The 144,179-nt window shown below is 32.8% G+C and overlaps 3 protein-coding genes across 4 annotated transcripts; all 3 read right to left on the bottom strand.

The window, feature by feature from the left end:
- Positions 1-3,695: 3,695 nt before the first annotated feature.
- LOC129949602 (pre-mRNA-splicing regulator female-lethal(2)D) lies at positions 3,696-20,358 on the bottom strand. The gene is made up of 6 exons (XM_056061164.1): positions 20,082-20,358; positions 19,518-19,943; positions 9,642-9,766; positions 9,357-9,581; positions 9,183-9,291; positions 3,696-5,137 (listed from the first exon to the last, which is right to left on the bottom strand). The coding sequence occupies exons 2-6, from the start codon at positions 19,873-19,875 to the stop codon at positions 4,281-4,283; spliced, it is 1,674 nt and encodes a 557-aa protein (XP_055917139.1). The 5' UTR covers positions 19,876-19,943; positions 20,082-20,358; the 3' UTR covers positions 3,696-4,280.
- Positions 20,359-25,725: 5,367 nt separating this feature from the next.
- LOC129949945 (tRNA pseudouridine(38/39) synthase) lies at positions 25,726-29,888 on the bottom strand. Its single transcript, XM_056061693.1, has 6 exons — positions 29,544-29,888; positions 29,390-29,481; positions 28,700-29,336; positions 26,922-27,140; positions 26,714-26,862; positions 25,726-25,821 (listed from the first exon to the last, which is right to left on the bottom strand). The coding sequence occupies exons 1-6, from the start codon at positions 29,774-29,776 to the stop codon at positions 25,757-25,759; spliced, it is 1,395 nt and encodes a 464-aa protein (XP_055917668.1). The 5' UTR covers positions 29,777-29,888; the 3' UTR covers positions 25,726-25,756.
- Positions 29,889-40,337: 10,449 nt separating this feature from the next.
- On the bottom strand, positions 40,338-131,784 carry LOC129949647 (uncharacterized). 2 transcript variants are annotated; one of them, XM_056061229.1, is made up of 8 exons: positions 130,623-131,784; positions 65,638-66,251; positions 61,500-61,577; positions 44,649-45,897; positions 43,087-44,297; positions 41,370-41,540; positions 41,187-41,304; positions 40,338-41,116 (listed from the first exon to the last, which is right to left on the bottom strand). In XM_056061229.1, exons 2-8 carry the CDS (start codon positions 66,170-66,172, stop codon positions 41,077-41,079), a joined length of 3,402 nt encoding a protein of 1,133 aa, XP_055917204.1. In that variant the 5' UTR covers positions 66,173-66,251; positions 130,623-131,784; the 3' UTR covers positions 40,338-41,076. The 2 variants fall into 2 exon arrangements, with proteins under 2 accessions (XP_055917204.1, XP_055917205.1); XM_056061230.1 differs by having other exon boundaries at positions 43,813-44,297.
- Positions 131,785-144,179: the final 12,395 nt, after the last annotated feature.

Here is a 144,179-nt window from a genome sequence, read left to right as displayed (position 1 = left end):
TGGGGAGACCACTATAAATTTAGTGTTGGTATATGTTGAATAAGTTGGGATTGAGGGACTTAAGTCTATATTTGTATAATTAGGTTTTTATTTTTTTAGTTGTAGGTTCGGCATACGTATCTATTTCTAGAGCGCTGAACCGGTTACCTGAAAGCACATGTGGCCCGTAGGCCATTATTGCACAGTTTTTATCACTAACCGGATTTTTTTTTGTAACTTCTTAACGGAGAAGAAAAAGAAAATTATAAGAGAGACAAGAAAATATTGCTATTGAGATAGCGGGATAAGTACACACGAAAACAATCCAGGTGCACACTTATAAGCAAAGCGATGCTGTCGGCTTGGAGGTTAGTCGGTGACTGAAGATATATCTAATATTTAGGCCTACAACGAATGCTAAACAAATAGAATTGATGGTAACTTTCATGGAAAGTGATCCAAATGTTGCTAAAAATAATTTGCCATACATACATATTTAAACGCTTCCTTGTTCAGGCGAAAACGTTCCTTTAACCTTGAAAATATTTTAGGAATTTACTTAAATACAGCATGAACAAAAGGATTTGCATTTACTTACTTGGAACTTGAAAGGCTCGTTGGGTCGGATGAATCTCTTAAGAGTGAACCGAACCGAATGCAAATCAAATTTTAACTTAAAACTTTTCCAACATTCATATTTTGACTTTTGTAAACAGGTGTGAAGTAAGTTGCGTTTAAAAAAATACCATTTTTCATTTTTGGCTAGCAACATTTTCTTGATTCCATTTTTGTTTCTCATAATCGCTGTACGCCATAAGTTTCGTTTTTCTGGTTTTCGTTTTTTCTTGTCGTTCGTTTCGTATTTCATAATAAGGGCCATGATTTACTCGTAGTTGGAGTTTTTTCACGGACGATATAAAGTCTACTCCTGAATAATGAAATGGTCGACATGGAACAATTCTTTCTTTAGGTAGGTTTCCCATTAACTGATCAATGGAACTGGATTTAGCACGGATACATTGAATACATTTAGAGAGTACCTTGCGTGTTTCTCTTCCTTGACTTAAAATCCAAAATTGTTGGGGAACCATTTCGGGTACCATCTCAACTCAAAAGGTTATTCTATGCTTGATCCAGAATCCAACAGAGTTTGGATATCAAGATCCTTGCGAATTACCGAAAATCAACCTAATAATCCAAAGTTACCCACCAATATCCAAGAACCTAGAACTATAAACATTAATTAAAAGGAACATATTTATCTGATACATGTAATGAGCCGCTTGTCATCGAAAAAGAGCAAGTTTTTTAAGAAGATAAACACCTTGTTAAAGAAGGACAGTCAGTAGCCAAAGGAGGTGAAGACGTTAAAAAACCGACTGAAAATCAAGAACATCGAAAGTCAAACCGTTCAAATAAAGGTATTTCGCCTGTTCGTCTGTTGTACAAAGCCCTGGTTAATAAAAGAACAAGAATCCTGGGAAGAAGCAATGCTTTTATCACTTGTCGCAAAGCGCATATTCACTGAAGCTACACAAGAGGAAATCAAGTCAATGAACTAGCTTCAAGTTTGGACACCAACAGATCTGCCGCCTGGAAGAAGATCATTCAATTAAATGATTGTTCATCGAATGAAACGAGAACTGACATTTTGATAAGGCCACTTTCCAAAGAAGTTTTTCTTTAAATTTTTCAAACTTGTTGGGAATTCGAACAAATGAACAATCAAAACCATTTGGAGCGGGCAGAATGTTGAAAATACGCTTTTAGATTGTTTTATACTTTAAATTACTCATACTTTGCTTTAGAACTTTGTTTCAAGTAAATTTTCTTAAGGGGGTATTCTGGTCATGGAGACATGAATTTTAGGTAATTTTTGAAGTGCTGTAGAAAAAAGCAAGCAACAATTTTACCATCAATTTTTGTATACATTATTTATTCACATTAGAAGCATACAAAAAAAATAAAAAAGTTAAAAAAAAAATAAAAATTGCGTTAGTCATCAGCTGATGGATTGGTGAGTCTCAAAAATTTGGTGCGTGACCATACCCACGATTTTAACTCTCCTAGAAATCTGAAATCAAAAACTAAAAAAGATTATTAATCTACAATAATGTCGCAATGTCTGGAACTACGGAAAAGTAACAAACATTTTTTTTTACACAATGGTGACTGCCTAAAAAAAAAAATTTACCACTCTTTTGAACGTTCTTAGATTTGTTAAAAATAGTAAAAATGAAAATTTGGGGATGGCCGTAGTTCCGGAATCTCAAGTAAGTCGGTTCGGCAGAACCTGAGAAATCGTGGGTATCAGATTCAAAAAGACAGTTCTGAGAAAAACGCGTTTAAAGTACCCCATTATCTCTTTTGTTCTATTAGTTGCTGCTCAGCAAAATACTTATTTCTCCGAAAATAATTTGAATTTAGGAAAATCCTCTCGTAGACATATTCTTAAATAGTTAAACTATGAAAATATAAAAAAAAACGATTTTTTTTTATTTCTAGACCATAATACCCCCTTAAACTGTTTTTGTAAAAATTAAATTAATTATTATTATTAAATCATTATCGTGCCTATGAAGAAGTCCTCTATTATTTCTAATATACTTTTATAAGATACTTTTAAAATTGCAACAAATGTTGGATTAAAAAAAAAATTAATTATTGTTTAGCATTCAAACTGTTGATTGATGTGAATAACGGTAGGTAACCATCATCGTTTTTTAGCAGTTAAGTATTACTTCAAAGTCTGCTGCTTCAATTTTCTTTTTTTTATAATTAGCGAACACTAAAAGGGTTTTGTGTACCTTTAATATGCCAAATACACAGTGTGAGCATTAGGAAAAGAGGAAACGATTCGAAAGGAGGTGTCGGTGTACATTCATTTTGAATTCCTGACCATTGCAATGACAGGGAAAGATAGAGCGTGGCAAGGCATTCAACATTCGCGTAGTACGGCTAAAAAAAGAATCTCTGTACTTCATAGTACGGCCGAAGTTGGACTCAAGGATAAACTGGTGGGCATCCCGTTGGGCGCGGATATTACGGTTAAATCGTTTCAGGGGAGGAAAGAAACTGGCTATTTCACTATTTTTATTCCCCAGTGTACATTGCTGTGTATATCGGAATTTAATGAGCTAATCATATTTTCCGTTGCAGTTCCACATCCGAAGAGGAGGGTTGTGAATCTGGAAACGAAAAAGAAAAGCTAAAAGTGATATCGTCAGCGAAACAATGTATTGGATTAGAAGTGGCAGAAAGGAGATCATTTATAAAAATAAGGAAGAGGGTCGGAGACAAAACAGAGCCCTGGGGCACACCAGCATTTATTTTATGAGTTTCAGACTTGAATCCGTCCAAAACAACTTGAAGTTGATATTTTTTTGTCAACATAACATCTGAAGAAGTTTTACTCAAAATCCTATTAACGATAATTAAATTTTAAAAATATGATATCTTTAATTAATACGGGTATTAATGAAAATTTACTTACACACCGAAAGTGTTTGACTAAAACTTTTTTTAAAAAGTCTTGAAAAATAAGAGAAAAGTGTTGGGGGACTTTAAAATACATAACTCTGGTGCAATTTGAGGTACAAAAAAACTCATATAATTTCAAGGACTTAAAAATTGAAATTTAATTGCTGTGTACAAAGGCTCAACGTAAACAATCCTTACAAACTAAAGGTTTATAAACTTAATAAAGAAAAGACAACTTTCATTACTTATGTAACTTATTTTGTATTTATTAATTGTTTTGTCAATACGTAGTTGTTTTTACACAATTTTCTTATCATTTTTTTGTTTCGTTTAAAACGTTTATGAATGAATAACATTCCTGCAAAATAACACTACTAAATTATCTTATATTTATAATATATAATAATATTTATATATTTTTTTAATTATAATTGTATTTATAAGTTGTGTATTAGTTAAAATAAAGATTTTTTTTTTTCAAGTATATGTTTGTACATATTTCGAAAAATTATGTAATTTTTAAACTAATTTCTTTTTGTCTGTCGTTTTTTTTTGTACAAGTTATTGAATATGTAATATTAAATTATTGCTACCCATTCAAATAGGAATAAAATTAAAAAAAAGATGCACACAAATAAACCAAGTTTAAAAAAATTTACGTTTAGAAATGATTTACTTCTTGAGTTTCTGTACTTGATAGCAGGTTAAACAAATAATTTAAACTATTTATACTTACTAAATAAGCATTGGGCTTGATTAGAGGCAAACATTTAACAAAAGTTAACTTTTTTACTGCATTATTTTTTTACCCGAAGTTTTGTTTACATATTATCGCCGCCATTTTGGTGATTTCGAGCAGACTTTCGGCGCGTCATTACTCGGGTTGGCTGGCTATTGCTATTTTCGTCATCACTTCGATCAACCGAAACTCCTCCAATTTGCGAGTCATCTTCATTCAAATCAATCGACAACACGGAGGAAGAACGACGAGTTTTCTTTTTTGTTTTTTTAACAACCGCATTTCGCGTTGAGGTGCCATTTGTGCTGCCACATTCACTTGAGTCACTGTCAAAATTACGTTTGCGAGAGTTAAGACGCGTTTTGACTGTTGTACCGCCCATGGTACTATTGCTATTGCTACTGGCGTCAATAATAAGATCGTCACTGTTCGCGGACACGGGCTGCGTTAGTTCAGCATCGTTTACGTTAGCATCGTTCGAACTGGCTCCATTAAAAAACTCACTACTACTTGCACTACCCAATGTTTTATTACCACTGTTATTGTTGCAGTTGGGATTTTGCGTCCTAAGACACGAGTTTTCTTCTATTGTCTCAAGATTGCTACTACTGAGTATATTGAAATTAGCACCGGGAACAAATTTAGGATTTGCCGAATTCACAATAGAAGGTGGAGAATAATTATCCACTGATTTAAGAGAAATGGTAGCCTTAATTGCGCCACCGTTCATAGAAAGGTGTTGTTGTTGTTGGGCGGATGGTGATGATACAGTAGCAGGTTCGGTAGGTTCGTCGGTTGTTCCATTTTTAAGTTGGTAATTTTCCTTTTCCAAAAATTGAATGCGATCTCGAGTGGTTTTCAATTCTTGTTGTAGAAACAAAATTGTACTTTGCATTCCTTCGACATCTTCGTCAAGTTCCTGGAGGAAGTCATCGAGTTCTGAAAAGATATGAAGACAAAATTTTGTAGGTTTTTGTTTTTGTAAAAAATACCTATCAATGATTTTTTTTTCTTAAAACTTAACAATATTTTGTATAAGATGAAAAAAGTTTGAAATCTACGTCTTTATTCGTTCATACATAGTATTTTGTAGGTGTGTTTCTTAAATTTCAATTTGACTCATTTTCGTAATATAAATGTTCACGCAAATAGGTTTATTGAACTTGAACTTACGGGTGTTGGTAGATTGTTTATTGAACCGGTCGTCTAAATTTTTTTTTATAATTCGTGAAGTACTAACTTTACTTTTAAAATCTAAAAACTTAAACTAGGCTGCTGAAAAATGTGAATTTGCAATTTATACTTTTTATATTCAGCCCTATTCTGCTATTCTCGTGGATCGTATATTCGATTCACCCATTCGATTCCCTTTCACACTGCATTTGAATTCTGCTATCCATCGGGTGAACTACATTATCCCAAACCAACTTGACATTCAAATAAGCAACTGTTCATGTAAAATTCTTGGGAATGTTGGATAAATTGTTTTGATTTATAAAACAAATTAAGTTTAATCAATCCACCTAAACAGAATAATTTGTGTAATTTTTGGAAATGGGCAGTGTTTTACTTTTTATTCTAGTTGTAAGCTGAGGAATAAGAGAATAATCAAACAGAGAGCTTTGGAGAAATGTTAAAAAGTGTCTTCCTTCCCCTAAAAATGTTAATATTATTTTATTTATAAAACAAATATTCTAAATTTAGCAATTAGTTTTCACTTATATTTTGCTTACAAAAATTAAAAAACCAGACATCAAATGAACAATCCGCTGCATTTCATATGTGGATCTGAATTGTATAGAATGAATGGGCGTATTCACAAAGCTAGTGGCTACGTAGTCAAAATTCAACTAACTTTGTGAATGCTAAATTGCACTACAAAGTTAGTCAATCCGGAACTGTCTATTAGTGAAAAATACAAAATAAGAAACATTTGTGTTTTCAGAACTTTAAATAGTTTTTCTTCTTTTTAAATTCAATAAAACCAAATAGAAGATATAATATGATTGATTTATATTTGTATTTAAATTTCGAAAGAATGATTTCATTTTGAATTCTTGTGGCCTTACCGAGCAGCTTATTGTGAAACGTCAAAACCAGTGTGCACTAAATTTGGGTGGAAATTTCAACTACTTTTGTAGTTAGATTTAGCCAATCAGAATTCCTTGACTACGTAGCCACTAGCTTTGTAAATGCGACCAATGCTTTCACGTGAATAGAAGAATACCGTATTACCGACGTTACAGATATACATAGATTCACTTCGAATGAATAGCAAAGTAATGAATAGTGAAAATTCAAGTAAAATTCCCCAATGATTAGTCATTTGTAAACCGCATTTCGCATTATTTATTTTCATAGCCCTTTTTGGGGATAGTCTCGTCACTATTTAAGTGGCCATATGAAAGCTTGCATTTTTCCTGGTTGATGGGATAATTTGAGAATAAACAGATTACTCAGTGGTGTACTACATTATCAAAATTAATGATTTGTTAAATACAGCTTAAGGATTTTAGGGTACACGAAAAAGCACAATTTAAAAATAATCGGCCGGCGAGAAAAGTAATCCAAGATTTCACAATAAAGCGAAATCCACTGACGGAAGCGGAATCCTAAAGAAGAAGTACTAAAGACATTGAAGGAGAACTAAATGTCACCGATGCGTTGCAAATCGGGGAAAATTACGCTCCGAAGGTTACCTCGATTGGGTTTCGTTAAAAAGATTTTACCGAGAGTTCCGTAAATCATATGTGATTAAAATTCTATTTATTTCTTTTGTCAGACCAATTTTAGAATACGCTTGGCCTGATAGACTTTTATTCCCTCCATACACTCAAAGATATCCCTTGGTAAATCTCACATCTGTTTTTGGTAACACAAATACACAAATATTTGCAGTTCCGTTTTATATCTGGTGTATTGTATGTATTTCAATTTCATTCAGGCTATCTTAATTTCCTTCCTGGTTGATCACCGTGTGTAGATAAAAGTAGTAATGAAACACAAAATTGTACACACAATAACACTTATCTCGGATGAAAAACAGGAAGAATTAAGACAAAGCCCTAGAGAAAAAGGAATATACTATGTTGGCCTCCTGGATATTGAGGGCACTTTCAACAACGTTGACACATCCGCTAACACTCCTGCTATGACGACCCTAAACGTCGAATACTCACTCTGTAAGTTGATTAATTTAATACTAAAAAGCAGGATCATCAACTCTAAAATGGGAGATTTTTGTACGAAAAGGTCTGTCGGTAGAGGCACTCTGCAAGGTGGTGTTCTGTCCCCTCTCCTGTGGAACATAGTGGTTAACGAACTACTAATATCCCTTGAGAGAGAAGGCTACAGAGTGGTTGCGTATGCCGATGATGTTGCTATCGCCGTCACAGGAGAACATCCTAATACATTGAGAGGCAAAACGCACTCAATATGCTCACTAGATGGTCTGATCACTGCTGACTTAATCCTCAAAAAACAAACCTCGTCCTTGTCACACGGAAATACAATATACCAGTAATTGTATCTCCTTCAATAAAAGGTGTACCACTAATTTTTACCAATGAAGCCAAATATCTTGGTCTGATATCGGACACTAAATTAAGTTGGAAACCTAATATTCAGGAAAGAGTTAAAAAAGCTACAGTAGCTCTCTTCCTTTGCAAGAAAGCCCTAGGAAGCAAATGGGGGTTTCAACCTCGCATAACCTTTTACACATCGGTCATCCGACCAATACTTATGAACGGGGTTGCAGTATATTGGACTGCACTGGAGAAAGTCACATACTACGAAAAACTCAGCAGAGTCCAACGTTCTTCATGTCTCTGCATAAGCGGGGCATTGAGAGCCACACCCTCAGCAGCGTTAGACACTCTCCTCCATCTGACACCCCTAGACGAAACAAGTGGCAGCGAGTACCTATAAGACTCAACGCCTTATGGGCAGACACGCATACGACTTTGTGTAGCCTCAAACAATCTCTTACCTTCTCTTGCCCTGCTCTTTCACTAAGACGCAAACTTCATCTTGGAGACTACTCTTTTGATAATCCCAGTGAACTAGCTAAAAAGGATATCAAATATCTTCTTCGCTTTATAAAAAGCTCAAAATGGTTCGACTAGTAAAAAGTAATTCATGTGGTATCACAATGGGCCTTTTCTTTTGGCCTAAGCGCGTGGATTCTGAATACGCAACCACAGCGCTAAATAAAATAAAATGGGACATGATGAACCATAACTTCTTTTGCTACTTAGGAGAAACGAAAGAGCTCTACGATATTGGATTCCTTATTAAAAAAGAACTAATACAAAATTTCCAACATTCAGTTTCATAATGAAAGAATGTGCAGCATACAACTTCAAATCAAAAACATAAAAATGACACTAATTCAAGTATATGCACCAACAGACGACGAGGAAATGCTGAGATTTTACAATAACTTAGATGAAATATAAACAAATAACAAAACAGAGGTAATGTATGTAATTGGAAACTTCAATGCAAAACTTGGAAAGAGAAAAAGGTAACTACAAAATGGAGACTGGAAAGTAAAAGACCAACAGGACAAGAGATGGAGTGACGATCTTTACCAAATCGAAAATTGGTACAGTGTAAAATCAAGACATTTGGACCGCCTTGCGGGAGGCTTATACCAACATCTAATAAAAATCATTTCAATCTCCATACATTTGAAAATTATCCCAGTAAATCCAAAGCGAAAAAACTTTCAATTACTTGAAAAGCCAAAAATGAATACAATTTTGAAGATAACGTAATAAAGCTTAGATAATAATAAATATCTTAATTTACCCATTAGAACAACTTTTAGTAGATTGAACTATGGCGCTAATAGTCCTCTTAATCAGTAAATTTAACTAATTCTCTATACTTATTGACGCTACAAATAACAAATTCTTAGCCGAATACTAATCAAGTATCCAATAAATTTATATTAAGGTCAACCATTAAAAATAAAACATACCTGATTGTGATTTTTTAACTTCTTCTGCAAAGCTTTTTTGCATTGCTAGTTCAGTCTCCAGCTTTGCTAAGCGCCCGTTTGAAGTCATTTTTCCAAGTTCTTCATTTTCCTTTGAAAGAAGCATGAAGTTTCATTTAAACCTTTTCAAAAAAAGTAGAATTTGTATTGTTTTACCTGATATAATAACCGACATTTGGCCATTAGCCGTTTTCCTGTATTCGAGTCCGGTGTAAATTTCCAAGCTGATAATTCTTGCTGAGTATCTTCAAGCTTCGCTTTAGTTGCTTGTAATTCTTTTTTAAGTTTTTCAAAGAGTAAATTGACAGCAGGGTCAAGAAGTGCAGATCGTAAAGCTGCGGGACCAGGAGCCTGTGCAGCCTTGTATTCTGCGATTTGACTCTAAAGATATGAAACAATGTTTGATAATGAAGAATATTTTTGTATGTAGGTAACACTTACGACATAGTCTTGAAATTCTTGTTCTTTGTTGGCAAGTCTACGCATAAGTATTTTTTCCCGTCGCTGGGCATCGGTAAATTGCTGTTGAACCCGACTTTGTTCAATTTTAAGATTGTGTATTTCTTCTGAAAAAGGGATATTTTGAAAGTAAGTAAAGCTGTTTAATAAAAAGATTTAAAGTTAAAAATTTGTTCATAAGAAAATTTAATAATACATCTTTAACCATAAACTTATTCCAAATCATACCAATAAAAGAAACGAGTAAAATTTCTTTGAAATTGTATGCAAGAGACTCAAATCGTCCATCCACGTTTTTGGTATTATTTCTTCATCTTTGGATGCTAGGTGAACATCATATTTAAGGACGAGGTTGTAAAGTTAAGGTAGATTACCCGAGACAAAGATTTCCGAGACTCTATAATATGGATAAGGAACACAAAACTATTTCACTTCAACTATATATCTTGTATTTAACTACACATATATTTCGGGCTCATTTAAGGGAATTATTTTCTTCAAGTGACTTCAAATATTTTATTTGGTATCACACAACACTAGCCACTGATAATATATTTCCCATTCACTGTTTTTCTTTCAGACCTATTGCAAATTACACTTTTTGAAATATTGAGAAGAAACTTTGTTTGCTTAATGGAGTTAATAAACATTAAATTAGGTTATGGTTTGATTTAAATTTTAAAACTGTATTACCGCTTAGAACTAAAATTTATAAGTTCTACAAGTTCTAAGTAATTCCTTGTAATAGTCTATTTTGTTCGTTCGGGACAACATTTTTACAATTTTGTATTTACTTTATTCAGCCTAACTAGGAATAAATTTTGAAAAGTTATTAAACCTATAAACAATTTGTATAAATAAAATAAAATAAGAGGAAACTTCGCTCCGATAACATGAAACATTTCTTGTAAAATTAATAATCAAACTTCTTTACTTCTATCGTTTAAAAAGAATAAAATACGAACATTAATTTTCTTTGTCCATATAGAGTTCAAAAAGGTATACAAATTATTGAAAGATTTTCTTAATGCAAAAGTTTATCCAAACATTTTAATTTTCCTTATTTTTATTTATCAGTTAAGCAGATTTTTAAATTTAACAATCACTTTTTGCTCATAGAAATCTATTTCATAGTTGAATATTCTTCAAAATAAAAATTAAGTCTTGAAAAATATACTAGAAAAATCTTTAAAATAAGTTTGTTTTAACCGATCTCCAAACATGAAGACATGGACAAAGAAAAAAAATATTTCAAATGATAACCAATAAATCATCTTAAAAAACTATTCTGTATTCTTACTCTGGCTGTAAGAGAGCCTCGATTAAAACAATAGATGTGTAAAAAAGATTAGTTTCGCTGTTCCAGAAGAAAAGTATTTAATACCACAAAACGAGTTACTATATTACTTAAAGACTCTTAAATCGTGTTTATTTCTAGTCAAAATATGTAACAGTAATGTTCGTTAGTTCAAGAGGCTTCAAGATTAAACATTTAAAGAAAATCTAGATGATATAATGGGCAGATTCTGACAACATAAGGGATTTAATTTCCAGTGAACTGCATTCTTTGAACGTACATTTTGACCAAGGCAGTTAATTTTCACGTATCATAAACTTCTCTTCAACTTTCCTTCACCAACATCTACTCTCAGTTGATCGTTCAAAAACTACCAAAAACATAATTGTGTACAAAACACACCTCGGTAAGCTATAATTCCATCTCGACTTGTATTTTGTATTTTATAGAATTATTACTTATTCCTTTACCAATATGACAAGAAATTCTTTTACATAATATATTTAATAGAATTGAGCACAAAATAAATAAATCACGTAGTAATATACAGTGGCGAGGAAACTGGTCGGATGTTTGTCAAACCTAAGTTCATATTGCTGTTAAACTTGTAAAAATTATTCAATTTGCTTCCGGTTTTCAATTATTGATTCTTTATTTATTACTTTACTTTATGAAATTTGTCAAGAGCTTATTGCGTTTCTCTAATAATTACATCATTATAAAGTAATACGACGAAGAGTTAACATTGTTAAACCCAAAAATTGTGAAATTATTGTGCAATTAGTGCAAAATGAAGAAAATAAAGATTTGGAAAACCGAATTGTGGTACTCCTGCAAAAAAAGGAAAGAACCCGAAAAATAGCTGAAAAGACTAGCGTTGGAAAGTCAACAGTGACAGCAGTACGAGAAAGAAATAATTTGGAATCTCCGGGTGATTTTGGAGGACGACCAAGAATTCTGACGGACAGTGACGCTCGTGAAATGGAACGGCTGCTTCGTAAAAGGTCCAAGCTAACACCTAAAGAAGCTACACTGGCCATTAACAAACCAACAAACGAATGGAAAACCAGAAGAGCATTGACAAGAATAGGGTTAATCGCGTCTGTAGCAGCTTCAGCAACACCAAGTCAAACAAACTATGAAACATGGCGGCGGTAGTATAATGGCGTGGGCATGTTTCACTTGGTGGCACGTCGGACTTATCCATAAAATAGAAGGAATAATGAAGAAGGAAGACTACCTAAATATTTTTTGCAAACATATTTAGCTGAGTTTGTTGATCAGTGTGCTTATCCAATTAAGGAAATTGTATTCCAACAAGATGGAGACCTCAAGTATACCTCAAAAATAGTAAAAGAGTGGCTTGAAAACCAACTATTTAAAACATTAAAATGGCCTGCACAAAGCCCAGATCTCAATCCAATTGAGAATTTGTGGGCAATTGTTAAAAGAACTTTGTGTCAACACGATTCTCCTTCCAATAACTTAAACGAGCTATGGGATTGAGTCCAAGTTGCCTGGACCAATATACCAAACACAACAATTGAAAAATTAATGGAAAGTATGCCGAGAAGAGTGTTTTAAATAGAAAGGGTCTCTGGTCCAACTACTAAAATTGTATTTAAATCGTTTTTTTTTTTGTATGCTGAGTTTTTTTTCTAAGAAATTTCCATTTTATGTTTGTTTTATTACCTTTTATGTTATTCAATGATGGGAGTAATAAATAAAGAATTAATAACTGAAAACTGGAAGCAAATTGAGTAATTTTTACAAGTTTAACAATAATATAAACTTAGGTTTGACAAACATCGGACTAGTTTTGCTCATCACTTTAGTTCAGCTTTCCTTTCAATGGAAAATTATGATTAGCTGTTATTTCGACATAAGTAGAAGACTTGGAATAGTTCGGCAGATTTTTCTTGACATTTAATCGTATGAACCTGCCCAATGGCAAATTGAAATAATATTTCTAGCTTAGGTAACAGTAAGTGTTGCCAGGCGCCATTTGACATTTTCAACAGAAAGTTTGACATTTTTAACTATAACCTTCTACAGAACATGTTTCATTTAAGCGCGATTTGTGTTGTTGACAGTTACTTAAAAAATGCATCTCGGGCAAAAATGGAATTAACTCGTGAACATTTTCGTGTGATTATTTTTTATAACTTTGGATTATCAAGACAAGAGTGTAGCGATTAAACTTAATTCTTTCTGCAGCTATAAAGCACCATTCTATAGCACTGTAAAAAGCTGGTATAACGAATTAAATCATGGTCGTCGTTCGGTCCAGGATGGATTCCGTGAAGGTTGTCCAAAATCGATTGTTGTGCCATCGATGCTGTGTATGAACTGATAAAGCAGGATCGACGTGTTACATATCGTGAGATAGAGTCATCTTTTGCTTTACATGACTAGCATCAATAAGATATTACATGAAAATTTGGCCGTGAAAGAGATGTGTTCGCGTTGGATCCCGCATAATCTAATAAACGCTCAAAAGAAGGCTCGTGTCGATTGGTGCAAGGAAATGGTGAAAAAATACGATCAAGGTGCATAAAAGGCTATGTATAATATCTACACAGGTGACTAATCATGGATCTATGCGTATGAGCTTAGAAACAAAACAGCAATTCGACTGTATAGGTCTTCCGAGATGAGCCAAATCCAACAAAAGTTGCACATCGAAGCAAATGGTTGCCTGTTTCTTCGGCATTACCGATCACGTGTCGACAGTAGCGTTAGAGCAACGAAAGCCGGTCAATTCTGAATTGTATACGACAACTTGCTTGCCAGAAGTCATCGAAGAAATTCGGAAAAAAACAGAAGAAGAGGCGAATCGTTCTTCATCATGACAATGCAAGTTCTCACACCTCGGCTCATTTTTGACCAGCCAAAACATCGAATTAATGGGTCATCCACCGTACAGTCCTGATTTGGCACACAATGACTTCTTTTTATTCCCGCACATTAAAAAAAAATGCGCGGACATCGTTTTTCGACCCCTGAAAAAGCCGTTGATGCATTAAAAAACTTTGTTTTGGAAGTACCTCAGTCGAAGTAGAAAAAGTGCTACGAAAATTGGTTCAAAGGCATGCAAAAGTGTATTGCTCTTCACGGAGAATATATTGAAAAACAACAAAATCAATAATCGTAATTCTTTGGTTTTTCATTATTATATTATTTTATATTCGGGATTAGTCTGCCCAACGCATCTTTGTTTTAATTACTATTTAAGTATCGGCATTTAATGGTTTCGAATTTCAGCATGAATAGACTTGCGCCCAAATAACTCACCTAAATTGGTCAAATTTATTTTAAAAATCATGGTTCCATAAACCTAATGGAAAAAATAATATAAACGATCTTAGCTTGGAAATTCTATTGTAATAAAAAGCGTATTTTGAAAGGTATAAACAAATTTAAAAAATGTCTTACAACTCTCTATACTTTAAGGAACAAATATAATATTGAATTTTCAAACTTAAACAAAAGGAAATAAATATAAAATAGCCCTAAAGTATTTCCTATTAATTTGCGATGGATAAAATAATAGAAACGAATTAAAAATGGTACTGTATTTTTGTAATAGAATTATTTATATATATATTTTTATTTAAATCGGTTCTTTCAATATAAAATTAACCACCTTGACACGTCATGTCTTAAATAGTATGGAATACCATCAATTTGTATTATTTTTAACCTTAAGATGTCCTTTTTGTTGGCCCTGCAGTTTCTTTTAAATTCGGTCCAGACATATTCTATTATTTTAAAATCAAATAATTTTGATTTTGCGAAGATTATATTGTGTCTAAAACTTTGAGTGTTACGGTTCATTATCTTGCGTGAATCCTCATTAATGGGCATATCCTCTTAGACAAAAGGCAGAATTTCGATGCTATGGGTCCGAATTTTGTCAAATGCACATGTTTTTCATTTAATTGAAAAATTTGGCCTAGCTTCAGATAATGAAACAAACTAGCAAAAACTCAGTTTTTCTACCAAAATCCTTAATTAATCCTTAATCTCCGTGTATTTGGGATCTTACTTAAAGTTCCTAGATCGTTTGACATAATTGTGGCCATCTAATCTGAACTCTAAATTCGACTCCGAATTCGCGTAGGTGATAGTTAAGAAGTTTGTCTATATTTGTAATTGTTTCTATTATTTTTCCCACCTCTGTATGTAATTCAAGACCAACCCTGGTCGCTCAAGGATATTCAAGTTCAAATATATCAAGGTAGATCTAACAAAACCTTACAAAAACCGACACACATATAAGCACCCAAAAATGATTATTAAGGCGCAAAGTTATTGAAGAAAACCGTTTGCCCAGAAGCTATACGTCGCGTTTTAAGAGAAAATGGCTAAAATAGCACAGTGGCAAAAAAGAAAACCATTCATTCAAAAAAAATAATAAAAAAGAGCTTAACAAAGAAACCCTTTTACCAACCGTAAAACATGATGGTAGTTCGTGATGGTTTAGGACTGTACGTCACATTCGGTTTTTATATAGAGAACCAACTGGTCCATTTAAACATTTTTAAACAAATTATAAGTGCTAAATTAATGGCTATTTTTAGCACATTTTATTCACACCAAGATAATGACTTTAAGCATATATCTCTAATTGTACAAAAATGGTTCATAATTGCCCCACAAGTAATCCAAAAAGTAGACTGGAGTCAAAAAGCGTTCCATTTCGAACACGGAACGGATCTTCAAAAAGTTGCAGTTGGTTTCATAAAAATAGCAGTGCTGGTTACACTTTATTAGATTGTCAATTATTTAAATAAATTAAATTCTTAAAAAAAATAGCATGTGACTTGCATCTAACGGTCTTTAATTTACATATTAGAGACTTTTGGCTTGAAGTTATACTCAACTTTTCTCGGTGAACACACATTATTTCAAATTCTATGAATATAGTGTTCATAAAAATAGCAGTGAATTAGATTTTATAATTAAAAAGTGTTTTATTTTTATTTTTAGGTAAATTAACATTTTACTATTTAATGTTTTAAGTATTTGTAACATACTAGGATATACAAAATTTATAAATATTAGCTCAAAAATTAACAAAGGGACGGTAAAAACACTGCACCGAACAAATTCGAAAACTTATTAGAAAACTGCATTTGGAGAGAAAAACCTACCAAAAAATTCAAGACATCCTAAGCTGTTCAGCAAAAATGGTCAGTAACGCCTTAAAATGGCAAAATAAACCTGAGAAGCGATGCCCAAAAAGGATGACGACTGAAAGTAAAATTTTTCAGTTATCAAAACAGAACCCTTCCATAAGCTCTAGGGAAATAAGAAATGGTCTTCGATTGTCTGTTAGCGCTGTCAAAATACGAAGACGTCTTTTAGAAGCGAAGTTACCAGATCGAAGACCAATCAATGTCCCATTCGTGACGAAAAGGCATGTGGCAAAGAGAATGGAGTTTGCCAAAGCGCATAGAAAATAGGTAAAAGAGAAATGGAAAGTAAAGTCGTTCATTTTGGATCCAAGGGTCGTCGAGAATATGTGAGGAGACCCCAAAATGCAGCAAACGATCCACGGTACACTATAAAAACAGAGAAGCATGGTGGAGGGAAAATTATGATATGGGCTTGCCTTCCATACTACGAGGTCGGGCCTATTTTTCTCATCGGGGGTATAATGGATGCAACCTAGTATGTGAAAATTCTCGAGGAGATTATGTTAACCTATGCTAAAGAGGAAATTGCCGTTGTTTTGAATATACCAACAAGACAATGACCCTAAGCATACGTCAAAAAGGCAAAGACATTGTTTGCGCAGAAGAAGCTATGCGTTGTGGAGTGGCCCGCTCACTCCCCCGACCTTGACCCCATCGAAAATTTGTGGGGGAGTGTTAAGAACGCAGTTCATAAAGCAAAACCCAAGAATTCGAAGGAATTTTGGGAAGCAGTGCGTGATTGGTGGAAAGCAATACCAATCCAAACTTCTTACGTTATAGATCCAGTACTTCGCTATGCACTGCTATTTTTATGAACACAACCATATATTTTTAAAGAACTGTTTTTACTGTGACAAAGCTAATGGTAAAAAATCGATAATACTTATTTTCTGTTATTATGAATAAAACATTTAAGTTTGTTATAAGAAGTTTAATGACATATATTATAACGTTGATATTGAAAGCCTTTTTGTTTTATTTGGAGAACACTGCTATTTTTATGAACACAACTGAATATTGGAAGACTGGTGACAGCAAAACAAAAGACCGTTGTTTCAATACAAAGAAGACTTAAAAGCGTTATTTAACAGAAGGGAAACCCGACAAAGAAAGACAATAAAATGTCTTCAGTTTAAACCAATAACTTTGTGATGTTAAAAACTACACTTAGTATTAATTTTACTTATTTTTCATGCATCCAAAGATAAGATTGGTTTCATTTTTATTGTTACTAAGTTTTAAATAAACTGTTTTTCTTTTAAAAACACATTTTGTTTTTATTAAATATTTAAGTCAGGCAAGATGTATGTATTTGTATGTTTATATTGTTATTATCTGTCAGATTCTAATGGGAGAGCCTTTCCAGGAGCAGTAGCGAACCTTTTATTTTCACTATAATCAATTGATATCTTATAAAAAGTCCATGAATGTCATTGCATTCGACATAGATCATGCACATTCGTAATCCATCGCTTTAGTGCTCACTCATTTAATATTGATATAGTGTTTTATTGTTTCTGTTAAGAAGTCTTAGATTTTAAAAATTAGGTGGCGCAACAGTTTATTGAGAACTAGGGCCTAGTGACTTACAACTCTTAACCATTCCTGTGTTCGAGTAAAATTGCCCGGAATGGATGAGACCTACAGTTTAATGGCGAATCTGAAGAGATAATTTGAGTACTTATCATGGCAAGAATTACTATTGGAGTATTAGTGAATTCCTCGCAAAGCTTTAGATTTTACGATTTTTAAAAAGATTTTTGATGATATGGAGTTAAAGTTTTAGTATTTATAGTTTAGGGCTTCATTAAAAATAGTGTACACGAATGAGAGGCAAATATACCACTCTTCTCTGTACTGACAGTATTTAACGGACAGAGCAAGTAATTAAAAAACTCTAAAATGAGAGAACTTACTTCCTATTGGAATCACTTGTACTTAAATAAGAAATAGGTATTCTTGTTTTTAAATAGATGAAGAGCAATAATGAACGAAAACATTTGTTTGTGGAATGCAAAGAACATATCTACTTATTTTGGAAGAGGTTTGATTGTTCTTGGCGTTAAAAAATATTCGCAAAGTACCTCAAATACTATTTTTTTTTTAATTAATGCAGCCTAGATTTTTGTTAGTAAAAAATTCCTCTTGCATTACATACAAATCTAATGTAAATATATTTTTTTCTATTAAAATAAACAAAAAGGATGGGACAAAACTACACTTCGTAAACTTTTTAAAAATATAATGCAGTATGAAAACGCCGTTTTTCATCTCTTCTGCCTTCTTAGTCATTATACAGTTGTCTTTTGTTGCCTAGAAGCTCTTAACACAAAAAAATGTTTGCTTAAAAGCTTGAATGAAGTGGAGTTTTTGTAATTTTTTCGAGTTTTCAGGATTGACATATACCTATAACTTATTATTTTTTATAGAACTTTATCAATAAAAAAAACATTGTGGAAATAGGTGAACCGGCCAATTGATTTTGCTGTAATTGCAAAATGATCCTTCCATAATATTACCTACTTATATCCGAACTTAAAAGCGATATGTTCGTTCAGATCTGATGTCAACATAAATATGAAAGAAAATTTGTTTTTAACGTTGCCATAACCTAGGTCTTAAATTAAAACAAACCATACGATAGAAATTGTATCTCTCCATTGCAACAAAAAAAGGTTCTACATTTTGAATATGAGTAGGTACAAAAAATATATGTATTAATATTCTAATAAGACACATAAAGGGGCACTTGTGGAAGTACGTTCGCTATTTTTTTAATCAATTTATTAAACATTTACAGCACCACACAATCAGCAACGATCGCGCGTTTAAGATAATTACTCACTTTACCGTAACCGTTTATTTATAAGCATGTCCTTTGAAACAAGCGAATATTTTTTCTTATTTACATGGAAACACAATCAAAAGATAGACAAATATGACATTTTTTTTAGCAAAAAAGGACTGCTTTCATTTTAACTATTTTTTCACAATTATTCTTTTTGCATCGCACTCAAGGTTAACAAAATACCGATAAAACACTATTTTCTTTTCTTTTTTTGTTGAGGTTTCCTAGAGTCTCGAGATCTCGAGTAACAAACGTAACGATAGACTATAAAAACATTTTGGACGAATTTCTCTTAGTAAATAAAATTAAATTTAATTTTGAAAAAGAAAACAAGGAAATAGAAAAATATTGAAACCGCACATTCTTGTTTTTTTGTCTTCATTGAAACAAAAATACAATAAATTTAGTATGGTTGTTTTTTTTTTGTTTTTTTTGCAAAATTACCAGTTTTCTTTTTTTAATTGATTTTTTTAGTTTTTGATTTGTAAGACTTTTAGTTTTTGTTTAGATACCTTCCAACAAACGTCGATGCTGGGCTGTGTAATTAATTTCTGTGGCAGCGGAGGCCGAGGCTAGAAGCGTCGATGTTGTTGATGAGTTGTTATTGATGATGGTGATTTGTGGTGAAGCTGGAGGATGCAGGACAACACTACCTGCTTCGTTGGGATTTATAGTTGTAGCCGATGTCGTTGAGGATGTTGATGACGCTGCCTTATGTTTATGTATAATATGGTTTTCGTCATTATTGTCCGATATGCTATGACTATGATCGCCAGCAGCTGCAGCTGCAGCCGAACCACAAGTTTTTAAAATTGTCTTCTGTTCATCAAGAGTCATAGCAGCGGTGGCTGAGGCGGCGACGACACTCATTTTGCGGAAAAACAACACCACCAACTACTTTTTTAATTTTTCAATTTTTTTTCATAAATTGGTCAAGTCTACAGGATAAAGAGAATACAATACAACAGCTTTCATTAGGGTAAAATTTAATGATAAATAAGTAAATAAAAGCGAAAAGAATATTGGGAAGAATTAAAGAAAAAAAGGAGAAATAAATGCCAACAGTGTACACGCACTTCTATATTTCTTTTTTCTAATATATTCCGCTGGTCTGGCTCTGTAATTCGCTGACAATGGCAAAATTTTTTCAACTGAGTTTTACACACTTGCGACGAGGCGAAAAGGTTAAATTATGTCGCAAAACACCAAACGAATACTTGCTAACAATTTAATTATAATTTACTTGTTACTAGGATGCACTTTTTCAGTAAATTTGAAGACACAATTTTTAAAAGAAATCTTCACTCTGTTCTACGGAAAAAATTCAACATGGACGCTTTGAGATGTAAAACGAAAACGAATGAAAAGTTAATGACAGAGACAGATATACAAGATGGACGTTATTTGAGGTTATTACCATATGAGAAAACATAGAATCTACGAAACAGATTGGATGTGTTCACAAAGCACTTACGAAATTTAACTATGTGTTTTTTTACCATTCTAGTAACTAGATGTATACATTTTTTACACAAAACCTAAAACCGGGTTTTCGGCAAAAAGTTTTCGAAAACCCTAAAAATGTTCAAACGTTTTCGTTTAAAATTTCAGTGAAAAAAAATTGTGAGTTACAGTTAAATCCTTCAATTATTATTTGTGAAAATAAAAAGCATTCTGACCAATGCAAATTGATTTTAATGCGTACAAAAAAAATTTGGACAAAATATGATAATTTTGCTAATATTTTTTTTACTATCTCAAGCATATATCTATACATTCTGGAACTTCTGGATGCAACTGAAAAAATAAAGAATTATTCGGAAATAGGTAAGCTTGTTATAAAAATTCAATTAAACTGAAACTAAACTTTATTATTTTGTACAGATTCGTATTAGTACTTCTTGTGGACGTGAAATGTTGGCAAACAATGATTAGTATTTTAAACAACATTCCAGAGTGAGCCTTAGAAATGCAAGTTACAAACCTTAGGAAGAGTTTTTCAATATATACAGCCTCTGCATACAAGACACAGTATGCATCATTTTGAAAATATTTTGTCAGGAATTTTCTCGTACAGTTACAGATTTCAATTTAATGAACATATTCACATTTTCAGTGTTAAAAAATACTATAAGCAATCATTTCCGTTATACAACACATTTTTTCCGTTTTATTTATTTTTTTTTAAATAATTGCATTGAACATTTTTTTGTCTTCTATAAATCCCTGGAGAATCAGTATCATCTTCGTATTCAAGGGTTCTAGAACCGGGAAACGTATCTATTGATAACTCTCACATTTAAAATAAATATGAACATAATGCACTGTAGTGTTGTTGTTTATTGTTAATGTTGTTTGTTATTTGTGGAACTGTAAAAGACAGATCTAAAATGAAAGACGTGTTGTTCACTTCAATACTTTATTTAAATTGTAACGATTTAAATAGTTGCTTTCATTCATTAGTGAGGGTATCTTGCTATAATAATATTATTATTGGCATAATGTTAAATGATGCCAAAAAGCTTGAATATTACATGCACATTCCAATACTAAGTTGTTTTTTGTATTATTATTTATTTAATATTTTACCTGAGGGACGACCTTCCTCCACAATAAAATCAAGGGTCAAACCTCTGGAGTTTTGGATAAAAATTTAAAATATCAAAGTAAAATTTTTCATGTAATAGCAGCCATCAGCTGTCTTGCTCACATTTAATTGAGCGCTGAATGTTTCGAAAGGTTTGTTTGCTTCATCTTATAGTTTTTGACATGTTTAATATAAGACATGTTGTTAACAAAAACTTGTGGCTTACGAATAATGTATGGGAAAAATTAAATTTTAGATGTAGTTTTTGGCCGACACCGATAATTTCGTGAAAACCTGTTTTGAGTTTGGTGTGAAAAAATTTTGTTTATTATTCTCATTTTCATATTTATGGTATTTGAATTTGATTTCTGCGAAAATGGATGCTACAGCAAAATGTAGAAGGTATTCATTTCTACATTAATGGAAATTCGAGGAATTCTGAAGTCAATATTATGAACGAACTTATTTATCTATATTGTAGCTTTTTCGTCTACACCAATATTGCCACTATAGTATAGGTTCTCTATGGTAACCATACTGTAACGAGGGTAACCGAAGCTTCACATTTGTTCCTTATTTTTAAACATTGTTACTATGTTACAATTTTTACGTTCCGTTTCACTTCTTTCAAGAATTCCATTTAAATTACCTTTTAATTGTGAGGTTCATGCAACTAATTGCTATATTTATCTTACATAAGTGAGATGCTTTTCCGAATTTTAATGTGTTTTTATTATAAAGAACTATAAATACCTTTTAACTATCATTTTAAGACCAAGGAAAAACACTGTGCCACCATTTTTCTTTTAAATCAACATTTTATGGGTGTCCGAAAATATTTTAGGATTTTCTTCCTACTTCTTTGTTATTAACTTTAAATTAAATTACATTTTATGATTTATTACTAACTTTGATTTATTTTTTGATTTCGTGAAGGCTTGCGGCAACACTATACCGTAAAAAAGTTTTAGTATATTATAGGAAGTAAGAAAAAGGTTGACACTAATTTACCTAGTTTTGGGTTGTATCTAGATATAGATTCAACGAAAGAGCTGTTAAAACGATTTCTTTCAAATTTAAATACACGCTTAAATTAGTTTTATTAAAATTGTAAGAAAACAGCCATTTAATTGCCGTTTTATATAAAACACATCAAGAAAACGCGAAGGCAAATTTTCCCATGTGCTAGACTATGATATTTGTGTCACCTTAAGTTTTTTCCACAGGAAATGTGAGATACTTATATTTTAAATGTTTGCATTTTATTTGTTTTGAACAATTTATTTAAATAATTATTTATTATATTTTTTTCGTTGAGTTGTCTAGATACTCACCAAATTTGTAATCTGTCAAATCTGACCCACTTGAAGTTGGACCAAGTTTACATTGGCTGCGTTCAATCTCAGACAGATAGGGTATCCGAATACGTTTTCGTTAGTGTAAAATAACAGCTGAACAAAAACAGCTGAGATGTCAAAAAAGGAATCCAAACGTATAAAAGGATTTCTGGGATATGTTGGTATCTGGCAGAACAGCTGATTCAACATATGGTTGAATTTCAAGAAAAATGAAAACTGATTTTAGCTTTTTGTATTTGTTGGTAAACAAAAAGATACAAAATATTAGTTGAAGTTGTATCTAAAGATATTCTGTAATCTGTACATAATTTATAGACGATGAAGAAGCTATTTGCCTCGAAATTTTAGAAGGTTATTATGATCTATTTTGTTAAACTTCAAAATTTCCTTATTTTGTTCTCGTTTTTTGAAAGTTGTTTTTATTTTTTGACTGCTACCTTAATACTGTTATCCAACTTGTTCAACAAGGTATCTACAAATTCCCCCTATCCAAGATACCCTATGTGCGGTATTACACAGCGCATGTGTTTAATGCGCATTAATTGGATATTTTGTTTTGAAGTATCATCCGGTGAGGCGCGCATTATTATCTACACGAAGACTTTTAGGATGTTTCAATCTGCATTATTTTGACAGATATCTTTTAATTCTACTTTCGTTGCTCGCTCCTAGTACCCAATCCACGGTTGCCACATTCGTCATTTGTGACCAAATTTGATCATTATTTTTTGTCACTTGGTCAAATGGTAATTTTTAATTCTATGTAGTCATATTTTTCAGAAACGAACAAGGATGATCATATCAACACTCTGCGGATTACTATTGAACAGTGCGTCGCATTTCGATCACTACTACACCTGCTGTTTATCGACTTTGAGAAGGCCTTTGATAGCGTTATTAGGGAGTATATCTGGTTAGCTTTACGGAGGATAGGCATCCCAGAAAAACTAATTGCTATTATTAAAGCAACATATGATGGATCCAAGTGTCACGTTCTGCACGATGGTAGGTTGTCAGATGATTTTGAAATCCGAAGCGGAGTCAGACAGGGCTGTATTCTGTCGCCAATATTGTTTTTGTGGGTGATAAGCGATGTACTATGCTCAGATCTGTCAGGTAGCGGATGGATCCGATGGACTTTCCATCCTATTTAAAGCACTTGGATTACGCGGACGATGTTCGCTTACACTCTCATAGGATCATGGATCTCCATCAAATGGCAACAAGTGTGGAGAGAGAAGAAGAAGATGTGGGGCTGAAAATTAATTCCGGCAAAATAATAACATCCTCTCAAATAAATATTTTCTCGCAACCAGTGGAAAAAGTGGAGAGCTTTCAATACCTTGGAAGTATAGTTTCCATCAAAGGCGGAACCGAACAAGACGTCATCTGCGGAAACCGTACAACATGGCGCGTAATCGTATTTTATATTGAATAGCACTGCTTTAAAATTTAATTTTTGAAAAAACTATATTTTTATGTTTGCACCTCTAACTTTAAATCCTATACAATTCTTTTTATGATTTACTGCCTTATTTAACAAAATTGTTTGAAATAAACAATGAATGACCTTAGAAAATTCAGTAACTTTATAGCGGTTTTTGAGTTACAGCTACTCTGATTCGCATAACACATGTTTTCATTTAGTTTTTCGTTCACTACTAATAAGTTTTTTAGTTTTTTTTTTTATAATATTTCACTTTACAAAAAGGGAGAAAATTACGTTCTGTAAAAAAATTACATTGGAATTCCCATTTTGGTAAAATAATGTATGCTTTAAAATTTTAAACAAACCATATTTAACATTTAACTAAGTATTTAATACTTTGATGTTTTTTATTTAGAAACATATTCTTGATTTCATACTCTGGAATACATACACAAGTATTCATCAGCGTTTCTATAACCTTGGAAAGAAAAGGGCAATCTGATTTAGAAGAATTCGCGCTTTTTAGATATGGGTTGGAGAAATACTGTTTTCCATATACAGTTAAATTCGTATATAGCGACTTCGATTTTAACAACAATTCAGTATAATGGGCAGGTTCGGGCAACATAACGAACATCATTTGCAGTCAACTTCATTCTTTGAACGTAAATTTCGACCAAAGCAACTAGTTAGTTTTTCAAGTGTCATACATTTCAAATTCAGATGATCAACTTTCATTTTGACATGAGTAGACTTGACTTGATAGTTAGGGAGATTTTTCTTGGCTATCTTTCTAGTCAACATTGCATTAAAGTTGCCTTAATTGGTAATTTTTGGCATCAGATACTAGAAACTTGCCTAACTTTCAAGTCCCTAATGTCGTCTGAACCTGCTGAACTTAAGGGTTAAGTTATGGTCAAAACGACAAAAAAAAACATTTCCAAAGATTATTCTCTTTTCCCGTGTTGTTTAATGTATTAAGTGTTTCTTAAGTTTTTGGCATAGCTGTTGTCAGCATGCTAGCAGCAGCAAAATTGCTAACAAAGAACCCTTTTGAATACAGTGCATGAGGACTCTGATGACGATAGCGGGGTTGTAAGCCAAACAAGCCCTTCAATATCCTTTTTATCTTATCTTATCTTTTTTGTTTCATTTTGGATATAAAGTGTATTTGAGGGTTATTTATTTATATTGCATTGTATTGTTTTGATAATAATCGTTGTTTTTTATTCATGTTTTTTCTTTTTTCAGCGAATAGATGATAGACATACGCAACTTAAAATAATTTGTTAGATATTAAGAAATAAAAGTGCCAATATTGGTATTGTAATTAAAGTTTTATTAAAAAAAAATTGTTGTTACTTAAAAAAAAGTCGCTCAACTATCCTTCACAATTAGACGCTGCTTTTTAATAAAATGATCAACACGGTTTTCAAGACTCTCTGAAAATAAACAAAACAAAATTAACGAGGATTCAATTTTGAAATATGTAGTATAAATGTGCTTGAAAAAAGGGAATGGTTTAGTTTATTAGTTTTCAATAAAGCGAATAGACTTAGTTTAGTTAATTATAGGTTATAGTTATGTTCCATATTAACTTCGTATCCACCCCAAATACTATATGTGACTAGGTATTGGGAGATTTCTGCGAACATATTAAGGTTGCACTTGCTTTTACCACAACCCAGATTTGTTCCCCTAGTTGAACCGATTTCGGAAAATTAACTTGCGGCAAAATAATCCCAAATCCAAGTTTATCGTTATAGTCTGTATAACGAGTTCAAACACTTTCATAAACTGTCAATCGCGGAGTTAACGTCTAAAATCAACGAGTTGCCATTATCAGAAAGGCAATTGTGAAAGCATGGAACTTCTCAGGCGATTCCATATTAAAAACTTTGTGAGCTGTATACCAAAAAGAGTTGTTATGTTAACTAAAATAATGATTATGTATCAATGCTTGAATTTATCGGATAACAGGCAGAAATGATTTTGGTAAAATATTTTTATTTTTATGTTCGATATAAATCAAAAAAGTAAAATCGCTATGTCGACTTAAGATATTTTATTAAACAACTTTTCTTCTTTTAATAAAGTGCTCCTTGTTTAATTCTAGAACCGGTAAACTTAAGATAAGCAGTAGATCAGCCGATCAACGGTACTGATTCCTACTTTATTCGCATTGTCAAAGAATTTATGTTTGTAGTAATTTAAAAAAAACCATCGTAAGTTTTTGTGATAGAGTTTTGTATGCTGTATTATAATTCTTGTAAAAACCTACAATATCCTTTTCCTTGAAAATAATTTCTTATACAAATAGCTTATATTACTCACCACATCGTTTTCTAGTCATAAGCTTTTGATATTGCTTTCGCTTAACACACTCATGTAGTATGCTTGCTTGTGCTTTGACGTTAAACTCGCTAAAATGTTCTTTGGATAAGTTCTCCAAACTATCAAGAACACTTCTTATCATGAAGGATCTAAAAATAAAAACAGGCTACTAAATAAATATGTAACTATTTTTGATCTTATATCTTACTTAACACTCTGCTTAGTCCATTCTCCTTGGATTGTTTCAATAAGTTTTGACATATTCTCTTCATTATACACCCAATCCGTTAAGTCATCATTTATTACTACTCCTTTTTCCTCACCATCAAGTGATTCATCATTGGATTTGGATTTACCAGAAATTTTGCGGAATTCGCAATCATACAGATTGAGCGGAAAAGCAGCAGCTGGAGTATATTGTGGTTTACTACGGAAAAAACAGTTTAGTTCAGAATTCAAAAGCATATGGTCATTGATTTTAAAAGTTTCGTACAAGTCAAATTATTACAGACGGACTGTCAATTATTCTTTTGAGAGAGAAAACATTTTGGTTTAAAATTTGTGTGTCTTTCAAATAAGGACCGTGTCTTAGGTTTTACTCGGATTTCTATGGATCCATTATGTTCCCCAGAAAAATGGATGTTCTTGATGGAGTAGGACATACCACATGAATCTTGAGGTTTTCTTCTAAGCTCAATGAACCAGTTTAAGTCCCTTACAAAACGTGATTATGTTAATATTTTTTGAAATCGTTTAGATCGTTATAGAATTATTTACCTAGGTTATTCTTGTATTTTTGAGATAGAGCAGGGCATGTACAGAGGAGGAGAAGAACTGTTTCCTCCTCTTCTTCATCCATATAGTTTCTGCAAGTCATTTGAGAATACGCCTAGCCGCGTGGCGTGCTTTTATGACACCGATTATTGAGCTCGTATGAGATCTGTCTAGAGTTAGCAAGCACCTTGATCGCTTTAAATCTAGTGTAGGCCAGATGTTTTCTTTTTTGACCTGAAATGTGGTGAAGTTATTCATAGCTTTCTGCAATGACAATAGTTTACATGTAGCAATTAGTATGCCAGAATTGGGTTGTATTGTACCATCCCTGGCGAGTTGATCTGTCTTACAGTTTACTGGAATGTTTATGGGCCGGCACCTAGCAAAGAGGAATATTAAACTGTTGTGCTATCTCCATTAGAGATGATCGACAGTTATGGACTGTTATTGAGTTTATAGAGACAGAGTCCAGAGACGTAGCATAGGTTGTCGAAAAAGTAGTTTCCTATTATTGTAATTCTTGTTTAATGCATATTGGACATTCCCAAAAAAAAAAAGGTTTCCTTATCTTCATATCTACATAAATCAGATGAGCTTTTACCCATTCTGTTTAAATGGGTCCTCAATGAGCTGTGATCCTACCTATCAATATGGATAACTGAGACCTGCTTAGTTAAAAGATATTCCGTTTTTTCTTTGGAAATATTTGGGCATAGTTTCAAATGCCGACAACCTTTTATTTGTAATTTCAAGAAAATGTTGGTGATCTTACAATTTACTTGCTCAGCTCCTTTTGATACTGTTTTACTACTTTTGACTATGTGAACATTTCATGTATGTAATTAATCACTTTTTGACCTTCGATAAATGTCTATATTTGTATTTACCGAATTGTGAAAGTCTTTAGGGGCTTCAGGGACCGCGAGTACTTTTACTTGAAGAAAGACACTGAAGTAGTCGCGATAAACGAGACGATAGTGACACAGATACATGAAGCGAATTATTGACGATAACGTTAATGATTATCGTTTTGAAAATTACGAAATGACTCCCCTGGTAAACTGGTATACTATACTTAGCATTCATTTTATATCAGGGTACAAATGGCTTATTTAAAAAAAGACCATTAAAATTTAAAAAATATAAAGCTTTTTTCTTATAAAGCCATAAAGGCTCTTGGGAGAAAAGAAAATTAAATATATTTGCAATTACCAAGGATTAGCGCTGACATTTAGCAAATCTTCAATAACGGTCGGTTCTTCTTTTCCTTCTCCAATTAGCAGCAACACCGACATTATACACCGAATCTGATGCCATAAAAATGAATTTCCTTGTATTTGAAGGTAACACATTTTGTAGTCCTCATCTTCATTTTGATATGGACACTCGTGTATAGCAGATGAATAGATTTTTCGCTTATAATTCATTACGCCATTGTGAACATCCATTTTGCAGAGATTTCTAAAATCTGCATCTTGACAGTTATTCAACAGTTCACATCCTGCTCGCATAGCTGCTAAATTTAAGTCACCGTTCGGGAAAAAGTAGCGATACGTTCGCTTTTTGCAGTCAAATCTTGCACTATAATCTTTTGAACGGAGTGGCATCCATGCAATACATTGTATATTTTTTGGTAGAACCTTGTTAAGCAGTCCACAATAATCGATTTCATTTTGAATGCCTTCCGAAGTGAATTGTTTATCTTCCGGAAATTTACTCCTCAAATCAATAGATATTACCTGGCAGAAAGCGCTCACTTCTTTGTCCGTTCGACCACATCTATGGTAATTCGATGTTTCTCTCGATTCAATAAGACACGTTCGGGTAAGCGATTTGAATAAGTGATACTCTAGAAAGTTTGATAGTAAATTATGAATTACAAACACCAGTTTTATGATGTACCAATTGTTGCATTCGAGTCTTCTTGACATGCTAGTCCATGATAGTCCCAACCGAAGTAGAGGAATTTGAGCAATACGTGACGCTTTGACGATCTATTTGATAAAATACTATTTTAAAAGCTGTTCAAATTAAAAACATTATAAGTTAGTTATACTTATTAAAATCAAATTTTCGCTTAGAATCCTTTGACTTTTCAACAGATTGTTTTTCTGATTCAATAGTTGTTCTGTCCAACGAGTCAGCGTCAAGCTTCTTTTGGAGAATGTTTTTAAGTTGAAAATTGTATGCTTGCAGTTGAATTATTTTATTGATTAATTCTGGTTTTTCCAGCGCTTCAAGTTCTAGGCGAGAGAAGTTTTTCTGTCTTTTATTTACAACAACTTCCATTGTAATTTGTTTAAGTTCAATGTACAATATTATTGTATTTTTTAGACAAAATAATTGAAATGCAGAAACCAAAAATTGAAATTTGACCAGTTCAAAATATTATAATTGACACCTAGCGTATGACAGAAGTGTCAATGTCAGTTTTAGCGTGTTCCTATTTACAGGCTGTCTCCGCGTGCCGGTTGCTATAATTAATTTGGCCTGTTTATATTTTAGAAAATTTTCTCGACGGATTGACAGAGCAGGAGAATGAAATAATAAGGGTATTCATGCAAACACAGGAAAGATATTCTGCAAAATATAGACTTTTATCTCTCAAATTTGAAGCAGAAATCGTAGAAAAAAAAGATATTAATCAAACAGCTGTTTGTTTCTAACGTTTCCGCAAATATTTCTAATGGGGTGTTCATGTAAACCCTTTGCGGAAATTTATATTTTTCTACAAAGTAGAAAATTATATCGCTACATGAATACCCTTAATATAAAACACTACTCACTATTCATTCTCACCTAGCAATCAAATTAACTTGTCTACCTTTTTGAATTGTGCGAAAGAAAATTCTTGAGAAATCAAACCATAAAAATTATATATATATAAATATGTATGAATTATGTAAGAGTCATGTATTTGAAAAGTTTACCATGTATGGCTAGCCATTCACGACACAAAGTAACTGTGCAAGTTTATTTGAGCAAAACAAATATTGTTTGGAGTTTTTTCGACAAGTATGTTATTATTATTAATTTTGTATATCAAAATTATGGTACTCTCATGATGGAAGTGGTTTAGGCGACATCTAGATATTTTTTGTGGAACTTCTAGTGAAGAAATATATTTGCAGCCGGGAGACTTATAAGCTTTTCACACCAAGTCCAAAACCCGGTTTTCGTGAAATTATCGGTTTTGGCCGGAAACCTACATCGAAAACTCAAGTTTTTGGTAAACATCACGTTTTCGTAAACCACAAGTTTTGTATAAAACCTCTCGAACACTAGTAGCAATTCAATTGATAGTGGTAAGTTATATTAATTATACAAATTTCTTACAATATATGGAACGAAAAAAAAAAACAAAAAAGGAAGCTTTGGGGGAGCTGCGTGGCAACAGAAAAAATTTCAGGAAAATTTACCAGCGTCGAGCATAAAAGGCCCGGCACTTTCGATTCTTTTATGATCCTCCAGAGTTTCAAACTCTCTTTGTTAAGCGAGGAACGGGGATTCACTTTGGCTAGTCGCATGACAACACAATGTGGGAATCATTGTTCCAGTAAATAAAACCACAACTATAGCCTTGGACAGCGATGCCAATATCAAGAAGATCCTGAGTGCTTTGAACAAGGGAGGCGAGTCCTCAAAGAGATAGTCATGAATTGCAGCCACTTATAACAGCTTCAGTGTTCGCTCTATATGAGTGTGATTTTGGTTCGAATCTGGAACAAGCAATTGACCTTTTCTGCTCCGGCTGTAAGGACCTACACGAAATCGTTCAGAATCTTCTCAACCCCTGCTCGGACCGCCACAATATATGGCGATCCTGAAGGTACACTTGGCCAACAGAAGCAATAGTCATTAGCTCAGTATTTTGGATTGAATTTGTTTTGAAAGAAGAAGAAAATGTTTTTAAAAAAATGAATTTTTATTGTGACAGTTTTTTTTATTGTTGATTCTATGATATATTCTCTAGACAATTGGCTTTTGCTTAGTGAATTGTTCGGACCGGTTGAAGTTGACAAAGAGGATAGCTGCAGCCAAGCGAGCTTGCAGTTCTTATTGGTTCATGTCGTGCGCCCATTCCACCCGTCCCCAGATCTTCAGTTGAAACTCTTTTTCGAGAAAACCTAGTGTTACGGCCTTGTCTGCGCTGATGTGCTGCTCTATCACAGCACAAGAAAGAATTATCGACTTAAAACTATAGACGGCAAAGACAGATCCTTAGGAGAATGTTGTTAGAATTAATTTTATTTTCACAAATAATTTGAGAAGACTTTTTACTCACACATTTTTTCATCAATACAAAATTTGAAAGCCGGTGTTATACAAATTTGAATGTCAAATGAAAACGTTTAAATGTTCGGTGTGAACGATTTTTGGGTTTTGGAAAACTTTTTGCCGAAAACTATACTATTACTTAACATAAGTCGAAACACACGAAAATACGGTTGACTATTGACTATGCTGAATTAACTAAAGTCTGAGTAAATAAGAAGCACACATTGGTTTTGAAGAATATTTACATATATAACAACATACAATATAAGGGAAATGTACAACATGTAGAAATGAAAGTTTTGCATTGTTTTAGTATTTAGGGTACACTTACGCAACATGATGGTCTTTCTATACTAAGATGATAAGAAAAAAGTAGGTGAAGTATGATTTCATGTAGGAATATTGTATTGTTGGATGAGATATCATATTTTGAATTTGAACAAGCATTGTGATAAGTGCGGACGAATTCCCGAAATGGAATTAACGGTGGCGTCTACAGTTTCGGTAAGGTTGAACTACTTAGTGAACAACTTATAGGGCTTCTTCGACATATTCGGAGCCCAGGCCTGTAAGAAACGGTTTATCCTGCTCCCCTTCCTTGGACTTAAACTAATTATCTGGCCCTTCAGGTTGGGGGTTATGGCGTCGGGGTGACTTCCTGGCCACGTAAAAAATACCTTTAGTAGCGAAGCACCAACAAGCCTCGGATACGGACGGACGCAAACGAAATAAGGACAACGAACTTCGGATCTGTACGTGAAATGTTAGGTTCATTAACAGACCATGTAAAGCGGATCCCTAAACTGCTGCAAAGCAGATATCACCGCCATCCAAGAAGTGGGATGTGAACGCAAACTAAAAGACTGCGATGTATACTAGGGCGACTGCTACCGAGAATAAAGACAGCGGCTATTTGGGTGTGGATTTGTTGTTGGAACTAAACTTAGGCAAAAAGTCTTGAGTTTCAATAGTGTGAGCGAGCGCATCACGACAATCCGCATCAAGGCTAAATTCGCCAACATAAGCCTAATATGCGCGCATGCCCCAATAGAGGAGAAAGATGAAGACACCAAAGACATATTCTTCCAACTCCGACAACGGATTCAGGCTAATCGATTTCGCTGCAGGGCGAGACGTTCTGGTAGCTAGTACGCAGTTCACCCATCTCAGTATCCACAAGAGGACATGGAAATCACCTGATTAATAAACTGTCAACCAGATTGACACATTGCGATCGACGCACAACACTTCTCCAATATACAGGATATCCAAACATTCCGAGGGACCAACATTGACTCGGTCTACTACCTCGTTATAGCCAAGGTACGGCTACGGATAGAGCACTTACACTTGCCAAATTATCCTGCGTTGTTGCGGTTAAAAGATGATTTTCTCTTTAGCGCAGCACCCGTTGCTCTAAAGTTTGATAACCAAACTTGAATTGTTTTTCTATCCGGAACAGGATCATGTCGTCCAAGTTGAAATCGAATGCGAAATACTGGCTGAGTAGTAATTGCAGAACCACCATTACGGATATATTCCTCTACGACAAATGCCCGATGCCCACCGTGCCACACCTTTATGATTACTAAAAACACCTTTATGATTACTAAAAATACCTGGAATACCATTTTATCTATAAATAGCTTTAAATATAAACGTCTAAAAATACGGGAGGTTTTTTTTTGCTGGACCCTGTACAACCCAGCCCATAAACTTCTTTTGTATGTTCTATAGTCCAAAATGTAGATTGAATTATACATGTATGTCAACAGTACTAAATTAATCTAAAATGTGCATGCAATTTCAAAATAAAAAAAATTGTTTAGTCCCATGTTTTTGGAAATTGTGAAAAACCTAAAAATAAAGTGCTGTGTTAACAAACCCAAATTTAAATTGTTGATAAAGGTACAGGTAAGGGTCAAGCATTAGAGAACGAAATCTCGCATATCAAACCTCTTCCTTTGTGGTGATTTAGATATTGATCTTTTTCAACCTCCATCAAATTGTTTTAAAATATCAATAAATTTCCTATGAATCTCCTTTAATAATAATACTGAACCAACTCACTTCTTCCCTAACGGTGTGTACCATTGATTGATGAAAATTTTGTTAAATGTTATAGTCAATTATCCATCCCTGTGTTTTCATATCATGACCTTATATTTTTAACGCTAGACTTAAATTTCGATAAAAAATGGCAGCCCTCTTTCCAGTATCATGATTTTCGTAATATAAATGTTGGAAACTTATTTAACGAATGTATATGTCGATGAATTTTCATTCAATTTACACCACATCTAACGTAAACTATCAAATTGAATACTTTACATCAGTGATTAAAGATCTTTTTAACAAACATGTTACATTAAAGACGTGTCATGTTAAATCTCGAAGTTGTCCTCTATGGATATACTTAATGCTATTAAGGCTAGAGATGTCTCATTCCGACGTTGGAGACGTTTTGGTTGTCCAGAAATGCTCCTTGACTTTAAACGGTTACGTAATTCTGTAACGAATTTAATAAAAATTGCGAGTTTTTTTGGAAGGAAGTTAAGAATATTTGTTTGTGAAAAGATGTTCAATCTTGTAATGATAATATTAATTTGGAAGGTTTGATTGTTAAATTCTCTATTTCACAAACCCAATTCAGTGAAAGGTCTTCTAGACGTGCAGAGAATGATGTTACTAACGCCTTTTCGGTAAATGCCGTAGATGATTATCAGGTAGGTAAAGCAATTTTTTCCATAAAATCTAAATGCACCGGACTTGAAAATATTCAGCCTGACTTTATTAAAATCCTCCTACTTTCCCACATAACGCACATATTCAACACCATTATAATGACATCTGCATATCCCATCCTATGGAAGACATTGAAAATTATCCCTATCCTAAACAAGGACAGAAGAAGGAATATAGACCGATAGCTATCCTATCTTTTCTATCTAAAGTTTTTGAAAGTCTAACCAGATAAAATATTATATTAAAGACAAGCAATTATTGATTCCTTTGCAATCTGAATTTCGATCTGGACATAGTTGTGTTTCACCTTTACTCAACGTATCTGATGACATAAGACATGCTTTGGACAATAAATTTACAACTGTGATAACCTTACTTGACTTTTCAAAGGCATTTGACTGTGTAAAACTTAATCTTCTTTGTGATAAATTAACGACCCTATTTAGCTTCTCTGACACAACTAAAAAACTTATTTACTCATCTTTGACCAATCGTATGCAAGCTGTGTCTTGTAATGGTAGAATGTCCTTGTTCCTTCCTGTTAATAATGGTGTTCCCCAAGGATCAATCCTTGGACCTTTTTCTGTTTTCATTGTTCATTAATGATCTGCCCTCAGTTTTGTCTTACTGTCAGTTTCATATCTATGCAGATGATGTCCAATTATATATTAGTTTTCCTGAGATGATGCTTAAGGATGCAATATCTAAAATTAACTTTGATTTACAGGCAATATGTATATGATTGTTCGACACGGAACGGACATAAACTCAATCCTGAAAAAATGAAAGCTCTTCCAATTTCAATAAACAAACCAACCCCAGATAATTTTCCTCCCGATATGTTGAATAATTGTATTTAGAATATGTTGTTCAAGTTAGAAATTTAGGTTTGGTCTTTAACAACAGGTTAACTTGGAATAACCATGTCGATACAGTTGTGTCAAAGCTTTATGCTTCACTTAGAGGACTATCTTTTACTAAATCCGTACTACATACCCATATTAAATTAAAGCTGGTAAAAGCATTTGTCTTACCTATAATAACATACGGGTGTGAGCTGTTTGCTGATCTTGATTCTCAATCAGCTCACAAACGTCAGCTTTTAAATTGCAATCTGGTAGCTTTCTTTAAATATCGTTGTTGTATCTTAATCTTCAAATTGATTGTTAAAAAGACTCCAAGTTATCTATGTGACAGATTTAATTTTTGTGTTTCTAGCCGTTCCATTTTATTGCGCTCGTCCACCTTTCTCAAATAAATAAATATCAAATATCAAAAAAGTTTAAGATTAATTAGAAAGCATTGCTCAGGAAAACATGAATAATCCGTCGAAAATATAAGATGTTGACCATGATCTTTGACGCCTTTGCAGCAGTTAATCTTTTGCCTTTTGTTCGGTTCTTCAAGCAAAATATTTAAATACAAATCATACTTACATGAATGTTGCCTGAACTTTATTGTCTTCATTCATAAAATTATAATAATACAAACAAATATTTTCTGTTTGGTATCAATTATTTGAGGTTAGAGTTGATCATTAAAAGTAGGGACCAGTTATAACTATCATTGAAATCAATCCGGGACATTTTTTGAATGAATACTTTACTATGTTTCGCTTTGATTAGAAATGAAAAAAATATACTGATCGATAGGAAATTACAAAAAGAATTTGTTTCGAAAAAAAAAACATTTTAATTGCGCATTTATTTTTCGCTAAAAATTTGTTTTTATATTTTCCGGATGGAAATTTATTTTTCTGAGCAGCTACTTCTTTTCTGTTTTCCTAAGATTTAAACAAATGGAAAATCAGGGGGTCATCTCGTAAAACGATTAAACGTTTTGGCGATAGTCTCACTTAACGTAAGACGATAATCGTCAAAGTGATTTCGTCAAAACGATAGCGTTTGAACGATAGCTAAATAGGTATCGTCTGTCATTGATTTCAAAATACTAAGCAAATTGAAATAAAACTTTGTCAGCGTAATTGAGTCCTGTTGCAAAGTGAAAACTCAGAAAAAAATAAAATGAATACGGTTATGAAGACAATTAAGAGAAAAATCAGACCCCCTATCTCTTCCAACCTATAGGTAAGCATTTTTGTTTTTTTCTTTTTCACTTGTAAAATAATTTAAACCATTATAGTTTTGGTTTGAGCACATTATCCAAAATAGTTTCGGTAACAACAAATATTTGGTAAACCAAGTGATGGTCCCTGATAAAATTGAATCTTGTCTTCCTTCACTTGAACATTATTGGGGTGTGCTCATTGGCCAACGGAGGATGCTCATGCTCACCCATAAATGTTATACCCATTTGCAGATGAATGTGTGTTACTGACCTATGTATGTATGTAAATACAAAATTATAATTATAACTACAATATCAGACATAAAATAACTTATATGTTAAATTAAAGTTTTATCGTCGGCGGCAAAAAATAAAAGCAGTAACAGTCACAATAACAATAAATACCAAAAAATAGTTGGTATGTTTGGTAAAAAGCAATTTGTTGCAAATTTTCACAATTTCCCATAGACAAAAACCAAGTTTAATAACGTTTTCGAGTTATCGAACAAGCATTATCTTTCGTTTAGTTCATTTTGACATTTCAGTAATTTTATAATAAAAACCAAAAATACTTCATTTAAATGGATCAAAACAGTTCCATGCTGATCAAAACAATTCCATGCTGGCTGCACAAAATTGACCAGTTAAATTTTTATAATGATCACGACGTGAAGCAAATTATTGACGATATCGTTAATGATAATCGTTTTGACGATTATAGTTTTGGAAATTACAGATCAATAAAGGTTTGTTTCCTCTTTTAAATTAATAACGAATCTCAATTACTTTGATTCTATTTGCAAACCGAATACGTATGGCCCGAAGAGACTTTAGTCAAAAAATTTCCTCAAAGCCAAAAACAGGGTGTTTCTTTGAAAACAAAGTCAAAAAACTTAACAGGCTTGCGCTCTTCTACCAAAACGTAAGGGGACTTCGTAGCAAGACTGCTGACATTTTTCTTAACTCCCAATCATTTCCACACGACGTATTCGTTTTAACAGAAACGTGGCTTAATTCAAGCTCATACACAGAACTTTTCAGTCAAGAGTTTGAAGTGTACAGAAACAATTGTCATGTTGGTAATGCAAAGGATTTAGGTGGATCTATTCTCATAGCGGTAAAAAATACATATTTCTCTTCTTCTGTATCTTTTCCATTTGAATTATCAATTGAACTGGTATGTGTAAGGATAATGATACAGACTAAGACTATTTTCATTTTAAACGTCTACATTCCTCCAAAAGTTTGGAGTCTGTTTATAACGATCCCTCCTTGGCATAAGACTATGTTATAAATTTGTCCAGCACGGTAACCAATACTTGACTTCAAGGTGATTTTATTTTAATTTACTGCACATTGATTGGATTCCATCCTAAGACGAATCCTGCCTTAAAGCCTCTCATTCTTCTCCACAAATGGAGCTATCTCTTCTCGATAAAGTCCTTCTAACTGACTTACAGCTAACAAGCTGTATTAAAAACTCAAAAATGTACTAATATTGATAAATATCACCCCCCTTTGGAAATTTTTTTTGACTTAAGTAATCATCTTACTGAACACAGTAATTTTGATTGCTTATATAATTTTGATTTCAGAAGAGCCAATTTTCAGCAGTTTTCTGAAGATTTAACCATTTCTGGAATTGTTTATACATTAGCATTTTCTAACACTGACGAAGCAGTTCAACTTTTTATAAAATCCTTAATTTTTTTTTTTGAAAAAATTACCCCTAAAGAAATCAAGAAATACAAACTTTAGCCATCCTTGGTACACTAAAGAATTGCGTTTACTGCCTGTGCCACCTTATTTTTTTCACGGGTACTGCCTCTTGCGAGGAATTGAAAAATCCTCAAAAAGTAATTCTTGTCATGAAAAGTGCTTTCCCAAATTAGCCATTCGGATTGACATATAAACTGTAGGTCCCTTCCATCTCTGACAACATTACTCGCACACAGGAATGGTTGAGAGTTGTAAGTCACTAGGACCTGGTTCTTCGTGGACTGTTAGCTGTAGTCACATACATGTGCTACAGAGTATGTTCCTTGATCTTTTATCTGCGTTGAATGATGACTGTTCAGCTGGTCAAGATAGTATTAATCCGATAGTATTAAAAAAGCGTAGTAATGCCTAAGTTGAACCCCTTACGTTTTTATTTAAACTTTCTCTAAAAACAGGCAAATTTCCCAGTATATGGAAGAAGTCATTTCTAACACCAATTTTCAAGACAGGTAACAAGTCGGATATAAGCAACTACAGGCCCATTGCAAAGCTTTCTTGCATTCCTAAAGTGCTTGAACAAGTTGTTTGTGGAAGTGTAGCATCCTTTAGTAAGAATCTCATTTGCGAACAGCAACATGGTTTTGTGAAAAAAAGAACAACCGTTACAAATCTCCTCACATTCTCAAACATATGTTCAAACGCTTTAAAACGAGGTTATGAAGTTGACTGTGTATACACTGACTTTTCTAAAGCTTTTGACCAACTAAGCCACGGAATTATTATATTTAAACTCAAAGCTCTTGGTTTTCCACCATTTTTCTTAGCTTGGATTAAATCATACCTTGAAAACAGATCCGATGAGGTAAAATTTAAAAATTGTTGCTCAATCTGATGTTCCCCAGAGAAGCCATTTTATGGAATTTCTGTTCATCCTGTCTGTAAACGATGTATCGTCATGTCTACACTCAAGTGAACTTCTCATTTTTGCTGACGATATGAAGATTTTCAAAATGATAAAGTCCAACCATGATCGTATTCTTTAACAAGCCGACATTGATAGTTTCAAATTTTGGTGTGGGAAAAATAGCCAGACGACAACTTTTACTAAAAAACTAATCAGTAACGTATTTGACTACTGTATATCACAGCAAAGCCTCCGTCACGTCTCCACATTTAAAGATTTAGGTGCATTTCTGTTCCAGCTTAGAATTTACACATCACATTAATTTGATTGTTAATAAAGCAAGTTCTATGCTTGGGTTTATAAAACATTGGGCAAAGGAGTTCAATGATCCCTATGTTAATCTTTCTTTGTACAATTGCCTTGCTCGTCCTCATCTTGAATATGCTTCGCAGGTATGGACTCCCTATTACTTCCTTGGGATGATCCTTATGATCTGCCTCCCTATGAACATCGTATTCTGCTTCTTCATATGGAATCTCACCATCAAAGGCGTGTTAATAATGATTTAATATTTCTTCATCAACTCATTAATGGTGAAATTGATGCACCTTATTTGCTATCTTGTGAATATTTGAATTACCGAGGCGGAACTCATCACCTGCGTACATTTGATTTTATACATATTGACTTCCATAGAACTAACTATGGGAAGAATAAAGCTTTAAGCCGAATGAGCATTTTATCTAACTTAAACTGTTCATCGATAGATTTAAATTTAAATAAGGTGGGATTAAAATTATTATTTAGAACCAGTGCTCCACTGAACGTAAACGTTCTCATTTTATTTTTTGTTCTGTAATAGTTAAATGTTAATTATGTTTTGTATTTTGTGCGTGTGTTAGGCTATAAATGTATTATTTTTTACTAACAACTAACACATGCACTTATGATGAGCCTCTGATCGTAGTTTGCGGCTTGCTATAAGCTTACCACTTTGTGAAATTCTAAAGTGTAAAAAGTTCCATGCTGGCCTTATGTACAAAATTAGCCGGTTAAATTTTTAACCAAATTTCATTGAAATTCTCCAAAGCTTTATCTCAAAACGAACTCTGATCCATACGCATAATAAAACAATCATTACAATATAAATATTGGCATATTTATTTCTTAAATTCTGAAATACATAATATGTAATTATTTATTTTATTTTAAAGTGCTGGGATACTTCAGCTTAAAAACGTCAAATTTCAAATCGAAAACGCATAATTGTTAGAAACTATCTTTTTAAAAACTACCCTTCCTGATTTCAGAATGTTTCCAAATTGATGCTTGTGTATCCCAGCACAAACTCGTACATAGTTCCACTTATTCTAGGCAGTCCATTGGATTTTTGTCAGTTTTAATTGATATATGTATATAAATAAAATTTTCTCAAAAGCATTAGTATAACATTGACAAGAATATACAGTAATTAATTAAAAAGAAAAACGGTTATAATTTATGAAAAAAAATTATAATACAATTTTAGATTGATATAAACCCCTATTTTTCAGTGCTGTGCTAACCAAAAATCTTGCAATATATTAACAATAACGTAATAACGTAATTCTAGCACATCAATCGTGTAAAAGTTAACCAATTTCTGACAAAAAATAAAATGTTATTTATCACAAAGTACATATTTATGTTGTATTAATTCTTGTGGGGTTAATATTTTATATAAAAATCAATATTTACAAATTTCGTGTCCACTTATATAATAATATAATATCAATTTTCAAGGTACATTAAATTCTCAAAAAACATATCATATTAAATATGCATATTTTGAATTAAACTAATAGATATTAGTTTTGCTTTTATTATTTTAGGATTTCTATTTTTCAGTTATTTCAGGATTTTTCATTTTCGGGAATCTGTATAAAGAAACAAAAAAAAAATAGAATATGTTAACACTCTACACTAGTAAGAAAATAAAAATAATACCTTCTCTTTATAATCTTCAGATTTATTGCACCTTCACGAACGTTTTTGAACAGACTTATAGTTTCTATATGGCTCATATCTTGGACTGAAATCCCGTTTATTTCGACAATTTCGTCTCCTATAATTAATTTTAATAACATACATATACTCAATATTGACAATTGAAATGTCATTTACACTTACCAGCATGCAATTCACCATCATCAGATGCTTGGCCACAAGGAAATACAGTTTTGACAAAAATTCCCATGTTGCCCTTGGGAGAGTCCCGTCCACCAACAATGCTAAAGCCTAGAGATTTCATACCATGGCCCTTATAGAAGGTAATTGTTTTAATGCACGATTTATGAATCCCTTCAAGAAAATAAAATATAAACATCGAATAAAGCAAAAATAAATACATAGATAATAATAAGGAAGTGTACTTGTTAAATTATTGAAACCATCGATGTTAAGATTAACAATATTAAAATTATTAAATATTAATGAATTTATTGTTAGTTTTTTAATTAAATTTAGAGATATGACTCTATACAACACATGCTTTTATTAGTACTAACCAGTTTGGGTTCGTAGGTACTTAAATGTTACCCCTTTTTGTCGCCATACCTCGAGAACTGTCAAATACATAGACCTCAAATACATTTTGTGTTACTGTTAGTAACATCAAAGGTTGCAGATAGGATTTTTAAATTGAGCCGTTTTCGCGACTTTTGGCAGTCCATAAATTACGATGCGGACACGAGATTTTCTAAGACTTTTTACACAATGTATATTCCAAAAGGGAGGTTTAAACAAATTTCCATCTTGTTATCTGTGATTCTAAGATAAAAACCCATATTTTAATGGGGAGGGGAGTCATTCCGTAATTTCCGAAACGATAATCATTAAAACGATATCGTCAATAATTTGCTTCACGTAACTTTATCACAATCGTCTCGTTCAATCGTTTTAAGTATAAGTTCCTTGAGTATATTCCAAATATCAAAATAAACTCAACGAAAGATAATGCTTGTTTAATAACTTGAAAATCTTATTTAACTTGGTTTTTCTTTATGGGAAATTTTGAAAATTTGATCTAAATTTATTGTTAATAAAAATGCCAACTATTTTGTGATGTTTATTGTTATTGTCACTTTTTGTGTGACAGCTGCAGTAATAAACCCAATGTTGTCCAAGGGAAGGAAGTGAAGACTCCATTTCATCCACAGGAAACATAACTTGGCTTCAAAAATATTTTTTGTTTCCAAAACTACTTTGGATTAGTGCTTTGTGCAAGAGCGATACAAAAATCGTTGCCTGTCGAATATACCAATGTTCCTCCGCCCCAAAGTTTCAATAGTTACAGCAAATTTTAATATTGCAGGTATAGATACATACATTATGTATGTATCTAGAACGACAACCGTCTGACAAATTTATTGTTTATAATATCATTATAAAGTTCTTTTTTGCAATTCCAAAACTACAATCGTTTTATTTATTGAACAACAATTAAGATAGATTACTAATGTTTTGTATACAAAAATGCTTACATATGGGTTATAATATATAAAAGGTCCATTCATCTCTTAATTTTCTTCTTAACCGAATTCATTGCATTTTTTTGAGTTTTTATTTTCAATTTGTTACAAAACTAAACTACACCGAAACTTTTTTACTTCAATTTGCTTAGCTATCAATGGAAATTAATAGCAGACGCTAAAAAGCTATCGTGCAAACGCTATCGTTTTGACGATATTACTTTGAAGATTATCGTCTTACATGAAGTGAGACTGTCGTCGAAACGTTATCGTCTAACGACTATAATTTAAATCCATGAGTTAAGTTCGAAATTGATTTTTAAATCCTGAACGAATCTAAAACTACCTTAGATAATATCTTTATAATTCGCACTCACCATCAGTAGATGAATCCTTTGGCACATCCTGTACAGCTAGTGTAGTAACGTTAGTCGAAGACGTCGTCGGTAGAGATTCTAAATCTTTTCGAATTGAAACATCAAACTGGGCAAGCTGAGAATCTTGATGATTTAGTTGTTGAGGTTTTATATAGTGGTCAGCTATGAAATCACAATGCATGTTACTGTTACCCTTAACGGTGATAGTTGTTGTTAGAACATCTGTATTTGGCTTGGTCTGATTATTTGTTAGATTATCTTGGGGTGCAGTTAGAAGATGTTTAGGAGAATCGATAGAAGTTTTAGTAGTTTTGTTCTCAGACCTTTTTGATTGGACATATAAACTTAACCGGCTAGAACTTAAACGTGAGTGTGAAAACCTGAGTGATCGATAATTTGAATTTGAATAATTTATTGAATTTCGGGAGTAGTGAGACCGGGATGTAAAACTAGTGTCATCATCCGAGCCTTTGATAGGCGAGTCATCAGATTTTTGTATAAAAAGATCTTTAGTTTCCTTTGGATCTTTAATATAAAGGCGATGAACATTTGATTGGTTAGTATTTTGGTTATAAGTGTTTTGATTAGACAGGCATTTAGAGTGTTCAGATTGTTGAAGAGCTTCAGCACGTTTTCGACTGAGAATTTGCCACTTCTCGTCGTCGCTGATTGTGGTAGTTATTGTTGTTACACGGTTAGCATAAACAGGTATATATTCAGACGTACTATAAAGTGGTGTTAACTCCAAATTTCGTGCAGATCGCGGACGCTGTAATTGTTCGTTTTCTTTAGCTTCATTTGGAATTGTGTTACGGGGAGTTGGACATCGTGTTTGAATTTTGTTTTTTATTGAAGACGCGTTCATTGCATTATTATCGTCCTCAAGGGCTATTTGTAAACTACTTAGATCATAGCTATTTATGCTTTCTGTGCTGTGCGTACGATGGCTGTAAGATAGTCGTTTCCTTGCTCGGCTATTGTTATAGTAATCCTCCGGCTCATTGGAATGCTTAGCAGGATCACTGCAATTTATTTTAATTTTTGTACAGAAATCAGTCACTGAAGTCACTTCATCATGAGCTATGATAAGATCGATGCAGTTGTCTACGAATGTAGATAACAAGCCTTGTACTTGATCGAAAGACTGTATGCCACGTAGATGATTGCCGTTAACGTTAACAATTTCATCACCTAATCGTAGCCGGCCATCTCTAAAAAAAAGAACCAAATTTTCAGGTGATGCAATTATTGTAAATTTTATTATATTATTATTATATTAAAGTAGATGTAGTTTCGAAATCAAAATACATAATTGCAAAACTTTATGGGTATGCTTTAAATATTTTAATTATTCAATTGAAAATAAATAGTTTTATAGAAAATTATTGTCAACTGGATTTAAATCAATTAAGTCAAAGAATCAAAATCAAATATACATAGACATGCAATTATAATTTTACAAACGTAAATATGATTGTTATCATTTAATATTTCAGAACTCAATCTTAACTTAGGAATAGAATGTTTATACCATATTTATTTTTCTGACAAACAGAACTTACTTGTGTGCAATACCGTTATTGTCAATCTCCACAACAACGTATCTTATCTGCTGTTCATTTGATCTACACAGTACAGTCTTCGGAGATAGAACCAAACCAATGAAATCATTTGCGTAATGTCTTTCCAATTTGATCTGCCGAAAACGTCGACGTATTGTTTCGGTTTCATAATCATAGTTATATACACCAAGTGAAACTGGTGCACTTGAATCAATTTCGTTCCCTAATAATCCGTTTCTAATCGAATTACTTGACACTTGACTATTTCGTTTCATTAAAGCATCATCCACAAGACCGCGGCCACCATCACTGTCATAACCCGATTCGTTTGAACTCAAGCAACTACTTAATCTTTGGTAAAGTGGTTCCCAGTCCTTCGAAGAAATACTATTATTTCGGGAAACATCACCTTGCGGTGAGCAGTTACTTATTGCACTATCATCCGAGGAATAACGTTTAATGACGCCACCCCGATAAATCACCTTTTGTTGGTGATTTGGACTAGTGCTAGTGAGGGAAACTGAATCACCGTCTCCTATTCCATTTGTTGTAATTACTGGACATCTGATGCTGTGACCTAACGCCCCTTGATTATGAAAACTTGTCTTTAACGACTGTTTCATCACAGAACCTCCGTTTTCCTCCGGGAGCACTGATAATCGAGAGCGAAGAAACGCATATGGAAAATTTCCGCGACGAGGTTGTTCTCCTAGGTTTGTAATTCCTGCCTTTGCAATGTCATCACAACTTGAGGATTTGAGTGTTGATGGTCCAATGGTTGAATTTTTATGGATAGATTTCTTACCAGTATCTAAATTTAGACTATCACTCGGATCATCGCATTTAACGTACGAACAAGTACTAAGTTGGCTGGTGGAACTACTACGGTAAAGCTGTGGTTCTGAGGCTTTCACTAAATTATGTGATTTGTGGTTGAGCATTCCAGTAGAACCTATTCTATGAAAGAAAGACTTCAGGGTTTTTTGGGATTCTTTCGTAAGTGATGCACTTTTATTCGGTGTTCTCTGAGGGCTGTCCACAGATTTTTCCCTTGTCGATCTTTTATCAGTTTCGTGCTCTTTTTCTTGCTTTTTGAAAGTTTCTATAGAATCGGATCTAAATTTTTTGGGAGCGCTTGTTGCGTCCGATGTTGGAGGTTGAAAGATACTTTGGAGGTCGTGATGAGTTTTTTGTCCCCCCTTTTTTAAAATGTCAAGCTTCCTACCCATTCGCTTACCCCAAGTAAACACTGAAAACGAAAAAAAAAACATTCATAAATATATGTTCGTAAAATATATTTTATTAACATATTGGTAATAAAAAAGAAGTTAAACAAATATGAACATGACGATTTTGAGTTTTTTTTATGCACATCACTACTTTATAAGGAGAATTTACTATTTGGAAATTGGGAAATGTGTTAGATGGATGTAAAGATAAACACACATTTTATTCAAAAAAGTCTTAAGCGGCCAAAAGATACCACACTTATGTCGGTTTGCAGAAATGTGTGCTGAGTGTGGGCTGGAGAAGAAACCAATTTTCGGTGTCAGACATGAAGCGAATAAAATCAATAGTTTGCGATTTGTCTGTATCGATGTCTCTGTGTATGGAGATGCGTGCCATATTTAATATTCACTTGCAAGTTGTTTCAATAAAAGCTTTAATTTTCAACGTCACTCATGCTGATCTTTCCTTTTTAAGATCTCTTTTACAACTAATGCGTGTACGATTTGGTGTGTTTTGTGTGGCGGAATGCCACAACGGGTATTGGATGGGAAATTTCAACTAATTTTGTAGTTACTTTTAGCCAATCAGAATGCTTTGACTACGTAGCAGCTAGCTTAGTGAATGTCCCCAATGTCATGTTCATGATAGATGATGTTTAGGGGCGAATTATAGCTTTCATTAGTTTTTATTATTTATGCTTATTTTGACATTCGAACGAAACGTTGATTCGAGTGACTACATCTATTCGTTCAAATGAATTTGGTTTATTTTGAGATTCGAATGAAAAGTATTCATTGTAGAATATGAACCGAAATTAACTTTATTTAGGAGATCAGCTGTTCTAAATGATTTGAAATTTTGTTTTGATTTAGTCGAAGAATCTTATTTTTAATTCACAGATTCACAGTCTAAATTGAAAAATTAAGTGAAGTCAATTAAGTGATGGAGAAAAACATTTAACGTGAAATACAATTTTTTTTCAACTAACGTTACTATTTTGGTTTAAATTTCTATGTTGTGTCTATACCGTTTTAAATGTTATGTATATTCGTCACACATGGTCACACTTTCAATTGAAATGAAAACAATCAAAGTTTATAAACTTCAAATCGGTGTAGGTTTTCTTATTTTGGACAAAGTAGACAATAGCAATAGTTTTGTTTCTTAATTCTAATGGCGAACGGGAACATGTCAGTATCTACACGGTTTACAGAAAAACCTCCTCCATCAATCTTATCAGGCATTCTTTTTGCTCTCTATTTCTCCAATTAGAATGTGACTGTTCCCTTTATAAAATAACAAACAAAAACTCGTCACAATATAACCAATTTCGTTTAATAATCGTATTCACCAGAAAATATCTAAGCGACACAAAAATGACGTTTGATTCGAATCATTCGATATTCAAAGTTTACTTACTTTTTTTTTAATGAACTTTCGATTGAATCAGCAAACTTTCGAATCGATAGAAACTCAAAATAAAATCTTCTCGAATTCAAATAACTTTCGATCGAAAACGAATTTCAAAATAAGCGTGATTGAGTCCAATCAATGGAATTTTGTTGGCAGGTCGTTTATAGCTATCATTAAAAATGTCTGTCCTTGAAAATAATTTTCTGATTGAAATCCAACGAAAAATGTTTACTGCCAGAAATCTGTCATTGGAATCGTGTGAAATTAGAACACAAATCAGTGGAACTATTCGTTTCACTTTTGAACATAAAAATATCAGCTGTTCAGGAAAATTAATTTCCATCCGGAAACATTGTTTTCTCCAAAAAAATTCTTTGTGTGATTTCCGATCGTTCAGTATGGATTGATTTAAATTTAAGCTATAACTGGCCCGTTAGTTGATATTCAATACATAGTGAAATCGTTTTCAACAAACAGCTGATTCTTCATATTTAGTTAGGGACAAACTCGTTTCACTGAAAGCGTTTAATTTTTTTTGTTTTCCCAGCTGTCAGTTTCACGTTCAAATCAGAAATGGTTTTATTCATATCACGAGATTTTTTAGGTTCCACGAGATGGTTAGCCTTAATTTGAACAAATTGAACATTGAAACATTGCCGTTTTTATCATTCGGTCTTTGTCAAAGTTAAAAATCACCGAATCCTATTAAAAAATAAAGTTGAGTGACATAGAGAACAGAACAGGTGGCGCAACAGTCCGTTGGGTACTAGGGCTTAGTGACTTATAGCTTTTGAAATAGAACTTGCATAAATAGAGCTTGATTGACAAAAAGTGAATTCTGGCTTTCTTAAGTTCGGAGGGCTTTGGAACTTATGTCTTCGATTTTAAGTATTGGGGTTATTTCACTTTAACGAAGTTCAATAGGGCCAATTGCAAAGGATAAGTTTTATTTCCCGGCACCGTCTTTCCAATTCTTTGCAAATCAAAACAAATCATGAGTTTTCTTTTTTGTCGTTCTCATTTCTCATTTTTAAAAGAATTAAATTGGGGATCATATGATAGCACTAAACACAACGTCACTATATCGAGGAAGCATATAGTGACTAGTTAAAAGTCCTGAAATAATTGTTGAGATCGTCCCATTTGGTTTTCTCGTTATTAAATACCCGTTTTATGCCTAAATGAACAGTTTTTAAAAAAGAAAAGAAATACGAATATCAAATGTAACAAAAATGTGTAATCTCGGTAAGTTTAATAAATGAGAAGAACTAATTTTTTAAAAACTAAATTTATACTGATGGCAAATATTGTTAGAAAGATATGTACTAAAGTTGTGAGGAATAGATATTTTTCTATGTAGTTTTCAGCCATTCCACCACATTAGAGCATTAGAGTTGGAGACATCAAAGTTACCAGTAAGTATTAAGTAAGTGCATCACATCCCAAAATGTACACATTAACGTTTTCCTTGTATTTTATAAACTAAATTACCCGATTAAAGCATGTTTTGTATGCATTTTATGCCAAGTATTTATTTTTAAGAATCAGTGAATTGTATTGTTTTTAAAATGTTTAAGTGTTGTAACCAATGCGTTTATTTTACAACTTAAATTGCTATATGCACATTGCACACATTAGTTTAGGCGCGGCATATACGAGTACATGGCACCACGTCTATATTTAAACTTTGTTCCTATGGACCTTTATATATTTACCTATACCTTAAGTAATAAAATTTTTAAATAACGGCTTTATGAAGTCGAGGTGGCATGGAATTTGCAATGTATAAAAATGCATAACTTAACAGTAAGTTCTTTTGAATGTGGATAAGTAAAATTGTCGTGGCCATTAAAAGTTATGGTGTTTGCAATTTTCTATGGTCTTGCAATGGTTATGTTTTGATGGTTAGTTCCATAAATACATCAAGTAAAAGGTGAGATATTTTCAAAAAAAAAAACTAAAAACAGAAGAATACCTCCCAATTAAAGTCAATTGATTTTGAAAATATCTTTTTGCTTTTCAATTCCCAAGTTTTCTGTTTGCTCATGATTTTATTTTTAGGATATTCGAATCGGTATATTCTGGAAGTTTTACATACATAAAGATGAAAACAGTTTTTGGAAAAAAGAACACAGGTTGTTTCCACTGACATCAGTTTCTGATGTGAGATGTTTAAATCAACAGAAAACAATTTATAAGTTCTTTAAAGATTGTTCAATGAGTTCTTCAATGAGTCTTCAATTTGCTCTGTTAATAACTTTTGAAATAGAGATTACAGACACACTTTATAGATAATGAGATGTACTTTTTTTCTTCTCGGACACACTCAATGCTGATATTGCTGTAAATTCAGCCAATACCTTACTTGAGAAGATCGATATCACCCAGCATTAGACCTATCTTTTAATATAAATGTATGTAATGTTCCTAATTGCTCCAAAGAAAATCTTGAATTTAACTTTAAAAATTGTAGACTTAATGAACTTTTCAACCTGTTACGTAATGTTAAATGGGATTATTTGTTTGAGAACTGTGAAATTAATGCTATGTGCTATAAATTCTACTGTGTTCTCTTTAACTTGTTTTATGAGACTACACCATTGCGAAAACCGCGAAATACTTCTAAATCTCCTCCAAGGTTTGACTCTGGGTAAAAAACGTAAAAAATAAAAGAAACAAGGCCTGGATTAAATATAATAAAACAAAAGATGATAATGGCTTGGTAATATTCAATGAGCTAAGAAATATGCTTATTGACTATTCAGATATTCTTTAGAATGACTTTATTTTAAACACTGAAACGGACATAAAAAACAACCCCAACAAATTTTGGGGCAATGTTAATAGAAGGTAAGAGAAATACTGACGGGTATCCAAACTGCATGTCTTTCAACAACGAACTTAGCCATGACTCTGAAAAAATTTCAAATATGTTTGCAAATTTTTTCAAAGATGCTTTCTAAGTAGCGAACTCCTGTCAAACGCCTGAGTCATTGGCCCTCTCAAAAAATTTCCCTCATTTGAATTTAATTAGTCTTTGGATCTCTGAAGATGAAAGAAGTTATCAGTAAGCCCTTTGATAAATTGTGCCACAAAACATTAACTTCCAAACTTAAATCGCAAGTCTTTAACGATAAATTTGTTAGTTGGGATTCGTCGTACTTATATAATACATAATACAGCGTAGTTTTTAGGAATGAGCGGTCATCATATTTTTATACCAACTCTGGCGTACCACAAGGTAGGCACTTAGGGCCTTTACTATTTATTTTGTACGTTAACGACTTACCTTCTGTTTTAAAACACTCATCTGTTTTAATTTGCACTGATGACATTAAATTTTTTACCTAAGGGGCCAGTTATAGCTATTATTGAAATCGATCCGGAACATTTTTTGAATCGATATTTGACGGTGTTTCCCTTTGATTAGAAATGAAAATTATGTACTATTCGATCGGAAACCACACATTTATTTTTCTATAAAAATGTGAAATTCATTTTCCTGAACAGCTGATAATTTTATGTTTAAAATCGCTCCAATCGTTCCACTGATTTGTGTTCCAATTTCACACAATTCCAATGACAGATTTGTGTCAGTAAACATTTTTCAATGGATTTCAGTGAGGACATTTTTTTCAATGATAGACATTTTTAAGGATAGCTTTGAACGACCTGTCAATAAAGTTCCAATGTTTGTTTTCAATGGTTAAACTGGCGCCTAACTGGGCAGGTCCCACGTTACTTATGTGTGTCGAATATTAGGAAAAACGTATGGAAGTGTTAACACTTTTTATAGGTATTTTCTTCGGTTGAGGATGGAGTACACTATTTATTTTGAAAAAATCCCATTAATAATGGGTGATTTTTTTGAGGTTAGGATTTTCATGCATTAGTATTTGACAGATCACGCGGGATTTCAGATATGGTGTCAAAGAGAAAGATGCTCAGTATGCTTTGACATTTCATCATGAATAGACTTACTAGCGAGCAACGCTTGCAAATCATTGAATTTTATTACCAAAATCAGTGTTCGGTTCGAAATGTGTTTCGCGCTTTACGTCCGATTTATGGTCTACATAATCGACCAAGTGAGCAAACAATTAATGCGATTGTGACCAAGTTTCGCACTCAGTTTACTTTATTGAACATTAAACCGACCACACGAATGCGTACAGTGCGTACAGAAGAGAATATTGCGTCTGTTTCTGAGAGTGTTGCTGAAGACCGTGAAATGTCGTTTCGTCGCCGTTCGCAGCAATTGGGTTTGTGTTATTCGACCACATGGAAGATTTACGCAAAGATCTTGTTGTAAAACCGTATAAAATACAGCTCGTGCAAGAACTGAAGCCGAATGATCTGCCACAACGTCGAATTTTCAGTGAATGGGCCCTAGAAAAGTTGGCAGAAAATCCGCTTTTTTATCGACAAATTTTGGTCAGCGATGAGGCTCATTTCTGGTTGAATGGCTACGTAAATAAGCAAAATTGCCGCATTTGGAGTGAAGAGCAACCAGAAGCCGTTCAAGAACTGCCCATGCATCCCGAAAAATGCACTGTTTGGTGTGGTTTGTACGCTGGTGGAATCATTGGACCGTATTTTTTCAAAGATGCTGTTGGACGCAACGTTACGGTGAATGGCGATCGCTATCGTTCAATGCTAACAAACTTTTTGTTGCCAAAAATGGAAGAACTGAACTTGGTTGACATGTGGTTTCAACAAGATGGCGCTACATGCCACACAGCTCGCGATTCTATGGCCATTTTGAGGGAAAACTTCGGAGAACAATTCATCTCAAGGAATGGACCGGTAAGTTGGCCACCAAGATCATGCGATTTGACGCCTTTAGACTATTTTTTGTGGGGCTACGTCAAGTCTAAAGTCTACACAAATAAGCCAGCAACTATTCCACCTTTGGAAGACAACATTTCCGAAGAAATTCGGGCTATTCCGGCCGAAATGCTCGAAAAAGTTACCCAAAATTGGACTTTCCGAATGGACCACCTAAGACGCAGCTGCGGTCAACATTTAAATGAAATTATCTTCAAAAAGTAAATATCATGGACCAATCTAACGTTTCAAATAAAGAATCGATGAGATTTTGCAAATTTTATGCGTTTTTTTTTTTTTTTAAAGTTCTCAAGCTCTTAAAAAATCACCGTTTATAATACATAATACAGCGTAGTTCTTAGGAATGAGCGGTCATCATATTTTTATACCAACTCTGGCTTACCACAAGGTAGCCACTTTGGGCCGTTACTATTTATTTTGTACGTTAACGACTTACCTTCTGTTATAAAACACTCTTCTGTTTTAATTTGCACTGATGACATTAACATTTTTTACCGAAGGGGCCAGTTATAGCTATTATTGAAATCGATCCGGAACTTTTTTTGAATCGATATTTAATGATATTTCCCTTTGATTAGAAATGAAAATTATGTACTATTCGATCGGAAATCACATACAGAATTTTTCATATTTCATATTTTCCGAACGGAAATTCATTTTCCTGAACAGCTAATACTTTTATGTTTAAAAGTGAAACTGATTTGTGTTCCAATTTCACACAATTCCAATGACAGATTTGTGTCAGTAAACATTTTTCGATAGATTTCAATGAGGAAATTATTTTCAATGACATACATTTTTAAGGATAGCTTTAAACGACCTGTCAATAAAGTTCCAATGTTTGTTTTCAATGATGAAAACTAATGATAACTAGGCGCCAGTGTACTGGACAGGTCCCATGTTACTTATGTCGTCTTGGAGTTTTGAATATTGGACAGATAAAAATTAAATGTAGACAATCTTCTTTTTATTTTAGAATTAATTCCATTTAAGTTGAGAACTTCATATCTTTAAAGATTATGGTTATTTCTTCATAACTCAGTGAATCCTTGAAATAATGTCTGGCACAAAGATTATAGCTGAGCTGACCGTAGATTATTCTACTGATTGAGTCTTGAGCTTCTTCTACCAGTGAATACCTCATTTTTTTCTATGATGCTGTACATTTATTCTTTCACATGTCTTACATTGCTAAAATCATCATCCAATCTCACGCCACACTCATTGCCAACAGATTTCCATCTTGCAAACCACCAGTCCTTGTTTCTCAGCTCATATAAAGGAAGTTTTTTCAAAAGTCTTGTGCTCTGATGGTTGCTGCAGACTTTAATGGTGTAGTCAGCTTGAGACTTCAGGGTGCTTGTTAGAAGTTTTGGAAGTCGTATTTCTAAATATATGGCATAACTAGGCGTATTCAGAGTGGTACCCGTGACATGATGGTTAGTGCGTTGGACATTAAAAAGGCACGACGGCATTTTACAATGTACGAAGTGCCAGAGGTTTGGCCATGCCAATGCCAACTGCAATATGCAGTTGCGTTGTGTGAGGTGCGGAGAAACCCACAAAGAAGGAGAGTGCTGGGGAATGAGCGGGTTGAGGATTTGACCCTGCTCAAGTGTGTCCTTTGTGGAAACCAAGGGCACCCGGCTAACTATAGGGGTTGCCCTAAGGTCCAACAAATGAAGCAAAAACAGGCCAGTCAAAAAGCCGAAAAAAGTCGAACAGTTCGACAGGCTCCAACACAAAAATTCGTGGATCCCAAATTCTCTTACGCCCAAATGGTGTCAGGGAGTGGAAACACGAGACAGGCTCCACCAACGGTTGCCCCAAAGGCCCCTGTGCCTAAGGCACCAGAGGTGCAGCCTGACATTGTAGCCTTGTTGTTGAGCATTCAAGGTCAACTAACAGGACTGCAAAGTCAGATAAAGGAGCAAGGCAAAAGGGTAGATCATCTCTACTCTTTGTTGCCTGGCCTGGCGCAATTAAGACCATAATGGGCGCGCTGCCGGAGACGCGCCTAAAAGTCCTAGCTGTGAATGTAAATTCACTGATTAGGATTGAACGAAGAGCCAATATGTTCCAATTGTTGAAAGACTACAGTCCCGATGTGTTTATGGCTAGCGAAACTAAGCTAAACCACAACCACAAATTGACTCATAAAAATTACAATATCGTAAGAAGAGACCGGCCCGACTCCACTCAAGGGGGCGGTGTCGCTCTCTTTATACGAAAAGGCATTAATTATAAAGTCATATACAACAATGAATTGCGAAAGCTCAAGACGCTAGAAGTTTGCGTCGTATGCATCTCTCTCTCTCAAGGGAAGCGGATGTATATGATTGTGGCTTATGCGGCTGGAGCTCCGCAGGTTACTTACTTTGCTTCAGAACTCGAGATTCTTTTTAGGGAACTGAAACTGAGCTTGGAAGAAAACTATTTCATCTTGGCCGGTGATTTGAACGCAAAACATGAAGATTGGGGAAATCAACATAGTAATCCCAGAGGTAATCATCTTTTTAATTTGATGAATCTTTACAGCGTTGAATATGGCGTCGACCTGCTGGCTACTGAAAGGCCATCGTATCCAAGAAGCGGCTCCTTTCTGGACCTTTTGCTGTACGACACCAGACTGACAGTTACAGACAAAGTGGGTAATCACCCGCGAAACTGCTTACAGACAGTCGAGTACGACAGTGATCACTGCGGACTGGCTGCTGTTATTCAGATTCTGAACGAACGCGTGGAGTTGGAGGAATACGTTCCAACGCATTCTTACAATTACAGTAAGATGCGTTGGCCTCGTTTCACCAATTCCCTAGCGAGAGAACTTCGTTCGAGTGACATAGCCCCACCAAACAACAGAAACCTGACAAATACAGAAATCGACCAACACTTACAACAGATGGACGAAACAATAAAACGAACGATGGAACGGACAATCCCAAAATACAAAGAACGGGACCAAATGGACGCTTACAGAAACGCGACAATTGACGCACTACGTAGGCACAAGAGTGGCTTACTGACCAGACTCAAAAACTTGCACAGACGACTTACAGACCCACGCGACTCGGAGGTTAGGACACTGAAATCGTCACTAAAAAATGTCAATCTGTTGATTAAGGAGAACTACAGGCTATCGATTAACAAGTACTGGGACCGCAAGATCCGGTCAGTTAATTCGAGTGACCCTAGTATGTTCCCCAAAATCAACAAGATATTCAGGAAAAAAAACGATAATGACCTTCCGTGTCTTAAACTCCAAAGAACTGAAGAGAACAGAAACGTACTAAGGACAGCGCAAATAGATCCAGAGGAAGCCATCTTTGACGATGACTTTTACATAATTGAAGATCCGAAGGAAAAAGTGGAGGCGGTGGGAGCTGCTTTTCAGCAAGTGTACAAGGTGAATGTTAGCATTCGCCCCAACCACGACCTGGAAAACAGAGCCCTACTTAATCACTTTTACCTCCGTAATGATATCACACATTGGCGATCTGAGAACCGCGGTTTCATGCGGTTCAATGACGATTCCTTGGCAAATGCCATAATCGCCGAGCAAACGGGACCAAGTCCCTTGTTAGTGACGAAGGTTGAGCTTCAGCTCATCTTCAATTCAATAAAAAACAAAAAGTCAGCAGGTGTCGATGGTATATCCAACGTTGTACTAAGACATTTACCGACGGAAGCAATTGACATTTACACCACGCTCTTCAATAATGCACTGAATAATGCATATTATCCAGCGCATTGGAAGACCGCTGTGGTTCATCCTCTCCCGAAAAAGGGAAAGGACAACTCCAACCCGTCAAATCTTCGGTCGATAAGTCTTCTTCCGAGCATCAGCAAAGTTTTCGAAAAGATCATTAATAGGGCTCTGACTAAGTGGGCTGCGGACAACAAAATAATTCCGGATAAACAGTTCGGGTTCAAGGCGGGTCATGACACAATTCATGCTGCGTCTAAACTCGTTTCTGATATCCAATGGAATAAATCAAAACAACAATGCACAGGTGCTGTTCTGGTTGATTTGGAAAAGGCCTTTGACACCGTATGGTTAGAGGGTCTTTACCTAAAACTGAGCAGGCTTGGCATTAGCAAACCATTGTTGTATATACTTTATGATATGCTTAACGGTAGAAAGTTTGTTGTCAAGAGTGGCAATGTAACTTCTACCACAACATTCTCAATTAAAAATGGTCTTCAACAGGGAGCGGTGAACTCGCCGATTCTCTTCAGCATTTACACCAGCGATCTGATAGGTAGTCTTACAAAGGCAATTGCGTACGCCGACGATCTAATTGCGTACAGAACGGCCCGAAAGGTTGAGGTTATTAGAATTCTCTTGCAGCGTGATTTCGACAAGATTCAGCGATATTGCGACGACTGGAAACTGAAAATAAATGTCCAGAAGTCAGAGACAATTCTGTTCCGGACTCCGTTGGCTGGGGCCACGGGGGATACGTGTAAGAATTGGCGCAAGATGGTCATCGTTGATCTTCACGGGCAGCCATTAGCGAGCAAAAGTGTAGTGAAGTACCTCGGTATCTGGTTAGATCAGTATTTATATTTCGACCGACATATAAATGCTGCTCTGACCAGGGCCAGAGGAGCCTTCGCTCTGACGAAACGGCTGTTTTTTAGCAGTCGGCTTGACCCCAGAGTGAAGGTAATTTGCTACATGGCCCTCATACGGCCAATGATCGTGTATGGTTGTCCTGTGTGGTTCAACGTTGCCCCTTCCCAGATGGAGAAGTTTCGGGTGTTCGAGCGGCAGTGTTTACGACGCTGTACTGGCTTATATCGAACAGCCGAATCTTCTTATGTGCATTACTATTCCAACGAGGTCCTATACAACGGGGCTCGAATCAACAGAATTGACAATTTCGTGATAAAACTCGTTCGAGGTCACATTGCAAGAGCTATGTCTTCGACCAACAATTTAATTTTCGGGGCGTTCTATCCGAACGACGAGTATTTTGAGAGTGCACGCTTGAGCGGCTTCATTCCCCCAGAGGCATTCCTCTTTTTAGATAGATGCGGTCTGATACAGGATAGATTGGCATTTCCGTTAATCTACCACGCCAGACGAAGAACCGTGGATAGGCGACTCCTGTACAATCGGGACGTCATGGCACAAGGCGGAGCAGAGCTCCTTCGGTTCAGTAGGGCTGTGTCCGAACGGGACCGAACTGATAGGGTGAAGCAGGAGAACCAGTTTTGGTGGCTTCAATCGGCACTTGATATTGGGTAGTCGGGATGGGGTTTAAGCCTTGGCCGGCTTACATACTTGTTTTATAGTTTTAGGGTTTAGTGGCACAAAAATAAAAAATACAAAAAAAATAAAAAATAAAAAGAAAAAAAAAACAAAAAAAAAAACAAAAGAAAATTAAAAAAAAAAAATCAAAGAAAAAAAAAAAAAAACATGGAATAAAAAAAAAACATACAAAAAAGACAGTAAAATATAAAAACAAAACACGTTAGATTTGCTGCTGTGGTTGTTCTAGTTTTAAGTAGTTTATAGGTAGAATAGGTAGTTTAAGTTAGTTTTAAGTTTTATTTAAGGACCTAACTTTAAGTAGTTTGTAAGTAAAAATAAATAAAAAAAGGATATTGATATTAGTTTTTTGTTCAAATTTTCTAATAAATACAAAAATAAATGAAATAAAATTTAAATGAAGTAAAATAGATCTTAGGGCCGAAAGGCATTAGTTTTAAGTGTTATAGTTTAACTTAGAGTGTCCGTATGGGACCATTAAGTTAGTTGTAAGTTATGGATAATTAGGCTAGTTTTATGAATTTTTGTCTAGCTTTAAGATAGGTTTAAGATTGAACTAATAAAAATGAATTTAAAAAAAAAAAAAAAAAAAAGTGCGTTGGACTGTCATGCTAGAGGTCTTGGGTTCGATCCCTGCCTATGCCATCTAAAATATTTTCACGGGTACTGCCTCTTGCGAGGAATTGACAACTTCTCCAAGAGTAACTATTGTCATGAAAAAGTGCTTTCTCAAAATTAGCCGTTCGGAGTCGGCATATAAACTGTAGGTCCCCTCCATTCCTGACAACATTACTCGCACACAGGAATGGTTGAGAGTTGTAAGTCACTAGGCCTTGGTTCTCAATGGACTGTCGCGCCACCCAATTTATTTATTTAGGCGTATTCAGAGGTAGGTTGAAAAGTTTCTTTATAAAATTCCTTTACAATTTTTCGATTACTTCATATTCTACTGATCCCTAAACCTGACCAGTATACAAGAGAGTAGATTGTCCTGCTCGATACATTTTTCGAGACTTACAACTAGTATACTGCAAAATATTTTTACAATTACATTCATGAATGAAATTCCTCTGTAATTTTCGGGTGAGTCTAATGAGCCTTTTTTATGTATAGGAAAATTGACGGATTTTTTGGACGATGAAGGTATGTTGGCATTCATAAAGATTTTACTGAAAATAATTTTTAAATGGTTGAGAAGAATTCGTAGGGACTTCCATCTTCACCAGTTGCCTTGTTTAACACAGCTTCAATTTCTTCGTTTTCAATGTATGCATCTAATATTTGGTCAGTGGTTAAAGGATCCGCTGTGAAAGTTGTAAAGCTGGAATCATTGGCGAGAAGAAGCTTAAAGTGAGTGGCAAGGGTTTCGGTAGAAATACCCTCACCCATTTTATAGTTGGTTCCGTTTATGTCTTTCGCAATTTTCAGAAGTCCTTTGGATTTTTAGTTAGGCCTAGTTCAGTTGCTTTTTTTTTTTATTAATTCTTCTCAATTGAAGATCATTTTATGAGCGCAAACGATTTTTTTCGAGCTTTGTAGCATTCACAGTCAAGGCATTTTTGCTTAAATTTTAATCGATCAATCGACGAATGTTATTTATGCAATATGTTGCAAAAAGAATAAGTTAATTTAAAGAAACGAAAAGTCTCAAGTTAAAATTAAAACTTAATAATCATTTTATTATTTATTTATACATTCATATGTATAACGGAAAATGATACAACATCACCCGGAATAAGGAAAACGTAAAGTAAATCATACAGTTTTATTGGTTTATACTAATTCTCAATTAGATATATGTAGGTAATTTAATTATCACACAAGTCGCAGACAAATTTCGGGCGCTAAGCCTGCTACCTATGTATAATATACTTTATTCTTAGTGATATAGCTTTTTCTGATGTTGAATCAAAATTCTTGGTGGTTAAAATGTTATTCCCTTTTTCTTCACTTATTATGCTTCGTAGATCAAAGTTCAACCTAGTAATCACAACTCATATGTTATAATTTACTTCTACTTCAATAAAACAAGCTACTGGAGTAAAAGTAATCCACTCTAAATAGGTGAATGAAATCGATATTCATACATATTCTGGCCTAAACCACATATTGCTGCAAATACAAACTAGGTCATCCATCACTTTAGTTGGGTGTTCATTTCAAATCACCTTAGTTTTAGTTTTATATTTTATATACTTATGAACATACGATGACAGGCAAAACAATGGGACCATTTCCTATGATTATGTTAGTATATTTATTTCTTTAATTATATTAAAAAATTTAAGTTAAAGATTTCTTTGTTTTAAATTTATTATTGATTTGTTTTTTAAATATATCTATTATTACTAATGAAGTGTATAATTGTGGGGTTTTCCATGGATAAATAAATCAATTTATTCTTGATCTAGATCTGTCAAAACATATATTTCCCTCTTTTTCTGCATTCCATGGGGCAAAATATATTGATTTCTGTTTGATTTCAGATCAAATATGGAAATCCTCTTTGCAACAATACTAATATAATTATTAAAATGTTTAACTGGGAATTTGACAGTTCTACCGCACTCGTAATACGTACAATTTCAATGGCGTTTCATGCGCCACGAAAAATAAATCAAATTTTTTAAAGAGATCTAAATCAACCCATGGAAAACCCCATTATTTATAAATGTATAACTTATAAGGTTTATGTATATAATAAAAAGAAAAACTGAATAATTGAAAGAAATTTGACAGTTTTCGTTTAATGGCTTTTGGATCTTGCATTATTTTTGGAATCTTAAAATTTGTTACATGCTTAAGTTGATTCAAATGAGCAAGAGTTTGGCTAAATTTACATTGTCGCACAGAATACCAATGAGGAATCTGAAGAAGTAAGTCTCAGAAAAAGATTTCAATGTGAAGAACATTCGTGAGCTTTGCAAAAAAAACTTCATGGAAACCGAAAAAAATCGTAATAAAAGATGAAGCTGAGATGTGAGTTCTGAGATCACAGCATTTTTATCCTTATAGTTGCAGGCCCTTAAAAGTGATAGAGATATTGAGACATTTTAAGCACATACATTTTGGGCCAAACTGTTTGGTATTATCGGGTTTTTTCATTTAATTTGTGAAAGCACTTTGTGACTAATCATCAAGCTGCCAACGTCTCTCATCGTCACTTTTATCATGGCAAAGTACACAAAAGTCTGTAAATTATGAAAATGTTTTACTGAAATTCGGAGTCAGTGACAGCTCATTTTAGGCTCAATGGTGTCTTCAATAAGCAAAATATGCGATATTGGTCGGGTGAAAACCCGCATTTGCTTAATGGATCACCACTTCAGAAAATATAATTTAGAGCAGTTTGCATTCCTAACTAAGTATATTCCATATATCACAATATTCTAAAGTCTACAAAAAATAACATATTTCAAAAATCAATATACTCATGGAACTCAATATCTTCTTATGAAATGGAAAACTAAATCTAGTGCAATGAACTTTAAACCTCACTATGATCGTTCATTGCAGATTTCTCGCACTCGATTAAACTCTAAACCATTTGATATCCATAATTCTGACAAAATCGTTGCAGGATGTAGAGACGTTCTTGTGTTAAGTAGGTACACATTAGAAAAGTGCTTAATCAATCCTTATTCTTGAGGCTCATCATTCCTGATGAGCCTGCATTTCGTGTTAATTCATATAGCAGAATGCATTTTGAAATTTTGTACACTCTTCATCGAGCTCTTGCGTATATTATCTCCATCATTATTTTATAAAATACTATGATGGCATCTGGCACTTTCCAATATTTTCACGCACCAATGGAACTTACTATGAGGTCTCCTCTTTGCAGTGCGCACATCATATGATATGTCAACTTAACTATACATGCGTACAATATTTTATGAAGAGGAGGACCATAGAATATGGAATGTGAGCAAATATGAGGGAAAGGTTTAGGTCTTCAATTACTCTTCCAATGCTTTACGCGTAGCAAAGACAAACAGGCGATACGACCGACCGACGACCGACGGCGGCGGCAATGGCGGTAATAAAGAATAAGAGAAAATCGAGGAGTTGGTGGTACATACCGTTTCTTGTTTCCTGACGATGATCATCATCAACAACCACAGGCACAGCTGTTACTAGTTTATAGTCTGGTAAGTGACCTGGAATGGATAAAAACGAATAAAACATTTTCAAATCGATTAGCGATGTACACTTCGTGTTACATGGATAGGGACAAGCAGCCTTTTTCAACAAATATAAAATCAATGATGTATGTATTAAGTTTGTATTGTAAAATATATGTTAGATTAAGTTGATAAATATAAGTTTTATGGCGGTTTTTCTGAAGAAGGTCATACAAAGTACCTGTTTTTTGTGTCACATGAATAGGAACAAGATCTAAATTTACCTTACCCTTTAAAGTAAAGAAAATATCAAAAAATCTTATGATTTAGGTAAACACTGGTTTTATTGAATGGATTTCAATAATTTTTAGTAATGTGTACTGCCTCCCGATTTCAGAATTACTTCAAGTTACTTTTGTTTTTTTTTTTAATTGAGCGAAATTTGTGCCTAAGATAATATTCTTGGTTTATTTGTATTGTCGTTCTCCTTCGTAAACTTTTCTTGAAAGCCATCTCCACACACTTTGCCCTGAATCCAGGTTTTTGTTGTCGGTGCAGTATGTTTTGTGCATTATCTTGTTGGAAATTCCATCTGAAACAATTCAAAAAACTGTGAAAAAGCTGGTTCCTTAATCATTTTAGAGCTTTGCATATCCAGGTCACGGATGATTGCTCCCAATACCACAACACATCCTCCTTTGCTGTGCATTTTTTCAAGAAAGAATTCTCCCTTTCTTATATCATGGAAATAGCAGCTTTATCCATCAGGCCCGTCCAAATTAATTTTTTTTTTCATCGGAAAGAACGACGGTATGCCATGCTCGATTCCACCTAATGCGATTTGTTGCAAAATTAAGGTGTTGGCTCATGTGTGCAGCATTCAATGGTGTCATGTCATTTTTTGGTGTCTTATATGGTCTGCTTTTGTATCACCCGAGCAACAGGCGATCTACTTGCATTTACCCCAGCTTCTGCCTTGATTTTTCTAATGGAAAACCTTGCATTTGAAGTAGCTCTCACTATCGCCAACCTTTCCTGAAATGATGTGGCTTTGTTGATTCTCCCTTTTTGTTGTTTCCATACCTCTCTACGTCCTTGAGGTAGTTGTATACAACATTTAAACTTCTTCTAATTTTGATGACCCCGGTAAGCTGGAATTCGGCCTATTTTTTCCTTGGGTATACCCTTAATTAATACTCGTACTAATCTCCAAACAATCAAAGTCTCATTTTATCTGAGATTAAACACGCTTATAAATAAAATTAAGACCTTGTTCCTTTTCATGTGACACAAAAACAAAACAGATATTTTATGAGATTCTTCGGAAAAACCGCCATAAGACATGTATTTATCAACTCAATCCAACATATTTTTTGCAATACAATCTTAATACATACCTCATTCATTGCAAATTTTTGTTTTTCCAAACAAACTCTAAAGTTTGAAAAATAACGTAAAATAAAAATGAAAAAAGCTTATCACTATACATGTGACCCGAACTGTGTACATAATATACACAGGAAGTGCAGTGTAACTAAAAATATAAAATTCAACCAATTCGTTATATTGAAAGATTCCTTTTATGGAAAACAATGTTCACCCATCATTAAGAATTTTACTTGCGACATTTAGGAACTATATGGCAAGTTTCGTCAAAATTTTGAACTCGAGATTTTAATCAAACGTGACATTAAATTGGTGAGAAGGCGTAAAAAGTGGGTCCCCTGAAGCCGAAACAGCCCAAGACATAGGGTGGATTGACTTAATAATTGGAAATTGAGGCGTTAGGCTTTTTAAAAAACATTGTTGTTTAAAGACTAATATAATGGTCTAAGAACGAACATTCCAAATATCTCAAAAACAATTTTTTAAATGATTTTGTTTCTTAATTTGGCTTCATTCAATGAAACAAATGGTGTTGTCCCAGGAATTCACCCCTCAAAAACAAACCGATAGATTTTTTTTAAGTTTTTTTTTTGTTTCTTAATTTGGCTTCTTTCTATGATGCAAATATTTGTGGGTTGTCCCAGAAGGCTACACTAATATTATATTTTGTTAATTAAATATTGCCGAAAATTTATAGAAAATCAAATTTAAACAAACTTCAGGGAATTGGGATTAACTAAAATTGTTAGAAACTGTTGATGTGTCAATCTACAAATATCAAAATTGGAAAAAGTTACTTCTACAACTTCAAGTCGCTGGAATGCGAACCACACTAATAAATTCCCGTCTTACGATTTGTCTTCCTTAACCCTCAAAATATTTATAACAATATTTTGGGAGATAAATAATTTGAAGTCGATATCTTTCTTTGTTCCAATGATACTTGAGTCAAAACACATTTCTCATCAATTTTTTGTTGTTTTTGTAGGTTTACTTGTTTTTTTTTTAAGTTATCAGTTTTTTTCTATAAAATTAACTAAAAATTACTAACAATCCATTGTAATACTTGCTACTCAAGCTAATAAGAAAAACCTATGTGTTCAGTTAGTGAAGGCATTTAGAGGCTTTGACGAAGTTCAGAATGTTAGTACCTGGGGTACTAGAGAGTTCTTCAAAATCCCCGAAGAAATAGTTGCCAAGCAGTCTTCCTTTGATGGGTGATTGCGGGACAGTGACACAGAAAGTACGGAGTGTCTTCATGCACCTCCTCGTCACCGCATCCTATACATAGATCATCTGAACTACTTCTCATCTTTTTCATATGATAACCTAACAGATTATGTCCGATGATATGCTTACAAGAGATCGAAGTGATCACTTTATTCTTTTATAGTTATAGTTATAAAAATAGATAAATGTGTACCAAATGTTTTAATTTGGATGAAAGATAGGAATGTTATTAAAATTTTGTCAAAATAATACGCTTATGCACAGGATTTGATCTGGTGAGATGGGAGGGGGTTACATTTAACATAGCTAAAGTAATTTAAAAACAACTATTTTAAGATTCAAAATTTTACCTGAAAAATAAGTCTGTCTTGAAAAATTTAAATGCCATTTTATAAATCTGAAAACCATTGATTTTTCAATTTTGTTCTAAAAATATTGGTCGTATGCAATTGTTTAATAATTGCTCTACGTTTGAAATTCGTAAAAAAATGTTGACTCGTTTTTTGAGATATAGAATTTTGAAAAAAAAAAAATCAATATTGTTTTAAAAATTCAAACAATAAAAATTGCAGTTTTTATAATCAGATATTGTTAAGGAAATATAAGAGCTTATTCAAAAAATAAATAAATGTTCTATGAGCGGTACCTTTCCTGAGCAAAACAAAAATATGTTTTACTTATTAAAGGAAGCGAAGTTAAAAAACGAAATTTTTGAGACAATTTAAAAATTCGAGTTTTCGTTTTTTGACCAAAAAAATTGTATGGGGGCCACTGTTGGTTTTGATCTTAAAAACAAAACTAAAAAATCGCCTAACGCGAATCTGCTCAAAACTTTAACTTTCAAGTTTGAACTCAATCGACCCAATGGTTTAGGCTATATATAGAACAGACAGACAAAACAGACCGGGAGGAATCACGGGACCGACTTTTTTCGACTTCTCTACCATCGTAATATCATGTTTGATTAAATTCTCGAGCTCGAAATTTTGCACAAATGCAAAATTTGCCATATACATACATAAGTACATATGTAGTAGTTCCTATATGTCGCAAGTAAAAAACGTACATATGTATGTATGTATGTTCAAAATCGAATTATTAACGTTTTGTTGTATTTAAAAAAAAAATATAAATTTTATCTCAAATTAGTGTTACTTTACAATTATGGTATTTTATTTAAACATATTTTCCTTTGTTCGAGTCTAGATCTATAAAACTTTTTAAACAAATTTAAAATAAGTTAGGTACCGTAACTCATTTCACTTGAAACTTTTTTATAACATCCGCAATAGTTCCTACATACTGAACTCTACATAAATACTGATTTGAAGATCTGGTTCAATTTTAATTTTATCAGAAAATCTTGTCTATGCAACAGCCACAACCTGATACAAAATTACAATAATTTATTTTTAATTTTCCAATTTCTTATTAGATACATGTGCAATTTCTTCAGAGGAAATCGGAAATCTCAGCTCACCATTTTGTCCAATTAGCTGTGATGTTGTCTTCTCCTTGCTTTTGTTCTTTTCAAAAATTCCAGTCGTGGCCGATGCCCGAGTGTGAGGAGAAGAAGAGGATGATGACGAAGAAGAAGACGTTAACTTATAAAATCCACTAAGTGAACTGTGTTGTTGTTGTTGTTGTTGGTGTTGAACATTGTTGTTTTTCTTGAACAATTGTTGCTGCAGGTGTGCTGTGATTTTTCCATTCACCTCGTTCATTGATGATTTTTTATTGCCGCCACTATTGCCGGCTTCGGAAAAAGTTGAAGGTGCTGCGGATGTCACTGGTATTGATTTATTGTATGATTGTGCAGTGGAATTCAGATGAGGGCCAAGATTTGTGCAGCTCAAGATCATCACGGGTGAATCATGTAAATCTGGGAGTGATGAAGATATCGTCATACCAACCGATGACAATTTTAAGCCATTTCCACTCGAAGATGAAGTTGGCCTTGAGGTAGATGATATGTTAATTGAATCAACAGACTTTCGGTTCTTAAAGAGTCGCATCTTTGGAGTAGGAAGAATTGTGTACAAATTTTTGCGTCTCTCAGACGCCTTCGGAATTGAAACAATCAAGTGGGAAAATCTGCAAATAAAAACAAAATTATAAGACAGCAAATAAATGCGTTTGAGTGGGATGATTTTAAAAAGATGTTTAATTTATTTTTTTTTAAATCACTTCTACCTCCCACAAAATTTTATATAGCAAAGGGTGCGTAAGAGTGATTGAAAAATAGTAGCCCGAACATCACAGGTGATTGGATCACATTACGACTGAAAATGGGTGATCCTTTTTTTTTTGCATGGAAAGCGACAAAAATATGGTGATTCAAGATTACGGATTGGTAAAAAAATCATTTTCTATAATACAGTTTATCAAATTGGGGATCATTCTGGTTTTCTGCAAAAATACCGATCTTTCAGATGTTTTGCTTTCAACAAAGCACATAAGGTAGAATTGTATGTTTCTTAGGCTAAGAGTGGAAACAACAGAAAAATTAGTGTCAATACATTCATGTTGTTAACTTTAAACATATCGAATCTGATATAAACCAAAATTAACCCTTGTGTGCCCCAGGTCTCCGTTTTGTCTCCGACACTCTTCCTTGTTTTTATGAATGATATTTTGTCTGAAACTTCTAACCCAGCAGTTTGTTTCGCTTATGACAGTACCCTCAGCTTTTTATATTCGTTTTTAGATTTTAAATCTTGTTCTTCGGATGCGGACTACCAACGGCAGCGTATGATAAGCTCATTATGTTCTGGTTTTGACAGGGGGAATCAAAACCGTGTAGAATTTACTGATTCGAAATGCTGTCTACTGTCGCAAAAGCGTAACGTTCCCCCAATGCCACTATCCAAAGATGGTACTTGCATTGAGGATAGTGAAAAGCACATATTTGAAGTCTACAAAAACGATGCTAAGTGTTTAGGTTTTCTTCGCCGATTTAAGAAGTTTACGTTTTACAAATAAATTGATAATAACCTTCTTAACGGCTAGTTCTCTATTACTTTTCATGGTATGACAAAGACATTTTGTATAAAGCTTGGCTACATTTTAATACATCAATGACTTTTGATTTCATTTTACTGATTTTTGCAAAGGAACCCCAAAAATTTGTAGTCTTTTTTTTTTTTATGTTTTAGATGTGAGAATTAACTTCAAGTTTTTCTTTGATAAAGTTGTTTCCCAATTAAGGTGAAAAATAATTTGGTCAGAAATTTTTTGAGCGTATACAAATACTGTTTTGCATTTTAAGAAGAACAATTCTCCATATAAACGATGCCACATATTTGAAAAGTGGGAGCGGAGTTATAGTTCCTAGATTGTTTTTTGAGTACATACAGTTACGAGCAAAAGTGGTCAAATGTTCTCGGATATTTAAAAAAAATTGTTCAAAACTAAGAGTTTTAAATAACATTTGTTTCGTTGATACGAATCTTTTTAAAATGAATTTCACTAAAATTTAAATCAAAATAATAATGTATTGAATTTAATTTTAAATTAAAAGAATTATATCAGTTACAAAATTTGCAGTATTGTGAACTGAAATGTATTGGTATAATTTTCAAACTTCCAACCCATCCGGCCATATTTTATTTAAAATTTAAGAAGAAAAATGAAAAGAAAACAAAATTAAATAAAAAACCATTCCACACTCTCAAGACGCATTTTTTAATCCGCATTTTGTCGCCTAAGTTTAACGTCTTTTTTTTGTTTTAATTTGTGAATTTACAGCTCAAGCAAGAGCTAATTTACAAAAAAGCTTGTAAAATTTTCAACATTAACATTTTTTTTATTTTTCTTATTTTGGTTATCCAACTAGCAATTATTATGTTAAATAATATTTAAGAGATTAAACATTGTCTTTTAATTAAGACTCTACTAAGCTTTGTTTATTTTACTGTTATCCTAAAAGTAACAGTTGAGATAATTATAACTTTTCGTAGTTTCTTGTAAATAAAAGTTAATTTTTAAACGTTTAGTGCGGATTATTGTCAAAATAATTTTTTACTAAAAAGTGGTAAATTGAAACTTCTGTGCTTAACATTAAAAAAGCGAAAATATCGATGTGCCATCAATAAAAAAAGGACGGAAACGACTACTTACTGACATGGATGCTAGAAGAATGGAAAGTGAGTTGAAAAGTTGTGGATCCAAAACTCTTATGTAGGCAGCCAAAAACATAGGCAAGTCTGTTAGTGAATACTGCATGCCGGGCACTTAAAAAAAAATGAATAAGCCGCTAAAAGAAACCAAAGAAGCCTCTGCTTTCAGCGAAAAAAAATAAGGCCAGGTTAGCTTTTGCTAAAAAGCACAGACAATGGACCATAGACCATAGAATAGGTACGGATTGAAGAGTTTTTTATTGGTCACGTCCTAGAGAAGGACTTCAACAACATCAAGTTCAGAAGACCGTGAAACATGGAGGAGCCTCGGTAATGGCTTAGGGCTCTTTCTCGTGGAACTCTGTCGGACCCTTAGTAAAAATCGAGGGTATAATGAACAAAGAAAATGATTTGGATATTTTGAAAAACAAATTTGACACCTTTTACTGCATTAATAGGCTACAATAAGTGTGAAATAACTTTTCAGCAGGACGGAGATCCCAAACACACTTCAAAAATTGTCACAGAATTGTTGAGATATCTCCCTGACCCCAATCCAATTGAAAATTTATGGTCAGTTGTGAAACGACGTTTGGGGCAGTACCAAAATTACCCATAGAATATTCAGGAGCTTCAGGAGTTGGAATGGAGTCATATTCCAGAAGAATTTCTTCATAATTTGGTGGAAAATATGTCTAAACGTTGCTCACAAGTAATACAAAATAAGGGATTATGGACTAAATACTAAAAGAAAAAACAAATTTTGAAACGTGTACAATTGGACAAGTCGACAAATGAATTAAATAATTTTTGTTTTGTAAAATATATCCTTTTTTAAAAAATACTAAAAATAAAAAACTGTATATACAAACTTGCAACTCACTAAATGTCAACATATTAAAACACTTTTAAAATTTTAAGAAAGTTATTGGAAACCAGGGCTCCTATACCGAAAAACAATGTTGAATTTTATTGATCGGTCAGTCTGTCATTCAGTCGAAGGAAAATAAATAAATTAGGTAGCGCAATAGTCCATTGAGAACCAGGGCCTACTGTCGGCTGTCAAAGGTAAGTAGTGCCGGAACTTGGTCAAGTCAGAAAATAACAACGTATGTACACACGCACACATCTTTTATAAAGTAAAGACCTTGAAAAGTCAAAAAATTTCAATTTGACAAATCAGATCGATTAAAATTAATACCAATGGGAGGTTTGTACTACAGTTGAAACCAGCAAGCAAACAAGAACTGGATTTCATGCTTCAATTCCTCAATGAAGCTGCATGTTTTATTCGTGACCATAAGTGCAATCTGCATTCGAAAACGAAAAATGTAGAAAATCTACTTATAAAGATATGTATGTATATGAAAACTGGCTATAGGCAAATAATGAGCTTCAGTTTGGAATCTGCGCCAAAAGACTCAGCAGCATATGTATATGTTAATGGAAAATTGAAAGTAAAAACCTCTTCAGACCGAAAAGGAACCAGATTTTATAGAAAAATATACTTTTCATAGGTGTGTTGTATATAGGGTAGGTAGATACAAGATACGTATTTCTCTACCGATAATATACATCAGTAAAAACAATTTTCAAATTTTACAAAAATAGCAAGTTATAAAAAAAGAAAGTTAATATATATAATATGTACAATGTACATGTATACATTCATTAAATATATTTTATATCAACTTGCTACCTCATGTTAATTTGATTTTTGTTTGTTTTGCCCAGACGATTTGGAGATTGCCGATTTGATAAGAAGATTTTCTGTCTGATGCACATAAGAAGGTAAGTAGTTTAGCTAATGTGTGACTTGGAGTCAACATTTTACATATGAAGCCGTACACTAACATATGAAAAAACAAAGTCTTTAATTTAATGTACATAATATTACGTGAATTTAAAGGCCACTTAATGCAGGTGCCGATTTCTAAATGCGGTACAAAAATAACCATAACCTACGTAACATGAATGAAAGTAAGATGAAATCATTTAAAACAAATTTGCATTTATTTATCGTCTATAGTATTTCTTTGGACCGGTTTTTCGATTATCTTTGAAAAATTAGATAAATCCATAGAACTATAACAGCAGTAAGATATTAGGAATTCCGCAAAAAAAAAATGAATGTTGGTAGGTAGTAAGTTTAAAAGAAACAATATTTTCTTCATCATAATTAATAATTGGGACCCTTTTATGGCTTAACTTCGCATTGATTGCCAAAGTTTCCTATTGTCTCATATGTCAACTTTACAAATGTTGGCAGGACTTATAATTTTGGAAAAGTTACATACTCCCGAGCTATTAAAAAGAAAGTATGAAGATTGCTATACTGCGCATATTATTAAATTTATTCCTCAAGTACCTATAAGTTTACTCAAGTGAAAAGGAGAATTAAAATGTTACCTTCGATGTTATACCTTCTCCCAGCATCTCCCTGTTTTGCCTTGGGTCTGGCAACATGAAGTGTTACCTTTGCTAAAGCGTGTCTTTTCGATCGCAATATGGTCAATCTGGTTGACGGTAGAATGATCTGGAGAACTCCAAGTTCCTTTGTGGATATTGAGGTGTGGAAAACGTGTACTAGAAGTTTCGTCCCGCAGCAAAATCTATGAGCCTGAATCCGTTGTCGGATGTGTTGTCTTGCAGGCTGTTTTTCCCGATTATTCCACCAAAGATGTCTTCCCCTCATAACTTGGCATTAAAATCGATAAGGACAATTTTAATATCGTTGCTAGGACACTGCTCATACATATGTTTTGTCTAAGAGCTCGAAGAACATATCTTTAGTGTTGTCAATTTTCTCTTCTGTGGGGGCGTGCGCGCATATCAGGATAATGTTGACGAATTTAGCCTTGATGCTGATGGTCATGAGGCGCTGGTTGACAAACCCGCATCCCAATAAGGGCTGTTGGTTTTGTCGGTAGCAGTCACCATAGTAAATATCGCAGTTTTCATCCTCTTTTTGCCCGGCGCATGCCATCGTATTTCCTGGATGGTGGTGATGTCCGCTTTATAGCAGTCAAGGGCCTCCACTTATTCTTCTGACACACGTGGTCTGTTTTTCGTTTTGTGCTCACTAAGTTAGGTGCTCACTAAGTAGTTCAGCCTTACTGAAACTGTAAGGAACATTCCATCCACAGATCTCATAAGAATAATTGTACAGATTACATATGGATTTACCAAATTGGTAAAAGTGAAACTTTACTAAGTAAGTAAATAGTTAGATATTCCAATCGTTTAAAATTAATTAAATCATAGCTCTTATTCATCTTAATCATTTTTTTGCGCCAATGTATTCCAATCATTCAGCACAAATTAGAACAACAACAGCAAAGTCAACAAACTTAAGTTACTATTAATTAAAGTATACGGTGTTGTTTTCAATTTGTTTCAAAAATACTTTTTGTACAACATTGTTGTTGTTGACGGAGCTGAAATTGCTCTGCTCAAGACATCTGTATCAGAAAAACAATCACAAACAATATTAAATGGAATTCACATTTTTCACCACATCTACGAAAATAATTTGTTAGTTACCCGCTACGTGAACCGGTTGCCCGATTTTTTATTTTGGTATACTAAGTTAATTTGCATGTAATAACTACAAGTAAAAATCATAGGTTAAATTGTGTTTTTTATTATCAAAAATCTTCAGGACGAGTGTATACCCCAGTTCGAAGTTTTTTTTTTACAGAAGGAGAAACTTATCAAGAACTCTAATTCAATCTGAATGCCATTTAGTTGTTACGTTGATGTAAGTCGTACATACCCAAATATTAGTTTAGTATGATAGCATTAACAGTGCGTGAAATTATCTTGGAAAAATGTGAAGTGATATTGGGTTAAATTTTATTAAACAATCGAAAACACACACACGAAGTAATTTTTAAAAAAATGTAAGCAATTGTAAGATTTGTTTAAATAACTTTTTGTATCTTTAAGGCAACTGACTTCCATCCCCTTCCAATCAAACTTGCCATGGATATCTGTAAGAAAATATATAAAATATATGCACTGCAGGCACCTATTTCGAATTATTTTTCAACTGACCGCTTTTCTGGGCCATAGTGGTTTTGGTGTGCTTCTATCATAACTTGCAAATATATGTATGTTTATATCTCTTGCACCTGTGCATTCCATTGCTCATTGGTAATGATTCTTTTGCAATAAAAAAGTAGTTGTGGGTCTGTGTGTTTGGGAAAAGAGTTAATTAAATTTACTTAGACAAACAAAATTGATTATTAAATTACAAACTTGTTAATCGGTAAAAACGGAATGTTCTTTAATGCGTCATTTTTGTACATTGTCTACGTATAATAAGCCAAACAACTAATTGAAATCATTTTATTTTTAACTTCCTATATGAAGTTATTGTTACGGGTCTGATTTGTCGAAATAAAAATTTTGACATTTCAAGGTCCCTATAGAATATAAATAAAAGATTTGTTATTGTTATTCCTTTATTTCATTCAAAAAAACATTTATTTAAGAATTTAAAAATCAAAATAATATATAAACATGGCAAGAATGCCGTCTGCCAGTAAATAACATTTGCTTTAATAAAATAAATAAATAAAATAAATTGGGTGACGCAACAGTCCATTAAGAACCAGAACCTACTGACTGACAACTCTCAACTATTCCTGTGTGCAAGTACTGTTGTCAGGGATGGAAGGGACCTACAGTTTTAATTCGAAATCCGAACGGCAAATTTGAGAAAGCACTTTTCATGACAAGAATTACTCTTGGAGAATTTGTCAATTCCTCGCAAGAGGCAGTACCCGTGAAAAAAATTGTAGGTGCCATAGGCAGAGATCGAACCCAAGACCTCTGGCATAACAGTCCATCGCACATACCATCATGCTTTAATAAAATAATAAAATAAATAGTAGGTTTTCTTTAGATTTCTTGTTATACAAAAAAATATAATTTGTTGTTTTACATTCGCTCAAACAGACAAAAATAAATGATCTTTTGATAACTATTGATTTTTGCGTTATTAGTTTACGGTTTTATAAATTTATGTTATAAATTGTTTTAGAAATTTGTAAATTAATACTTTTAGGAAAAAAGAATTTAAAAAAAATTAAAAGGTTGAAAAGCATCTTCGATCATTTAAAGCATGGTCACAGAACATGAAGAGATTTGTCCACCCAACAGATCCGTTCATTACACCAACCATATGTTCTCTAGAGAGGAGACTATGTTGAAAATAGAGCCTTAGAATTTCCTGTAGTATCGGACAAATAGCTATGAAATGGTAAATATCGTCACGCTTATTTCTGAGACAATAATTGCAATTGCAAGACCAATTAGACGAAAAAAACAATAAATGTGATTAAAAATCAGCTCTATCTACCATATGGCACGATAAAAATGGTAAGAGCTTACGCAAATTATCTTTTGTGTATCTGAAGCCTTGTTTTTCAAAAATATTTACCTTCGGGTCAACAAAGAATAAAAAGCCCTGTGTGCATCTAAAAGAAAAGAGTACTTGAAACATCTAGCTAAAAAGCTATCGGAATCCAAAAATTCAAAAACATTCTGGAATAACGTTCGTGAATTGGGTGGTCGTAATCTAAATATGGTGAACACTCTTGGAGCAGAAACGCTAGCAGCACATTTTAAGACTTTTTTGTCGGCTGAGGTTAATCACCATACTTTTTCTTATGCTTTACCCAATGTTGTAGTTGATGAACTGGATTGTCCATGTCTTTGTCTGAACTCTTCACTTCATAAGATGAAAAACAATAAAGCTCCTGGCATAGATGGAATTGCAGTAGAATTCTACAAAAATAGCACAGTTCAATTAAAGAATTACTTTCTGTCATACCTCCACCGATGATACAGCGATTCTTACGAGTATGTGCCACACAACCTAAACAAAGGTTATTTTTGCAATTCACAAGAGTGGTAATATCACCGTACCGGAAAACTACAGAGGAATTTCCATTTTAAGCACTTTGAGGAAGATTCTTACTTCGATTCTCTACGAAAGGCTTACCAAATTCGGATCGAAGAAAAAAACCTTTTAAGTATGTTCCAAGTTGGTTTTCGGTCGGGCTTCTAAACCATGGATCAAATATTTGCTTTGACAAGCATTGCTAGAAAATCCATTGAAAAAAAGAAAAAATTATACGCTTGCTTCGTAGATTTCAAGGCTGCATTTGACAAAGTTAACAAACATGCTTTGCTGTACCAGCTTTCAACGATAGTAATTTCCCGAAATTTTTTGAGCATGTACTTTAAATTTCTTGCTTCATCTAGTGCATTTGTATGAGTTGGAATAGCTTGAAACAACTGCAGGTGTTCCACAGGGCTGTATTTTACGACCATTACTTTTTGCTTTGTTTGTTGATGACATTTTTGATATACTCCTAGGAGAGATGTTCTTTGCTGATATACAACCTAATGTTCTGTTATATGCTGATGACTTAATATTACTCGCCGAAAACCCTTACACTCTGCAATTACAAATAAACAGGCTGAATGAATTTTGCGAGAAATGGGGGTTAGTCATCAATACAAGCAAGAAAAAGGGGATGATTTTTGAAGCACGTCAAACGAGAAGACAACCCAAAGAAAAATGGTCTCTCAATAATGTAAACATCTACGTTGTGCAAGAATTTAAGTACCTGGGTGTTTTGATTACACACAATCTCAATTTTTCAAAAACTGCCAAACAAAAAAGTAATGAAGCAAAACTAGCATTGAGTATGATGTGGACTAGGTTCTTTGCAAACCAAGATATCTCGCTTCAAAATACCGTGTTTTTTTCATGCAACGGTCAAAACTTGTATGTGCTATGGTGCCCATCAAGTTTTCGGCTATATAAATCTTGAGACGTTTAAATCGGTGCAGAGATATTTCTTCAAACGATTATTCAGACTACGTAACTAAACGCCTAACTATGCTATCTATGTGAAATCTGGTATAATTCCTCTGTACATAAGAAATCTAAAAGCAAACTATGATTATTTGATAAAGGTCATGAGAAGAAATGTAACAAGTCTTCAGAAGTCTATCATGACAAGACTTTTGCAAACTAACTCTTCTCCATTCAAGGACTGGAATGAACTAGCTCATTCTTATGCAGCTCATCTATCAATATTGGAGTCAAATGTTGATGAATGGCAAGGTATGTTTTATGAGATTACTGCGAAAATAGATGAAAAGATTTATAACCAACATCTATCCAGAGCGAATTCAACATTGTCTAGGAGCACTTATAAGAATCTCAATCACCAAATTTCTTAAGGAATGAACTATTTTCGTAATGAATGCTCGGCTGAAATTAAAGCTACATATTTAGAGCACGTGTTGAAGTTCTTAACTTAAACTTTATTCCTCATCGAGCAGATTTAACCCAAATCTGTTGGCTTTGCAATAGAAGAGAAAATGAAAATATAAACCATTTCACTGCCCAAATTTGCCCAATACTGCAGGAAATCCGCCGACTCTATTTTGATGAGAGCTATATTTCTCCAAGCAGACTTTACGAAATATTAAACGGAGGACTAGGATGGTGTACTTTATATAATTATTGGAAACACCCATTAACCTTCCGCAACAGTTTCGATATTTAAATCCGTAAAAATCAAGTTACTACAGTTTAATGAATCCTATTTTTGTGTTTCAAATCAGTTAAAAACTGAATTTTTGTTTGTGTTTAAAATCACTTTAAAATTGAAAAAATTGTGACATATTTATTATAAAATAATTCAAAATTGTTAATACTTTTGTATTTTAAATCATTTCAAAATTGGCAAAATTTTGTGTTTCAAATCATATAAAATTGAGTCAACGCTATCAAAACATAGTGTACAATTAATAACAATAAACATACAAATGTATCTTTTTTCTCACAACCTTAACTTTCAATTAAAAAAGAATTATAACCCATTTTAGAATACTTATACATACTATATTATTAGCAACTTTCATTTTTTATCGTTCACTTCAAATTTAAAATTGTAATAAAATGTCATATCAGGCAGACGGCAGAAAAGCCATGCTCTTATTCTTAAGAAATGAAATTTGTGACCAATGTTTGTAAAATAAAGAATTAATCTTATCTAATCTAAATCCAATTACAAAGGAGAGGAAGATCGGACCGATGCCATGCGGAATATAATTCAAGTTCAATATTTCAGCCCTTGCTCTGAAAATTGTACCAATAGCTATCGCAGAAAGTCTATTATTGAAATAATTTGTCGCATTAGTATTTAAAGAATGGCTTAGATTTCTATATATTTCTCTTGTTGCTCTATTTAAATGTTGAAGACAACATTCGAAAAGATATCTTGCCAGTTAATCATGTTAAACTCATTCAGTTCAAGACAAACGTTATGCAATCGAGCAAGTTGAATTCATTCCTTAAATGGCGATGCTTCTGTTCGTAAAAGAACCTTCATGATAGATGAGTGAAGATTCGAACTTGGTTTACTCATTACTCTTGTTAGAAAATCTGCATGCAATTTCAAATTTTTAATACAAATTATCACAATTCCAGACTCAGCATGAATTGCATAGTTTAGAGTGGAATTAGGTAACCGAAATAATCTTTTGGAAAAGAGGCGTTGTTTCAACTCAAATTCTTCAAAAACTTGAATACCGTAAGACAAGCAAGTGTTAATGGTTGCTTGGAAAACTCGATATTTACATCCTAAGTCTATGTTTTTGTTTGAGAAGAAAGTTGACCACATTATTTTAAGAGGTACTTTAGCTTCTTTTCTCTTACGCTGAACATGTTCATTGAAGCTACCGTAAGCAGACATCAACAGTTCTACACTCCTAAATATTTGAATTCCTGTACTATTTCAATAGGTTTCTTCTCTCAACCTTCTACAACTCCGTGTCTCAAATACCATTATCTTTGTTTTCTCTAGGTTTATTTTAAGATCCCAGATATTGCAGTACGTTTGGACAGTATTGATTTTTAGCTGGAGAGAAGATGGGTTATCCGCAATCCTAACCAAGTCATCCGAGAGAGAATAACACTGAAAGATGCAGAAACAAGTATAACTTAAAAAACTGAACAAAATTATTGTAACTTCGAATATCTTACGAGTAAAAAATGACTTTATCTCCAAAAGAATTTTATGCAACGAAGAATAACCTTTTTAACATTTGTTAAAAACGAGAAAAAAAAAATCAAATTGACAGTTTTTTTTACAAAAAATAAAAAAAAATAAAACCTTGAGAAAAAATTACATAGTAAAAATTTATTTTGGGCTCAAATATCCTTTTAAAAATAAAAAAATATAGGCTTCAAACTATGTAATTTTATCTTATAGAACACATTATTTTTGAAATTCAATAAAATTGTGAAAAAAATCATAAAAATTAAAATCTACAAAAAATAGTACCATAAATTGTAAACATTTACTTTTGGTTCTCGTTGACTAGCGAAGAAATAAAGGTATTGTCTTCAAAATGATTAAAAAAAAACAATCCGTAATTGTTTATATAAGAGATAAAAACTTTTAAGAAATGCTACTAACATTATTAAAAATTAGATTTCGAGTAAAAATTTCGTCAACAAAAATAGATTTTGAAATCAAACTACTTCATCATAATTATAAAAATTTTTAAGGTTGGTTATTTTTAATTATTTTTTTTTAGAAAAATTCAACTGACAACTTTTTTCAATTTATTTATCTCACACAAAATATTGTTGTAAATATTTTTGCAAAGTAAATCGGCAGACAGACGGGATGGGAATTTATCAGTGTGGGTCGCATGCCAATCTCCTTTTTTACCATTTTTTTATAAATAAAACAAACAAAATAGTTCAGTTCCAAAATAGTCGGTCAACTTACCTAATCTTGTAAAAATAATATCGTGTCTTTTAAATGTTTTTTATTTTTAATAAAAACATTGTGAAAGTAAAACTAAATTAAGACCTATCATCTCCTTGAGAGAAGAAGTCAACTTTATTTAAAACACCTTGACCTTCAAAAATAAATTAATTTCCTAAAAAGTTGGTGCGAAAATATACATATCTCAGTGGGTCAAGTTTCATTATTTTATTCATTTATGTGAATCTGCTTTTGAATTACATGTATATAAGTTACAAGTTCATTGGTTATAATTTTGTACAGATTAACATAATTCAAATTATCAGACCCACTCGAAATTTAAAGAGATCAACGAACTGACTGCTATATGTTGAATCATAATATTATATAGGCGTGGTATTCATGTAACGGCGAACAAATCTAGGGTGCCAGCACGTAACTTGATAAAAACGAAAAGCTTTTGCATCACACGCATTGAACCAATTGAGCGTTCTCGAGAGTCAGCATCTGATTTAGTAGCACACAAACTCGAAAATGATGAAACAAAAGTATGTATTCACTTCGCAAAAAAAGTTGTCTTCGGCGTTATTAAACTCTTACTCCGAAGGCAATAAGACCAAAATCAACACAGTCCAACTTTTCTACGCAAAGATATATGTATTTATGTACATAGCTTATTTTGGGAATAAAGTCTATTTTATTTTGTATTTGTCTTGTTGGATTTGAAATGCCTAATAAATTGTTTCCAAATCATGTCTCGTATCCATATATTTAACCAAAACAAGCTAATTAACATAATATATTTAAAAATCTTCAACATCACCACATTATTTCAAATGTAAAGGGTGATATTATAGACATGTGCGGTTGCCAAGAAGATATAAAACGCATATAATTGAAAATTCTAGCCAAGAATGTAGCTTTGTTATAATTACAAAGATAATGGTTTGAGAATATGTTTTAAAAATGATTTGGGGCAAGTGGCCACAGCGGCGTTCTCGAAAAAAAGTTATGTTGAAAGTCTCTATTTTTGACTTCTTTTTGCTGAAATTGGGGCCTTATGTCAGCAACAACACTCTTCCAAGGGCTCATTTGCGTAGCTAAGCGATTTTAAATAAATTCAAACACAATTGTCTAGTACTTGTAGTGTTAAGTCAATGGAGGTAACGCCCGCTACAGGTTCACGCGACGACGCGATATAATAAGTGCGTTTTTTTGGTATTCCATATATAGAACAGTAAGAAATTGCTAAAAATACGATCCGCAGTAGCCAGATTTTTTTATTTAAAAATTGGTACAACTGACAGAAGGTCTGTCAGAATTATAATAAAAAAACACACAAATAGAAGAAAGTTTTGTGAAAATCAAATGTTAAAATTAACTTAGCAAAAAAAAGTAACTTAAACTAATAAAATGGTAAGAAAACATCTGGAAATTGAGATTCTATAACAAAAAGTTCATTTAACGATTGCTTCGAGGTGCGGGTTTGTTCGTAGTCTACTACACTAACATGTGCTGTTGAAGCGAGTTTGAAGATCGCCTCAATTCTTTATATACCTGAATCGAGTTGAAATGAGCGTGATTTGACTCGATTCCCGACGGAGATCGTCAAAATTTGAGAAGAAAAACCTAATTAATTAATTTAATTCATTTTACATCTGAAGTTTTAAAAATATTTTATTCTACCGATCAAGTCGGTCTCAGATTATGAACTAACTGTAAAGTACAATTTCATTCTTAAAGCTAGCTTATAAAATATTAAATATCCCTACCATAGAAGATGATGTTTATATGAAGATTTTAGCTTTGTCTGGATATCAGGAGTATCATGTTTCTTTTTGGGCAAAACTTAATTATCTTTTCTATTGTTTTCTCTTGCAGAATAAGCTCAGTTAGTCCATTTTCAATAAAAATCTTTGTCACTTAAAAAAACGCTTTTAAAGTTGCGGTCCTCTACTACGAATTTCAGGAGAAAATTTTTATAATTTGCAGAATTTGCTTACTTACTTTGCCATGGTGAAAATATAGAATTTATTTAATAAATTGACAGTGACAGATCGATGATAAGTAAAAGGTGAGTTCATACCTAAATTAAATTCAATTTAGTCAAGTCTCTATTGACAAACAAACCGAAAAATGCTATGCGTTAAAATATATGGATATATGTATATTTTCCATTCAGCTTCTCATCAACTTAAATATCTCGAAATGTACAAAAATGATGTTCATATTATTTGTTACATATATATGTGCATATGTATATTTAGCTTGGACTTTCGAGCTTCTTTTGAATTCGTAGATCGAAGGCGCTCAACTTTAAGCTTTTTCGGGATGATGATTAAGGACGAATTGATAGATAGGCTCTTGATTAACATTCTTATGTACATACATACGCGGATGACCTCGTGCTACTAGCAGAATCACCAGAGTCTCTTCACCTCATGATAAATAGGCTACGATATAATGGAACCTTGAGCTGAATCAAACAAATCAAAAGCAATGTTTTTTAAAAACAAACAGGCATTTGGCTGCAAATGAGAAATGGGTTTCTATAGAGAGGAAACCATTTGGACTGTTTGAAACAATGGTTAAAGATCAAAACAATAATACTATACTCTGCAAAATATTCGGGCTGGCGTCAATTCGAAACTGTCGAAAACTTATTAGGTACATCTTAAAGTGACAACTTCGGCAGCCAAACGAAACTTCTTACTACATGTTCCTTATTAAAAATGGGCTTTCAACACTATACAAAAATTCTTAAGAACTACTTTGGTTTGCCCACTCATCATTCATCATCATTCTTCGTGTCTGTAGTTCGTTTGTGGGATACTCTACCAATCGAATTCGAGAGAATAACCTCATCAATTTGTTTTCAGGGAAAGGGTATCTTTGTTTTTCTCAGCTTCTTTAAATTAATTTTATTATATTCTTTTTAATTTTAACTTTATGTTTGTATTAAAATTTAATTTGGTGTACAATTTATCTTTTAAGTAATTGTCAAAAATGTAAGACTTGTAACTGTAAATGTTACAAGTCTAGAATACTCCCTAGATAAAAAGGAATACACTATGGTGGCCTTCCTGGATATTGAGGGCGCTTTCAACAACGTTGACACATCTGCTATCACTTCTGCTATGACGACCTTAAACGTCGAATACTCAATCTGTGAGTTGATTAATCTAATGCTAAAAAGCAGGATCATCAACTCCAGTTTGGGAGATTTTTGCACAAAAAGGTCTGTCAGTAGAGGCACTCCGCAAGGTGGTGTTCTGTCCCCTCTCCTGTGGAACATAGTGGTTAACCAACTACTAATATCCCTTGAGAGGGATGGCTACAGAGTGGTTGCGTATGCCGATGATGTTGCTATCGCTGTCACAGGGGAACATCCTAATACACTGAGAGACCTCCTCCAAAATGCACTCAATATGCTCACTAGATGGGCTGATAACTGCGGACTTAGTATTAATCCTCAAAAACCAGACCTCGTCCTTTTCACACGGAAATACAAGATCCCAGTAATTGTACCTCCTTCGATAAAAGGTATACCACTAATTTTTACCAATGAAGCCAAATACCTTGGTCTGATATTGGACAAAAAATTAAGTTGGAAATCCAATATACAGGAAAGAGTTAAAAAAGCTACAGTAGCTCTTTTCATTTGCAAGAAAGCTATAGGAAGCAAATGGGGTTTTCAACCTCGCATAACCTACTGGCTATACACATCGGTCATCCGACCAATACTTATGTACGGGGTTGCAGTATGGTGGACTGCACTGGAGACATCTTCAGTAAACAAGTGGCAGCGAGTACAGCGATAAGACTCGACGCCTCATCTCAATGGACCAACAACAATGTGGGACACTCCATCATTTTGAACCTCTTTGGTTCTATACCAAAGTACATAGACTACACTATACCTAAACCCCTATTTGGAAAAAACTTCCAGGTATCCATTCCATCCAGAGATGAATGGGAGGACAAAAAACTCCTGGATAACAAAAGTATTCATTTTTATACAGATGGATCTAAGACAAATGAGGGAGTTGGTGGTGGTGTGTACTCAGAAAAGCTTAATCTAAGCATCTCATTCCGCCTCCCTAATCATTGTAGCGTTTTTCAAGCGGAAATTTTGGCGATCAAAGAGGTTCTCTCCTGGCTAAGAGAAAACGTGATATCAACTTCTGATATCCGCATCTTCTCTGACAGTCAAGCTGCTATCAAATCCCTTGACGGTGTCTCGACCAAATCTTTGACGGCCCTCGATTGTCGATCGTCTCCTATGGAGATGGCGCAGCAATTTAACATTCACCTCTGTTGGGTGCCGGGCCACAGAGACATCACAGGTAATTGTAGAGCCGATGAACTCGCTAAAAATGGAACCGTCAACCCTATTTCACCTGAAAGGGAGAAAATAGGTATACCGATAGCTACATGTAAACTTATGCTAAAAGAAACAGCTTTTGCGATAGCAAATTCTAGGTGGCACAACTTACCAACATGCGCAGCCACAAAACTCATATGGCCTTCACTGGACCTAAAGCGCTCTAAAGACTTGTTATCTCAAAGCAGACTTCATATTAGCTCCCTAATAGGTGTCCTTACAGGACACTGTCTTATAGGCAGACACGCAATACGACTTGGCGTAGCCTCAAATGACTTCTGTAGGAGCTGCATGGACGAAGAAGAAGAGGAAACAATCTCTCATCTCTTATGCACCTGCCCTGCTCTTTCACTCAAACGCAAACTTCATCTGGGGGACTACTCTTTTGATAATCCCAGCGAACTAGCTAAAAAGGATATTAAATATCTTCTTCGCTTTATAAAAAGCTCAAAATGGTTCTACTAGTTAGAAGTAATTCTCTAGATTCATGTGGTATCACAACGGGCCTTTCTCTTGGCCTAAGTGTGTGGATTATAAATCCGCAGCCACGTTAACCTAACCTAACTGTAAATGTTCATGCATCTATGTAAAAATTTCATTATCTTGTTGCAATTAGTAAATTTAATAAATAAATAAAAATACAAAAAACTCTCTCTTTTTAGAGAGATACATATATTCAAATCTTCTGGATAATCTAGGCGAAATTAATTATTTAAAAGATAATTTCAAAATAGTTACAATATCTTTGATTTTCCGAGCAAGAGGAAAACTTTTTTGATTTTTAGCTGTGTTGCTCTTTATGCGACACTAGACAAAGAGAAAACGCGGCACATTTCATTTCACGATGTGTAATCCTGACGGAGATATCGTGACAATTTTGACAACAAATACCTTGAACCAAAACAAAATAACATCAACCTTAAACAAAAGCAATAAGCTAAAGTTGGCACAGTTTATCAAACTATAACTTTCGTATATAAAAATTATATGTGCAGCCCTTTAATCTTAAAATTAATTTATCTAAAAACTGCAATTATTTAAGCTAGGCTATCATCTGGCTGACGCAAGACGGCCCATCGGGATATGTTAAAAATGTTATACATGTTACAATTTGAAAAGTTGAATAAATCTATAGCACTCTCAGCTCTTCATATTCGTTTCCCTCCTCTTCGGATGTGGAACTACAACGGCAAAATATGATAAGCTCATTAAATTCCAAACCAAACAGCATTGTGCAATGGAGAATAAAAAATAGAGTGGAATTTAATGATTCGAAATCCCAATGCTGTCTTGTATAGTTAAAGCGAGATACACGCTCTTTGCCACTATCCATGGATGGCGCGTGCATCAACGAAACTGAAAATCTCGACATCCTCGGAATGTGCCACCTTTTGTGGAGCGATCTCATACGCGATGTCGCCAAAAATGCCGCAGATGTCTAGGTTTTCTGAGAAGATTGAAGAAAATGTTTTCCCCGTCCGATCTGGCTACAATCTACAAAACCTATATAACCCCCATCTCTAGGCTGGTGCTCGCGGTAACTTATTTAGGCCTCTTGGACAGTATTCAAATGAGAGCTTTTAAAATGATTGGTGACATTAACATTATCAACTCGTTTACGTCACTTAAACATCGACGAAAAGTTTCTATTTCTAGTGAAATAGCCAGTTGCATTCCTCCCTTCAAGTAATTTAACCGTAACACCCGCGCTTCTAGAAATTCCCATCAGTTTACCCTTGAGCCGAACTTCGGCCTTACTATGAAGTACAGAGATTCTGTTTTTAGCCGTACTACGCGAATGTGGAATGCCTTGCCACGCTCTACCTTTCCCTGCCATTGCAATGTTCAGGAATTCAAAATCAATGTATACCGACACCTCTTATCCAACCCTTCCCTGTTTTCATAATGCTCACACTGTGCCTTTGGCATATTAAAGACATACAAAACCCTTTTAGTGTTCGATAATTATAAAAAAAAAATTGTATCTGCCTATGTCTATCTGAGTTTATATGTAAGTTTTAGAATATTGTTTTATTTATGCAATGCATTCATTTCATAGGTACATATATACAGTTATATATGTAAATACACAACCTCTAAGTGAGTTCAAATTAAACGAGCTTGGGCCATCCATTGCTTTAACTTCCATATATATATGAAAGGACACAAAGTTAAAATCTATTTTTATCTTTAATCAATTATGCAGGTTAAAAGATAGCAACAACAATGAATAAAAATTCTAGCCCGAGAAAGGAATTCCATCATAAACACCAACAACAACAACAAAAACAACGCCATCGCCAAAGTCACTGACTGACATAATTATTAATGCATCGCTTATGTCAAGTTGTTGTTGGTGGATTGTGGTGGACTGGCGGTGTTTATGAAACCTGGATTAAGCATATAATATCTACGCGTGGAATAACGCTGAAGGTTAACTACTTCAACGCCTTCAGATACATTGTGTACATATGTATATAGCAAAATCTGAAAAATTCTTGCTCGTCGTTTCTCATTTAATTTTTTTCAGTTTATGTCTAAAGATAGATTGAGAATGATGATGGAAATGATGTTAGCAATATAGTTTGGTTATATTAACCTCAATCACCTCCGCTCCGGAGCTTTTTTGAGAGAATTTAAAATGTCAACAAATATTTAAAGAATCTGATAACTTAGCGAGATGCGCTTGTTGTAATTCCCAATTATTTTTTAAATTAACTAATGAAAATACCTTTGAAACACCTACCTTCAAAATTAATAATTATTAACTTCTTTGGATTCGTCAAAGGTAGAATGTATGCTACTCAGCTTAAGACATCACTAAGTGAACGTGGGTTATTTAAAGTTCTCAGTCAAATAGGCATTGGCCATGTTCGGTTCGCCATCCCATATGCTATCTGAGATAATTTACTATCGGATATGTTTGTGAACGAACAAAACCGGATAGGTAAAAATATCTACAGTAAAACATTATTAAAAGTAAAAACAGCTGATAAAAAGGAAAAGGGAAAAATGGATACATGAGAAAAATGTATAGGAATTAATTAACGCCTTCTAGAAATTATTATCCATCTAATTTCCAAATTCTTATATATTGTTATTTTAAATAATACTAATATTCATTTTTATTTTGTTTTTGAAGTTCTGTGTTAGGAAAACAAGAGTCAAAAAATTAACAAACAACACGACATCCGAAAGCCAAAAGTTGAATTAACATAATCAGGTGTTCCTCAAATTGGATAGCTGAGTATACCGACAATTTAAGACTTGCTTGAGATTGTTTTTAACAACAGTAGATTTGTTCATCAGCTTTATTTTAATATGCGATTTAAACAACACAAACCCATCTGAATAGCTTTATAGATCGATTGCCGAACGCGCCTATTGCAACACAAATATTTCAAACTTATTTTAAAGTAAATCTAAATAAGGTATATTACTTAAAGAAAAATAAAATCTTAAAATTAATTATTGTTTTGTAATTTAAATACATAAATTGGCAAATCATATCCCATCAGTGGTTTTTTCTGTTTGAAATATCAGAATCATCAAAATTATATTGAATCGAATATGTTATTTCGATCTCTTTCGGCCTCCAGTATTTGACATTCTTCTAAGAAATGGAACGGACTTTTGCTTTATGCCTGTAACAATATTTTTGCCGTCTTAAATATTCGTACGCCGCGCCGCCTTATATAAAGGGATAAGGTGTATCACACTAAATGCTAAACCTTGACTGCGAGAAGCAAAGGTGCAAGTTGCATAAATCAAACTATTTAATTAGTTTAGTTATTTAAAGTCATCCATAAGACCCCATAAGAGAAAAAAGAGGCTGGGATTCAACCCACACTGATATCTTCCCATCCCTCCTGTCTATTTGTCATGCTTAAAAGTTTGTAGTTTTTCGTGTTGGGTTGGAAAAGTTGTTAGTTGAATTATTCTTACAAATTTCAAAATTACCAACAATATTTTTCATATAAAGAAATAGTTAAGTTTAGTCAAAAACAAATGTTTACCATATTCAGTAGCATTTCTTAAATTTTTACAAATTGGATGAATGAAATTAATTTTAGAGGTATCAAGAACCGAACATCAATTATTAAGAAATTTGGGTAAGTATTTTTTTTGTAGATTTTATTTTTTTATGAAAAAACGGACTGTTGGATTTTTACAAAAAAAGCACTGATTATCGAAAACTGTGAAATAAAAAGAGTTGGAAGACAAAATTTTTTAAAAGCTTTTTGAGTCGTAAGTAAATATTTACCAAGTTTTGTTAGGTTTTTATTTTTTGTAAGAAAATAGATTTTCCTCAAAATTTTACTGAATGTTGACAACTATGTTTTTTAAAAGATAAAAGTAGTTTAAACCCAATGTCTTAAACTTTTGAAAACGAAGTTATAATTAATTGGAAGATATAATATCAAATTTTTGAAAAGATATTTAAATCGAAAATCAATTTTTAGCAACTTTTGTTAAATTTTCTCTTACGTTTTTTTTTTGTAGAAAAACTGTCAATTCTGATTTTCTCAAAATTTTTCAGAATTTTGATAACAATATTTCTTTTGAGTTAAAATATGTTGAAAGCCATACTCTAATATTTGAAAAGATATTTAAGTCGCAATTAAATTTTTACCAACTTTGAGTTTTTTTTTAGGTTTTTATTTTTTATAAAAATAACTGTCAATTCGATTTTTCTCAAAATTTTACCAAATGAAAAAACTTTATTTTTCGTTGCACAAAATTGTTTTGGAGATAAAATCATTTTGTATTCGTAAAATTTTCGTGGTAACAACATTTTTTCAGTTTTTTTGATTTATAGAAAAAAAAGTTAATTGTTTTTTTTTTTTTTAAATACTTGTTTTGTATCACGTTACAGTACATTATATAAAATTTAATTCAAGTCTCTTTCGTTTTTGGTTCGTAATATATTTAGGGTTAACCAAAATGTTCACCTTTTTTTAAACTGCTATGGTAAAAAAACCGCTCAGGAAATTTTCTTGAGAGCCCTTTTTAAATCTTTCTGCCTTTTTGTCAGTATTACAATATTTATTTGAGTCCGATATCTCTTCTGGTTCTTGGCTCTTGACGTACGTACACACGCACGCACAGGCATCTTTCTAAAAATATTTTATTTCGACTCTAGAGACTTTGAAACGTTGAGAAATGTCGAAATTTTCAATTTGATAAATTGGACCCATTACAATAACTTCCTATGGGAAGTTAGAATATTTTTTTAAAGTCAAAACCATGTATATCATCATGAACCTGTTTCAAGTTTAAAGCAAATAGTAAGAGCTAGTCTACCATTATGTTTTATGCTTTAAAATTACCTATCCTAAAAATGTTTTTGATATTGGATGTATAAAACGATCCATTGTGTAGCGCCTGCTGATTTAAAAATCGGACGTTTTCGATGTTTTTCTTTGTTTTGGCTTCAATTGTTGCCGCTCTTCTAAATTTTATCATTCTCTTCGTTTAAATTAAATAATATCAATTTTTTAACAATTTGAAGGATACCATAAGCATATAATGCAACTTAAGAGAAATATTATGTACATTTTTTTTCAGCTTCAATGTTTCATGTTATTTTGGCCATTCTCTGTCATACTGTTGTCTTAATTTTCGATTTCAATTTCGACTTTATTTAATTAAGAATCTATGAAATTGCAATTACAGAAAAACTCTTTCAAATACAATGATTTATTAGGATATAATTTAAATAACCACATTTATTTTTAATATATATTTAAAGGTCTATAAAGCCCACATTACATAAAATTTGCATAATTTTAAAAGATCAACAATTAAAATATTTTATTGTTGCCTTGGCGAACTACGAATATATTTGTGCATTCTTTGGAAGCCACGGTAGTCAAAAAGAATGACAAAAAGCTTATAGTGGATTCCTTAAAAACATATTCAAATTTGCTATATTTCTTCGCGCATTAAGCGATGATCGGCAAATTTGTGAACATTTTTGGAAGTGGAAGTTTTAATGATGGTATATAGGACTGTGTACAGTATTTATTTTTGTTGCTGCAAGTTTTGCTGATTATTAACTTCTCATAGGAAGTTATTGTAATCGGTCCCATAAGTCGAATTGTAAATTTGGACATTCCTTAAATTTTCAAGGTCCCTATGATCTAAATAAAAGATTTTTAGAGAGATGTCTGTGCAAACGTGTGTACGTACGTTCGTATGTCCGTAGGTTCGGGAAGCTTTTTTGTTTTCTATATCCCAAGAACTATTAGAGATATCGAATTCATATACCTAGCCTACATATACGTATATTAAAATGTGAAAAATCGAATTTACAGTTTATAAATGTTATTATTTAAAAAACTCGAAAAAAAAACATTATTAAAACTTGGTAAACATTGATTTTCGACTTAAATATCTTTTTAAAAATTTAAGATATTGACTTCAAATTAATTTTATCTTGCCTAGGTTTTAAACAAAAAATGTATTTGTTGATCTACTAGGTTCTGGAAAACAAAAGTCCAACCTGAGTTATACTCTGTCAATAAAGTAAAGCAAAAATATAAGTGTTAAAGACAATCTATGCTCATGATATGGCGCATATGCTTTTATTAACTATTTCAATTTAAAAAATGCCGTTTGCCCTTTACATAGCTGTGCTTTTTCATAATGCCTAAAGAAAAATGACCACAAGCCAGATGCCAATCATCATCATCAACGTCATTATCTCTTCAGGCCCAACTAAAGATTTACGGAAAAAATGATGAATGATTCAGAATGCATTGAAAAAGAGAATCAAAACAACATACCAAACTGACACTTGTGTCATTAAATAAAATAGAAAAAGTAAGTCTACATACGTGACAGAAATGAGCGTACCAAAGCAAAGACAGAACATCTAAGAAATGACTTAAAGGAAGCTTCTCTTAAACTTTAATAATAATGCTACTATAAAAGCGATAATATAAATACAGTTCAAAACACGCTTTTACAATTAATATCTAGGGCACAAAAGTAAATAATAATTGTTCATTGGTTTGATTTAACTTTTTGTCCTGAATTTGCAAGTAAAAAGTAAAGCACGATCGGAAAAAAATAACATTGAAAAAAAAACAAGTAAATAGGTAATATATATTACACAATGGTCTTAAATACAAAAATCCATGTTAAACATTTTTGATGATTTTATTCTTTAGTTCAATATTCACGTAAAAAGTGTAGGTTTTCATAGTTTTCAATGTTATTAAATTGTAACCAATTTATTAATGCAAATATAGATTAATTGCCACGTTCATAGACATGAACTAAACGTACTGACAATATTACGTAAATAATTGTTTTTTTTTTTCATGGAAATAAAGCCCGTCATCAATATTCTCATCACTTTGGAAAAGGTTACTTTCACCAACAACTATTATGAACATTATACATACAAACACATGTTCAAAACTAAAGTTTAGCTTTTATTCAAAAAGTTTATTTTCAAATTCGCATGTAACATTTACAATAATTTAATTTATTCTGACATTTTATCATTTGATTTAGTTCTGACATTTTTGAAAAATTTCCTAACTTATTTTGTGTAAAGTGGGAGTGAGATGACAAGATGAAACGTAAAAACTATTTGCCTAAATTGAATCAGATATGAGCAGCCAGGCCTTTTATTTAAGGTAGAGACATACTGAACATTTTATTTTGAAATTTAATGCAATTTAAAACTCTTTCTCTTGACTATTAGTTTTGTTCTTAAATTTAAAAGTGTTTATACATTTATCGCATTGAAAGAAATACTTCTATATGTACAGTGGTGGTAACGGTGGCCAGGGAAGGTTTAGGGGCCTCGGGGCAATAAAGGAGCGGAGGCCCCTAGCCCCAAATTATTTTCACAATAACTCACTCGAGTTTTTCAATAAATAATTTCTTGTGAAACCAAGAAGATTCTTTTAGTATTGAACAAACACATTGAAATATAAACGGAAAAAAGAACTATCTGAAACTAAATTTTTGAATTAACAAACAAAACACTTCGAGCTTTTTTCGCCGCAAAATCGTTGATAATTTCGTTGAAATCCAGTTCTCGGAATAAATCACTTCCAGGAGAAAAAGCTTCGATAGGCGGTTTGTCCCATCGTGCTTATTTTTTATAATTTTCGCGCACTCCAGTGCAATTTGTTACCATCAAAACCAAATACATTCTCAATGCAATTTTTAGGTTTGGTGATAGCTCTGAAATTTTGATTTTCGAGAATTTGTTAGTAAAATAGTTCCGGTGATTGGTTTGTTCCATAGGTAGAAATGGAGATCTCAAGGCAACCTAGCCTGAGATCCAATTAGCGCTGTAGTGCGCCGTTTTGATAGGTCTGTTCCATAGTCCTTTTCCTTTTTGTATGAGTCAATCAAAGACACCAATTAAATAAAATCATTACCAAGACAAGGCTATAAATCATCCGGATACACTATCACTTATGCTTCTGCTGCAGCATGCAAATTTTCAGCATCTACCTTCTCAATGTGATTCAGAAATCCAAATCTCGAACGGCATGTAATCTTTCAGTAAGAGAGATGGATAGCTGGTCAATCACTGGGATTAGGGCGGGTACTTTGTATTTTTCCTTGAGTGACAGATTTGCGTCTTGTACTTTCCCGTAATCGAACGGATTCAACCTCCCTTTTCTCGTTCTGGTGTGGGTGCATGATTGTACATATTCATTAGTATTGGATATTTGTTTGGCTGCTTCCTCTTATTTATCAAAATCATTTCGTTTGGATGCCACGAATGATTTCAATGATTATAGTGCAAGCATTGCCGATTCAAGAATCATTTTCAGGTCTTACAACATCTTGTTGGTAGCGTTGAATCGCTTCAAGATATCGTTCCAAATTGGTTGCAAATTGGTTTCGAGACTACTCATCTTCTGTATAGAAGGTGCGTTGCTTCATTATTCACGATGTCTTTTTGCTCTCTATTGAAAGATATGCTGGTTAAAGCTTCTCGACTAGAAACTTTAGCAAAGTTTTAGAAATTATGCTGGTTTAAAATATTAAAAAGAAAAGACGTTATCTTGTTCAAATTTGTAATTAGAATAATCTTTAATTTTATCATATGACCTAGTGTACAATACAAAATATATACAATCCATTAATTTCGTTATATAATCTTGCCATTCAAATGACATTTTTATCTTATTTAACAATCTGATTTCCGAATAGCCGTTGACTAAGGCTTTCGTAGCTTCAGCTCGACAAGACAAACGAATGTCGCTGAGCTTTTTTAGACTAAAAACTGGCGGCTTTTCTTCTCCGAAAATGTATTAATCAGAATTCGGTACAGCTCTGTACTGGCTGTGAAAAATGTGTACGAATTCTGCACGAAATCAAAGAATTGAATAAATTTAGAGAATGACCAGAACTAGGTACGAACGTCGATAAATGATTTTTCTTCAAAATGAGAGCCTGCATTCCCTTGTATTTGCTACTTATATTTGCAGTACTATCATATGATTTTGATATTTCACTGATAACCTGATTGGAGTGAACAGATATAGAAAAATGATTTCTGTTATTTATGATTAATATATGCTGTAGGTAAATGATTGGCCTCCCCTAAATCCGGCCCTGCCTGTGGCATGATAGACGTTGGACAGTCATGTTAGAGGTCTTGGGTTCAATCCCTGCCTGTGCCATTTAATTTTTTTCACTGGTACTGCCTATTGCGAGGAATTGATAAATTTTCCAAAAGTAATTCTTGTCATGAAAAGTGCTTTCTCAAATCAGCCGTTCGGATTCGACTTAAAACTGTAGGTCTCCTTCATCCCAGACAACAGTACTCACACACAGGAATGGTTGAGAGTTGTAAGTCACTAGGCCCTGGTACTCAATGGACTGTTGTGCCACCTTATTTATTTATTTTTATGTACGGTACATAGTTTGTCTTTGAGAAGGTAATGCTGTTTTTACATGTTTATTTTTCGTATGACAAGTCGTAAATAAAAACAAATTGCACACACAATTACCCTTTTATTACCACAATAGTCTAATTACCTATAAGTCTTGGAGCTTTTGCGACCACGCTCCAAGCAATTTCCTCTATAACTTACTCAAATCTCTCATTCTTCAAATTCGTTAATAATGGTAATGCTAATGACATTTTTTCATCACCAAGAGTTTAATGACATTTAATAATAATAATCGCAAATCATCAAATCGAGGATCACAATATTTATGTATACTCTTAAGTCCGTTTCAAATTGATGGTTAGCCAACACCTGGGCATTGATGATACTAATATTTTATACATTTTTGTTTTTGTTTTTGTTCAGTGTTCAATGTTCATGCATCAGAGCGCAAATGACTTCACTTCAGTTGCGTGTTAAATCTTAATAGAGTAAAACGACAACTGAACCTCTGCTGCTGACCGGTATATTACTTTCACAAAGAGTTCAGTCAATCGCACCTATTTTGCATGCATGAAAGCTTACAATGCGTTTTGTTTAGGTTTTGTAACAAATTCTAATATTATATGCAACTAAATCTAAAAAAGAAAATTGGACCAATTTTTTTATTTTAAAAGATTCAGCTTATAAGCTGTAACGACACCTTCTTACAAACCCTCTTTTCGGGAATTTTATTTTGGCTTTTGTTTTATCAAAAGATTGAATATTGCAACCAACAAATTTTGTGTTAATGGTTATCAATGAAATTGGGATGGTCTTAAAAATGGTAAACATTTTTTTTAAACTGTTGACATACAATACGCATTTTCAAAATAAATGTAAGAACTTGCATTTCTCTTTTACAAAAGGCAAAAATCCTACTTACACTTACAATAGTGTTTCCGTTGATTTAAACAAAATATATTTAAAGTGATTCTTTAGAAAATTGAGCTAAACAGGGGAGAAGTGCAGTCCTCCTATTATATTATGAAAATCTATAAGAGACCTTATACCAGTTTTAAGTATTCTAAAGATCTTTGGAAAATAAAATACTAGAAAAGTTCATAGAGATGTACAGTGTCTTCCAAGTTTAATCGGACAAATGAAATTTTACTTTTCGCAATGCATTTCCTGGAAGAAAATGTATTTAATAAGAAAAAGTTACAATTTAAGCCATTTTACTAATTAATATTAAAAACAAAAGCTAATTTTTCTTATGTCTAAGGGTTAATTAAAAATACATAATATGTAGATCCACATTATTCCAAGTGGAAGGATCCTGTGTTATATTTTGATTGGCAAACTTAAATCTTTCATTTCTATTTTTTTCACTGATGTATAACTTTTTGTACACGGCTTCATGGCCGTTTCGGACATTACTTCGATAACGATGCTTCTCCTAATGGTTTCGTTGCTGATTTCCTTACTCGTGGTCTCACTAAAAAAAAATCATAAGAGATTGCAAAGATAATAAGGAATTTTAATTTATTATCCTAAAAAAGGCTTCTCATCTTATTTCTGCAGCTTCTTTATTTTTATTTTTCTGCCCACATGACACTATTTTCGTTTTTATATCAAGAAATCATGTAATAAAATATACAATTTTTACTGATTTACCGTCCTGCGGCTATGCAACAAACCAATTTTCAAATTTTCGTTTGTTTTCCTTATGGTGTCATTTCGACGTAGAGCAAAAAACTACTTTAAAAGTAAGTAAAAGGGTTCCGTAATACACAGTTAATTATAACATTATCACTTGACATGAAAAATACCTTTATAGAACTACTACACTGCAAAAACAGCTAGTTCCCGATTATATGTGAGAGGATAAAGTAATGAATTGTTTTTTTTTTGTAATTTATTTGGTAATTAATAACTTGAAATGCATTTTTTTTATTAAAACTTAAATTGAATCTAAATATGTTATAAAATGATAATCAAGTTCTTCAACTTTTATTCATTTTCTTGGAGAATTTGTGTTACGAAAATTTACATTTTCTTTGTCCGATTAGTCATGGGCAGCGTTACCACTTTCATTCAATTGAAGTAGATCTACTTCTTTTTTCAAATAAATTTAAAATCTACTTCCTATTTCGCGCCATCATCAAAATATTGAAATCTGCTTCAGTTTTAAGGCCTATGTTTAAAAATCGCTTGAGTGTTTGCATTTGAGGTGAGGTTCCATTCTATCTAATGTATTCTAGTTTAACCTTCGAATAAATCGTATCCCCCAATTTTGTCTGTTGTTTGATGACCAAAAATGATATTGATTTTGTTTTTAATCCAAAAAGAAAATATTATTTTTTTTTCGAAATTTGAAAATGAGTAATAATTTTTTACAAAAGTGATATGCAGGACGTCTGGTAATAAGTTCAAAACTTTATACCAAAAATATTTTTAAACTAAAATTAAAACGTGCGAATTTTTTTTTGTTTCTTATGCTTTGATGATCAATCAGTTGGATGCGATTAATATTTAATAAAATAAAACTAGTCCATCTTGGTTTTACCCTACGTTCGCCAGTTGTTTTCCAGCTTCTTCAGGGGATTTATTTAGCTAGCACTGTGCTTTGTATAGTGTGACCATACCTTAGTTGTTAAACACGGTGATACTAGTGTTGTCCATAGTTAAACTTTTCGCACTTTTTGTGCAACTTTTAATCATGTTTTTTTTTTTTAATATGAAATAGTAGCTAAATAAATCCCCTAAAGAAGCTGGAAAACAACTGGCCAACAAAACCAAGATGGATTAGTTTTATTTTATTATTAATCGCATCCAAAGCCCAAGAAACAAACAAAAATTTCTCACAAATTAAACATATGATCAAAATTCCATTATCATAAAATTAAAACGATTTTCAAATAAAACTAAAAAAAATATATGTATTTTTGAGAAATCAAATGGTATTTAAATTATTGAAAGCAACCTTTTTCTGAAGGTACATTTGAAATCCTAAAATACAGGAAAAAGTTTTAAACAGACTTTTTTGGATACATAAGCGAGTTCATACGAACCAGTCGTCCAATTTATTTATTTTCTGTTTGTTAAAGTAATTCGTGTTCAGTTGTACTCTAGTGTTTTTTTGTATTTGATTTTTTGTTTTGAATATGAAAAGATATTTTCAAGTTGTTAATAAAAAAAAGATAAAAGGTTTGTTGATATACTGAAATTGTGCTATGATTACAATAACTATTTCTTGTAGAACTCGTACTTTGCAATCAAAACATCCTTAAGTCATTTTTGAAATCTACTTTCATTTTTCTCTATCTACTTCGCTATTTTCCTAAAATCTACTTACACTCTTTTCTGAGAAGTGGTAACGCTGGTCATGGGAGCCACTGTATCTAGTAATTATTATTTCTTTTGGGTCGATTGCTCTGAGCGAACAATACCTTTTATGCACTTTTATGGCAAGTAGAACTGAATGACTAAAATTAAAATTAAAATTAAAATTAAAACTTAAACTAAAACTCAAACTCAAACAAAAACAAAAACTAAAACCAAAACTACAACTTAAGAGGTCCACCTAATATATCATTTTATATTAATGGATAATTCTGATTATAAGTATTCTACAAAAGTCTATGATAGCAATATTATCCTTTGTAATTAAAAGGGATCTTTTTGGTACTCCAATAATGCCGTAACCATAGTTGCTTTGTATATTGTTTTGCTTGAAAACCAATTCATATCTGGCTTTCTAAACGTTCCACAGCAAAATCTCAATGACCGTATTACCATCCCTAGAAATTAATCGGTTAGAAATTCCTAAACTTTTTTTTCCGATCGGACCTCGAAATTATTTAATTCTAGGATTACTAATTTTCTTTCTTTCACCGGCTATATAATAAAAGTCAATCCGCATTTGGGTGTATTAATATTTAATGTCAATTTTTTTAAAATCATTTCCTACAAGCGCTCAATTTTATCAACTTTTATCGGGTGTCCAGGTTCATTGGAAATGTGGTTTGAAAGAAGAAGGTCTAGCAGAAAAATGTTGATCAACAATGGCCCGAATATCGATCCCTGAGGAACACGTGAGTTAACTGTTGACAAAATCTATGAGTTCAGATGCTATAAAAATCGTAGTTGATCTATATTTGTAAAGTTCAAATGAATGAGTGTTTAAATTAAATCATGATGCTAAAGCTAATCAAAAGCTTTTCAAGGTAGATATCTAAGCTTGCAGTATATTTTTTATTTCTCAGATTCTGAATAACCTTATCCTGAAATAATAGCGGGGCATGTTCTGTTGAAATTCCCCTCAACTGAAATCTTATCCAATATTCCAAACTACAAACTACATCACGTCTTATGACTTGACTGGACAGTAATATTTTTGGGAAAAGCAGATTTGTGTTGACTAAAGTTGGTTAAGTCAAATTTAAAAAAACTAAAATTAGTCCATAAAATTTCGTAATTTGACTTTGACTTTTAAAATAAAAGTAAAATGTAATTTGTGCATTTACTCAAAGTCAATTTGGTTCCAGTCTTTTTAACGTTATAAAACCTTTAAAGTGAATTTTGAAAGTCATTTAGTCATTTGAATGCAGTTTTTGGACTTAAATGAATTAATTTGACGTATTATATAGCTCAGTTCCATGTTTTTTAATCACTATTTTACATTTTGTTGGTTACCTACTTTTTTCTGAAATTATAAAATGACTTTCAAAATGAATTTTATCTTTTATTTTAAAAGCTAAACTTATTTGGAAGTCAAAATTCTTTAAAAAAATCAAAGTCATGACCTAATTACAGTCACAAAAAGATTCCATTCTTTAAAACTTGGATTTGTTTAGGACAAAAATCGACTTTTGACGTCAATTTTTAAGTTTAAATCGTGGACCTAATTTTTTGTCATCTAAATGCCGTTGCCAAAAACTATCTTTTAATTCCTATTATTCTTAATATTCTGTTACCAACGATTGGTTTTTTTCTAATCTAACGCCCTGAAGTAAAGTCAACAAACAAAAACATTCTTATTTTGAACATTGAACCTCTTGGAAAACTGAACTGGGAGAGCTGAAAGCTTATCATTGCATCCATGGAGCGAAGATGTTGAGAGGGCTTGAGACACAGAGGCTTCTCAACTCAGCAAAGTTTTATTAAACATGTTGTCGAAAATTATAGAAGACATTTTTTTTACAAAAATTTACAGTAAAATAAATTAAATCTGTGTTTCTGATTAGTTATTTACGGCCTTATAGCCATTACCTTAAATTGTGACGAATAGTTAGATTTAATAAAATCTTAGAAAGTCATTCTTTCCAACTTTTTTTCTCGTTTCATTATTCTTTGCACGTTTCTTGATATTATTAGTAGCAATATTTCAGGTTTCAAAACTCATTAGAAGGCTGCAGCTAGATGTCACTTATTTCAACCATCATCATCATTTCTTTTTCTCTACAAGTTGACGATAATGATGATGATGATGACTAATACAATGATGGTGCATTCACCTTCAACAATCCAAACAGTTCTATCATTACCATTATCATCGTATCAACTACTAGGGTTCGTAATTGCAATTGGAAATTGCGTGTTGGGCGTTCTTTTATCTACTATCTCTCAATTTTGACAATCTTGTATGTGAAAGATTGGTTCTAAGTTCTAAACTTAGACATATTCATGATTTAATTATAAACTCTTAATCTGGCCAAAGAAAAAACTTGGGCTGTCTTATACCTGTTGTATACTAAAATGACGCACTTGAAAGAGAAGGAGATCCAGTAGCAAAATAAACGATTTGATTTTGCCAATTTTGGTTAATGGTGATGGAAACACGCGTTCAACCAATCGATCGGCCTAATGCATCGGCATTAGAGTTGCAATTTAATACACAACAGAATACGATTCTTGATTGGAATAAAAAATGTTGCTGTGCCAGTTGTTTGTTGTTGCCACAAATCTATTTTTCCTGCTGATCTTGCTTCTACTGGCGATGATAAAAACATAACTATGGACGCACGACAACGCAACGACCAGTTAAATGGAGGTTAATCCCAGTAGAGGAACGAGCCTGAAACACATAACGTTCGATCAGGGTTGCCACGATGTTATCCCACAAAATTCAATTCAATGCTTCTCAAATCCAACAACTATAAGCTCTATGTTTTTTAAATGTTAATATAAAGTGAAAGTGCTTTTGTTTTGTGGAAGAACAAGAAATATGAGTTATATGAATATAAATATGTTTTATTAATCCTTTCTTCTGACAGATTCAGTCCCTGGTTGTGCCACCTGAAGTATTTTTCAACGTATTTCAATACCAATCTTACCTAATCAATTTTGCTTTTTTTTGAAAAAAACATTATACAAAAAATGTTAGTTTCAGTTTTTGCGACAGTGGCTTACAAGTCTCGATCATTCCTGTGTGAGAGTAATGTTGTCAGAGATGAAAGGGACCTTCAGTTTTATGCTGAACAGCTTATATGGAAAAGGCTCTGATTATTATTTGATTCAAAATATTTTATATAAGCTTTAAAGTGAAAATAACTAACCAACTAATTTAATATTTTACCATAAAAATCTCTTATTTTTTATTTCACATATAATCACTTTACAATTAGTTTAACATTTTAAAAAAAATAATAATTTGTTAGTTAACCAACTAGGTTATTATATATATGAGACCATGCGTTAAATGGGATACTTCGGATTTTGTTGTGAGTTGCTCATGATTTTGGCCTTTATAATCGTGAAAGGTCTGCGTTTTTGTCTTTTATTAGGGATTTGCACCTTCAAAGACATTTAATACAGTTGTATTCTTCTATTTGAAAGGTACTTAACATGGTTTATTTAAAGCTTAATGTAAGGGTTTTCAAGTAACAAAAATTAGTTAAAATAAGGTGCTTCTGCAAAACCAGAGAGATTTTCGTAAAATTGTTATTAATAAAAATGTTTTAAAAAATAAAGAACATAATAATTTGACTTTAAACCGTACAAACATTTTTAAGGGTCAGATTATTTTTAAATCTACATATATTGATATTTAGCCTAATATCTAACAAATCATGAATAGGTGAACGGTGTTCATATATTCAAGCCTTTATGAACTTATTTAAATTTGTAAGTATAATGTTTTTTTTTTATAAATCACCAATAAAACAAATATACATTTCGGAAGTCAAAGTTTAAATGTGTTAAGTGTAAAACACGAATTAAACAAAATTAAAAACTATGGCAACTGTGATTTCGAATATACCACGAATATATCAGCAAGTTTTTAGTAGAGGAGGAGAGAATTGTTGTTTTCACTTCCAATGATGACGATGACAACTATGCTGTTGCAGTGAGCACGTATAAATTTACAATCAAAGCCTAATTTAGACATCGCAAATAGAAATTGTATATGTTTTAGATCTGTTGGAACATTGAAATATCTATAGAGACATAAGTATATACTCGTAGGTATATCTACTTAAATATTTGTCTCTAAATCGTTGTTAGAAGTTCGCTGAATTAAAAGTAAAAATTCCATAAATCGAATTCCATTCCGAGAATTTTGTTGTTGTACGAAGAAAGCGAATGAACAAACATTTATATGTACGTCCTGTCCAGTCCAGTGCATTATATACCTAGCAATCTCTCGAATGGGGCAAAATGATGGCGAAGCTCTAGAGCTATCAAGTACCCTTTTTGGGCTTGTTGTATGGACGTGAACGTATGCTGCATGTCGAGAAGATTAATTGCTTGTGCTGCCTTATGCATGCTATGCTTGTTACAATATGCTCATGTTCTTTTATTATTCTTTTCAACAAGACCATACGCAGGATTTTGGTCCAAAGGGAAACTCATTTTTTTGAAAATTTTACTACCAATAAAATTAGTCCTTTAAAAAAATGCAAAATTTACGTCTGTTGATTTACATTGGTTTTTTATTTAACAAAATATTTGTTCAGTTCATAAAATACAAATTTAAAAACAAACAATCAAAGAAAATTTAAATTGAGAAAGAAAGCATAATAATTTTTTTAATAAGAAAGGAAAATGTTTTCGAGACTGTAGAAAAAAGGCCAATCAAACAAGCAAGATAATTTTGTTGATACAAATGCATCTTGAGTCTTGGCTTGCCATGAGACCTATGTAATTCAATGTATTGCTGATTTGAAAATTGAGGAACAAGACATATACATTATACATGTTACCGATTGTCCAGACTGGTTCATTGGAAGAGGAACATTTAAAGTGGAATTACATTAAACGAAATTCCAATAATATCTATAGTTTCATTTTCAATTTTTGCTGCTCAGGGCGGAAACCAAAAAGGTATATTCCAGCTTTCAGCTACAAAATATTGGTAAGAAGTAAGTCTCCAGAAATGCTCTGCGGAAGACGTCAAGTGAATTGATCTTTGTTCAATGCCGATACTAAATCAATCATTCAAAAGCAAAATACTCCAGGTTTATACATATGTACATCTTCCACTTGGTTTCGATCTACTCGTAGTACTCGACGACCTTTTTTTGTTTTATAAATATGTAAGTTAATTTAAGCAATTCAAATGAAATTCTTTTTAATAAATCATACAAATTTATATTTTTCTATGAAATATTACAAAAAATTAAATGGCCAAATTACTGGTACACATGCTTTAGTTTGGTTCTAGTAATAGTCCAAGAGGCGACCGTCAGATCACTTAGCTCATCCTCTCAATGGATCTAATACCTCTTACTAAATAGAGATACTCTAGAGAAAAATAATGCACCAGGGTTGCCTATCAGATTTTGGGCCGAAGACGTCTAAACCGGGGCACTTCCGGTGCGTTTTTTTCACCATGACTTAGCCCATCTAGTTAATGGCTGAACCTAGTGCCAAACAATTGAGCTCGACGAGATAGATCGAAATATATAGGGTTGCCTAACTAAAAGTGGGCCGAAGCGCTTGGCAGCCCTATTTCAAGGTGCGTATTTTTCGACCATGACTTAGCCCATCCAGTTAATGGTTAAATTTGGTATCAAATGAAAGGTCATAGTCTACTGATTATGAATATATAGGGTTGCCATGTCTTAACTGGGCCGAACCCCTCGGCAGCCCCGTTAAAAAAAAAATAACCACCAAATATGTACTGCCTTATAACTTAACAATTTGTCTCTCTTTGTTCATCAAATTTTATTGTATTTTATGTATTATATATCAAATGCAAGCTCAGAGCCTGTAGAAAATTAATAAAATAGTTTTACATTTATAAAAAATCTATATGTGTCAAAAAAAGATTTACTGCAGTTTTCCTTAAAACATTCATTTTATTTAACCATTACTTTATTTATTTTCTTTATTACTTTACAATAGTTTACATTTACAAAATAAGATACAAATAAAAGCATATATACATTCTTTTTTCAATTTGTCGTTTAGTTATCGTCATCAGCATAAAAACTATCTTCTTCTTTTTCTTCTTCGATATCATCATCAATAACTATTTCTTCAACAGATATAGGTGTAGCATCTCCTACCAACCAAAGCGGTTCTATTATGTCGTTTACGTAAATCGTCCTTAGAATTTTTTGTTTTAAAAATATCCAGCATGGTGGTAACATACTGGAATCGAAATTTTTAACTTTTTTTAGAAAGCGATCTTCATTGCTTTTTGTTGAAAATATTTTTTGAAAAATAATAAAGCGTGAAAGATTGACACTTTTGAATTTTGTGGAGTACAAATTGCATGTGAATTCTTGTAGTAATTCCATGTTTTCAATGTTGTTAATTTGGGGTGTTTAAGGACGCAAATATTTTTTGAATTTTCTCATGTTTTATCAACTGTTCAAAAGCCTTTGCCTTGCCTTTCCGATAGAAACTGGCGGTATAGTCTCTTCCAGTGAAGGCTTGGAAACACGGTAATGATTGACAAAGCCTATCGCCAAGTTTTTTTGAAACATCGGTACAATTTAAGCAATGCGGTGCGGAACCTAGTGTTGTTAAAAATATCTCTAAATTTGTAAGTTTATGGATATTTTCAAGCAAAATAATTGAAATGTCAGTATCCGACGATGTTATCATTACTTCTGAGTTGTTTGATAATTTACTTAAATGATAGACAATTCTCGTATCGGCTTTGCACTGATATCATGGCGGTTATTTCGCTCGACATCTTTGATTGATGAAGTAAAGTAACGATCAAATATCATGTGGATCCTAGTAGCCATGGTGTTGGAAATTTTTTTAAAAATAAGCTCAGATAGTTTGTCAAACCTCTGAGAGAAGAAGGCCCTAAGTGATGCAGGAGATAAAACCCATCTATTAAATCAACATCAACGTTAGAAGGAGAATTAGATACATGGATGGAACGTAATTTCTTTGCAAGTACTCACTTATCTGTCTTGAGCATTTATCCCGTACAATGGCACAATGAAGGTGGAGCTGGTGAAAATGGAAATGAAAGGCAGTACTCCATATCAATTTTCTTTTCTAGAGCAATAGCAAGCAATATTCCAAATATATCACGCTCCATTTTCAACAAAACGTTCTTAGTGCCATCTTTGATTTTAAGTTTTTTTTGTCAAACACTATGAAGCAAAATTTTGTAAGTTTATTTTTTTGATGGGTTTTTCAAATCTTTCAGGATTTTTATTACATTCAGCTATGAACTCATGTTTTTGGTTTCTACCATTTTGTTTAAATTAAAGAGGAAATTCATTGTCTCTTCCGAAACAGCCCTTCCATGTAACTACGTAAAATAAACTTTTTTGCTACCGATTTATCGAATGGATTGACGTTATTTTTGAAAGTTGAAATTATGTTCTCCAATGCTTTTCTGTCTTTTGAAATCCTAAAACTTTCGAGTTCATGAACTGTGTCATCGTTTTTAGTTAAATTAATTTCGCCAAGCATAGTTGATATTATTTTGTTCGCAGGCTATGACTTAGAGCACAACACTGGCGCGCAGAAATGGAGTTTGTAAAATGGCTTATACCAGTTAAAGAACTTGCAGCATCTACATTTATCGTCTGCTCAAGTGTCAAATCAACAGTTGTCCTTGAAAAATTAGACTTAGTTCTTTTTACACCAAAAGCTCCTTTTCTAAAATCTTCTAAAAGTGGGGAGTTGTTTTCTTTTAATAACATAAAGTTGCTTAGATAATGCAAAATCCATCTTGCATAATTTTGTTGATTCAAAGAAAAAAACTAATTCGACAAATCGTATAGAGATTGAAGGTATAATTCAAAGTCATTGGTCCTTATACTACGAGATAGTGAAAAAAAGGTGTTCATAAAATAAATATATTGCATGTAATATTGGGCAGTTTTTCCGTGACTCCTAGATAGTGTTGATTCTGAATATCGCTTTGTTGCGTTATAAATGAACGCAACAATTTCTTTAAACATTTAATTTTAATAAAAGAAAAAAAAATGATGCATTGTGCATCCACTTGCACACTTGTGTTTTGTTTACAATTTTCGATCTGACAACTGTCATATTCCTTCTACACGAGGATGAGAGAGAGCGGGACGGCCATAGTCCTTCTGACAATGGTTCTCTCTGTCATTTTCGTGAGGAAAAAAGTACCAAGTCTCGTTTCAGGTTTCAAAAGAAGGATGGTTTCCATGGAAGTGAAACCAAACCAGATGGACGGTCTGGTCGATACGTAAAGTTTCATGAGAAGTCACTCCAAATGGAGAATGGCCTACGGCCCAACTTTAACTCTTTAGAAAACTTTTTTTGTAAATTTATATTCTTTTGTAATTATTTTATGCATGTTGTTAATCATTTCTAACGTCAAGCATATTAAAAAAAAAATGAAAGAAGAATTGTAATACAAAAAAAAAAGATTTCATAAACTTTTGGACGATTAAGTTTCGGGAAACTTAGTTCGGGGTTTAATTAACAGATACCAATTTGTAATTATCTTTTTTTCTTTCGTGCGGTTGTTTTGAAAATAAAGTTAAATTTAAAGTTAAAGTAAAGATTTTTCTCGATCTTAAATTTCATAGTCATTGTTCGATATCTAGGTAGAAAGTGGGGCTGGCTGAATGCAGCTCCTGGAATCGTCGTGACCTGGAACTGAATCCAGCGGGCGGCGAATTCCAGGATGACTTGCATTTAGCTGTGAGAGAAGAGCGAGTAAGCGGAATCGCGAGAATTTCATCACAAGTTGAGATCAACATGCCGATCTCCGATTGGCTGTTGATGATGTGATTGAAATCCGCCACTCCATATTGGCTGAAAGCTAAAATGGCGGGAGAGGTAAAGAAGAGATAGGACAGATCTTGAGATCTGGCCGTCAATTCTTGACAAACTTTCAAGGAGTGAATATAAAAAAAAATAATTTGAGAAATTCGAACAAAGAGTGTGTGAAAAAAAAAAGATTGAGAAAAATTATAAAAAAAGTGTCGGGACTGAAGAAAAATAAAGAAGGAAAAGGAAATTAGTTTAAAATAAGTTGCTAGTTGGGGATTTTCAAAAAAAAAAGATAAGTACAAATTTTATTGGTTCTGTGTAAAATCGTTTTGACAATTCATTTTTGTATTCTTTTTCTTATCCCCAATTTATTGATGGGAATTAAGGCCTTAACGGTCCATAGTTTATGAAATCTTTTGTTTAATTGTTGGAAAAGATCCAGTTTTCATCCTGCTTTTTGCTAGGTTTCTCAGGCATATTTAAATTAATAAACATATCTTAAAAAGGTATCCATTTTGTTCTTTCTTTTTGTTTCTATAGTGGTTTTATTATTGTGTTGGTTTTTTTTTCTTAAAGGTTTGCAATTTCCTTTTTTTTATTTCAGAGGAAAAAAAAATTGCTGGCGCCCCTTTTCTTACTTAACGTAAGAACACCCCTGTGGCAATTTTTTTAATCAAACAATATTTTTGATATCAACGTGATATCATATCCACACGCAACTTTATCAATCGATTCATCGATTGATTGTTAATTGCTGAACCCACCCCTTTCTGAGCTCGTCGTGGTGGCAGCACTTAAATTGCTGCCTGTTGCAATTTTTGCCTCGTCGCTTATTCGCCGCTGTTGTTTGACAGCTCGGTATAATTTATTTCTTTTAATTCGATTCTTGTTTTTTACGCGGTTGATTTGTTTAATTTTATTTTCGTTTAATTTCTTTTTTTTAATATTCGGCAAAATAAATTGCAACAGCTTGTACTCTGCAAGGGTATGGTCTAGCAGCGGAAGTGGAAGTGGCTGACAATTTTCTTTCGGTGTTTATTTACGTCAATAGATAAAGTTATGTTTTTGGTTAAATAAAATGAATGTTTTAAGGAAAACTGCAGTAAATCTTTTTTTGACACATATAGATTTTTTATAAATGTAAAACTATTTTATTAATTTTCTACAGGCTCTGAGCTTGCATTTGATATATAATACATAAAATACAATAAAATTTGATGAACAAAGAGAGACAAATTGTTAAGTTATAAGGCAGTACATATTTGGTGGATTTTTTTTTATAACGGGGCTGTCGAGGGGTTCGGCCCAGTTAAGACATGGCAACCCTATATATTCATAATCAGTAGACTATGACCTTTCATTTGATACCAAATTTAACCATTAACTGGATGGGCTAAGTCATGGTCGAAAAATACGCACCTTGAAATAGGGCTTCCAAGCGCTTCGGTCCACTTTTAGTTAGGCAACCCTATATATTTCGATATATCTCGTCGAGCTCAATTGTTTGGCACTAGGTTCAGCCATTAACTGGATGGGCTAAGTCATGGTGAAAAAAACGCACCGGAAGTGCCCCGGTTTAGACGTCTTCGGATCAAAATCTGATAGGCAACCCTGGTGCATTATTTTTCTCTAGAGTATTTCTGTTTAGTAAGAGGTATTAGATCCATTGAGAGGATGAGCTAAGTGATCCGACAGTCGCCTCTCCGCCTATAACTGCCACTATTTATTTTAATAATTAAGATTAACAAATTATATTTTGTTTAGGTATGTATAGTAATATAGTATACCTCCAATTTCTTGACAAAGTTCTGGTCTCTAAACTTTATTATTGATAAATAAGAACTCGATTCAGGTTTAGCTCATTTCTTCATAAAGTTCTCAAGTTTAAGATTTTTTGATTTGATGTCAGTTTGTGATAGAACTTCGAATTATTAGAAAATCAAATTTGGACGTCTAGGATATTAGAACTGGGGGTCTAGGATGTTGAATTCAAGTTTCTTTCTAATTTTGTATATGCTTGTTATGATACCGATATGCGCACCTCTTTGAAAGAGTACTCAAAAAATGTTGGAATTTTGTAAACTAAAAGAAAAAATCAGATGGCTTTCCAGTTAACTGCACTTACAAGAACCTTTCATTAGATAAAACTGTTGATATCTGTAACGCTTTCGCAACAAATTTCCGTGAGTCATTTGTTAATAGAACTGAAGAAGTTGATGAAGTATATTTTCATAATCTTCACTCCTTTTGCAAACTAGCTGTAGTCACATACCTGTGCCACAGAGTATACGGTCTTTGATCTTTTATCTGCGTTGAATGATTACTGTTCAGTCGGTCCCGATGGTATTCCCCCGATAGTATTAAAAAAGATTAGTAAAGCCTTAGTTGAACCCCTTACGTTCTTATTTAAACTTTCTCTAAAAACTGGCAAATTTCCTAGTATATGATAAGAGTCATTTCTAACACCAATTTTCAAGAAAGGTAACAAGTCGGATATAAGAAACTACAGGCCCATTGCAAAGCTTTCTTGAATTCCAAAAGTGTTTAAACAAGTTGTTTGTGAAAGTGTAGCATTTTTTAGTAAGAATTTCATTTGCGAACAGAAACATGGTTTTGTGAAAAAAAGATCAACCGTAACAAATCTCCTTACATTCTCAAACATATGTTCAAACGCTTTAGAACAAGGTTATGAAGTTGACTGTGTATACACTGACTTCTCTTAAGCTTTTGACCAACTAAGCCACGAAATTATTTTCGTCAGGGAAGACATCTTGGCCTTTTTCTGTTCATCCTGTCTATTAACGACGTATCGTCATGTCTACGCTCAAGTGAAGTTCTCATTTTTGCTGATGACATGAACATTTTTAAGATTATAAAGTCCCTCCATGATCGTATCCTTTTACAAGCCGACATTGATAGTTTCACATTTTGGTGTGGGAAAAATAACCTTACCCTCAACATTTTAAAATTCCAGACAATAACTTTTACTAAAAAATTAATCAGTAGCGTATTCTGACGCGTCTCCCCATTTTAAAGATTTAGGTGTTCATTTCTGTTCCAACTTAGAATTTACACATCACATTAATTTTATTGTCAAAAAGGCAAGTTCTTGCTTGGTTTTATAAAACGCTGGGCAAAGGCTAGGTTAAAATTAAAATAAGTATTTAAACTTATTAAAGTTTTTACTTTTCGGGCTCTTAATTTTAGTTTTATATATTTTTTAAATCAAAGGGTGGGAGGACATTAAACATATGTTTGTATAAGCATTTACAATGACCATGACTGCTGAGACTGCACACATAGACATAAGAAATAACATCCATTCTAAAATAATTAATATTCCCATGGACAATATGACGGGTAAAAGTCTAGAGAAATAAGTTTGTAGAAGACAAGACGTTAGTTTTTCCATTATTTGCATCTGAAGATTACTTAAAAATACTAAGCTTTTGTCAATATTGTTGCATTTTTCATCACGACAATAATCTTTTGACTGAAATTACTGAAAACAAGATTTCTTTAAACTGTTCAATACTACTATGATAAATTGCATGTGTCATTTAATTTTTCAAAGACTGCATGCCTCGAAACTAATTTTATTTTGATCTTTGTTGTAATAAGATGTTCATTGCAACACGAGTGGAGTGCCTATACATATGCATGTACATACGTAAATACATGTGTACATTTATCAAAGAAGAATAATTTTAAACAATGTAAATCTTATACGAAATCCAATAAGACACAAAAACACAATTTTTATTTCGAATAAAAGGTGACGTTGGTCCGCTCCAACCTAAACTGACAGATTTTTTTAAACATTGTTGGCAAAATGTCAAAATTTTGAGTCAGAACTCTCTACGGTTTGCTAAAAAATAGTAAAAAAAAACCTTAGAACTTAGTTCCATTCAACCGACATCTAAGATTCCAAAAACTCGAAAATGATTTTAAACCGAGTTCTATGATATGATTAGATGTGAAGAAATGCCGGAGTTCTAAATATTTCTAAAACGAAGTTCAATAGATAAGCTCAGAATTACTACATCAAGTCTTTATTTTATTTTAGAACTTTGTCCAAAAATTGTCTGTTAAATTATCATCTGATTAGCACTTAAACTAAAGTTTAACCTCTTTCTTTCCAATAAAAGGGAATGATTGGAAATCAAGCATTTTATATTTCGTTGAATTTATCAAGTGTGCAATTTTTAAACTGATAAATCTATTAAGTATTGAATTTACGAATTTAATAAAAAAGTTATGAAATGAACCTAAAATAAATTAAAAATTTTAATTTTTCATCGATTCAGTGCTTCGAATTCTTATTATTTAGGAATATGTATATTTATACAGTCAAAATCGGTTATAACGCACTCCATGAGACAAAAGAATTTGTTCGTTACAGCTAGTGTTTCGTTACAACCAATTTTCTATTCTCTTCCCTTATCTTATTTTAGCAGTATAAAAAAATATATTGTATAAATAAATATATTGTTTTTAACATTTAATACAATTTTTAGAAAATCCAAGTCAGTTTTTTTCCAATAAAAAATAAGAATCTATAGCAAATACTGCACACAATTGGTTAAACCTAATGTTCGATATTTCGAGCATAGATGAAGGTATTGACTTCAAAAATATTTCATTCTGTGCAATATTTTATTGTTAACTTTAGATATTTTCTTAAGAAAACCTAGGCCGCTTTTTTTATAAGAAATAAAAACTTTCAAAAAAAGCTGATAAAAATAGACGTTCGACTGAAAATGTTTTAAAAAAAAACAGATATGGTAACCAATCTTATTTTATCATTAACTTTTATTTAGTTTTTGAGAAAAATTGAATTTAAAACTTTCTTACAAAACACGAAAACTTACAAAAATAACAAAAACTGATAAGTCGAGCCAAATATTTTTAACTCAAACAATATTGGCGCAAAATTATAAACAACCTACTGTAAAGATTTAACAATTCAGTAGCTAGCAATTTGCTAAATATTTAGCAATTTACTACAAATTTTAAACCCTTCATTTCTTTTTTTTCCTAGTAAATTGTATATTGCCTTTTCTTAAAAAACGAGCATTCAAACATGTCTAAAAAGTGATAGTTCGTGAAAAAACAGTCAAACTTCTCTATAGCGGATTTGCACGGGACCAGAAAATTATTTCGTTATATAGAAAATTCGCAATATAGAATTTTTTGTACAGAAAAAGATTCCTTGGAAGCGAAAAACGTAACCATGATCAGTTCCTAGAAATCCTGAATGGCCAAAACTATTTACAACTTTACAATTATTTAAAAAACGCTCTAAGGTATAGAAAAATATTAATTAAAGAATACAATAATAAATAATAAAGAATATTAAAAAATACACCAATCCAACGCTGAACTTACTTCAGTAAACAATTTAACTTGACAGGCAACATAATATGTTATTGTCATTCATTTAATTTATATTATTACGAAAACAATGAAATTGTTAATATTCAGAAAATAAATTTTTGTATCTATCTTTCTATCTATAGATTTTTTTTACTTCATTTAAAGAAGACTGTGATTTTAGTTTGGATTACATTCTTCCATTTTACATTCCATACTTTGCTTACATTTCGAACGTCTTGTAACAAGTCTATTACCGAAAAAGCTTTGCTCTCGTCCATTTGTGTCAATATGTTCGTCAAAATACGTTAACAGTAATGTTGCTAAAGTTGCAGATAATGCCTTGGTCCATTGGTTGAAGTAAAGAAGTCATGTTGGGAGGAAAATAGGCAAGCTCAATGTTTTTCAATTTATCTCTTACATTCTTAGGATGCGCCATGCAGTTATCAAAAAAAATGTTATCTTTCTCTATAACAAGCAATTAAAGCTTCTTCGTCCCAGTCATATTGCTTGCTACAATGATAGTAATTCTCTCTTTGCTCTGTTTCCGAAATTCTTAATTTTAAATGCCAGCGTTTTATTGGGTAAGCATTTGAAAGACAAACCAGTCTCATCGTCATTAAAGATTTTGTTTTTGCTGAAATTTTTTACCAATCGTGGCCATTGCATTGACGAACTCCTTGGCTTTTTATCTCATCAATGGTCCAGAGATAGGAAGATTCCTACCACGAGCGGCGGTTATCCATTTCAGAACTGATTCATCAATATCCTCGAAAAGACATCTAGCGTTTAGTGCTTAATTCCTCGTCTTCTACATTTCTTAAAATTGCTGCTTTGTTTTTTAAAGTTGTTGATAAGCTACTGGAAGTAATTCCAAATTCCTTAGCAATATCTGTTTTTTTCAGTCAATCTTTCTTTAGCTTTATTAATTATCAACAAATTTTTGTCAAGAGAAATGCTACTTCGATACTTTTTCAACTATATTCACTGAAGCCTGAACATCATTAAAATCTTGGGGAAATATCCTCCCCTTATAATATTTTTTTTCTCTGCATACTGTTGTTTAACAGAAAATTATTTGAAAAAAATCGTTTTGTAGAAACAAAAACGTATAAGATTTGGATTTCTAGCAACAACATTTGTTGGTTGAAGAGAAAAAATCGCTTTATGGAAATTCGTTATAAGTAGATCAAAACACAGCAAAAAGATGTGTACTCAAAATCAATTCGTAGTAGAGAGATCTTCGTTATGTAGAAGTTCGTTATAGGAAAGTTTGACTGTAATAATACGATTTAATGAACCTATTAATTCGAATTTCTAACTGGTGACAATTGTATAGATGTCATATGCAAATTGCTAAAAGTTAAAGTAGTCTTACCTTAATTCTAATTTGGGCAAATTGTTAAGGGATAGTAAGATGCTAAAATCGTTTAAAATTAGATGAATCATCTCTTAAACTTAGTAAATTCTTAAAAACGACTTGAACATTTTATTAAAGCGTTTAAAATCAACGCCATTGTTATTCATATTTTGTTAACGTTTTAAAAAAATCGATGATCAATTTAAAATTACCAGTGTGGGTTGCATTACAGCCTCTTTTAAAACTTTGTCAAGAAATTAGGCGTTATTTTATTGAAAGTACCTATGTATGTATGAAAGACCTTACTCATATGCCTCATTACTTATTTATCCAACAGCATTTGTAAGCAATGATTTAATTTTATATTGCTTATCACCTACAAAACAACAAAATACAAATATGATAGTCCATATTATTCCAGTTTAAATAATTATACTGAACCGTATTCTCAGCTCGTTTGTTGAGTGCTGCTGACATAAAAACTCTAGTTGCAAACATGCAACCGATCATCATTGCAACGCTGCTGCCTTGTTGTTTAACATCTGCACGAGCCCAACAACTGCATTTTGCGTCCATTTGTTGTACCTATACAAAAGATCTTCGAATAGAATTACGGGTTTTGAATCCGTATGTTCTTATAACCTGCAATTCTGTATTATCTATGTACTTGGCATAGGTAGCAAACTTCCAGGAATTATAATGAGCTATTTGTATATCTTGAAGATGAATTACCTATAACATAATACTAGATTTTGACTATGTATTATATTTAAGAAGAAAAAAACTTCAGATTTTTCTAATCATAAATCGTTTTAAGTTTATAAAACATACAATCTTCCACAGCGTTTATGAAGTGAACCAAACCTTTGTTTGTTCACTATTCTCCTAGTGAGTGGCTTCCAATACACTCGTATAGGTAACACGCTATGAATTTAAAGTAATGTTTTAAATAAAGTGACACATTTCGTTAAAAAGCATACTTATATGTAATTTGTTAAGAATACCTTATGCAAAACCTAAACCATGCTACACCTTAAAGGTATCTGAAATGTGAAATTTTATTTTAAAGTTTGAATTGAAATTTACTTCTTGGCGATATAAAATTATTTCTTTTAGTTGAAAACAATCGAAATGAGTATCAATCTAATCTAAGCAACTTGATGTAACTAAATAAACACTTTCAAGTGCAAACCGTATGTTAATAGAATTAATTTATAATTTTACATACAAAGAATTTTGAAGTTAAAAAAAGGAAAAAATTGATCTTCTACGAGCAATCTTTGTCTTTTTAATTTGTACTTCAAAATGGGGTGGCGCAACAGTCCGTTGTGAACCAGGGCCTAGCGACTTACAACTCTCAACCATTCCTGTGTGCGAGTACTATTGTCAGGAATGGAAGGGACCTACAATTTTAGGCCGAATCCGAACGGCTAGTTTGAGAAAGCACTTTTTCACGACAAGAATTACTCTTGAAGGATTTGTCAATTCCTCGCAAGAGGCAGTACCCGCGAAAATTAATTTTTTTTTAAATTAAGGTGGCACAGGCAGGGATTGAACCCAAGACCCCTTGCATGACAGTCCAACGCACTAACCATCATGCCACGGGTACTACTTTTATCAAATTTGTACTTGTTTAACATTAATATTAGGATGATGATAAGTCCCACTTATGTTCAAACTTTGTTTTTATAAATCAGACTTTGGTGTTATATAGTAGAAATGGGGTCATAATGTTGCAAGCTGCATTATAACTTTTAAGAGTGGACATTTTGAAAACAACTGGACTGATTTTAATTCTTTCTTGGATATACTAACGTACATATATCTGTATAAAGAAACAGGTAATGGAGACAAACATTAAAAATTAAAATAATGGCCTGAATACTTGATAACTCTGAAATGACGTAGGTATTGAGTATAGACGAATACAAAATGCAAAGACAGCGAGTACAACAAACTACTATAAACAACTAGCAGTACAATCGAGTTGCGAAGAGACCAAAACTATACAAAGGGAATAAATTATACTTTTTACTAATCAGTTTTCATCTCACGATTTTTGTAGTCAATTCCTAACATTTTATATAAATTCATAAAGGTGGCATAGTGCTAAATAGGAATTACAAATGCAGAGCCGGATTTAGAGGTCCAGGGGCCTCGGGACAATAAAGAAACGGTGGCCCCCTCGCTCCAAATTATTTTCAAAATAAAGTAAACTATTGATTTAGTATTGAACAAACACATTTAAATATAAACGGAAAAAAATTATCTGAAATTAGGGTTAACGAACGGAACCTTTCGAGTTTTTTTCGCTGAAAAATCGTTGATGATTTCGTTGAAATCCAGTTCTCGGAGTAAATCGCTTTCAATGCTCAGGAGAGAGAGAAGGTTTTATCTCATCGTGCCTATTTTTAATAATTTTCATTTTTGAAAATGAGCGCACTCCAGTGCAATTTCTTACCATCAAAACCAAATACATTCTCAATGCAATTTCGAGGTTTGGGAATGTAGTTCTAAAATTTTTATTTTCGAGAATGGTGTAAAATAGTTCCGACAATTGATCTGTTCTATAGTCCTTTTCCTTTTTGAACGAGTCAATCAAATACAAAAATTGAACCAATTCATTACAAATGACTATGCTCTAAATCATCAGGATACAATTTGACCAATGCTGCAGAGTGCAAATTTTCAGCATCCACCATCTCGATGTGATTCTGCAACCCAAAACTCGAACGTACAGCTTCATAGGAATGCAATCTTTCAGTAAGCGAAACGGGTAGCTGGTCAATCACTGAGATATATAAATACTTTGAGATATATAAATACTTTGTACTTCCTTGGATGACAGATTTGTGGAGGCCCAGGGTCTTCCGCCCCGGTTGCCCTCCCCTCAATCCAGCCCTGTACAAATGTACAGTAAAGTTGAATCAATGAATGATTCTTAAACCTTTTGATTTATAAAATTTCTACAATAATTTAATTTGTAAAGAGTCAAATATAATTATAGTCGTTGCATTCTTTAAAGTTATAATTGTTTAAGTTAATATTTCATATGCATATTTTAACGTCTAAAATTACTTAAATTGAAACAAATTATTCATCTTTTTAATAATTAAGCCAACTAATATTTAACTTCACAATTTCTCAATTGAATGTATAATACATGCATACCTATATTCTTAAGCTAAGTATACAGGATTGGGCAATCTTCCAATATTGGTAGATTTTTTCCAAAACCAATTTTCTATCAATCATGTAAACATCCCACTTTATTTGTCAAAAGTAACATAGCTAAAATTGGCAGTCAATCGTCGTTTTCAATCAAAAAATTGTCCGACTTCTTTTTTTTTCAAACTACATCATCCAATTTTTCAGTTTTTGAGCAGGAAACAACAAGAGAAGCTTACAGGAATTTTAAAGAATTCGAAAACTTGGGAAATCGAAAGAAATACTTTACCGTTTGGCAAAATAAGGAAAAGGAAGTTGTAGAAAAAAGTTAGCCGTTATTTATTATTGTTTAAATTTGTGTATGTGTTATATTTTTTAAACTTTTTTCACTTCTAAAATAAATGTTCATATTCTCTGCCATCTTTTTAAAAAATTGTCTTGCGATAAGTCTACCAATTATATTGTTTTCTTAAATCTTCTAGGCGTGTAAACAGACAATTATGTATTACAAGGTACGAAATTGTGGGCATTTTTCACCCAATTTTCTACCATAAAATTATAAATGGACAATTTCCACTTGATAGAAAATTAGCAATTGTCAACTAATTGGATAATATAGGAAGACTTTTCACAGTTCAGCCAATATTGGAAGATCTTCCAATCGTTATACTTAGTTTTAGGTTCGTATCCATGTTATTAAAAAGTATGAGTTTGAAATATTTTTAATAAGTTCATGCTTAAGTCGATGTTAAAATCATCGATTTTATTTGAAGCCATTTCGATGTTAAGAAACAAGCTAGGTTGTTGAGGCATTGACCTGCAACGTCATGCAGTCGAGTTGGATCGTCCAAAATTCACCAAAGGCTTCAACTTCGAAAGTTTAATGTGTAAATATCTTTAAAACTGTAAGAATTTCTAAAAACATACCCATCAAAACTGTAAGAATTTCTAAAAACATACCCAAGCATACTCAATCGGAATTAGTGTATTGGCACTTTTGCTCTCAGTACTATATTTCCTAATGGGAATGTATAATTAATTTATCAGCTAAAGAAATATTTTGAGGAATGGAAGCTTTATAGATATTGACAGTAGGCCTTATATAGTAAAAGGTCCACTGATGATCTCATGGTGCATTTCACAGAAGAAGAAAATAAATCCTTACATCATTTTGGTAAAAGTGAAATTATTGATGTTGATATTTCAAAAGTATTTAATAAAGTTTGCCATTTTAATTACCTTTCGAAAATGAGTACTTTCGGTGTCGATGATATGAAAATTGTCTTTAAAAACTATTGGAGAGATTCAAGTCTTTAACTTACAATATAAATGAGATCGATACTCTTTCTTATTTTATAAATGATCTTCAGTCTTCAAATTATTATCGAATTGTTTAGCTGTTTTCTTAACTTCTCATACTCGCTTCAAGACTCACCCTCCCTACGGATAAACTTAGAACTTCAATAAAGAAATATGATAGCTTAAATTAAACGTGTGTAGTTAAATGCTTTGAAACCCTTATGCTTTCTTATATGTATGTATCTATAAAGCGAGACATACCCCAATTGCTTCTATACAAGGGTTGGTTGCATCAATTAAACATCTCGACATTCTCGGTATATCGACCATACCACGATCACATAATACATCAAAAACTTAAAAAAGGGTACTTTTAAATACAGGTTTCTGTCATGTCATACAGTACAAATTAAATTTGAATGTTTCAAAAATATTTAATAATAAAATGCACGACTGGGTCGCACGAACTTGTTACTGTATCCAAAGTGTCTGTTTTAAATAAATAGTACGCATATTTTAAGATTTAAAAATTTACCGACTCTATTCTACAAATCCTTGCTGAGCAGAACATGTATCTAGACTTTATTAACTTTTAAAATTTTACCTGATCATTTTATTTGTAAACTCAATATAAACATTTTAAATTTATAATTGCATAATTTTAATATCGAAAGTTTTTTAATTTTAACAAAAAACCTTTTTTTTCTTTTAAGCTTTTTCGTGTTTTTTTTTAAACGATCAGGGTTCACGGACCCACGATTAGAGCTAGTCAATTGAGATCCTTCCGGACAAATGAATCCAATGCAAAACGGATCTTTATCTTCATTAAAAATAAATACATTTGGTGGCGCAACAGTACAGTCTTTTACAATAAATCCAAATAAACCAAAAAATGTACATTTAAATGCTGTACAGATTTAACTATTTCCTCCTAAAATATTGATTTTGACAGGAATTAAGATAATATCTTAGCTTCGTATCAACTGAAGCTGAAGTAGGTATCAACCATCACCAAAATGTTAATGTAAAATGCGAAGGAATCCATAAAGCTTAAATGTATTTATAAGACCAATATTTAGATTAAAAATGTATAGGAAATTTTCATGATAAAACTTTTTCGGTAATGAATTTAAAGTTTGGTGGTGTATAGTATAGTCTTCCCAAGTAAATGAAAGAGTTTGGAGCATTCAATTTTTAATAAATAATATTTTGCTCAATACCCGGGTTTTGTTGGAAAATCTATCCATGGTATAGTAGGATTTTACACGGATACCAAAAAAAAATATCTATAGCATGAATACTAGCCATAAAAGTTAGAGTCGAATCTTACTTGGGATGGGTTTTTGACATTTATACGAGCCTCGAATGGATCTTATGTGATTTCGTTCTCAAATGTTGGTACAATTGATATTACATTTGTATCTCGATGGCTGTGTTCGTTGAGTAATTGTGCATTTGGAATCATGTGAAAAATAAATCTTTTACTGTTGATATTGTTTAGTTTTGTTAATGATAATGGACGAACTTTACTCGCAAGAATAGAAATCATAATTAAGATTTGCTATGTTCCCACTAAAGGTTTATCTCAGTTTAGATTAAATAAATCTTTTTGGTGTTCCCAAGCACAAGAAGATTTATAAATGATTAAGTTTGTCAGCAGTTTCTAAAATGCAAATGGTGTTTTGATGTTTCTTATCAAGTGGAAGTGAGATAGTTTGATTCGTGTAAAACAATGAAGAACTGAATAGTTCAGCAACATATAAGAATGCGCTAGCTTCTCCATGCGATTTTTTTAAAATTTGATTAAAACAAAACTAAATGTTTTGTCCACAAACATACAAATTAACAGACAAACAAACCAACTCCTCCACAAAGATTTTTCTTCACAAATGTTGGATCGATTCCAATCCCCGACCGTAATCTAGTCAAAGCAAGCTCATTTCAACTCGATTCAGTTATATAAAGAATTGAGACAAACCCTCTTCTTGAAGTTTTTATTTTATATCAAAGCTGCAATTGTTAAATGAACTATTTTTTTAAATCTCAATTTCCAGATGTTTTCTTACCATTTCTTCTTAAAAATAGTCCATTTTATTAGTTTTAGTTAGTTTTTTTTCAAATTAATTTTAACATTTGATTTTCACAAAACTTTCTTCTATTTGCGTGTTTTTTTATTATTATTCTGACAGACCTTCTTTCAGTTGTACCAATTTCTAAATAAAAAAATCTGGCTTCTGCAGATCGTTTTGTTGGCAATTTCTCACTGTACTATATATGGAATACCAAAAAAACGCACTTAATTAGGTTCTGTTGTTGTAACCACACATTTTTCTTCAAGCCACTTTATTGAATGTCTAATCCCTGTTCTTCATATTTTATATTTCTAAGCGTCTTATAATTGGTTTCTTTTTTTCTTAAATCAAGGGTCATGAATTGTGACTTTTACATTTTCTTAAAAAAAAGAAGAAGAAAAAGAAGAATTCAATCAAAAATTATTTTTCTTTCCACTGAAAATCTTCATTATAAAGTTTTTTTCTCGTATTCTTGTTTTCCAATTTCTTTCATCTTATTTTTTATAGCGGATGCAATTATCCGATAATGGATAAACATTGTGCATTATAACACAATGTCCATTGTAGCATATTCGTACGGTTTAAAGATCATGATCATGATTCAAGATATAATGTTTTATCGGGGTCTGTATTAATGTGTATTTGTACACTTGTTCTTTTTCATCTGCTTAATCCAACTTCGTTAAGTTGAACTAGAAGTTCATATTATACCTCAATTTTATTTTTGTACATGGGTTAAAAGAAAGAAGAAATAAAGTTTAAATTAAAAAAAAAAATCTTAAAAGTAATTACAAAATTTAAATACAATTTTTTTTCTTAAAGTGAACTGATAAAAGTAAGAGGACTTGTCGACATTATATCATATAATAATGTCAAAAAAAATGATTTAATTTACGAGTACTTATTAAAAAATAAATATATATAACTAAACATTTTTTAGTCAAAACGAAAACAGAACCATATTAATTGATTTTTGTACATTCGTCTTTTATGAACTTTTAACAAAGTAAACATTTTTAACAAATATTTTGTTACAGTAATCATAAGAATACACACTAAAACTAATACCGAATAAAAAGCTGAATCTAATGCAAACACTCCGATAATTCTTATTGCTTGAAATCTTAAGTGATGTTATAATTGACGGGCGTTAGGAGCATTGTATAAGATGTAAAAAAATGAGATCGACAAGTGATTGGAATAGTTTTCTTATTGGATGAAAAAGAATTTTAATGACCCGAATCTGTATAACTCCGTATTTCAAAATACACGCTTGGTACAACTATCACTATTTCTAAATTGATCACCTATATAGAAGAATTGAACTTCATTGACGATACACTAAAAAAAGAAATTTACAAAAGAATATTGCAATTTTAGAAAACATCAGTTAACATGATAGTTCAATGATGCATACTGTTTCTGAGAAAAGTCGTTTGCTGAAAACCAAAACGTGTAACTACTGAATATTGAACTAGGGCTTCCCTTCTCGTAGATCACGACCAAAGATGCTTTCATCTGCTTTTGAACCGTATTACAGGATGGGGATGATAAAGGTCTTATATAGCGTTACTTTGGTTGCTCAAGAGAGGGCTTTACTTCTCAATTGCTTTCTTAGCCCAAAGAAACAGCGATTAGGAAGAGTAATTCTTCATTTGATTTTTCTCTGTTCATAGGGGAGCCTAGGAAGCTGTCGACATTTATATCACTCTGTTTAACAACGTTCTACAGATGCTGTGGTACATCCTCTCCCGAAAAAATGAAAGGACAACTCCAATCCGGTCGATAAGTCTGCTGCCGAGTATCAGTAAGGTATTCGAGAAGTTATAAATAGAGCTCTGTCCGAGTAGGCTGAGAACAACCAAATAGTTCCGGATAATCAGTTCGGCTTTAAGGCGGGACATGACACTATTCATGCTGCCTCTAAGTTTGTTTTTGATATTCAGTGGAACAAATCTAAAAGACAATGTACGGGTGCTTGTCTGGTTGGCTTGGAGAATGCCTTCGACACCGTATGGTTAGAGAGTCTGTATCTAAAGTTAAATAGACTTCGCATAAGTAAACCACTGTTGTATACGCTTTATGACATGCTTAATGGTAGACGGTTTATTTTCAAAATTGGCAATTTAACATCTACCAAAATCTTTGATATTGAAAATGGTCTTCAACATTGAGCGGTTAACTAGCAGATCTTATTCAGCATTTACACCAGTGATCTGATATCAAGTCTGGCTCCGGCAATAGCGTACGCCGACGACCTAATTGCATACAGAACGCCACCAAAAATTGAGGTTATCAACACACTTTTGCAGGGTGATTTCGGTAAGATTCAGCAATATTGCGATGACTGAAAGTTGAAAATCAACAAATAGAAATGCGAAACTATTCTGTTCAGGACTTCGCTGTATGGAGCCTCAAGAGATACAAGAAAGAACTGGAAAAATCTAGTGATCGTTGGACCAAATCGACAGCCACTGGCGAATAAAAGTGTAGCAAAGTACCTTGGCATCTGGTTGGATAAGTACTTGTATTTCGACGGACATATGAGTACTGCTCTGAAAAGAGCTAGGGGAGCCTTTGCCTGACAGAACGGTTGTTTTTAGCAGACGTCTTGACAGCAGGGTGAAGGTGATTTGCTGCATGGGCCTTATTCGGCCGATAATTGCCTATGGGTGTCCAGTATAGTTCAACGTTGCCCCATCTCAAATTAGGGTAAGAGACAATGTCTGCGACGTTGCCTTGGACTACACAGAAAACCAGAGTCGGAGTACAAACATTACTATTCCAACCGGGTTCTATGCAACAGATCTAACATAAAAGCTTGGTAGGGGTCACATTGCGAGAGCAATCTTGTCAAATAACAGCTTAATTTTTGGACTTACTACCCCAACAATGAGTACTACGAAAGTGCACGTTTAAGTGGCAACGTTCCGCTCGAAGCTTTTCTCTATTTAGGCAATCGAGGGCTGATACAGGATAGGGAGGCGTTTTCAGCCGTAAAACTTTGGTAGGTGACTTCTATACAGTCGAGACGTTCTCGCACTGGACGGAGCCGAGTGCCTTCGGTTCAGTAGGACTGTTTCCGATACGGACGGAAGAGATAGGGTCAAACAGAAGAACCAGTTTTGGTAGCTTCAAATTGAGAATGTCATTTAAAGTTGTCAAGGGCGTTTGGTCTCGGCCGGCTTACATAGGTTTAAGGATTAGGTTAGGGACAGTCAGCGTTAATTAAAAAAAAATAAAAACAAACACAGAAAAAAAAGCTTAAAAGCTTGTGGCTGTTCTAGTTTTTAAGTATTTTTAACTAGTATTATAAGTTTTGGTTGGTTTTAAGGTGCTTAAGTATAATAATATTTTTTTTTAATTAGTTTTAAGTTTTATGTAAAATAAAAAAATAGTGATAAAGATACCCGGTTTTTGAAAAATATTTTTGATTTTAGATTAAGTTCTTGTTATTTAGTATTTAAATTTTCTAGTCTAAATGGCAATAGTTATAAGATAATGGATTAACTTAGAGCAGCCGCATAGGGTCAGTAAGATATTTTCTTAAGTTTTTGAAATTTACGCTAGTTTTTTTAAGAATTTTTGTCTAGCTTTAAGATTTTGATAAAATAAAAAAAAGAAGACAAAGTAATTTAATAACTCAAAGTTACGTCTGTCGATGGTGAGGTTTTGACATAGACGTCGGTGCTGTAGGTAGTTTCTTGATGACAGCATGTACTAAGTTTTGTTATTAGTAACCACTTAGCTCATTTTGCCGCCCCTGCCTTAATACTTACAAAGCTCCATTGCCATCACACTGAATTCTTCCGATTTTGTCAATGTCATAAGCATACCTATGCTAGTAAATGGACAAATTTTGAAAAATAGTGACCCTTGTGTTAACGTGGGACATCTGCACTACTCTTTCAAGGACGATGTTTAAAAAATCGTAAGATAGTCTAAAGCATATAGATATCAAAATATTCGGTTAAGTTGTTTCCAACCTTTATGGAGCAGCGCGAATTCTCAATGTTCAGCCTTCACAAACGCACGATTTTGGCAGGGATGCCAAAACCAGACATGGCATTATACAGTTTGACATTGTGGTGGGTGTCGATTTGATGTTCTCGGTTTTTTTCCCAGAATCTGCAGTAATGTGAATACTTGATCGACTGTGGACTTTTCTGCAGGACTTTCTAAGCAAGAATAAAAATGGGACACACATAGCAAGTTGTGGATGTAATAATAAATGGAACCAACTAACTTCACCCTGGTCTGGTGAAAATTGTGTGTACAAATAAAATATTAAAGTAAAAATGACTTAGCAATGCGTTATTTCATTTTTAATGATTTGGTAAACGCAGACAAGCGACTTCACACCCAAAATGTTCTCCAATAAATTGATTATTTTGATGGATTGAGCGAACTGAACCATTATTTTTGTAATAAATAATTGCATTGAACTTTAAATTAGTTTTTCTAGGTCGAATCATAATATTTTAATTCGTTTATGATAATTGTCATTAACATGACTGTATATGGAAGTTTTCCAAATTTAAAACAGCAGAAATAAAGTTGCTCTAAACATTGAGAACTTAATTACACAAAAATGCGGATGTTGTTTTACAAGACACAAAGCTTCTTTGTTTTCGTAGAGCAAAATTTTTTTGTATAAGTAAATCACTGTAAAATGCAAGAAAAACTGTATTTCTTAAATACCTTATTTGTTTTTTTAATAATTATTACACGTGATGCATTGTGTCCGTTTCGTACGTGACATGTTATATAAAATTTTTAAAAACCTATCTCGGTTTTTGTTGTTACCCTCCTAATACCTGACTAAATAATATTTTTTTGTAACACACGATGACGTAGTTTTAAAGAAAGACAATACAGAAAATTTTTGAAAAGTAACAAACATAAGAAAAAGGGAGAAAAGTTTGTGTGACTTTGATCAATATCATTTTATTTGTAAAATGACGCAACTATCAAAAATTAGTTTATATTGAAAATCAAATATTGTGGTACCGAACACAGTTTTCAATAGTTTTAAAATAAGATAAATATAGATCGTATCTATTATTTCGTTACTAAGTTCCCTTTTCCATCCTGATACTGAACAAATATTAACAAAAAAAGTTTTAAAAAAAAGAGAAATAGAAAAACTCAATTTTTTTCAAAACAAAAATATGAAATACTGTGAAATAATATATATATACCAAAAGGTATTTTTGAGCCAGTTTCCCGGTGTTTCATTTTTTTGGGACGATGAACGTGCCCATACCTCTGGGACAACTCATACCGAAAACAAAACTCATCTCATCTCAGAAACATCGAAGATTAATGGTTTCTTGCTTATTTCTGTTGGGCTTTTGGATTAATATAAATTATTTTTAAACGTTTCGTACTTTGACGATAAGGGAGTAGCATATTTTTTTGAAATTTGCATTAGAATTTCACTTATTTAAAGAAACCTTATTATTAATTATATTTAAGAAACCAGGATGTAAAACAAAGTTTGTGATGATAACAAACAATTATGTTTATGTCCAGATTTATGGAGATATTTATATAAAGAAATATAAGAAAAAATAATGAGATAAGTTTTTGATAGGTGGAGTGTGGTCAATGGCGGATCCAGAGGGAGGGTCGTTGGGGTCATGAGACCCCCCACTGGGAGATAATTTGTTTGTATTTTTGCAGGAATTTCCTTCAATTCAAAACTAATCGTATTGAGTCAATGGATATGACCCCTTTAATATTTTGAATTATTTATTTTTTGTATATGAAAACAAAATTTGTATTTTACTTTCTAAACTTTGTTGCAAAAAGTACCACTTTTAACTGAGGGTTGGACAAAGAATAATAATATGAATTTGTTATTCAGCCCTTTTCCAAAAACTTAGCACGAATTCATAAGATATTAACCAACGAACGATGCAAGGGGGAATCATATAAGCCATAAAGCTTATGCAGTTAAGTTGTGTAAGTAAAGATTTGTTAGTAATTTAACGACATTCACCAAAAAGTGGTTTGTTGTAACTTGAGTAATGCTGTAAATTATTTTCATAAAATTTGTTTTAAAGAAAAAGAGAGATCTTCAATTTTATATTAAGTTCCCTTAAAATTCCTGAAACTAGCCTTCAATTCTAATTTTTCTGAAAAAAAACTTTCTTCTTTTCTGGGTTTTTGCATCTTGTATTTTTGTAGCGTTCTTAGCATTTATAAATGCCAACAAGAACAGAATATAGTATTTCAACACAGCACACAACGTTTCAACACAATTTCTATCATTTCTGAGTGAAAGGCCTCATTAAAGAATATTTTTAAGCAGGACTCAAAAACTCCATTTAGTTTGGCCACAAAAACAGGTAAAGTTATTGACCCTGAAGGTTTTAAACAGTGTAATATTAATCTTTAACACCAACGAAGTAAGATGGCAGCCAGAAATTGTATTTTGTATGTACGAAATCCTCCACCAAAACTATTTGAAAATCAAAGGATGGATAATTGTTTTTACATTTAAAAAAGAATTCGAAAAAATATTTTCTATAAGAATATTGTTACTTTTGCAGTTTAAGGATTATTTACCACTTTTGTTTCTATTTTTTATAAAATTAAGCAAAAATTAAATTTAAAATTTGATATTTGAATTGAAATAAGAATTAAAGAAATGCATTTCTTGCATTCAATATTAGGAAATGTTCGCCTTTTGAAACCGAAGTGATATAAGAACTATTAAGGTAAATTTAAAAAAAAAACTAATTTTATAAAAAAATATTTCAGTTTCAGCAATAAATCAACTTATAACAAATTAACGTTTAACGGTATCCTCACAATTGAGGACTACTTTTGATCACGGTTGCCACTTGAAAAAAATTTCCATGACCAAAGCTGAAAATAAAAATGACCAATCTCACCAAAAAAGGGACAAAATAATTTGTATCCACAGTGGTTTTTAACTCCATAGGAAGTTATTGTAATCGGTCCGATTTGTCGAATTGAAAATTTGACTGGGTGTTTTCTTTTAGCAGCAGAAATTGAAAAAAAATTGTTTTAACCCAAAATAACTCACGAACCTTTAACGCTAGCTACTTGAATTAAATGTATTATAAAATATATTGTAACGTGATAATAAAGACGTATTTTTTGGTAAAAATCCAATTTACGGTTTTTTTACTCGTATAAATAAAAAAACTGACAAAAAAAGAACTGTCACCTCGAATATTTAACTAACAAAAAATGGTTTTTGACATCTGGTAAAATTGTAAGAAAAATCAAATTTATAGTTTTTTTATAAAATATAAAAGCTTAAAAAAAATACTTAAAGTTTTTAAAAATTTACTTTCAACATACATCTTTTCAAAAGTTAAAAACGATATTGGCTTCAAACTAATTTCTTTTAAAATATGTTTCCGACATTCCGTAACTTTTTTATATAATTTTTCACAAAAAAATTAAATCTACAAAAAATATTACTTAAATGCTACTAAAATTGGTTTTCGACTAATACTAAAAGTCTCGTTAGCAAAAATAGATTTTGATATCAAACTATTTCATCATATTCAAAATATTATTGGAAATTTTTAAATTTGTTGGAATAATTCAACTGACAACTTTTTTAGCAAAACCCGAAAGCCTGCAAATCATTTAAGCAAGACAAATCGCCAGACGGGATGGGAAGTTATCAGTTTGGGTCGCATCGCGGCCTCTTTTTTTTAAGATCACAGTATGTTAACATTATGCCAGGATATCGAATATTATTGCTTAATAAAATTGATTTAGAAAAAACGCTATGTTTATTTTTTATCTTGAAGCTCTTTGGCCAGCATTATATTATTAATGGTATCAAAATTAAGTCTATCTATCGTTTTAATTTAATTAAGTAACATCAAGTTATAAACGAACTAACCTATATTTCAAAAACAATATTCAATTAAACCGTTTTTAAGATAACCGACCTTTCCCAAAATTCTGACATGTCAATTTTCTCCGTTATAGGCTTTTCACACCAAGTACAAAACCCGGATTTCGGGAAATTATAGGTTTTCGCCGAAAACCTACATCGAAAACTCAAGTTTTCCCATACATTTTTGGTAAACCACAAGTTTTCGTATTTGCTGTCAAAACAAATATATCATTTTGAAATAAATTTGGTGGTGGTAGGTAATATTATTTATACAATTTCCTTACAAAATAAGAATTATGTCTATTTGTTTTTTATTTACAGAAAATGGAAGAAAAATGAAAAAAAAGGAAACTTTAGCAACAGAAAAAATTGCGGAAAATTTGCAACTTCGAGAATAAAAGCCCCGGTGACTATTTGCGGCAATGGCAGTTCTTTTATGATCCTCCGGAGTTTCAAACGCTCTTTGTTAAGCGAGGAACCAGAATTCACTACTGGCGTGACGACCCTAACGACGAGGAAGATTTGCTCATAGTTCATAATGACGTTTCCAAGGGATGCGTCTTCGAACTCATCACCACAAATATGTTTGACGCTTTCGCTTACTACCTGGAGAAAGACTTTCCGGTAACTCCGTTCAATCACAAAGATTTGAGAGATATGAGAAAGGCGATAAGTTCATTTGTGGAGGAGAATAACTATGAAAGAAAATTTCTGGTGGAGGCTAAGTCGCAGCGGGCTAGGAAAATTTGCGCCAAAACATTCCACAATGTGGGAATCGTTGTTCCAGTGAATAAAACCACAACAGTGGGCTATCGCAACTTGATGAACAGCCTGCCAACATCAAGAGGATCTTAAGTGCATTGGACAAACCAGGCGAGTCCTCAAAGGAAGAAGCCAAAGAGATAGTCATGGAGAAATTGCAGCCCATCATAATCGTTCAGAATCTTCCCAATCCTGCCTATATGTTGCTCGGACGGCCACAATATATGGCGATTCTGAAGGCACATTTGGCCAACAGAAGCAATAGTCATAATATCAGTATTTTGGACTGAATTTTTTGTGAAAGAAGAAGAAAATGTTTTAAATAAAATTAATTTTTATTGTAACAGTTTTGTTTGTTGTTGATTGTATGATATATTTTCTACATTTTTTTCTCGTCTCAGGAAAGATTTTGTTTTTCTTCCAAAATTTCTTTACTGTAATTATATTCATTCTGTTGAAAGTCATCTTAAGCAATCTCCAACATCTTTTTGGAAATTTATAAATACTAAACGAAGTACTACTGGATTTCCAACAACTATGTTTTTGGGTAATAATAAAACTAGTGATACGGAAATGATTTTTTTGGACAGTTTTTTTAAAGTATTTATAACTCTTCTACATCTTCAACAATAAATTATCAATATATTAATGCCTTGCCATCTATTTTTGATTGTTCTAGCATATCATTTGACTTAACCGAGATTGAAGATGCTTTGCATAAACTTAAACCTAAAAAAAAACTACAGATATATTAGGATTTTTCCCTATTGTTTTTCGTCATTGTGCAAGTTCTCTTTCTGTTCCGCTATTACATCTATTTCCAATGGTATTTTCCTGAATGAGTGGAAAGTCTCTATCATTGATCCGATTTTTAAATCTGGACCAAAAAACTTAGTAACGAACTATAGACCAATAACTAAGCAACCTGTTGTTCCAAAGCTTTTAGATAGCCTTGTTCAAGGTAAATTTAAATCTATCATAGGTAGGTCTACTAATTCTAATCTAGTAGAATTCACAAATTTTGTCATTAATACTCTAGACAATCGAGAACAAGTTCATGTGATTTATACAGACTTTGTAAAAGCCTTTAGTAGGGTTAATTTAAACATACTCTTAAAAAAAACTTTAAGCATATGGCTTCCGTGGACCGCTACTTCAATGGCTTTCTTCATATTTACTTGGTCGAAAACAATATGTAAAGATCGGGGACTTTTTCTCAAAAAGATTAAAGCAACTTCTGGTGTTCCAGAAGGTTGTCATATGGGTCCTTTATTATTCTTACTTTTTATTAATGATCTTCCAAATGTTCTCAAAAATTCTCATTGCCTTATGTATGCGGATGACATAAAGTTCTTTTCTCGAATTTCTAATTTAAATGATTGTGTTCTTCTTCAAAATGATCTAAATTCATTAGTTGATTGGTGCAAGTCAAATGATCTGTTGTTAAATTTTGACAAGTGTGCTTGTATGGCCTACAATAGAAGTTTGCTAAATATTATTCCAAACTATTCATTAAATAATTTTCCGTTACAAGTTGTTGAAAAGTTCAAAGACTTGGGCGTTGTATTTGATTTTAAATTGAAATTTAACTTACATATTAATTATATTGTATCCAAAGCAAATTCTTTACTTGGATTCATCAAAAGAAACTCATTGGAATTTAAGGACCCTTACACAATTAAATCTATATACTGCAGTATTGTTCGTCCTGTTCTTGAATATAATTGTGTTGTTTGGAGCTCTACAACTGATAAAAAGAGAATTGAAAATGTTCAAAAAAAATTTCTCAGATTTGCTCTTCGAAATATTTTTGAAAACCATATAGAAGGTTTCTATCATTCTTATGTCTATTAATTGGAATACAAACTCTTGAGTCGAGAAGAAAAATGTATAGTGTCATGTTTATTCGTGATATTTTGACTTCAACCATTGATTGTGAGAGTTTGTTTAACTGCTTGCATCTGTATGCTCCTTCAATTTCCTTAAGAGCCAGACCGCTTTTGTCAATTGATTCCCATCATACGCTGTATGGACAACGTGAACCCATTTCCGCATGTTGTAATTTATTTAATATGTTTTATTCTAGTTTGGATATATCAATGTCCAGAAACTTATTTAAAAGTCGATTGTTCACTTTAATTAATTAAATTTTTTTTTCCAATTTTTAATTTTATATATAATATGTAATATTATGTATTTATAAACTGAATTGTATTATACATGTACTTAATTTGAAATCTGTTGAATGTAAATTAGTAGATTGGTTACTTAAATAAAAAAAATTTTATGACTAAAACATAATTAGCTTCTCCTTAGTGAATTGTTTGGACCGGTTGAAGTGAACTAAGAGGGTAGCTGCAGCCAAGCGAGCTTGTAGTTCTTGTTGGTTCATAACATGACCTCCCGTTCCTAGAACTTCAGTTGCAACTCTTCTTCTAGACGAGCTAGTGTTACGTTAAAATCAATTTGAATTGGTTAGAATTCATTTTATTTTCACAAATAATTTGAGAAGAACAAAACTTTTTACTCACAAATTTTTTCATCAATACGAAATTTGACAGCCGGTTTTAAACAAATTTAAATGTCAAATGAAAACGTGTAAATGTTTGGTTTGAACGATTTTCGGGTTTTCGGCAAAATGTTTTCGAAAACCCGAAAATCGTTTTTGGGTTTGGTGTGAAAAGGCCATAAGATTATGATCTTGAGATATGATGATTTTGAGATGTCGAGCCATCTGTCAATAAATTGTGAAATGAATGCATTCAGCGTCTGCATTCAATGATCGTGCATTTGTTATGGGGTGCATCCAATTAAATACATTTATGTACCGTTTACAAATGAAAAGTACTGTAGGTCCGCATTTTATTTTTCATTTCTTAAGAAATAAGAATAAGAAATTATCAGGACCAAGTAAGAAAATTATGACCAAATTTGGTCGTTAACGAGCAAACTGGCAACCATGCTTTTGATCATAGGTGATATATACATATGTACCTATATATATTTTACCTAAAATGACACTTTTATGTTCCAAATCGGTCTTTAAGCATAATCATGTTATGTAACAAAAATATGTAGGAATGTCTTAGTATCTCTAAAAAATCAACAAAATTCGCATAGTTAATTAGTTATTTTGTGTTATACATATGGTATATTTTTTTTTTTTGATATTTTACTTTTAACCAATAACGCCAAAATAAAGACGTCAGGATTCACATATTGATAATATAAATCAGATAGTTCAGATCCGAAGAGAGAAGCAAGGCCAGTTTCGCTGGAAGGTTTGTTTAGAGTTATGTTTACTATCACTTTATGGCAAAACGCTTGGAGAAAGATAACTCTAAAATAAAGTAGTAAAGATTCATGAGCCATTTTCCATTACAAAACCAGGCTCACAAATGTGCGCTGTACAATGTACGGGGTTGCAATGCAATAAATAGAAAAAGTTGTCTTCAATACAGTAGCTAGGTGCAACAAGAGTTTTATTGCGGATACAAATCTCTTTTTTGTTTTTTAGTTTAGGCGTAGAAAGTGATTTTGTATATGGTAATAAATGGTTGCTTGCTAAATGGAATTGCTGTTGAAAATATAAGTAGTAAATAAACGAGAAGTATTAATTCAAGAGACGGTGATGGATGTAAAAGGAATAACTAGATTGGGCTTAATTTAACATAGTTTTTCTTTTTAGGAAATAATAATTTTGTTTTGTAACAAATTGACTCCCGCTTAATTTTCTTAATAGGTACTGTATTTACCAAAAAGGGAGGCTTTTGTTTGTTTTATTGTCTTAAATTAACGGTAAGTTTATTTTGAAATTGTTAAAAATTAAAATAAGGAAAACCTTAAAGGCAATTTTAAACATTTATTACGCTTACTATCTCTTCACAACTTGCTAAAGTTAAAATCACGGAATGAATACTTTGACTCTTAGGAATTTTTTAAATTCTGTACAATTATTCTTATTAGAGCAGTGAATGGAATGGTCCAGTCAATAGTTGGGAATTTCAATTAATAGATCCGTATTTTCTTCGTTTATTTTCACAAACTGTTCAAAAGTTTTAAAATTTTATAAAAATATTTAAATTGTTAAACCCTTATACTAAAGGTTGCACCTATTATTCAAATTAAAACATTTTCATGGAAATCATCAAATCAAATCATGCAAGTTTATGTAGGTATGTATATTTGAAAAACTTTAACTTACTTTTAAAGCAACTCCAATACTATTCCAGCGCAGCTTGAAAAAGTCGTAGTAAGAAATGCATATAAATGTTTGGTATGCGTGTTTTCTGCTGGCCAAAACCAAAAGAATGTATTTTCTTTTGTGAATATGGCTCAGTGCATTAATAAAGTATTAAACAAAAATAATAATTCAACTTTTTATGAATAATTAAACTTCACGCATTCCAAATTATTTGTTTTCTTTATTTCTTTCTAGTTCAGATTTCTTTTGCTGCAGTCATACACTTCAAAAGAATACAAAAATAAAAATACTTTAATTCTCTCTTCAGTTGTGGAAAATCATGCCACACGATAATAAACTGCACACAGTTGAAATTTATTTAATTAAGTAGTAAATAGATACAACAAAAGAAGTGCAAAGTTAACGACCTCAATTTATGTAATTTTTTAATAAAAATTATTCCATTGAATAAAAAAATATTCTAAAAGTGTTCGCGAAAAACACTGAATAAACAATTTTATAGAAGCAATAGCCAGGAAAATATAACACTAATTCCCTTAAACAAATCCAAACACAACAACAATCTAGATTTCAGACAAATACGAAACGAACTTTTAAATCACTCAATAAAAACATTTAATTTATTCTTGATTGTTTCATAAATAGGATTTGAAAAACTTTAACAAAACATCAATTTTTTTGTACCTAATTTAAATATTTAGTATCACATTAATTTCACTTCTAATTTCAAAAATTTATCTGATAAGAAAACTCCTTGCAGAAGAATTCGTATTAAAAATATGTACGATGCACATTTATTTTGTTATTTTTTTGCAACAGGTGGTGCGCGACTCACGTGTCAAATTCTCACAGAATGGCAACCTTGTTCATGCGATTTTAAAGGCAGACAAAACACGGTTTTATGTTTACTTTATTATTTTGATCCAATTATTAAGAACCAGATTTTGTTCGTACAACTTCGTGCGTCGTTGTTATTTTCTCTAGTTGTAAGCATTTTAGTGAGTATATTATGTAGACTTGTAATCCAAAAATAAAATAGAAAAGTTTAGCAACTAACGAATCAAAGAAGAACATATAACAATGTTAGTAATTATTTAAGCCCGATGATTGCGTTTTTTTGCACCTTAACAAATACACAACACAGGAAACACGTTCGTCTCGAACGACGGTTACGAGGTGAATAAAAGATAGACTAGTGTTGAGTCGTTGAGTGAGAAGCGAGAAGCCCGGCCCGGAGAAAATTAAAACAATACAATTTACCTAAATATGGTATGAATATGAAGGTTCGATTCGTGCTTGAATGCAGCAAGTTCTGAAGAGCAGTGCTGCAACATGTTGGGTGTTTCTTTGGAGCTTATTTGTTATTTATATTCACCACGCTCTTGTTCGTTTTAATTTTATTTATAATAATTACTAAGAAATAGTTGAATTTCTGAACATTGCAAAAACGGAGAAAAAGAGACCGTTTTAAGGCGTTACACATTCGAGTAGTACGGGTAAAGAATGAAACTCTGGAATTCATGCAGAAGCAAATATTATAAGGGTAAAAATGCATATAAATTTTTCGCTAGAGCATTGTATGACAAAAAAAAGAGGCTGGGACGCGACCCATACTGATAACTTCCCATCCCGTCTGTCGATTTGTCTTGCTTAAAAGTTTGTCTATATGTACTCGTATCAATTTGTAGATTTTATTTTTTATGAAAAAACGGACTGTTGGATTTTTATATAAAAATTCTGAACAATATTTTCTGTGAAATAAAAATGTTTGAAGACAATACTTTTAATTTTTGAAAAGCTATTTGCGTCGTAAGTAAATTTTTATCAAGTTTTAGTATTGTTTTTTTTTAGAGTTTTATTTTTTGTAAGAAAAACTGTCAATTCAATTTTTTTAAAAATTTTACCAAAAGTTGAAAACAATATTTCTTATAAGATAAAATTAGTTTAAAGCCAATATTAAAAATTTTTGAAGAGATATTTGAGTCGAAAATCAACTTTTACCAACTTTATACATTTTTTTGTAGGTTTTTATTTTTTGTAAAAAAACTGTCCATTCGATTTTTCTCAAAACTTGTCCTAATGTTGAAAACAATATTTCTTATAAGAAAAATGTAGTTAGAAGCTATTATCTCAAAGTTTTTAAAAGATATTTGAGTCGAAAATCATTTTTACCACCTATTGTCAATTTTTTTTCGGTTTTTAATTTTTTGTAAAAAAAAACTATAAATTCTTTTTTTTTTTAAACTTTAACTGAATGTTAACAACAAGATTTTTTTAAAGATAAAAGTAAATTAAAGCCAATATCTCAAAGTTTTAAAAAGATATTTAAGTCAAAAATCAATTTTTACCAACTTTTATACATTTTTTTTTAGGTTTTTTATTTTTCTCAAGATTTTTCAAAATGTTAAAACAATATTTCTTAAAATAAGCTTGAAGCCTAAATTTCAAGTTTTTGAAAAGATATTTGAATCGATATTCAATTTTTACGAACTTAAAGTAATGTTTTTTTTAGATGTTTATTTTTTATAAAAAAAAAACTGTCAATTATCAGTTGTCAAAAACATTATTTCAATCGTAAAATTTTGGAGGTGACAAATTTTTTTTTCCAGTTTTATTGATTTATAAAAAAACCTTTATATTGATTTTTTTCAAAAAATATACCTGTTTGGTATCACGTTACAATATATTATATAAAATTTAATTCAAGTCTCTAGCGTTTTTGGTTCGTAGGATATTTGGGGTTAACCAAAATGTTCACCTCTTTTTCAAACTGCTATGGTAAAAAAAACCACCCACGCAATTTTCTTGAGAGCCCTTTCTGCATCTTTCTGCCTTAGTACCTGTATAACAAAAAATTTATTTGAAGTTGATATTTCTTCTGGTTCTTGAGCTATGGAGGACGAAAAAAACGTCGCGAACGTACGGACGTACGAACGTACATACACACGCACGCACAGACATCTTTCCAAAAATCTTTTATTTCGACTCTAGGGACCTTGAAACGTCGATAAATGTCAAAATTTTGAATTTGACAAATCGGACCCATTACAATAACTTCCTATGTTAAGTTAATAACAAGTACAAAGTTTTTTTTGTTGTTTTTGTAGGTTTTCGTGTTTTTTAAAAAAATATCAGTTGATTTTTTCTTAAAGATTAACTATAAAATTACCAACAATATTTGTTTTATTATATAAATAAAACACATATAAAATATATTTTATTCATGATATTTCTTTTTTATTATTAAGTTTGAACGTTGGCATTATGTCTGAAACACTACATCATTTTAATAGATCATCACGCGAATTGTTGCAAGCATCGATGCTTTTGAGGTAATTTTCGACCATTTTTTGACACATATTGGGTGGTATCTCATCCATAACTTGACGAATGTTGGTTTTTAAGTGCTCAAGAGTTTAAGGTTTATCTGCATAAACACGATCTTTCGCGTAGCTCCTAGGTCCACAACAAAAAATTCCAGCGGTGTTAAATCGTATGATCTTGGTGGCTAGTTGATATCGCCATGACGAGAAATTAAGCTGCCAGGAAATGTCATTCGAGTTATATGACACCATCTTGCTGAAACCACATATTTCAATAGCGGGCAAAGCGAAGTCCGTTATTATATGAACATAACGCTCAGAATTGACAGTGACAGTCGTTTTCGAAAATGTAAACTCCCATCACACCTCCGGACTAAAGAGCGCACCAAACAGTGACTTTTTGTGGATGTATTGGGCTCTTTTCAATTACTTAAGAATTCTCAGAACCCCAAATACGTCAATTTTGTTTATTAATATTGATATATTCGGCTTGGTCCGACATTTTAAACTTATTCACAGTTGTAAATAAACACAAATTTACTTTATTTAAATCGCTCTAAAATTATTTGATGAACACTTTCAATTATTACTTTTCAAACACAGTCTTTACTTTCAATTATAGCTTTTCAAACACAGTCTTTACTTTATCGCAGTTCACAATCAATAATGAACCGCTTCGCTTCCTAGTGCCTATTTATAAACCTCAAATCGGTTCTACTAGGTTCTTGTAGGCGCTGAATGTTCTCGATGCTTAACGAAGCGAGTTCTATTCTTAATCACTAGATGTTACCCCTTATTCTAAATGTTCTACACAAGTGTTTACTACTACAAATAAAAAGTTTGCTACGTACTTATACTTATTAGAGATAAGGAGTGTATACTATACACATCACAATATACTTACGGAGTGAGAAATGTGCTTCGTCGTTGAAGAAAATTCTGTTGCGAAAATCGCCGTCCACGATCCACCGCTTGTTGTTCAAGCACCCATTCGAAGTATCTATGACGTTGTGTTGTGATGATCAGCTGGCTTAAATTGAGACCGTTATAATTCCTGCAAACGACGAGGAATTGACACATTCGGGTCCTCGGCAACTCTTTCGATTACAGCAGCAACATTTTCACTGGTACGAACGAAACGATGATGTACAGGTCTTACAATATCTGTAACTAACCAAGTCTCTTCAAATTTCTTCACAATTTCGCCAAAAGCGTTTGAGATATTCAATTTGCTTGATGCAAGTGCAACTCATGGATAATGCCAAAGATGAGATATTGCACATTAAATTAATGACAATAGGCAGCATAGCGTTTTCGATGCACTTAATTCTACACGATTTTTTCACCGAGGTTAGCATTTATTGAGCTTATACATTCCTGTTAAAGATCCGCATCCGAAGAACAGGGTAGTGAAATTAAAGTCGAATATGAAAATCTTAAGGTACTTTTGAAATATAAAGTAGAAAAATCTTATTTATCAAAAACTGTGTCCATAATTAGGGGGGAGGAGGATTTTCTTTTTTGGCGTAAAGGCTGGAGAAGTTTCTTCAATTACGCTCGAAACGAGAGTTAAGGAATAGGGCAATATGTTTCCTAGCGTTGAAGAATATCTGTTCACAGAATTACGAAAAATACCACGCTGGCTAGTCTTTTTGTATGTGTATATATTTCAGGACTGCTGCTGAAATACAAATACGGAAGAAGTTCGGCCACATTTACGCTTTCAAGTACAAGAGGAGTGGTAACACTCTGGAAACGTTCAATTGGTCACAAACTGCTTACCAAAAAACAGAGTGTCTTTCTGCTAAACATTCTGCATACAATTTGGTGCCTGAAATTAAAGTCAAAAACACTCTATATGAAGATATAAATCCTCCGTACGTATCACCCTCCAAGACCCAATTGTTTACATTGTTGTAATTTTAATGTGGACGAATTCAACGAGAAAAATGTACGTGTTTTCATGCATACATAGAATGACTTACTAAGTTTTTAGGGGAAATTTAATAAAATTAGATGAGAAATCACACGCATACTTAAATGAGTTTATGAGTTCCATTTCCGGTTTAGCTTGTAAGCAAACCAATATGGCAACCGAGGATTTTTATCTTTACCAGAGTGTTTTTGATCAAAGTCGTTACTCAATTAAAATTTTTATTATATCAGTTCTGCAATTTACGTAACTATCGAAGATACAAATGGATAAGTTTAATATTTTTTGTTGGGACTGTCCTAAAAATTGATTTTCGACTCAAATATCTTTTCAAAAATTAAATATTTTGGCTAAGGAACTAATTTCAACTTAAGAAGTTTTGTTTTCAACATTCAGTAAAATTTGTACTACACCGGGTCAAAACGCATATATGAACACTAATGCTGGTTATATTTTAAATCATATTTATTAAAATCTTTGGAAGCACTTAAGTAGGCGAATCACTCAGGAAGTGGCAGCCATTACAGCGACGAGCAACGGAAAACTTCCGGGAAAGGCTTCGTAAATGTATTAATAATAGAGGACAATATTTAAAATGGCATAGTATTTATTTAATTTAAAAATTCAATTAAATTTGTCTGTTAAATTGTTTATTTATATGTCATTGCCTTTTAAAACATGGGAGATCTTTTTGCCTGACTACACAAAATTGTAGTATTCGTGAATACGAGTAAATAAAAAAATGGACTTCAAAATGATTTCATTCAGTGCTAAGTTGTGTTGTTAACGGAAGATAATGGTATAAGAAAAATCCAATCCGTAATGTTTTGTATAAGAAATAAAACGATACAAACAATTGTACTTAAATTGGCAAACATTGATTTTCGACTTAAAATCTCGGGAATAAAAACAAATATTATAATCAAACTAATTTTGATCATAATGCTTAATATTGGTGAATATTTTTTTATAAAACACAAAAATTACAAAAACAAAAATATGATGAAAAATTGTTGTTGACTCAAGTATTAGGTTCTCCTAATATTGACTTAAAGGCACCCTTTCTTATCAAGAAAAGCTTTTGTGTAAAACTAGACTTTTTTTCTTCTTTAGATCATCTTTCAAATTTTGTGCTTAAAGTGCTCAGTGATTGACATATTTTTGTTATTTAAATGTTATAATAAGTTCTTTACAGTTTTCATGACAAAAATTACTCTTGAAGGATTTGTCAACTCCTTGCAAGAGTGAACAAAACTTTAGATGGCACAACCTCAAGACCTCTAGAGTGACAGTTCTACGCATTTATCATCACGCTATAGGTACAACCAATAGTATACTCTTGCTTAGATAAATAATGCCTACCCTTTCCTCTAGAATAAGACATTCAAACTCATTCTATTATTCTTACCGCACGCATTCTAACACGTACCGGCAGAATTCAACTGTCAACAGCGGGGCTGGAACAACATATCCTCACTCTTTAGATTGGTAGACTATTGAAATGGCAATCGTTCTTAACTTTTTTTTAATCTTACGTATATGCGAATGTGAAGCTTTTTTAAGGCACTTGGCTTATTACGAAATGTTTTAATATGGTTATAGGTAAAATGCAGGCAGCAGGTATTTAAGTAAGCAAATCAATCATTCTTAGTCTAACTCGTCAGTTCTTTGAGTTTTTAAGGCACTTGGCTTAGTAAGAAATTGTTTCGATTTGGTTACAGGTGCCAGGTAGAAGGTAGCTAGCTGTATGAATGTAAGTATAAGAAATCAATCATTCATAGGCCAACTCGTCAGTTCTTTGATATCCATCCACATACGGACGGAACGGACGACCATTGCTAATAGATAAAATTTATGCACATCACCGCCAACCACCACCGCACTGAGTTACACCGACCAGCGCGTCACACCATAAGAAATGAGTGATTCGTGATGTTTAATATGCGCGCGCAAGAAAAAACATTCCATAAGCTAGGTTGCTGTTTTTTATTTATTTATTGTTTTATTGTTTTAACCGTACAATGCTAACGATACATTGCAATAATAATAGTATATATTATTTGTACATGCACCTTTTTATAAATAATCATAGAATTACTTCTAACATTAATTGGTGGTATATAAGGTAAAACAGCTTAAAATTTTTGAATACATCATCTGCATCTCGCACCTACCCCAAATCCTATAGTGAATCCAAGCAGGGGGCTTATATACTTTACAGTAAAAATTAGTTGATCTTATTTCTCAAAATAATTTGGACTTATTTCACTTTGTCAAAGTGCAATATAAAAAACTGCTGACAATTGGCATAAATTTACTTTTGTATAGTGATAGATAGATAGATACAGATTTTATTGAATTAAAGTAAAATTTACATTAAACACCAAAAATGTTTACAAAAATCATTATAGCATGGAAATTGCCATCTCCCAGATTTTAGAATATAATTACTTTTAAATATTAAAAAAGGTATTTATAGTTTTTCAACTTTAAACAGTCCATGATAGATTACAAATAATTAAAAAAACAGTGAATAGAATCACTGAAACACAATCAAAAATGTTCGTTCATTATAGCACTTCTATATCTAGGCGCAGTTTTGTAAAACTCATCACTTGATCTTCCGATAGAAAGTCTTTTCTAAATACATTCCTTATGATTACTCTAAGAATGGGGCATTTTCCCAAGAAATGGACAATATCCTATCTTTCTGATAGGTTGAAAATATTAGAGCCCGTTCACACGATCCCGAATCGGCGGTTTTGCTGTATCGTCGATTTTAACGTATAAACCAGTGTCAATATAATTTAAATGAGTATATTCAGACGATACGGCATTTAACTGTATATATTTTGTCTCTGCAAATCGTTTTAGGTCGTACGGTAAAAAAACCGATTCGGCTCATCTTGGCAATGTATTTATAGACAGTGCGTTAAGAAGATTCGATATTTTGACCGATAGTGCGTCATTTTTCGTCTGTCAAATAATTTATTGCTAGTATATAGTCGTAGTGGGTCGTCGGTGTAGGTCAGGTCTGTGTGGAATGAAATTTAAATCTATTAGTTCACTACGTAGTCTGACCATCATAGAAGTCACACGGACATTATTGGAATCCTTAAAATAGTTGGTCTCTGCAAGTTTATGATTTAATCTGCTGTAAGTTATTATGTATAACGAATTAGATGCATCAGCAATATATTCAGCTACGCATGAATTCATACAAGATGTTGTTAGCGGCTGTTATATCCTCGATGAGTAAATCCAAATTAATTTGACATTCCTCAGCAAGATCTTGCCACTCTCGATACCAACTGCTTGTATGGTTTTTATGGCCACTTTTTTGACGACCCGTGAATCATTCATCTTAAAAACATTAAACGTAAAACTTGCAACTTCAATGTTTTTATAAACAAAGAAGAGAGACCCGTTTCCAGTATTAGTAGTTTGGCGTATTTTTCAGCAAATGAAATAGTTTTTTTAGGAGTTTTTCAACCAAATTGTACTTCTTACATCCTGCGATCAATATAAAAGTGTGCTTTCAGCTATTGGTTCAAATACTTTAAACTTGCTACTATGTATGTGCTATACACTTATTCACGAAGCATTGCGCAAACATGACTATATCATCTGCGAATAGAAGTGCCTTAATCCGCATCCCTGCGAAATCCACTCCACCCGGCAGGTAGTCTAAAAGGTCATCAATAAATAATGCAAACAAGGTAAGGCTTAATGTACAACCTTGTCTCACTCCCGATGAGGTTTCAAACTAGTCTGAGAGTTCACCTGTCCATACAGTCGCCCTTGTTCCTCTTTATAGGTGCTCAAGAACTCGACTAAACTTCAATGATATCCCAAGACTTTACAGCTTATATATAGGTAGTGCAATGAGATTGGTTTTATTTCACTTGACGTTTTTTCACAGCATAGAATCGCAAAGTTTAACACCGAAAGCATCAACAACATAAAAGTGAAAAATTATTTTCATCAGAAGTCAGTGAAAATATTTTACTGAAAAAAAAATTGGGTTGTAAAATGTAGGAGGCAGCGTTACCGATGTGGGCACCTTTTAATTTAAGTGGCACTGTGTTACCCGAACGCTTTAAATGGCACTCTAGGAAAATGCAATGACAAAAAATAAAATTAACTTCAAGTTTTCTAAGGATTTAACAAAGTTTTGGATAGATTTAACAAAGTTTTGGAAAGAATTAGGAAACTTGAGAAATGTTATCAACTAGCAAATTTTTTCACATTTATCAAAATTCATAATCAAATTTTGAATTTTATCACATGGTAGTGCATTAGCTAAAAGGGTTTTTTCACTTTTAAATAACATTAAAAATCCACAATAAAATCGATTGAAGTCATAATAGAGTAATAAATTTAATAAAATAATGAAGGATGGAAATTGCCAACCAAATACAGGCTTATTGTAAATTGACAAATTCCTTGACGCTTTCGCTTATCGTTAAATGAATTTCTTTTATTTTATCTATTAATTTTATTTTTATCGATCCATATTATTCCTTAAATTTTGAGGTGCAATAAATAAAAATAAAAATTACGTGTAAAATGATCTGAATTTTTGTTTGCTTTTTTTGTTGAAGCACCCCAGAAGTCAAAACTAACACTTTCTCTTGTCTGCACCGGCACCGGTCGTAGCAATTAGGAGTTGAAACTGCAGCCGTTATCAAGTTGGTACCCTAGATGGAGATGTCTTCAGTTGTACACTTTAAGTTAGATGAGGTCACTTTCCACTTGTGAGTGCCACCTGATACGAGGTCTTTCTCTACAGCGTTGTCTTGTGGGCGTAAATTCGAAGACTTTCCGGGCCGGAACATTGTTTTTCACGCACTGTACGTGACCTAGCCATATCAGTCGTTGGGCTTTTTCCTTCTGTCTAAGTCTACATCTCTGTACAGCCCGTACAGCTCGTCGTTCCATCTTCTCCAATGCTAATCTTCTATCATATAACAATAACGCTCCGAATTGACGGTGACAATCGTTCCATCGTCGGTTTCCAAGAAGTAAGGTGAAATAACACCCCGGACTAAAGAACGCACTAAACAGCGACTTTTTGTGAATGTAATGGTCTCTCTTCAAATACTTGAGAATTCTTAGAACTCCAAATACGCCAATTTTGTTTATTTACATATCTTAACAATTTTCCCAATTGCTTGCGTAGTTGGACGATTATGTAAACCATAATCTCCTCTTAAAGCACGGTATGGGGCTGTGGCAGAATCACCATTTTTGTTGCTGGTTTAAACAATTTGTGTGAGTTTCGTAAATGTTAGAATTTCAACTGAAAAAAATGGTTTAAAAGCTAAGTTTGACAGATATCAAATTCCAGCCCTATACTTTTAATAAGCCGTTATATCAAAAAGACCTTTCACTTTTTTCATACAAATAATTGAAGATCAGTGGCTACGTTCTACGTTTCACTCGAAATAATTTTTAAACCAACTCAAAATAAGAATTGGGGTTCTGAAATTAGGAATTTAGGAATATTTTATATTTTCTTATTGAACCACACAAAACAAAAAAGGAAATTAGACACATTATGGCAAACAACAAAATTGTCTATTGACAAATGTGACAGAAAGTGATTTGAAAGAATTCAAAGTTATGAAATCAATCGAAAGATAGAACCGTAGAAATAATTTCAATGGTTTTTGAATTGAGATTTAGATGTCATTTAACTCTATTTCAGGATCTTGCATGAGTGCAATTGCCCCCAAGCATAATTATAGCACAGATAAAAGAGCATAGCATGTCGCTTGTTTGACTTAAAATCTATTTTAAAAATGGCGTGCTTTGAAGGATACCAAAATTGGAAAAATCTTTATTACGCCTTAAAAATGCATGAAGATAGTTTTGCACATACTTAGTCATATATAGAATGGGTTGAATTAAACATTTCCAAAAGTGGAAACATCATAGTGGAACCGCAGTCAATGCTGAGGATATGGAAGGACCACTTCTGCAGACTGTATAACGGCGATGAAGAACTGAATCCCGCTGTCAGGCAGGATGACCCATTCGATATAGACGACGAAAGCCAACAATCCCGTCCTCCCGACTTAGACGAAGTAAAGATTGCCATATCTAAGTTGAAGTCTAATAAAGCCGCTGGAGCAGATGGCTTGAATGCCGAGCTCTTTAAAGCAGCTGGAGATAAGTTGGTTAGGAGCATGCACCAACTTATCTGTAAGATATGGTCGGAAGAAAGCATGCCCGATGAATGGAACCTCAGTATTGTTTGCCCGATCCTGAAAAAAGGAGACCCTCTAAACTGCACCAACTATAGAGGAATAAGTCTACTTAACATCGCCTATAAAATCTTCTCTGCCATAATATGTGAACGTCTAAAGCCCATCGTCAACAACCTGATAGGTCCTTATCAGTGTGGTTTTAGACCAGGAAAGTCCACAGTTGATCAAATATTCACATTACGGCAGATCCTGGAAAAAACTCAAGAGCACCAAATCGACACCCACCATCTTTTCATCGATTTCAAGGCCGCATATGACAGCATCTACAGGGACGAGCTGTATAGAGCCATGTCTAGTTTTGGCATCCCTGCCAAACTCGTCCGTTTGTGCAGGATGACCATGGAGAATTCACGCTGCTCCATAAAGGTTGGAAACAACTTAACAGAACCTTTTGATGTCAAAAAAGGTTTTAGACAAGGTGATGCGCTGTCATGCGATTTTTTTAACATCGTGCTTGAAAGAATAGTGCAGAGCTCACACGTCAACACTAGAGGCACTATCTTTCAAAAGTCTGTCCAATTACTGGCATATGCTGATGACATTGACATAATCGGAAGAACTCAGCGTGATGTCAATGGGGCTTTTGTGAGTATTGAGGCAGAGGCGGCAAAAATGGGTTTAACGGTTAATGAGGGCAAAACAAAGTACATGCTGTCGTCTAGAAAGGACATACAACACCGACGTTTTGGTCAAAACGTCACAATCGACAGACGTACCTTTGAGGTAGTCAAGGACTTCGTCTACCTAGGCTCCGCTGTAAACTCAGAAAACAACACCAGCGCTGAGATCAAACGCAGAATAACTCTTGCTAACCGCTGTTTCTTTGGACTAAGAAAGCAATTGAGTAGTAATGTCCTCTCTCGAGGGACCAAAGTGTTGCTATATAAGACCCTTATCATCCCCGTCCTGCTATACGGTGCAGAAGCATGGACCATGACAAAAGCGGATGAAAGCACCTTGGGTCGCTTCGAGAGAAAAGTTCTTCGTGTGATCTACGGTCCCGTATGCATCGAAGGGGAGTGGAGGAGAAGATGGAACGACGAACTGTACGGGCTGTACAGCGACGTAGACTTAGCAAGAAGAGTAAAAGTCCAACGACTAAGATGGCTGGGTCACGTAGAGCGCATGGAAACCAATGCTCCGGCTCGGAAAGTCTTCGAATCCGCACCCACAGGACAGCGCAGTAGAGGAAGACCGCGGATCAGGTGGCGCGCACAAGTGGAAGGTGACCTCACCCAACTTGGAGCGCGAAACTGGAGACATCTAGCTAGGGACCGAGCTAGATGGAGAAGTTTGTTGGGTAAGGCCCTAGTTCACACAGGACTGTAGCACCACCTTAAGTAAGTAAGTGAATTAAACAGCAGGTTGAAGTCCGGTATACCAATTGACAAGCAGGAGCAAAAGATTATTTCAAAGGAGAGATTTAGGTGGAAAAACATCCTGCAAAGATTGATGCACATAACTTTGTTTTTGGTGGAGAATAACAGGGCGTTTAGAGGATCATCCGACAAGTTAATATAAAAACCAATGGGAAATTCTTGGGCGTTGTGCAAGTGTTCGCGAAGTTAGATCCCATAATGAAAGAGTATGTCAAACTGGTGATAAATCACGAATTGTCTGATCAGATCACTTTTGCGGAAAGAATGTACAAAATGAGCTGATAGAGCTCATGGCATCAAAAGTAGTTTCCACTAGTAGGTCTCACGGATGAAAGATTAAAAAGCTTGGACGATCATGGTATCAGCTTGACTAACTGCAGGAGACAGGGTTACTGGACATAAATACATTAGCTTTGTTCGTACCTTGCGAGTGCCATAGCTATAATTTGGTAATCGTCCATAAAATCCGTCTAAATTTGTTTGCAGGATCTGTTAGCAGGTGGAAAATTCTAACTGATCACCTTAAAACGCATTCACTCAAAAATGTAAGTGCCACGCGCTGGGAGGCTCGAGTAGAGAGCGTTAAAGCGGTCGCTATCAACTGTTAGAAATACACAATGCTTTGGTTTCGTTAGCAGAAAATTGCAAAA

Source organism: Eupeodes corollae, chromosome 3 (genome assembly GCF_945859685.1).
Source record: "Eupeodes corollae chromosome 3, idEupCoro1.1, whole genome shotgun sequence".
In the NCBI taxonomy this organism is placed as follows: Eukaryota; Metazoa; Arthropoda; class Insecta; order Diptera; family Syrphidae; genus Eupeodes; species Eupeodes corollae.
This window is presented reverse-complemented; position numbering and strand designations above follow the sequence as displayed.

Bases quoted from the DNA above. Each gene is read 5' to 3' on its own strand.
- LOC129949602 (XM_056061164.1), bottom strand. From the start codon at position 19,875: ATGAGTGTCGTCGCCGCCTCAGCCACCGCTGCTATGACTCTTGATGAA. The intron at 9,582-9,641 runs GTAAGTGTTACC...TCATATCTTTAG, and splicing joins AAGAATTTCAAGACTATGTC to AGTCAAATCGCAGAATACAA. The intron at 9,292-9,356 runs GTAAAACAATAC...CTTCTTTCAAAG, and splicing joins AATGTCGGTTATTATATCAG to GAAAATGAAGAACTTGGAAA.
- LOC129949945 (XM_056061693.1), bottom strand. From the start codon at position 29,776: ATGGAAGTTGTTGTAAATAAAAGACAGAAAAACTTCTCTCGCCTAGAA. The intron at 29,482-29,543 runs GTATAACTAACT...TTTATCAAATAG, and splicing joins CGAAAATTTGATTTTAATAA to ATCGTCAAAGCGTCACGTAT. The intron at 29,337-29,389 runs GTACATCATAAA...CAAACTTTCTAG, and splicing joins AGACTCGAATGCAACAATTG to AGTATCACTTATTCAAATCG.
- LOC129949647 (XM_056061229.1), bottom strand. From the start codon at position 66,172: ATGCGACTCTTTAAGAACCGAAAGTCTGTTGATTCAATTAACATATCA. The intron at 45,898-61,499 runs GTATGTACCACC...TTTCGTTTTCAG, and splicing joins TCGTCAGGAAACAAGAAACG to TGTTTACTTGGGGTAAGCGA. The intron at 41,117-41,186 runs GTATTATTTTTA...TTCTTTATACAG, and splicing joins CTGAAGATTATAAAGAGAAG to ATTCCCGAAAATGAAAAATC.